Below are 101,572 nucleotides of genomic sequence, written 5' to 3'. Positions count from 1 at the left end.
ACACGCTCCTCACACACACGCTCCTCAGACACACTCCTCACATGCTCACTCACTCCTCAAACACTCCCCTCAGACACACTCCTCACACACTCACTCACTCCTCAAACACTCCCCCCCCGCACACACTCCTCACACATTCACTCCTCGCACACATGCACTCCTTACACACACACTCCTCACGCATTCACTCACTCCTCACACCCACCCGCACTCTTTACACACCCACTCCTCGCCCCCCCACTCCTCACACACTCGCTCGCTCCTCACGCACACGCACAGAGTTTGCCCTCCGCACCCCCACCGCCCACACTGAACCCTCACCCCATGGCGCTGCTGTCCCCTGCCCCGACAGACCTCTCACCCCTTACGCACACATGAGCCTGTCCCCGCCTCGCACACACAATCATATACACGCTCAGACATGCACACACACTCACGCACACTCACAGCTCGCCCCCTCGCCCAGCCCACCCCACCCATCCCTTCTCTGCCCGTCCTGCACCCGCAGCCGCCCCAGCCCTGAGGCGCCGCCATTTCACCTCCCCGCCATGGGGGTCCCGAGTGGGGCTGGGGGCAGAGGCCGGGTCCGGGCCCTCCTGGGCTCAGGGGATGCCACTGGCTCCCCCCTCAGCCTCTCCTGTCACCCAGGCGCTGTGTCCTGCAGAAATCTCCCCACACACAGCTTTCACCCATGGGAGACAGCTGCTGGGGCCCTGCTGGCCGAGCAGCCTGTGCCTCGAATTTGCTGTCCTGAAAATCCGACCGGTGGTTTTGGGAGCCGGTCACATAGGACTTCCACTCAGCTTTTAACAGCAATGCAAGGAAATAAAACGTTTTGTAAATAGGATTTAGTAATACTTTCACAGGGGCTTTGAATGGTCCTATCGGTTCATGGGACTGGCCAGAGAACAGCAAACCATTTCTAACCATATGCTAGATTAGCTGTATTGGGCAGCATATTGGATTAGCTGTAATAAGGACAGGCTGAAAGAGAAATATCGGGTAAGTCCAGTCACTACGGCCACTTATACAGGAGGACACCAGAGACAAAAGGTACTTGTGAATTTAAGGCTCTAGGCGATGCTAGGAATAGGTTCTGGCTGAACCTGCCTCTGATTGCATTGAGGGTTCCAGTTAAATTGCACTGAGCCTTTTGAAGTCAATCAATAAATATGATTAAAGATATCATCCTGCTGACATTTTCGCCAAATTTTTTTTCCTTGTAAAACATGACAGAAAAGCTAATGCAGTTTGTGTAGACATCAGAAAGCCACAATGGAATTACAGCTCCGCAGTGCAAATTCATCAAGGCATGTGTGTGTGAGGGTTGTGAGGGAGAAGGGGGATGTAATGCAACTCCCTGAATACCTCTCTTTGCCACTTTGGTCCAAAACATCTTAAAATATCAGCTGCTTCCCCACTGCTGTCTCCCTTCTCCTGCAGGAGACTTCTTGACAGATGAGTGGCAGAAGAGACGCTGTTATTTATAAATCGCTGTAAACATTTATGAAGTGCCAATCACACATCCTAATTCAGCGTGACTTGAGATTTTACATCCACAATGCTGTTTATTTTTAACTTATGCACTTAAAACATCAATCTGTAGAAAGATTATGAGGAAAGTAATATTATCACATCAAATACATCCACACTATGATAGAGGAGTTGCATATTTAGGTCTAAAACCTACCAGTCAGGCTCCCTGTTTAGACCTCCCTGTTAAATCCTGCGCTTTTGCCCGTGCAAGTGGCGGTGCTGCCACAGAGCGCCATGTAGGTGAGGATGCCCTCCTTCAGCCTGCACACCATGCAGACTTCTTTTCAAAAAAAAACCACAAACAAACCAAAAAACCTTCAGTTTCTGCTCCTCTGCCCTGCTAGCCTTAAATCTGGTTAAGGTGCATTGGCTCATGCTTGCTGTTGAGTAAAGCCAGACACAGACAGTTACGGTGGCTCAGCTGAGGTGTGGTGTGTAACTTTCTGAGGCATGACTACTTGGTCATGAATCCCAGGGCTTTCATACCTGAGTTCTGCCAAATCTCACTGCATCTATTCCAGGTGCTAAAACTTCTGGTTTCTCATTCATCTTCTCACAAGTGCTGCTGGCAGCGAAGAGGAGGCAGAACAAGGTGGTCTATACTCCCACCCACTGTGCTATCCCCAGCCCATCTTCCTTGGTGGTGTGAATTAAAATGCCAGTTCTGATAATGGAGGTGCCCCAGCCAGGAGGGGACAGCAGCAGGCGGACACTGCCTAGATTTCTCAGTCAGTCTGTAAATCTTTACTTTGATAGTAGCTTTGAGTCAGACTCAGATTTGTAAAACAGCTAGGTTACATTCATGTGTGGTGCCAATTTTAACTGCAACATGTTGAAAAAGTCTAGTTAAGACGTCAAGCGAGTATACAGATTTCTAGAATTTGATACACTACCAATCATACAAATTTTTCATATATGGCTGTATTTCAGGTTATACTGTTTTATTACAGTGGCTGAATATACGCTGGCATTACCTGTCATCTGCTAACCTATTGAACTATGTATCTTCTCAGCAGCAAGGCTCATATATAACACCTCATCTTCTCCCCTCTCTCCACACACACTTTAAATCCCTTCCCTAAAGACCAAATCTTTGCCCACATGGCTTTCAAATCCTGCGTTCTCATTTTCAGGATCTACTCTAACCCTTCTTCTGCTGGTGTCACTCATCACCTGTCAGTCACCTGCCCCGCCTAGGCTCTGCTAATTCCGTTCCTCATGTGCTGTTATCCCTCCTAAGTGCCTGATTTCCTATCCTGCCCCTTGTAAACGAAAAAGCCCAACTTTGGCCTGCACATAGTATAACTTTCCTTCTCTAACCCATCCTCTAAAACATGAACCAACCTCCTTTACTCATAAACCAAAACCTGGTCTGAGTGTCCTCCTCCGTTTGGTCTGCATTTTGTCTTTTTATGCTGGATAGCTCTGTAAAGAAAAACATGAGTAAAGGAATATGTAGAAAACTATGAAGACCGGATGAAACTGTGAAAAGGAAGGAAGGCTTCTATTTTTTTATTATTATTGTTTTTTATTTTTTTTTTCAGCACGGACACTGTGTAATATGCATAGAATAAAATGAATTTTCCACTTGGAAGGGACTGCAAGTTCCCAAGAGCTGTAAGTACATCTACTCCGTGTATGTACTGTTACAGGGCTCCAGTGAAGTGCTGGCACAGTCCACCACCACCAAACAAGAAATAACTGTTGCAGCAGCAGTGTTGTACCTGGTGCTGTGGAGATAACCTCAACCCACTCCAAGTGTGCTGGCATGGGCACGAGAAAAACTCCAGCCACAGCACCACGGATTTACTGTGAGTTACATTTTCCTCATGGGCTTTCTCTAGGCAAAGACAAAGCAGACACTTGCTTCTGGCAGCGGATTCCTGGGAACAGCGACATAGCTGTGGTTCTGCTGCCTGCTTCGCCTGTGCCAGAGCCCTGGAAAGCGAGAGTTGTTCCCGTAGCTGAGGGTGGAGCCAGACGTGCAGGGCAGCATTGCTGAGAAAAAGAAGAAGGATGACTCCTTCAAGTAGAGGCAATCACCATCCCTCAGTGGGTGCATGAACAAGATCAAACCATGTCAGGATGCCTACCTCCAGTCCTTTTGCTCCCCTTCTCTCTAATTGTAGGGCTAGAGCAGCCTCAGCCCCTCATCCTTGGATTTTGCTAAGTCTGATGTTGCTTGTGTTGTCGAGAGGCTTCGAGCTTGCTCAGTTTACCCAGTTTTTCACAGGTTGTTTGAGGATATCACTATCCAAACAGAGGTCTGAGCAGCTTGGGCACATCTGTATCAGGTTTTAAATAAACACTTGAACCATCAGGGAGTCTTCTGCCACACATCTTTTCCAGCACCGGCAGAATAGGACACTTGTTCCGTACAAACATGTTTCATGCTGCTCACATCAATTTTCTGCATGTTTGTGGCATAAGATGCTAGTTCTCAGAAGAAAAACAGGTGGAAAAAGCAGCTGTTATCTTATGCAACAAGTTGGTGAATGCAGCATTGCAGAGACTGTGCTGGACAGCTGGTTTCTTTGTTCCCTCACAGCAAAGATATCAGAAATACTATTGTCTCACTACGCTTTGCTTCAGCCCCTAGAAGTGAAGCTACAGATTCAGAGAAGCTGAAGATGGAGGCAGGCAGACAGGTTCGGAGATGCACGACTAAAGGGAGAGAAGGAGAAAAGGGAATCAGTAGAGTGGACGCTGAACAAGAAGCACCTGAGAAGACTGTATAATAATAGCAGACTGTATAATAATAGCACAGAAATATTGCTGTGTAATAATAGCACAGAAATAGCACTGAGATGAACAGGCTGAGTGGCTTCACGTAGTGCCACCAGAATGTGGATTCTGTCCTTTTTTGGGTCAGACAACCAGCAAGATCCAAAATTTGTCATTTAGCTTCATGGCACTTTTCATCCAGATTCAAAAGAGGTGTCAAGAGGTGAATGAGCAGGCTGATACGGACAAATGAAGATAAACTTTCAGTTACCAACCAAAAAAAGACTCAGAAAAACATTTAAACTGGCTGCAACTGAACTTAATGCAATTTGTAGAATTGGAAAGGATGATTTTTTCTAGCCAGCACTGTAATTGAGCTAAAGATATTTGTTCTTCTGTGTATGCAAGTACCTGCTGAAGCAGCTGCATAAAAATGAAGTCATATTATTTGTGATTAAAGATTTTAGGGGCAAATTCTACTCTGAGCTACAAGGACATAAATTTGAAGTAATTCCAGTGAAAGTTGTCATCATCTAATTATATCAAAACTCCATAGAGTCCTTTTTTTTCTTTCTTTTTCTTTTTTTTATCCACATACCAAGACCTGACTTTAGACCACCAAAGTTTTTAATGGATTGAGGTCCAGCAACCTGTTTTGTTATTCGTGCTGTGTTTCTTTTCTGCTGCAGAAAGTAAGACTGAGATGCTCAGAATGATGTGTTGTTGGGATATCTTTTTATTCCAAGAGATATGGCTAAATCCCAGACTACAAGATCTTCCTGTTGATGGTCTTCTTCATCCTCCTCAAAAATATGAGACCATGTGGAGGAAGAGGACAGAGACATGTCCCTGTGCTGCTGTACTGGACAGGGACTGCTGTACTGTACTGCACTGGGGCTCCAGACTGACCTTAGGTCAGGACTGTGACCTGTGGATGAGTCCTCACAGGAGCAGGTACACCCCTAAGCATCTCTGGCCATGAATAAGTCCACTCCGAAGCAAAGTGCACCTCAAAGCCTCTGTGGCCACAAATAAGTCCATGCCACAGCAGGTATACCTTGCGGTGTCTGAGTCTGTGGATAAGGCCGTGCCAGAATACCTCAAAGCATCTGTGGCTATGGATAAGTCCACGGCACAGCAGGCAGAGCTCTGAAGGGACTGCGGCTCATGGTTAAGGCCATCCCGGAGCAGGCACACCTCTAAGGGACTGTGGCCAATGGAGAAGCCCAGGCTGGAGCACGGGCGAGGGGAGGAGTTCACTGCAATGTTAAACCGTGTAGCCTGGTCTGAAGGGACCAGGGATGGAGATTGTGATGGATATACCTTTAAATTCTTGCAACCCATGACCTGAGTTGCATGTTACAGGAAGTCCTACAGCAGGAACCACTCAACCCAGTGGAGGATGGGCCTTGCAAGACAGTTCAAGTGCAGCAGTGACCCAACCTGAGCTGGCTTTAGAGCTCCATAAGTCCATGCAGCTCACTGCCTCTCCTGCCCTGAGCAACCACCACAACAGACAGAAGCTCAGTCATGGATTAAAACAACTCAGTGGACATTTTAAGAACCTTTCACAGGGGTGGTCCTTAGACTAAGGGAATGATATCGGTGTATTAATTGAAGGGTGGATACATTGGAAAGTGTGGGACCTGAGCATGACATAAACAGTATGGAATAAGCGATGATTATTGCCATGGTTTGTCTGGGATAGAGTTAATTTTCTTTGTAGAGGCTCACACAATGCTGTGTTTTGGAGTTTTGTAGAAATAATGGTGATAGCCCACTGATGTTTTGGTTGTTGCAGAGCAGCACTCACACAGAGCCAGGACTGTTCTGCTCCTTGTGCTGCCCTGCCCGCGGGGAGGCTGTGGATGCACCAGGAGCTGGGAGGGGACACAGCCAGGACAGGTGAACCAAACTGGCCAAAGGGATATCCCACACTGTTTGGTGTCATGCTCATAAATAAAACTGGGATAAGGAAGGGGGGACATTGGGAGTGATGGCGTTTGTCTTCCCAAGAAATCACTGTGCATGCTGAGCCCTGCTTTCCTGGAAGTGGCTGAACACCTGCCTGCTGATGGGAAGTAGAGAATGAATTCCTTATTCTGCTCTGCTTGTGTGTGTGGTTTTTGTTTTCCCTAGTGAACCGTCCTTAACCCATGAGCTCCTGAACTTCTACCTTCCCAATTCTCTCCCCCATCCCACCCGGGGAGAGTGAGCAAGCAGCTGGGTGGCACTTAGCTGCCTGCTGGGGTTAAACCACAACAGCTACCTTTGGATTTGTTGTACATTTGCATAACAATGTTGATGATTTAGTAAACCTTAGAAGGTAAATTCTGTAAGGATTCTGTTTCCATTCCGTCTAGCCAGCAAGGGCTGAAATTTGTAATCAGAAATCGCTTCCCTGCAGTTTGTCTGACCTGGCTGAAGTCTCAGTCTTAGCTGGCATTGGTTCAAGACCCGGTGTAATTTCTTGCTTTTACTTCACCTTCCGAACATTATGCCTGATGTTGGGAAGATTCAGAGGAACTGTCAGCCATTTCACCTGATTCCACTCTTTATCCTACTAGTCTGAACAGTTTTCTTGTCATTGAAAATTTGCTTGGAAGAAAAGAAACAGTATGTAAAGATGCAACATATAAAGATACCCAAACATCCAGAGGCAAAGTGAACCTCTGACTCCACACATACCCAGAGATCCTGAGACTTCCCTGAATTTTGGCTTCAAAGCCAATGGCTATGGATGAGCTAGAGCAAATCTTCTGGAAAAATGTAAAGATTTTGAAGTCTTTAGTGATGGAAAATCTATTACAAGCCTTGCTGAATTGTTCCATGGTTAGGTTTATCCCTCCTGTAAAGAACAATGGTTATCATTGAATACCTTGCTGAGAAGATGCCCAAAAGCTCTAGATTCCAGGTTAGACTCCCCATCTTCTCATGTGTCTGCCTACATTATTTCTTGCACTTCACCTTACTTTTAAGCATGCAGAAACATGCACCGTTTTCTTGCACCAGGCTTACAGGCAGATATTGGAATAAATTCCCTATCAGTGGGAGAATCTCTCCCATAGAAGAGCAGATTAGCTAACAGTCTGTTATCCTTGGAAACAGGGTGGGAGAGATGGAGTGGTCCGGAGGTCCTCACCTGCCCTATTTACAATCTGACTAAGTTGTCCCCTGAATTTTTTCTCTCCCCTTTTTACTGAAGCCATAATTTGTGTCATTAGCAAAATTTTCAATATCAACTTCATAGTTAGTTCTGGGTCATTGTTAAAAACATAGTTAAATACTGCAAGGTTAAGAAATGATCTCTTTGGGCCCTCATTAAAAACCCATCAGGTTGATAAAATTTTCCCCATTTATGGTGGCATTTTCAGACCTAGGAGCTAGTCAGTTTTTAATCAATTTAGAGTAATACAAATTCAATACAGCTTATATTAATTTCCTAATTAAAATGTCAGGTAGCATGAAGCTGAATACCTCTGGAAAGTCTGTAATATCAGACCCATTTCCTTTACCAGCCAAACTTGTAATTCAGTTTTAATTTCACCAGATATTTTTTGCTGACTGGTGTTACTCACATTGTCCTCCCTTAATTTTAATAACTAAGACCTGTATGAACAGTTAATCACATCACTCATTCCATCTATCTCCTTAAAAATGTTGATATGGTATTAGCTGTCTTCCAATCTAACATTTCCAGCCTTCCCAAACCTGTTGAAACAATGCGCATGGGTCAGAGAGCTCCTCGGCCTGTACATTTAAAATTCTTGAGAGCAAGGTATAAAGAACTGATGATTTCACAGTGACTTTTGTTAAACTTTGCTTTTTATCATCATCTTCAACCACTGCTAAAAGAGAAAATATATTAGCTTGCCTAATAATACCTAATGTTTCATGTAATGATACCTAATGTATCAATTTCAGGTTTTTTTTTCAGATACTTTTTGAATGGTCTTTGCTCTATTACTCACAGTTCTATCATTTCCAGATAGTAGTACCATTTCCAGCAACAACATTAATTGTTGTTCAAAGGACTTAATTTCTGAGATGCTTAACTCATTCCTTACTGTTAATTCTGCTAGCCGTGGATTTCTTTTCTTTTGATTCGCCTTCTTGTTTTTTGGTTTTTGTTTTTTTCCTAAAATCTCTGTTTCTTTTTTGTCTCCCATGTTTTGTAGAATCACAGAATCATAGAATCATTCAGGTTGGAAAAGACCTCTAAGATCATCTAATCCAACCTATATTTGCATTTATACCCCTTCTGAGTCTGTCTGTTCTCTGTTAACTAGAATTGCCTCCATTCTCAGTTGGATTGTGGTTTTTAAAGCATCTCCCTGAATGTTTTAGGCACTTCCTAATTATTATTCCCTTTGCTATTTATTTTCTTTCTTTTCAGCTGATTTAGCTTTTAACTGTTTTCAGCTTTGTGAGACTGGCTTTTTGCTTTTTGTTTTTTAAATTACCAAGTACATGTATGGCTGTCTGGTTACATGTCACAAATAAAATCAAGTCATGATACCTTGCACTTAAGCAATCTCTTTAACTTCGCGTTAGATTTCTCTACAAGCCAAGACTGAGTCTAACACATACTCGTTTCATGTTAGAGACAGAATTTTTGGGGCTAGGAAAGTAATCTTTAGTTAGCAGAACTTTTCACGTTACGTTGTTAACCTGAGAGGATATCCTTCCTGACCCTTCCTGAAAGTACGTTTAAAAGTGAGACTGTAGACATTTGGCCATGTTTTTAATGAAGTATAGGTATGAAGAAGACCAACATGTTTTGAAGTATATTTTAAGAGTGTGGTCAGCTTAACCTACTAAGTTCTGTTCGTGCTGGGCTTTTTCCATTTGAAACTCAGCTGAACTCGTTCCACCTACAGAACTTTGGTGCAAAATAGATAGAAAATGCTTTTGTCTTTATGATATTAAGGGATTGGCATTTGGAGGTATTACCTTAGTAGCCTGTGAACTTCTTAATATTTCTCAATGTGTTTCATCTTTATAAACCAGCCATACTGAAGCAGTGATCCCTAGAAAATCCTTGTGTGTTTATTTAGGAGGCATGGTTATTTGGATCCTCAGAAGCTCATGTGGTTTCTTCATATTTTTGCTGTAGAAAGGAAAAAAATACCAGTCATGACAACAGGTTGGTATGTTGGTAACATTCTGCTTTTTTTTTTTTTTTCCCCACCTTCTTCTGAACTTACTGCCTCATTAACAAACGTCTCAAAATAGAAAGGATAATCTCTGTAAAGATATGCAAAGACTCATTTTGGAATGTCATTTGAGACTCTCCTCACTAAATGCTGTCCACAGACTTTGCTCTCCAGACGAAAACATGAAAAGATGTTCACAATTAATGTTGATGGCAAGCATCTCCTTAATAATGTTTTATTTTAAAACACTCCCATGTTTTAAACAAAGACAGTATATATGCCTTCCAGGGGAAAAAAGACATCTCTATAAACTACCCTATTTAAAACTTAAAATATAATGAGAGGGAAAAAAACATAGTAATATTTGACAGACAAGAACATTTTACTGATAAGCACAGTTTATTTGTGCAGTGTTGGCATTAAAGCAGGATACAGTGAGTAGAAGGGAAAATGCCATTTGTATTAGAAAACTCACTGTATTTTAATTAAAAACTTGATTTATGTGGATCAGATTTATCTGTATTTTCACTATCTGGCAGAAGTAAAAAGAGTCTCGTAAACTTATAGTTGCTTCAAGCAACAGGGGTCAAGCAATGCACCATTTTACCATGTGGTTGCTTTAAAACAAGTTGGGGACCGACTGAATATTTTGCCTAGGGGCTCCAAGAAGAAAATTGTTGCGCTCCAATCCACTCCTTGGAAATAAGTTAACAGCAGTTCTCTTGGAGATCATGATGTTATTTCTACTCTGTAGGACCATTAGCAGTGGTCTGTTTGAAGGTCTATGCCTTTCAAAGGGAGATGCAGTTGGTAATTTATACTCTGATTTTAAAGTTGACTGCAGTTTATGGGCACTACCACCATTTTTCAATAAGTTATAGATCAAGCAGTTATTAAGTAAAGATTGCAAGATTAAGCATGTGATAAATTCACTCCCCTGGGAATCACCTGGCAGCAAATACCAGGCCCCGCATTTAATCAAGTTATCAGAGAAGCTGAATTACATGAAAATCTTTTTAACAGAATATCTATTCAATTAATATTTTAGACAGCAAAAATATACAAATCATAATGAATATTTTTATACCTACAAAGATTTTTTTAACCCACTCAATACCTAACACAAAATACTTTGAGATAGCACACTAGTCTTACAGTTTCTGGTCTTACCATAAAATAATAGTGGGAGAAGCAACTGTTTTCCTATGTAGGAAAACAGATGAACATTTAAAGATGTGTCACTAAAAATATACTTCCAGATATATCACTATACAAAGTTGGGACAAAAAAAAGTAAGTATCTATCCCTTAGTTCATGAAGCAGTTACTTACATTCTAGAATCTTACCATGTTTGCATGACAGGGAGGTACAGTGGTGCATATACTGTTGTCTTTTTATGTCTCTTCATCTTTTTCTGCCTTCCAGTGCATATTCCAAAAATTCTTCTCACTCCTTCCACAGGTACTTCTGGTCAAATGCCTATAAAATGAAGCATTCTTTGTTTGTTTTGTGGCTTCTGAAGTTTTATTTCCCTTTATCACAAGACTTAAAGGCACCATATTCTACAAACTATCACATTTAGATGCAGTGAAACCCCATGTTACTGCGCACTAATGTAATAATGAGAAATGTAATTAAAGTCACTACTATAATAACATCTTATCGGAATGCACAATGAAGATAAACTTGCTTATTCCAGAGACAGAGGGCTTATTGCATAGGAAGCAGTTTATTCTGATGGATTCTTTGATCTACAACCAGTATCTTTGTTAACTGGGAGGGTGGGGAAGGGCTTGGTATATATTGCTACATTTTCCTTCAGCTGCCAAGCAAAGAATAATTAAAAATAAGGGGGGCTTCAGGATCAAAGAAATGGAAAAAGTTACGTTGCCTAGTGGCTGAGGGAAAAAGTTTTTAAAAAGATCTTCATTAGTAAATATTTAGATGGCACAGATGCTGAATAAACACCTTGTTTAGCTAGACTTCAGCAGAACAATTACTTTGTGAAAAAAAAATATCAAAAGACTCAAAAGAAAAAAATAAAACTAGGTTGGTGGCAAGTATGTAAACTGTGTATAGAGATACCGCAACTATGCACAAGGTATCAAGTTTTCTTCATAAAGGGCAAGAAATTGCTCTGACTCATCTCTCCATATTTTGTACACAAATGAGACTGGATGGCAACTGAAAGCCTCAGAGACGTTTCAGAAGTCATTCCTGGGAATGGGGTGAGATAGTGTCAGCCCACTGGCCCTTGGCACCATGTATCTCAAACACGTAGGGTCAGCTAGCTCCAGTCTTTCCCAAAGGGGCCGCTAAGAAGCTCAGGGAAATAAAGAAGAAAAGGAGTGATTTCTTTTTCTCTGCTTAAGGCATGCCAAAGCTAGAGCACAGCATTAATAGTTTATTCCAAATGCTTAAACACTCGGTGCATGGTTCCATGTTTGCAGAGTCCAAGTGGAAATGACTCAGCACGAAAAAAAAAAAAAAAAAGAAAGAAAAAGAGCAGGCTGCCCTGTTGTAATTCACATAATTAAAATATTCTGCCTAAATGCATTACATCTCCCCACACACATCAAAGGCTTGTGTTTCCTCAAACTCTCCATTTACATTTAGGGAAGCCAGAGTTCTTAAGCTCTTAAGAGAGAGTAAATATGATGTGGCCTGGGCACCTCTGCCTTGGTGTGGATAACAAATCACAAGGCTGTGTAAAATACAAGGTCCCAGGCAATGATGCCTCATATTTAATACGTACTGCAGCAGTGCCACAGCTCAGTTACCCTTTGCTGTGCTAACAGCAGTGCACCTAATGCTGTTTGCATGTTAGCCTGTATTGACATGTGCCTGCAATAGGGCACCTAGGTCCCTTAATGATCTACACCACCACCAGTCCCACTGTGTAGGAAAACGAGGTTGTCAAGGAATCAGCACAGGAATTTATATCCTAGCTGGGGGTGAGTGATTTCTGTCTTACTTGGGTTTTGAAGGGTCGGTGGGGAAGAGCTGGGAACTGGGAGGCTTCCTAGAGGGGTGGCACTTCAGACAGGACAAGGGCCTGCTGTGCCACTGGTGGTGGTAGGTTGGGGCTGCCCTTCTTTCCTCCTGGATTAGATAAAAATCAGTGAAGACTTTCGGCACCAATTTGTGTGAGGAATTCACTTTCTTACCTAGCAGCCTCCATGTTGTGGAGAATGCAGGTGGAGAGGCTGCAATATAGGGAAATAAGGACTCGTAGATCCTGGTGTGAGGAGAGCAGCAGCCGTAGGTTTTGGTCCAGAAAAGAGAGTTACAGTCATAGCAGGCCATATCAGGTCAAGGAGGCCAATCGATGCAAGCATGGAGAATGGATAGAAAGGCAGCAGTCTTAGGAGAAAAGCTGGATGCTTTTCTCCTTCTAAAGCCTTCTATAGCCCTGTTAGCCAGGCCTAGGCCTAGGTCAAGGACACTGGGGATGTGAGAGGAGTGAGGTAGGGGCCAGGCTGTGGTGGTGGTACACCCTGTCTCTAGGTGTCAGGTCAGATCTTTGCCTTAGGGGACACTTTTCTGGCTCCCTGTGTGACTGACAGGGTCAAGAGCCTTTCCTGGTGGGGTCAGCGACTCCAGAAGCTGGAGTCTCTCACCTGGCCCATATTCCCCATGTCTGATGCCTACAGGGTAGCCTCATATAGGGTTAGTGACGTGGCTCTCTCTCTATACTGATGGTAGGGAAACTGTATGGCAATTTCTGGATTCATTTTTATGTTTAGGGGAGCAAAGCCATTTGGAGTCAGCTGCTAGAAAACACATGTTGTGGAGGTGTGTTTCAAGAGGCACTTGACTTGCAAGAGGGCTTCACAAGGGACTTGCAACCTTGTTGTAGGAAAGTGAGCACCAAACCATCTTCTGAGGCAGGTAGGAAGTAGAGGCTGTGTTACTACAGTAATGTAATGGTTACAGCAAAACGGAGCAGAGAGGCTCTGGGTTCTCCTTAGCTTAAAAAAAATTAACCCTTGGTACCACTGAGCTATTGTTTAAATTGGGCTGTTGTTCAGCAGAAGGTGCAGGACTCTTGAGGACACAGACTAAGTGGAGAAGTGCAGAAGTACTTTTTTTTTTTTTTTTTACGGAGGGACATGTTTGAAAATGGAGATTCTTGGTTCTCGTCCATGTGCTGGGAACTGCTTCTCAACACTTGCCTGTCAAGTCATTGAATAAAATGCATCTGCAGCACTGGAAACAAGACCCAGGACTCCTTTCCCAAGAGGATATTTAAACTTTTCATTGGAAAAGATTTAAACTTTTCATTGGACATATTTTGTCAGCAATGATTTTATTACTCAGTGGCTATTAATCATATGCCTTACTGTGGCATTCATATTTCAAGTCATTAGCCTTTTACTTTCTGGCAAAAATGTAGTAGATCTGTAAGACTGACTGTTCCCTGCTGTTGAAAAATCCATGGCATCATAAAACTTGAGAAGTCTTGCACTAATACAATCAATTTACTAAATGACATCTATATTTGAAATGCAGTGTGCATGTATATTGCTTCACAACAGAAAACAAAACACTGGTGGCAGTGCCTGTTCTGGCAATTGGTGAGTTTCTTGTATGTGAGGGTCTGTTCCCTCTGACTTAGTGGCACCTACAACTATGAAGCTGTGTTGCCACATAACATTTTGTTGTCAGGTTTGTATCTTAGCAAAATTATGATTACATCTTTTTTTTTGTTGTTGTTTTTTAATTATTATTACATTATTTGTTGGTTATGAAAGATAATGTTTGCCATTGACTTTACATCCAGTGAATGTTTCCTATAAGCCTTTTTGCTGTGTAAAGCAAAGGCGTAGGAAATGTAAGCCAATTTATTTTGAAGCTCTTAACTGTCTTACTGTCTACAGAGAAAACTGCCACCGTATGTGCATTGCTTACTTTGATCTCGTCTCTTCCTTGAGAATGAAGAATTAATCTATACAGGATACAGTCCTAACTGTATGGGATTCAATTGTGAGTGAATATAAATGCAGATCACATTAGGAGTAACATGTTGACAAGTCTCCAGAAGAACATGGAATCTTAAATGAAAGAATGAAGCTTTTGCGGAGCTAGGAATGTGAATTTCCTAAGAAACTTTCAGCGTCCTTGTAAATTACTGTCCAGGCACAGTTGAGAATATCAGTCTACATGCTTTCTAACTTTTCCTAATTCTGAAGTTATCTGACTGAGCTTTATGAATGACCACTCTGCAAATGTTTTCCCAAAACATTTTGCTTGATGGAAAAATAAAAGCTCTTGCACATTGCTCAATCTGGGGCAACTGTATTATGCATTAGATTTGCACTTAGTAGCAAAAGTATTCTCCCCAAAGTAATCACTGCACATAATAAAACATCCTTAAAGTGGGGAGTTGGTGTTGGGAATTGACTGGTGTTGACTGTACACCTACTGAGCTATATGCGTAATGTTTATATTAATAGAGAGGAAAGGAGCTAAAACCCCAGGATTTTTAGAGCAGCCTGCAGAAAGGGTAAATGGGGTCAATGAAATCACTTCATCCCCCCTGTGAGTGCTTGTTATTCACTGTGAGGAGCTTTTATTCCAACATATTCAAATCTTTTGCCCTAACACTGGAAAATTCAGAAGTCTTTTTTTTTTTTTTTTAGTGTAAGTAAGTTATCATGCCCTTCTTCCAGACTAGGGATAGATTGATGTACTGTGTAATCTTGAATAAATCAGAATTTTCTAGGAATAGAAAGAATGCTTCATTATTTTATAACCCAGAGAAATCAGTAGATGTAAAATTAGATTCCTTTAAACATGCAGGTCTGTTCAAGCCACTCCTGAAATTCCTTTGTAATGGGGGAGGGTGCATGCAGCAAGAGCAACCTTCCCTCACTGTTTTCTCTGAAACTGTTTCAATATTAAAGGTACAGCATCCATGGTTTGGGGGAACGGAGTGGGCCTTGCACTGGATTTTTCTTCCTTCCAGTCCTTTCAGTTTTCTAAGTGTAAGGTGCAGTCCCGTTCTCTCTCCTTTGCATGGTTCTTCAGGCGGAACTCGTTTCTAGGGTACCTGAGCAGTGACTCTGTATTTGGGACTTTATCATTATCCTCTTTTATTATCTGGAGAAGGCAACATACAGGGTAGGAAGTTAGCTGTACCATTAATTAACTCCTTTGATATGTGAACCAAAAAAGTCCATATTTTTTTTGCCACGGGATCACTCGCACTATATGCAAATAGAGGTGTGGGTGTAAGAATTTCAGACATATCATGTAAGTTGAGGCAATGCATGAATCTATGAATAGTGCACACAAAAGTTGCATAAATCTTACATATTCCTGTGCAGTCAGCTGTTTCTTCTGTAGCTTTCTAGCAAATACTTGAATGAGATTGCTTGCTGTCTCCTTGATGAGACTAATTGGTACTTTTTGTAGTCCCACTGCAACACTCCTACAGAAAACTGGTCATTTTTCTTCTGTTCCTGTTCTTACGAAGCATTTTATTGAGAAAATAAATTGTCAAGAATAGTAGAATTAGACATAACACCAGAAAACATTTTTCTTAGACCAGAATTTTATTGTTTGATTGAAAAACATTAAAGGCTGCTCTAACCTCATCTGTGCTTAAACTCTCATTATCACGAAAGCTTCTACCAAGCAGAATCTAGCCAGACTTGTAAAACTACTAAGGAAAAGCTGACACAGTGGATTAGCACTTCCAAAACGTATGACTTGGCTTAAAGACTGGAAGATGGCCATGGATATGGTTTTGGTTTTTTGTTTTTTTGGCAACAAGATACAAAAGTTATCAGCAGTTCTGATGTTGAGACCTTAAACGGCATCAGACCTAGTCAGCCAAAAAGAGTTAGAAATTCCTTGTGGTTTTGACCTGGTTCCTGGTTTGACAGCAGATGATTGAGTGCATGCAGCAGGGTAGCTCATGACAGTCTGTGCAACTGAGGTTGCAATGTGGCTACAGGATGAAGCCTGTCCTTGACATAATTGAATGACTCCCATAGCTAAACCTCTCTCTACTTAATGAAGATAGGAAGATAAAGATTTGTCCCACATGTGGAAAGCTGCTTTCCAGAGACCACGTAAAGTGAATTTGCCAAAACTGTTTGCAGAACTGAATGACTCTTCATCATCCTGTGGTTCAAACAGCTCTTCTGATCTCCAGTCCAAAAGCTGACACTCGGTATTTCTCTTTGTTTTGTAACGGGATCTTTATACAGACTCAGAATAACCCCAGATGAAACATTAGAACATGGCAAAAAACAGATGGGAATTCCAGAGTTAATGTCACCTCATTCTTAAAGAATATTGTACAGAACATGCCAGCAACAAAGGCTTGGATTCAGTCTAGATTTTGAAGCGCAATCTACTAAAACAACAAACTTCTGAAAGTTCAAAGGAGGACAGTGATCTTAATCTTGATAGCAGAATATGAAGACACAAGGAAGGTAGAGACTGACAGGTGGAAAGGCATAGACCTGAGAGGGACTTAAGGTCATGTAGGTAAGAGGGAACACCTGTGGCTATGCCATTTCTGGAGGACATGTCTGTTCTGCAACTGTTTCTTGAATACTAAGTGTGTGCATAGAAAGAGACTGTTTTAAATTATTTGTATAATTTGCTGTTTGTATGGCAGTGCTGGGAAGAGTGGTAGAGTTGTAGACAACTGATAACCACCCACAGTCTGTTAGAGAGGTTATGACCGAGTAGTGTTTATTGATGGTATAACAAGCCCTTAGAAAAGGTATGAGAACTGGGAGGCCCGATGCAATACCTGGGAGCTGCTGGAAGTCTATTCAAGTGGCTTTCCTCATGACTTGTCTGAAGCATTTCCTAGGGGCCTGCTGTAAGAACGCTTACAGAATCAGAATCACAGAATCACAGAATCATCTAGGTTGGAAGAGACCTCCAAGATCACCTAGTCTTGACCTAACACTAACAAGTCTTCCACTAAACCATATCACTAAGCTCGACATCTAAACGTCTTTTAAAGACCTCCAGGGATGGTGACTCAACCACTTCCCTGGGCAGCCCATTCCAATGCCTAACAACCCTTTCGGTAAAGAAGTTTTTCCTAATATCCAACTTAAACCTGCCCTGACGCAACTTTAGCCCATTCCCCCTCGTCCTGTCACCGGGCACGTGGGAGAACAGACCAACCCCCACCTCGCTACAGCCTCCTTTAAGGCACCTATAGAGAGCGATAAGGGCGTTACATTGCAGGTGGCCAATGTGCCTGGCTGACCCACAAGCTGTGTTGCTCTGTGCTGCTGCAGCTTGACTGCTCCCATTTGCCTAAAATACATCAGGTTATTTCTCATGACTGCAGTTACGCGTCTGCAGTGCATTGAAGAGCTACTGTGCTGACCAGTTTGCTGGTTTGAAATGTGCTAGGCAGTTTAACTTCTTTCTTCAAAAATGAATGTGCTGCTGTTGGCAGCTATGGAGTATTCCTACCCGTGGATTCCACATCCAGCAAGAGTTCATCTTCTGCAGAAAGGGAGACATGGAGCATATTGCTTTAGCAAAATAAAATCTACCCGTGGCACTAATTAATGTGTACATACCAAGGCTCTGTGTGTGTGTGTGTGTAGTATGAGAATCTGGCAAATAGTCATCTTACAGACTGATTCACTGTTACCTGCAAGTGTATTAGTACTTGGACAACTTCTCCAAGCAATCCAAACAAGGGGGAACTGGATTTCTTTTTTTGTTTGTTTGGTTTTGTTTGTTTGTTTGTTTTTTAAGCCAGGGAAACATCTGTTTAAGGGAGTCAGGACAGATAAACAGGTCTATGAAATGAATGGATGTATGAAAAGCAAAATGGATTTAAAAATATTGAGGAAAATGGAGAGTACTTAGCTCTTTCCCTTCTGATAGATCTTCAAAAAATGAAATCATATTCCAGCACACCCTTCTCAGCTATGATCTCACAACTATTATAGCAGCACGGTCATATAAAAATACCATCTGTTTTTCCAGCAAGAAACAAAGGTTTGTCTGTATCTTCTCCCCTGAGCCCAAATGACCCCCTGGGCTAGCGTGGTCGAGACTCCCTTATGTGCTGTTGGCTAACGCAATAGGCACGACAGCAGCATCCAATTCTTAACCTCTGAATCCCTGTTCCAAAGAGGTAGATAACTTATGGTTCAGCTGGCAGGGTGCAGACTTCAGCAGTGCTGGAACACTACTTTAATTCATGCCCCTTGAGCTATAACAGACGTGCCACTGCATCCCTAAGTAACATACACGGATCATAAATAAGGTTAGATGTTATTTTAAGTAATAAACACTGAGATACAGAAACTTCATTGCAGTCTTCTGTCTTTGCTTGTCTCTTCATTTGGACTATTTTTAGTTTGCAGTCAGCGTGATGACTGTGAAGCCAAGGAACACTTGGACAATAGGTACATAAATAATTATGGATAGGTCTCCAGAGCCTTAAACATTAGCAGAGGGATTCAAGTTAAATACTGGCTGGGACTAGTCAATGCCTTGGAGGTATTGCTGTGTATGCTTATACATATTAATATAATTTCATTCTCCCTGGTGAAACACTAACCTGGACTTCTCCGTAGTGGTGGTGCTTGGAAAGTCTGCACAGGAGCTTTGGGAGTTGTAAATCGGTACCTTATGGAGTGCAGTTCTGCAAAACTGGAGTTGTCTTCTGTATTTGGCTGTTTACAGTAGTGATCCCCAGTAGTGATGTCTGAGTACTATAAAGTGGCTGAAAACTGATTAAAATTGTGTTATTATTCATTTCAGAGTTACCCTGCTTTGGGATAATGCTAACCAAAATCAGTTAGGGATACTGAGCAAACCTCTAGAAAACACATTGCACATCAGCAGGACACGTCTGAGAGTAAAAAGAGAAAAATTTTGTTTTTCCAAATCGAATTTAAAACATGAGTTAACAAATGGTTTTTAAGGATAAAAAACTAAGTGTGTGTCAGGGGATTTTGTTACTATTGCTTTCGGTTGTGATAAAAAATGGTAACAGTAAAGAAATCTTGTGTAAACTACCGAACCTTTTTAGATAACTTTTTTTTTGTTGTATGTTGTTCAAAGACAAACTCTCTGATATGAAGTAGACTCAATGAAAAAGTCCCTTATGAAGTGTTAGTAAATAGTGCAGAAAAGTGAGTTTTTACGTAGGTATATTAAAAACTTTTCTTAAGAATTGATATCTGCATTTGTTTAAGGCACAAACTAGGAAAGCATTGATGTTGATAAGAATGTAGCAGAGTCTCTGAAATTACTTTGTTCTGACGTTTCTTTGGATGGCTGGATCATGCAGGAGCCCATGAGTAATCTGAAAGATTTGTGTCTGCATGGGTCAACCCTACAAAAGCAAGGATAGGAGGAAAAAGTAAAGGTTCAGATTCCACTGAAATACAAATTGTGAGACTGTATCCCTGCAAGTCTATAAAGAGAATAATGAAGAAAAGTTAGGCACGATTTGAATGGCAGGCTTTGTGATGAGGGAAGCATTCTACTTAGGCTCAACTTTGGTTCCCTACACAACCTCTGCAGTTGAGTAGGACTACATCAAACTGGAAGCAATCAGCCTTTCTCCCACCAGGAACAACTTGCAAATGTTCCACCAGAGCCTCCCATCCCGTGTTGTGGCACTACATAAAACCAAGCGCTGGCTTTGGGATACATCAAGAGGTGGTGCCAGGACTTTTTTTGCTGGAGGTCTGCACCTTCAGCTCTTGTCTACGCTTGAAAAGAGAAAAAAAAAAGAAATTTAAATTTTTATTTCTTACCTCAGAAAAGAGGTCTCATCAGCAAGTGACAAATCATTCTTTGAGCTTGTGGTGAGTTCATAGCTGTCAAAAGGGGAAGTCCTCCTTTTGCTGCTTTTTACCGCGTGCCTGCTGGAGCACACAGTGAGTCATTTTGAGTCACTGAAATGGCAGAAAAGGATCTCAGAAGGCAAACAAATGGAAGATGGCACCCTGCCATTCCAGTGAACTGAACTGGCCTGAGGGAGTCTCCAAGCAGCCGCAGAACAGGTGTAGAGGGAGCTGGAACGCTCCTCGGTACGGCCGTGTGCAATTAAACCAGCACAGCTGCTTCTGAAATAGTACCTAGGAGCATCTTCTGCTGCTTCTGGGGTTGCTGCACAACAAAGCTGAAGTATGTTGTGCCTGAAAGAATAGCACTCGCAAGAAACATATCCCTTGATTTTGATGTAAATAGTAAATACCCCAGAGAGAAAGACTGGCACCCAGATCTTCCTCAGCCTGAGGTAAGCACTGTGATAAATGAGGTCGAGTCATGTTTCCCTGCTGGGCTTTATGCACAACAGCACACGGTGGAACAGCTTCAACAGAAGGCAGTTAGAGAACACCCCCTGGGACAGATGGGTTTGGTCTCCCTCCAGTGTGGGAATTTGCCTTTGGTCTCCCGTTCCTTAGGTGCAGATTTGGATCAGTAGAGCAGTAGGCAGGCTCCTGCTCTGCTGAGGGAAAACTTCAGCGGGATTTTCTAAAAGGCTTCTACTCCTCCCTACCCTAAGAAAAAGGTTCTGGGCTGTGCAATGAGCCGACAGATCTCCCTGCGTGCTGAACAGGCTGTTATTAGACAACTCCGACTAAAGCCAGCAGGCTGCTGGCAGGCTGCACGCGGTATTTCACGCAGGTAAAAGGTGCCTCGTTCGGGATTCTGGATTCCAGTAACCTCGAGGGCAGACACCCACCCGGGATCTTGATGGTTAACTTCTGAAGTCATGTATTGGATCTGGTCCAAAAGTTGTCACCTGATGTGATCTTCATGGGAAAATCAAGATACATGGTTCCAAACGTCCCATTGGCTCAGGCAGCTGCATGCAGATACTGCAAATAAACTACACTGAGTCACTAGCAAGAATCTAAAAATTTACAAGATTTAACACAAAAAAAATCCTCCTTTTAAGGTAAATGCTTGGGGAAGATCAGGGTGTGAATGACTTTCTATATTTCATACAAAGAAAAAGCATCTCTGATCTCTGACAGCTACAGACTTGTATTAGATGTATTAACTTTTGAAGGATCTGGTTTCTGACAATTCTAAATGAGTTATGTTTTCCATCACTCTGCCCCTGACATTTCTATAAAACTTTTAGGTTCGTGTAAAACGTTCTGGTGTCACAGACTGTTGCCTGTGTGTTGGGATTATTAAATACTGTAATTTGTGTCTCTGCTACGTGGCCATCTCATGTAAAAAATCCATAAGCCAGTGTGTAGCTTCTTTTCAAAACATCTTATTATCCTTCACATTTGCTTAGAAGTGAATACTTGTCATTGTGCTTCCTTTTCTCTGCATTCATTAAATATATGGACTAAGTTAATGATTATCTGTATGTTGATATGGGTCTCAAGATGCATGGGGACTTAAGAGCGCTGACCCAAATCTGAAATTTGCCAGTATTAAACATCTTTGCTGTGCTGTAGCCTGATCTGAAGACATGGATAAGCCATGGTAAAATCTTCTGTAAGTTCCTCATACACACTAAATTTCACTGTGAACAAGCTCCTATGCACTTTAATTTGCACAGTGCAAAGGCAGTTTCTGCTCATCTTTTATTTGCTCTTTGTTGGGTTTTACAAAGCAGGCACACCTTTGCCTCAGAAGTGTGGTATTTATATATGGCTGACAATACATGATTAGAGGAATGCTGATAACCGAGCAAAATCCTAAAACCAAGCATGAGTCTAAGCTTCTGTTATAGCACTGCTGGAGTCCTGAGCTTCTGTGACAGCCTGGGCTTGGGTTCCCTTAAACAACAGAGGAACTGAATCTGTGTCGTACCACTCTCTTTGGATGCATTGACCATTCCACCAAGAGGGAAAAAAAACCAAAAACATACACCTGTTTTAACTTTAGCTGATAAAGGAGAGCATACTGTCCCTCTTTATCCTTTGTCTCATGTGTACACTATCCAAACTTCCAACTTATAAACAGAAAGTCTATCAATCAAATTGCCTTTGCCATACAACTTATTAATTCCTGAATCAATCCAATGAACTAAAAATACGTATTTAGGAAAAATAGTCCTTATATAAGCAAATATCTCCTCATAGCACATATGCACAATGTGGGAAAATATCAGAAAGGCTACTTCTTTTTTCCTATGTTCTTCCTACTTGGCTTTCTAATTCTGAAAAGTGAATTTATATCGAAGCTTGGTATGTATAGTCTCCCATATCTTTGTGAAAGATTCCTCCATTGCTCCTTAATGCTGTTCAGAACTGGGACCAGGAGGCCTACTGCAGATTTCGGTGACCAGGGGTGGAAGAATAATCTGCCTGCTAGCAGGCATTTATGGATTAGCCTGCTAGCAGGCAGTTATGGATTAGCACATAAAGATGAGATACGATTTGCCAAAGGGTTTCGTAGAGGTTAGATAACAACTGAGAATCTTAGAAAGGGAACCTGAGTTCCAGACTCTGAAAATTGCTCTGTCCCCAGTCCCTACTTGTTTTAAACCATGTCATTTCTGTCCTAACCTTATTCTTGTGGTGGACTTGGCTTACTGAACCCCTTAAGCTTCCCCTTCCCTCATTAGTAATGTTTCTTTTTTCCATCCTTAACTGATCTGTCTCCTTTCTCATTCCCTTGCTCTACTCTTTTTGCTGAGTCCACTTCCACTGCTGTTCCTTTCCCATTCCTCGTGCAGTCTCAGTTTCCCATCTTCCATTTCACTCACTGGCTTCCAGTCTCAGCCCCAGGCTGGCCTCCTTTTCAGTTTCTCCCCACACTCTTTCTGTCCCAGTTTACTCTTTTTTTCCCCCCTCCCAGTTCAACTTTTCTCCCCACTGCGTGTGTCACCACAGTGTGTGTATCAGGCTACACCTGTAGAAGTAAACTAAACCTGTGCCAGGTGTCCCCCAGCTGCCCATGCCTGTCAGCGTGCTCTCAAAGTATTTTTCAGGCACAGTTTGGCAGTCAATGTGGGTCCAGAACTAACTCCAACAGATGTTGGAGTTTGGACGTGGCAAGCCTGCTTTGAAAGGCAGCTGGGAAGGAAGATGTAGGCGTTTGGATGTGACCTGTGCCATGTCTGTTGACCTCAGAGACAGAGAACAGACTCTGGACTACTAAGATGTGTAGTGACCTTTATCCAGGGCTCAAATTTACTGAGATAATTCCCATTTCTCCCTTAAAAGAATTCCCTGCCCACAAGTTCCAGTGTCCAACCCCAAAAAGCTCAAATATGGTAAATCTAGCCTTACCTCTGCATCTCTCAGGTTGGAAGATAATTTTTTTTGGTGTTGTTGGAATGACCTATGCACAGTTGCTAAAGGAGACAGCTCAATAAAGAGAGAGTTACTGGAGCGTTAATCTGCATTTTTTTTTTTTAAAAAAAGCTTTGTAGAATATACTATTTTTTTTAAAATTCATAAACTTAGCACCCCCTTTCCAAGTTTTGACATCCAACACAAAAGCAGAATTTCTTAAAGAAGAAGTCACCAGATGTTTACTTACCATGCAGAAAACAATGCATGACCTAAGTCTCATCATTTGAAAAAGGTGAACTATGTAGGTTAAAATTTAAAATAAAGTCAATTTTAAGATAAGACGAGGGAAATTTTAGGAATCTGCTTTTGAGAACTGCTTTTGGCAACTTGAATTAATTATAGCCAGAGCTGTTACTGTCCAAGCTTGATCAGGGCAATTTATTTCACCAAAACTGAGAAGCTCGTATTCTATTCAAGCAATGTCAGCAATGAATCATGATTGATTCCACAGAAATGACAGAGACGTATGTGAACTAAGACACAGTAAAATCTGCAAAATAAAACCAAAGATATTTTTGAGAATTTATTCCAGCACTTAAATTGACAGAAAACTGAGGTAACCCTAACAAAAGCAAAAAATATTGCAGTACACCATTGCAGAAGACATAAGAAGAATCACCAGTTAAAAATGTGAAAATACAACCATATGCCCTTCATTCTTTAAATCTGTTCACATTTGTATTCGTCTTTCTTTGTTGGCAGTCCACAACTGTTCTGAAAGCACTGAAATTGAGTACTGTAATAAGGTATGGCACTGCTAATAAGACTTGAGATCTTTCTCTCCCTCTCTGATCTCATTTGAAGTACGAGAACTTCAGATTGGCATTGTCGATGCACAGGCCCCCAGTGTGCCTAGGGGCTCATTTTTGCATGCTCTGCATTAGTTTTCCATGCCCTTTTCACTACACTTTCGGAGATGCCAAGGACTCCTAGCCTTCAGCATTATTCAGCAGTATTAATTAGTGTGTATGAACAAAACATATTTATAAAAGACAACATTTTAGAATGAAATGTGCTTTCTTTCTCTTGGAACTCCTATAGTCTAGAGGCGATTTGCAGTTTGATCTCAGACAAACTATTTCAGCTTCAGACAACAACATTTGGAATGTCAAGAGACTACTGAAAGTCGTTAGAACAGCCTTATGAACATTACTGTTATAACTCAGTAAAACCATTTAATGTTTCCCATAACACTGAATCTAAATACACATTAGAGCGAGCCCTGATTGATCATTCCAAGTTGCAATATGGCCGTATATTTCCAGATACTACAGAAATAAGTGGCTGTGGTCATTCACAACGCAGTATCACACCTTGTAGAATAGAGTGCCTCTTTTTAATTTGTATAAATTTCACTAGGAGAAATTCCAAATGTATGATGAGACAAGAGCAGACATATCTCTGTGAGTGAGCTGATAAGACATGTTAAAAAAGTACTATTTAATAAAATAAAAACCTGGCTACCAGATAAGAAAATCTTTTTTGGAAATGCTTTCTCTTTTCAAAACATTGTAGAAATTCCCTGTTGACAATCTTACAAAACACGTACATGCTGCAAAAAGGAAACATACAGCAGGAGCAATGAAGAATTACCTCAGCTTTCATCACCGCTTAACTTGATTGAAATTGTTCTCATGTTCCATTAAGTATAATAATACATTTGGAAAATGTAAATAACCTAATTACATTTTCTTGTTTCAAGCTGCCAGGCACCAGTCATATATCGCAGTCGTATAAAAAGAAGATCCCTGCCCATCTGCAGCCAGCTCCAAAAGGGAACTAACTTAGAACCTGTGATTAATGAAGAAGAAAATCAGAAGGACATTGTTAGAAAAAATGAACAATGGCAAAACATACTTTTACTAGTCACAAACCTCTGCATTCTCAGCACATTCAGCACTACAAACTACACCTTAATTGTCATAAAAAATATTACAAAAATATATATTAAAAATATATTGCCTTATAGCAATTACGTTGTACAATGAGTGGCAGCAGCAGTAATTCAATGTATGCCACAGGATGCACAGTATTCTCTGCGACAGGGCTTTGTTCAAATAAATAGGAACCTGAATACCAATAGTTAAGCAAATGATTTCTGAACGACTTTGGAAAGTGTTTGGAAATTGTCTTTGAAAGACAATAACCTCCCTATCTCTTACAGCAATAAAATGAATTTGCCAGTCTTCAGGCAAGGTAAGGAACACACACCATGAAACCAATTCCTCTTCCATCTCTGCCAACATTTGTGCTAGGTGGCACAAATGGAACTGTATTGAAAGAAAATATTCTCTTTTATAGTAAAGTTGGTTTAGGATGTTCTCTACTTGCTTGCACCCTTTGTCACCGTCACAGTTCATTATACTTTTTGTTGTTCAGGGGTTTTGTTGAGGAGAAAAGATTCAGCTTAAAAATAAAATGTTATAGAAAAGAAAAGGAACTGCATTTGATCAGAGGAAGTAAGCAAGCAGAAACGAGCAGTACCTCTTAAGTTGTTTTTTTTCTACTGAGAAACGTATAAAGCTATTCTTTCTAGTACCCTAGTAACAGAGATCTCTGTGTAAGTTTCAAAGAATCAAACAAAATCTTAAGAAGAGAGGGTGCTCTAGAGGAGACCTTAACAGATGGGTTGAGAATTTTGGAAGGAGAGACAGAGAAACAGAGCTGAATCAATAAACAATGATGGTCAGGCTTCCTGCAGAGCATTTTACAATTGCACTATTTTTATTAACACATTATTGCAAGAGGACTTGCTGAAGCAGTACTCTATCCTAGCAGTATAATTACCTATCTTTGTCTCCAGTGTTACCCATTCACCTACTCTTCCTGTGCCTGTGCTACCATGCCATATCAGAAGGCGGGCAAAGACATGAAATTCAAAATTTTTATGGAAAGAAGGCTGTGTGCTATCAAAATTGGATAAAACAATCCACTCTGGGAAGACCCTCAGATATTTTATTTGGGAGTGACACTTAAGGAATCTTACCAAGAAAAGAAACCATTTCCTTACCTTCAATTTCAGTCCAGTTGACAGCAACTTCTGCTATAGGTATTCTCAAGTGCTGAGCTATGTAAAGAAGTTCTACATCAAATGCCCTGAAATAGAACAGGAAACAGCAATATAGAGTGATATATATTTCCAGAAGGAATGTGGTGGTACTGTTAATTAAATCCTTAGCGTAATTTAAAACAGGTTGGTGCTCAAGTTATGAAGTTCGTACCAATTCCCTACAGGTCTGATGCACATGAAAGGGAAAATAACTTCCTTGACTGAATGACTAAGAAAATAGCCAACGTACAGAAAACAATACTTCACTGCACTCTGTTTCTGAAGGTGTGTGTCATGCTGAGCTCAGACCACTGCTCACTTTTCATTCTGTCACAATCACGATTTAGAAAATTTTGAAGACCAAGCAGTCAACTGTGCAATGTCAATCTGCATCTCTACTACTTTCATCAGAGGACGACTACCCACTGTGTTTTTATGCTGATATGATACTTCCTCCTTGTACTTTCTAAGTGAAGAATAAAGGCAGTAGCATAGAAGTGATTTGAGAAGGTAGTGTACATAACAGAGCCTGAACAACAGCTGTACGTTACCCAGTGACCATTTAATGTACAACATAAAAACCCTAAAGACCTGTCTTTTTGTTTTTTTTTTCCTGCACAATTGTTCATAGGCTGTGCAGCAAAATGAATTGGGGAAGTGATCCTACGCTAATTAAGTCATCTGACCCCCTTGTCTAGTTTCTCCAAAATAAGCTTTAATCCTCACTGTTCTCTGCACAGAAAATTGTGAGCTTCATTCTTACAAGTATATGCTCAAATAGTCCCTCAGAACTGAAGCACTGAGGCTATCAGTATTAGAAAAGTGCTTTGGCAACGGTAGCTTATAATGCTTCTGTAGAAATCAGCATATGAAGTTACCGGTAGTTGCTGTTGACAAGGCTGAATGCAAATCACAATTATGAAGCTTTTGGTGATGCTGGTTACATTTCTTAAATTTATTGATTGCTAGGTCTTTATTTTCTCCCATTGCATTCTTCAGTTTCCAGTAGGGCTGTTCTTGTTCCTTGCTGGTCATTGAAATTCAAGCTAAAGACTTCCTCTCTCATAAAAATACGAAACAAAACAAAAACCACCACCTTTTTGATTTTTAAAGACATTAGTCTGTATTAGAAGAAAACTATCAATGGCCATCCATATCTGATTTCTGTTAGATTCAAGATATATTCAAACACAAGTTCATTTTCCAGGGAACTAAACCTTGAAGGTCAAGGAATTCGAAATATTCTAGCCAAGCTATTGGTAAGGTTTCCAGTTTGAAGCCAGTGGAACAGAAGTTGCAGAACAACTTACATAGGTCTTCAAAATACTGCTGTGAGGCAGTCAAATACGATTCAACACTAACCCATATTTTTTCTCTGTAACTTCATACTTTTAGAATCTCTTTAAATTCTCTTTGCTAACTCCAAATCAATTGTTTTTTGAAACGAGAAAAAAATAATAATCTGTTGCCATTGGAGAAAATGTATGCAATAAAATAATTAAATAATATAATTCCTTCGTGCTTCAAGTGTTGTTTGAATTCAAGCCACTAGTACTTCCATTTATACAACAGCTGTGGGACAGAAAGGTGGTCAAGAGCAAGCAAAAAGACATACTTTAGCGGGTGGCTAGCCAAATTCAGACATTACTTCCTTGTACTTCGATCCACCCTCTCCTTTCATGCAGTGCAGGCTATTTCTGCAAAATTATTAATGAATGCAACAAGAGAAGCGACTTTGAAGTAATTATTCAGGTATGACATGTACACATAAGTTCCCACTGAAGCACACAGGCCTGCTGGTGAAATTGTTACCAAACACACATCAACCTGAATTCACACGGTAAGTACGTGTAAACAGAACTACTGATACCACTCTGAACAGCATTAAAACATGCAAAGGCAGCATAAACAGAAATTATCTACAGAGACTAGATATTTTATATAGAGAATTTAGAACCATTATTCAATTTTGATTAGGACGCAGACCTTTTAATTGTCACAAAAACAGTTACAGGAATAAATTTATGTATTTTTTTTCCTCAGTCAACTGAATCTGTGCCGAGCAGCCTTGCCATTTTGCTGTTTTCTTTAAATTAGGGCTGAATATTATTTTATTAATTATGCCATGGTCTCTTTTACTGAAATTGTACTACTTGATTTTTTGCTGACATTTTATATTTGTAAGCCAAAAACCCATGAATTCACCTTTGAATGTTTATGAGTCATATGTATTAAGAGTCAATCTAATTTTGCAATACATACTACTTAACTGACTAAAAATCTTAAGAGACACAGAATAATTGTCTGATGAATTATACTATATGAACTGCTCTAAAAATATTACTCCATGAAGTATTAGCCTGGTGAACTAATGGTTGTTTGCAACAATTCCTATGGACAACCAATTACCGGAATGTCAGCAATATACATCAGAGTACAGCAACATTAAATAGTTTGGCGAACTACAGTGCTCAAAGTATAAAAGGACAGGAATTAATCAGGTTGAACGCTAATATTGTTACATGTGGCTGTCATTTGTGTGACAGTGAACATATCCTGAAATATAAAGAACTCTATTCGAGGCTGAAAGGAGAATGACTTTCGTAGGATGCTGCTGGGGTACTGTTTTCCTTCAGCTGTTCCCCGCCATCTTCCAGCACAAACCGTATGCGTGCTAAAAGAGTTAATGAGGGAATATGGGTTGTACTGTACTCAGTACACCGATGATGCTACGCTCAGACTGCAGACCACCAAATCCAGGCAGCACAGAAGTACTCAGTTTCCCTAGCCAGGATTTCGGCGTGGGTATATTAGCTGGAGCCAGCTCTAGAGATCAAAGCAACACCAGTGGATGAGCCGATGAGTGCAATACACGCGCTTTGACATGAAGCAGCACGTCAGCCACTTGCGAGTAGTTAACGTGTGACAGAACCACTGTTGGGAAGAGCAGGGAGTTGTTCCCACCGTGTACTTCAGGGGATCCTCCTGCAGAGAGCAGATGTAGGCGCCTCCTGGGCGTGGAACACAGTTCAGAGCACCTACGTTTGGCTCTAGCTTGAATGAATTCCTAGAAGTGCTTAACACTCTTCCTTGATCACGTAGAAAGTTCAGGCTCTAATTTAAGTACCTGAAGTTACCCCAAAATACACGGTGTGAACCATTTCCCCACCTACTCCTAATAGTGGCTCCATTATGTGTTAATTAACACAAACATGAAGTATAAAACACAGAAAAACTTTTCCGTGTGGTTGTGTTTATGCTAAATACTTTTGATTAAGTTACAATTTAAGGCTATGCTGGCAAAAACTCGGTTGAACACCAGGTTGGTAGGTGTTTAGCTGAATTCAGTCCCTTTTAAACTGAACCTGCAAAATGTTTCAACTTATATCTATCCTGCAAATTTAATCATTAATTTGAAATTGCTGTTTGGCTTTGTTGGTCCAATACTAAATGTTTCAAATATCAAAATTTGGCCTTCTGATATACCATTGCAACAGAAATTTAGAACTTTTCTATAATTAAGACGACGTGTTGTTCCAGCAAACTCTTAAAAGGCAGACAAAACTTTCAATGGCCAAAGAAAGAATGAAATATACTGTCATGCTCCAGCTGTACTGGGGCTTTTGAAAGCCCACGTGTGCCTGCTCGAAGCAGGATTTTTTTTTACTTCTACAAGACAAAACAGAGATAGTTGTAACAGCGAAATATTTTTGTGTTGATTAGATGTCCATAAACAATTCTACTTGTCATGCATAAAAACAGGAAAAAACAGTTCATTCCACTGCTTGTGTTCGTCTACAATGCTGAAGAGGTGGAAAAAAGTCCTTCCATACCAGTATTTGTGTGTTTATCTAAGCAATGAACGCTTCTTTTTCTGTAAATTTTTTTTTACACGCTCACATTTAGAGGTTAGTGACAGACTGAAGAAGCAAACATGACTTTTTATACTGAATTTGTGTGTTTTAAATGTGAAAAAATGGCTTGTTCAATGCACAAGACATTTTTTTAGACAAAAGTAATAACATTTTCATCTATTGTATCAATATTCTAATCAATTTATCTAATCAATGATCTTCTAAGTTGCTTAATATCATTATAAATTGCTACTTTACAAAATTATGTCAATCAAGCCAGAACAAAAACTGTGTTTTGAATTTCCTCTCATTTTATCAATATTCCAGGTAGGATAATAACTGCTGCCATGTCTAGCTCTTCTGTGTAAGGAAAGAAAAAATTCTGGCTGGAAGAAAGTTTTTTTTTCTTTTTTGTAGTCAGAAAAAATATCAACGATCAAATTTTGGATAGGAAAATTCTGCCAGTGAGGCAATTGAATTTCCCACTTCTCCTCTTGCACATTATAATTTAACATAGAAAGTTACACTTTTCCAGGTCAAAACTACAGATGCAGAAGTAAAGCTTCTTTTGGAATCTGAAAGTGAGTAATTCCAACCATCTCTATTACGTTTTTAAAATACCTCTTTTAATTTTCTTTTAAGTTTTAATTTAAAAAATGTGCTCCATCCATTTGTGAAAAATAGATTAGTGGTATAATCAGATTCAGAACCTAAAACACAAAGCATATGCTCTCTGTTCAAAAGCTTGCTCTCATTTCAAACTAATGTCAAAACTTTGCTATGTAGAAAGTAAATTTCAAGAATGTTTAGTTTGCATTCATATACATACAGCCATCTCTCCAAAGAACAGTTACACACAAGAAGAAAACACTCGCAAAAAAAAAATTTTGTGTACAAAATAAGCATGACTTCTCAGTATCAAAAATATAAACAGTTTCCAGCATCTATTAATTTTTCAAATGCTTTCTGAACTTTAGAGTTCGAGTAATAAAATATTCCAGGAAATATCTTGGTCTCTTTTGAAAAATTGTTATGATTCTCATCACTGTAACGATAAAACAGTATCTTTCTCTGTATATTTCAGTTTGCTTTTAAGATTTCCTAAATATAAGCATCTATAAATTAAATTCAGCATAGCAAGAAGGCAACTGTGGTCTTAATTTTCTGGTATTTTTAACATTAAAGAGGTGATACACAACTCAGTGTCAACTGGAAGAGAAAAGCACGATGAAAGCAGAAAAATGTGGAGGTCTGAGCTACTAGCTTTTCATTTCTACTGCAGCTGAAATTTGTTTATTTCCTCGTGATTAAATTAATACTGAAACTGTCAAAGGCAGACACAGGATCATATAAATGAAGATCATGACGTCCTGTCCTGTTGCTACCCCCCTTCCATTTTTTTCCTGTGACAGGTGGATATGGAAACACAAGGCTCCATTTAAAGGTGGTGCTAATCGAACACTAAAAACACCATCAGCATTTGTTTTTGGTGTCTCTGATAACAATCGAAGTATGGAAACTTAAAAATCTTTCGTTCTCTCCTGCCTAGCAGCAGGATAGCTATGTTGCTTACATTGAGCAGAGTGCGAGACGTTCAGTTTCCAAGAAAGAGACTGTGCTCCTAACACTCGCTCTCTGAGTGAGGTGTGTTATCAGCCTGCTGAGAGACATGCAGACAAAACACCTGTATTATTTCTTGGGTAAGTGTTGCTCTGCCTTATGGCAGTATTGACAAGATCCAGCACTTCAGTGCAGTCTACTGCTACCCAGTGCTAATTCAGCACTTAGGCTCCCTGGTATGCAAAGACACTTGAATTCCTTTTTCTGAAGGGAAGAATTCTCTGGGCTTTTTGTCTACAGAAACAAGCAACATTGCCCATATGGCCCAGAAATTGACCTGCCTCAGATACAAAATTGGGTTAGTAGTCTTCACCTTAATCCACAATGTTCAGGATTTACTGAATAGTTTTGTATTTTTAATGCAATTGATGCACAAGCAACTTGACATTTTTCCTACATATTGTGACACCGTGAGTGGAATTTACCCTGCTGAACTCCAGTTACCTACAGAGATAGCTCCTTCTGTACAAATCGTCCAGCATCCCTCTGTAGTCAGAGGCAGGAAATGGGCACTTGTTGGCCACACTTCATCTGGCATATTTTAGAGGCCTACACTAGAAAGAAACGAGTGATACCCTAATATTGTCCCTTGTTCTTTTGCTTCAGATGCTAGGTGACAAGCAGACGCACTCTAGATGAGATGGAAGGAAATCCGGTCCTTTGGGTGCATGTACTTATATTCTAGCTGAGCAATAAACTTAATTCAGGAAGGGACTATTAGAAAACCAATTTTATAGCCATTTTATATTAACATCTTATTAAATATGTCATATATCAGCGTTTAGTCTAAATACGACCTCCTGTACGAATTCACTCAACTCCGTAGCACCTCCAGAAATTGGAGCCTGACAAAACTTGAGCAGGAAGGCTCTTGCAGAACCTGCAGTCATTCTCTTAAACAGCTTACCACACGCTGGTTCAGCAGCAGGGAAGCCCGTGACAGACTCTATGACCATGCTGCTTGCTCTCGGATGGATACGATCCTATTAAATGCTGCTTGTTTGCTGCATTCTCCAGCACTCTCCTCCCTTATTATTACCAGAGCATCTGAGCACTGAACTGAAATCTTCTTTCAGTACTTAACTAACAGGATTTTAAGATTCAAACAGATTTTAAGATTCAAACAGAATCAACTGATTTCTTTAGATACCAAGTAACACCACCGCAGTGATGGAGGGGTGGTAATAAATGTAGATTTAAGAGCCTTTTGTCCAGTATCAACATGGAGGTTTCTCTCCAATTCCTTGCCAATGATCTCAGTACGAATGAGTTGTTCTGTGACCCAGTTAGGGATACTATATAATACTGAATACTGAGTTCATCAGGCAGCTGTAGGAAGAAGGCTCCAAAATCCTTCCTCTGACAGCTTCATACTCTCCAGGTGACAGAACTTCCATGCCACAGCGTCTAACCAGTTTTTATTTTCATTTTTACACACCAGCTATATGATGGAAACATATCAGAAGCCAGTTTTATTTAAAATAAGGAATTTCTACTACTGGATTACTTCAGATTATTACATTATTAAATACAAAGAAATCCAGTGCATGGTCCTGTGAGATGAATGGCTGATGTCTCTATACCATTTCCTACTGCAGCTGTCCCAACTGTCTGTACACCACAGACATTTCACTTAAAACAACCATTTCCTTCAATATACTCGCTTTTCCCACATGCTTATTTCTTTCTCCCCGAGTTTATTTCCAGATCTTGCAAATACTGACTGGGAAAGGGACAATAATCTGTTTTGTGCACTGAAATGTTAGCTTCCACTTGCGCAAGCTGGATGTTAGCTATGGAGCTGATGAGTAACTTTTGAGTCCATATTGTAGTATTTTCTTCAGCAGTGGCAAAGCCTTTCATCTTGAGATCTTTACTGTTCTGTCAGATTTGGTTGAAATTAGCCAATAGGTGTGAAAATAAAGGGAGGGAAGCACAAGAACTGCCTGAAAGACAGACGAGTAGAAAAGCAGACAGTATATTGCCTGTTTTGGCAGAAAATTAAAGGAAATAAATAAATAAATAAATAAAAGTATTACTTTTGGCAGATTTGTGACTTGGAAGTATCTGAAGAGCTGCTTTTTGGAAGAATTTGAGCTGTTCTTTTTTTTGACTAACAAAATATTCTTCTTCATGAACCAGCAAGTTTCAGATAAAAAGGAAAACATTTATGGGATTGGTTTATGGATTATTGTAAATAAAAAAGCAAGTACTGAAGTCTAATTTTATAACAGCACATAAAAGCACAATGTATTAGCACACCAAGTCCTGAAGTGCTGGTGTGTTCCACACTAGCAATAAAATTACTACAAAATAAATTAGCAATATCCCTTTATCACTGCCTGTATTCTTGGATAGTGGGGTACAGGTGACAGCATACAGCACAATTATTTTTACTCTTTTGTTCCTTTGCTGATAGAGAATACAAGTGGCAGAACAAATCTTAAAGCTCTTCTTTAAGAAGTTGAACACTTTTTGTATGTCTGACCAGTAAGTAAAATTACATTCAAAACACTCAGTTTAAAACATCATAAAATTGATGATTGCATTTTCAAAGATTAAAATAATTGTTTTAATACATTCCTTTCAGTGTTCCTTCTTGAACCGCTTAAAGAGTAAAGTTAAATAGGATAATTTTGAGATGTGCACTTCTGGGCCACGGATACATGTTTAGCCACGTATTAAGAAAATTCCTGAATATGAAATTTACACAATTTTATTGGTGTTGGAGTTAGCAGCACAAATAAAGATTCTAGCTCAGCTATGGTTTTCTTTATGGCAATCAGGAAACCTCTCAGCCAGGAAAGCAATTTTGCAGATGCTGGACACACAAAATTCCAGATTCAGTTTAAGAGAAGCTGCATCATACGCATCAAATTTGTGTGCTCAAACACTACCTTCGCAAGCCCATTCTCTACGAGTGATAAAGCGTGACTACCACTGCCAAAACTCAACCTAAAACTAGATGTAATGGATTTTACTGAGACTGTGGGATTAGGCATTTTTTTGGGAACACTGGTCAGCAATTCTGCTCCCTGTAGCAAGCAGTAGCCTGTGAAACATTTTTTTGGATGAACACAATAATTTGAAAAGATTGATTATAATTAAACTTGGGGACTGTCGTGATGCTTTTGAGCAATAACTGTGGACTAGGAAGTTTACAGAAACTCTGGTATTTATGGGGAAACAGCGTTTCAGTCTCATAACAATAGTCACGACTATAACTCTCATAAGGGAACTGTTCTAGCTAAATTATAAAGAAAGTTCTAAAGTAATTCAAAGATCATACATCATTTTCTAGTGCCTTAAATTAATGAGATCTATCAGTAGCCCTTTCGTTAGATATTCCAGCCAGAAAATAAAGGTATTTTCTTTTTCTTTGAGCCTTTAGCAATTACCAATATCTTGTCAGATATGGACATTAGGAAAAATGCTTTGGTTAAGGAACACTCAATTATGAGGTTGTATTGCATAAAAATAGTTTGTTAAAAGTTTTGAATAGGATTTATAACCGTCAACTTTCCACATCACAATATCAGCTTCTCTCCATTTCTTACTCAGCCTTTAGGGCTCATATCTGTAAAAGGAGAGAGGACTCTCGGAAATAAGTAATGGAATATAAGACCAAAAAAAAAAAGTCTGTTTGGGTTTTCTTTCTTTTAGATGTGAAGAGAGAGGAGAAGAGTCCACTCTCCTAATCAATCACCTATTGGTCTGACAAGGCAAAACCAATTTGTACTACTTCTGAGTACTACAAAACTCTTTCTACACCACATGTCAAAGTAAAATGGACTTGCAAGGCATCAAAGAGTCAACTGTTATCCAAAATCTCTGCAACGTGGTCTTACAATTCTTCCTGCAGTTTACATTGGATGCTATTTTAAAGTCAAAACTTAGTTCAAAACTCAGCAAGTCCATCTGTTTCCCTTATCCCTATCTTCACAAAAAGAAAGAGTGAAATGAACTAATTCCTGAAGTAGATCTTAAGAATAAAATAGAATTCCTAGCAAATACCAAGGTATTTTTACTATACAAGTAGTACTGTAATTCATCAAGAAACTGGGCAGCTAGGATTTATGCACAGACATTGTGTTTCATAGTAGCTGCAATGCTGGAATTACTTTTTCAAAACCATGTTCAATACGGAAAAGAAAAAAACACAACAAAAAGAGAGTTTACCAGCGTTCTACATGAAGAGTTGAGAAAGTCCGCAAGGCAGCTTCTCTGGTTAAGAGTTTAAATCCACACTGCGTATCCCTGATTTCTTTGACACACAGAAACCATACAAGGAAGTGGAACCCGTACATAAGGAGAGTTCGAAAATATGAGCGCTGTGAAAAAAAGACAAGAAGTTTAGATGGCTTCATTTATGTGATGAGTGAAGTGTTTCAACAGAGCTGGCTTACAGGACAATAAACATGTTTTGTGACAGCTTTCAAAGGCTGTAAACTATTTTTGTTTAGCACTGGAAGCAATCCAGAACTTTTTGATTCTTACAGTGAAACGAAGTTAGAGCTGAAAAGGAACAACTTGCTGGTCAAGTTCACGCTTAGAATATAGGCACAGGATATGAAAAGTCCAAATTCTTGTTGCTGCTTTCCCTAATTCAGAGCAGCTTTCCATTCTGTACAATAACATACCAAACACAGCAGAAACCCAAACCTGGATTTCAACTCAGATTGAGTGATACAGTCTGTGATTTCCAGGGAACTGGGGGTACCAGGAAGAGGAGAGTGAAGGAGGAAGGTGGAGTGGCATGCTACATTGCTACTCCACTGCGTGTATCTGTCTGGTAGGCTGAACAAGTCCAACAAATTCAAAAGTTAACACAACCGACACTGGAGAATAAGCCAGCAGGGCTGCATAAAGACTGTTATTCTTAAGGATATACAGTAAAAACTACCCAGGTTCCAGCTGCTACTCCAAAACATTTCTTTTGAAAGTTTATTGTTATTCCTAAAAACCAAAACCAAACAACAATAAAAAACAGGAGCATCCGTTGTTTGCAAAACACTTCTTTCATTAAAGATTCAATGATCTCCAGAGATTACACACAATGTGTTAAGGCACTTAAAGGAATGCAATTAAAGAATGGATGTTTTTTTTCAGCATGTGATGGATCAAGTAACAAACAGGACAGAAGTAACAGCTGCTGTGTAAGGTAATTTTTCATTTTATATTTCCAGCAATGTTCCAGTCACCTCTTTTGTTCTTTTGCAAATATATTTTATGTTCCTGCTACAAGTTCTCACAGTCTATTCTTTGGTTACACTTTTGCCCTTGACATAATAATCACACAAATGTGTTTGTCCATGGAATCCAGAAGTCGGCCTCTGGGTTTGCAGAGATCACTCCTAGTCTTGTGTTCAAGACAGCTCCTAAACAAACAGGACTCAGACCCACAAATCACTTCTGAACTCACTGCTGAATTAAGCTGAATTTAGATTATTGTATTTAAGACAGCAAGCCAAATACCACGCAAAATCTTTATGAGCCAACAATTCATCTGTTAAACATCTCTGGGTGATAAGAGATGCCTTTAAAGCTAATAATTGCAAACCTCAGTTGAAAAATGGGAAGATGTTCAGCTTATTATGTAACGGCTTTTGGCTTAAGGAAATTAAAGTTCATACCTTATGCCTCTTAGAAAAGAGCTCTCGCCCTGAGCTAATGGTAGATCTGGTGTGGATTTTTTGGCTCTGTTGGTGAAGGTGAGCCACCCTGTGACCAAGAACACAACACCACTTACTAGTCCCAGAAGGAAAGCTCTAAGAGGCTGCGTGACTGCCATCCTGTAATAGCGTGCGCTTACTTTGCAAAAAGGAGCTCCTGGGTTATGTTCATTGCTCTCAGGACTATTTATGCCTTTATTTATGGACTCATTAAAGTGCATTAACAATTCTAGAAGCAGAACAGAAATCTTGATGTCTTGAGACTTAATTTAAGGGTGAAATTCTGGTCTTAATAAATCCCACGTGGCTTCTTATCACAGCTTCATTCTACTGTCCTAGATGCCACTATGCCCAGAGAGAAATCCCAACTTCTCAAACATTATTTTGCATCTTTTTATTTATTTATTTATTTTTAATACCTATTGTCCTACTCAGCACTTTTTTCCCAGTATGGTTGTCCCTCATTTCCAGACTGGGGACAGCTGGGGTGATGAAACGTGCTACATATTTTAAACAGAACATTGCTACCTAATCAGTTGATGATTCCATCATCAAAAAGTCAGAAATAGGGGGAGAAACAAGAAGCAAAGGAGGGATACTTTCATCCTGCAAACTCTATTTTTGCATTAAAAGATGAAGTGCTGTTCCAATTCTTCTCCCTTACCTAGCAAGACCCTTCAAAGATGCTAAGAAATATGAATGCACTGAAGAAAGTTCATGTATATTCAGTGCCTCAACACAGCAGGAAGGAATTCTGTGGGCTCCAATTTATTAGCTACATGGTCTCCACCTAGCTACCTGGTCTTCATGTAGTAGCAACATTTCTAGGACTCACAGGCTAACTGTAAATGGTGTATTCTGTCCCACAGGCATGCAAGTTCCATGTCAAAGATTTATTCTTATTTGTGAAAATTATGTGTTGTTTTTTTTTTCCCTCCTTTTTTTTGGGTGAGGATGCTGACATACACACACCAGTATTTATAAGAACTCTTTTCAAGTGAACTGCTCCAATGCTACCTGATAAACCGGAAGAAAAAAGATCTACCAGGTGCTGCACAACTTCTTTTGGACTTTTTTAAGGATTTTAGTATTTGGGTATATATATATTAGTTTCAAGTATCAAACATCAGCATAAACAAAGCTTACTCTTGAGAATATTCAACACGATGAGCATATCTAACGATGCTCAAAAATATTAGTCCAGCAATGCGTCTGTTGCAATACGAGTTCCATGCCTGTGCTTTGTCAACTATTGTCAGCCAAGATATCAGAAAACCAGATGCAAGATAAGACTGTGCCTGTGCATCACTGTTTATTCCACAAGAGCCACGCACTGAACAGGACTGTTCAGAAGATTGAGTACAAACTCAAAAATTTTACTATAATACAGAAAAATTACAGTACAGTACTTTCCCACTGATTGAGATACTCTTCAAAGTTTATTGCTAATTATCCCTAACTCACTTTGAACAGGCCTCAAGATCTGTAGATAACAAGCTCCTGCTGTGGAAGAGAATCAATGAAAGTGAACTCATCAGTTGCCTTCCACTCCACCACTACTGGCAGAAAACGTACACTTGAACAGAGACCATTCCACTGTAGGAGCTTTAACTCATCAGTCACAAAATGTTAACTTCTGCAGACTGTGCCTAAAACTTTACTTCCTAATGACAGGAAACCAGAATGGTCTCTAGCAACCAGTTAAGTCAGGAACTTGAAGCTCTGCTTGTAAGATGTTCTCAACTAGAAAAACCGAATCCTTCAATCGTAACACTAACTGAAACCAGTTCAAAGTTGGTGGTGCCTGAAATCTAGAACACATCCATCTTATGTAACGGAGCAGCATATGCTCCACTCATGGCAAGCGTTTTCTACTTTTCAGCTTCCATTCTTTTACAGATCTTATTTAATTGTAAAACCTGTAGAGCAGATTCAAATAACGGAAATATTTTGAGTACTAGTACACAGAAAGAAAGGGAAACAAACCTTTGCTATTGAGTCCTTTTCCAGATGAGCTCTAGAACCACAGGAAATAGCCATCTGGTTCTGTGCAGGAATTCAAATTAAAGAATTATTAGTTAAACTAACATTTGCTGAATCATTGGAATTTTCTGTGAATCTCCACGTGAAACCTTTATGAGTAATGATAACAGTATAATAAAAACTTCAGAGGCGTATACTCTCCTGCTTCCTGTAGCTGCACTTTTTCTACTGCTGTATTCCAAGGCTAAAATAAATCTTTTTTACAACTAACAGATCATCTAAAGGTTATTACATTTTGTATATGGTACATACAGATTGCTACAATTTATTCATATCTGGCTTACTTTATATCATTCCTCTGAAGTATGCATACAGTAAATGCACTAAACACAGATATGCAGTGAGCATTGCAAGGCTCCTAAAGTTATAACGTATGTTTCCCTTAGATATTACATTGTGAAGGGATAACAGAATACTTGTTGCCCTGATCTATCTTCAAACAAGTAAAACACCCCGGTTTCAGTCACAAATATAACCCCAAATTAAATCAAAAGAGATGATCAAAACAGAATATTTAAAGTTATTCTCACACTACTACTTCTGACATAAAATCCCCCAAATCTGCTGTATTTGAGTGTGGGATTGACGATGGAGAACCAGCAACAACTGCTGCCAGCTCGGCAGTGAAAAGCATCAGGGAAACACTGCCACCCGGTGGCCCCAGTGCTTGCGTTCCTACACTCACGGACAGCTGCTGCCCTTTATACAGGTGCAGCCATCAGAGAGTTGCCACTGGAAGGCTGTGTATCATTCCTTGCATATTGGGAACCTAGCTAGATGTACCCCTCTGTTCTGCACTTAAGCGCTAGGCTCATGAAAAAAAAACTCAGTTCTTTCAGGTCAAGCACCTGAAAGACAATGACCATCCAAGGAGAAACTCGTTCCACAGTTTTTTGAATTGGTATTTACAACAAGAATTCTTCCAGATACTGTCATTAAACAAACAATACTGAGAAAATAAAACCTCTAAAAATAGAATGAAATTAAGATGCACCCTTAAAGTTATATAGGATGACATCAGATAAGAATACTATAGTTAACTAAGCAAAAACAGTACTTTTAAGTGAATAAAACATGGTATTTATACAGAGTGTAACAACTTCAAAGGAAAAATGGTAAACAGAACATTATGTGCTGCGTTAAAATAGGCACTGTGAGTGCCAAGGAGGTAAGAACTCCATGGAAGCTACCTCCTGCAGCCCATTCTCACAACTTCTAAGTGCGAGGTCTTCAGACTGATACCTATGTCTTCAACTGGATCTCAAAGAGCTTAAGCTAAAGAGAATTATAAAAATTTATCTACATGCATGTGTATTAAACTAAAATACACAGAGTTTATTTATACTCACAGGCCACGGTTGAAGATTTTTTAGACCTTCTTCTACTTTTTCAATATCTGCAAATTTTGTAGCTCCATCTGCATCTGCCATAAGAATTTTTTTCCCTCGAGAAATGAAGACACCCTGCAATCAAAACAGTCAATAAAAATCCACACCTTCCAAATGAGTATTTGTCATAAGCTAGCTGCAAACACTACAAACACCTGATGTAGCAACCCGAACAGTGGTATCTCAAAGATTCAACGCAACAGGCGAGGCTTAATATTCTGCTACTAACAACAATTTATTATTTTATATTGTAACAACATCTAAAGACTTCACACACTGCACTGTCCCAAAATGACGGGGAATGCATAAACACGAAAAGTTAGCAATCCCTCTCCAGAGAAGCTTGCAAACTAAAAGCTTTACAAACTGAAATTGTGAGACATGACAAGTTGCTACCGTCAGCTAAACAGGGGAGCACAAAGCAGTAATTAGCAGTTGCCACCACACTGAACAGCCTTCCTTTGTCATTTAACTATGGAAAGGAGGATGCAGTGCTATTTTTTTCAGGAGAATTCAAAAGAGAATCTTATGTTAGTTCTGAGAAATAATAAGTCTTAAGTCACAGTGTCACTGCAAAACATACGTGATGCTGCAGGTTTTGTCACGTTCTTGGTCAGAGATCTTTGACAATGTTTGATGGGGTCCAGACAGGGAAACAATTAACGGTGGGTTTGCCAAATATATTGTCGTAACTGAAAATGTGTGACTTTGGGAAAAAAAAAAACTGTCAGTGAGGCCCCACTACACACTATGAAGTGCAAAACTGTATCACACACAGAATCACCATATAAAAGAGTTTTTTTGTAATTGTTCTTCTCAGGAATAAAATAGTTTCCAAGATCTACAATAAGCTTCTCTTATAAAGAGTTTTTGTTTTAATTCATGGAACCTATACTCATTTTTCTGGCAATCATTTTGTCAATATATTGAAATCATAGTGTAGATCAGCACAGCTCTACCTTCTGCATATTTGGGCACAGGTAGTTCAGACAGAGAAGGAGATGAAAGTACAAATTACCATCCTGACTGCTCCTCCTTTCCCTCGATTTTTTACCAAAGAAAGAACTCGCACTTTGTCGCTTCCATATTTCTTGCAGTACTTCATTGCAACCTGATAGACATACAAAAAACGAGCATAAAACAAAAACAGGAATCAAGGTAGAAGTTTACATTTGCTCACCCTTTCTTTTTTTTTAATTTAATAGCACATAGCTATAACCACTTCAGTCTCCACAAATACATTGCCAGTGTTTGCTGGAGTCTGTTTGGGGAAATAAAAATCAGTTCACAGTCAACAAAAGAAGACTGGAGATGCTAGGCATGTTCAGTAGAATAGGATATTCCTCCAAGCAATTCTAAACCCCATTCACTCAAGTCCAAAAGACTCACAATACTAATGTAATTTACATCACACTATTTCAGACCCTTTATACTAACACAAATATTTAATCAAAAAATATGTATTTTTTACTGCTGCTACCTATTTCTCACTTGTCTTGCCGCTCTCTGTTGTCTTAAACAAACAAAAAAATCGGTGATATAAAATCCTATTCACATTGATGTGCAGGCTCCATGCTATGGGAGAACAAATAAATCAGCTTTTTCCTCTAATCTTTTCTAACAGCTGCCACAAGTCCTTGCAAGTCCAGAGGCCCATGGCCACAGTGCACTCAGTTAGAAATGATACTAGAAGGAATGCAAAGTCGATAAATATATATGAACAGTACTTAATGGACAAGCTTAAGCTTGAGAAACTTATGAAGAAAATGAAAAAGCAGCATTCATGTTAATACCTGACCCAAAAGTCTACCAAGCAGTAGTTAAAAATAATAATAAAAAAATCCCAAGTTGGCCACCTTTCCTTTCCAGTGACATTCATCAAAGTAGGAGGAGAAGAATGCAGAACTATTTTGAAAACACTGTTACTGTCACTGGGATTTTAAAATGAACAATGCCACAAAGGATACAGTAAAGAGCTACGCAATATGTCAGCCATTCTGTCAATTACAGTACGAATCTGCTATTTTAAAAGGCTTCTAATGTTTCCTTAAGTTTTTATTCACATCACTGTGCAAATATGGAACATTTTTGAAGTCTATTGAAGCTAAGATTTGAATTTTTACAATTTCAGCAGCAGAAAAAACTGTGTGGCCAGCACGTCAGCCAGTTAAGAATACTGGCATTCAAAAAATAATTATATGTGTATGCTCATGCATATGTGACATCCATAATGCAGGTAGGACAATGATAGAAAGTATTCAGAAACTTGAATTTGCATCGTCAAGTATTTCAAGTAACAAAATGTAAAGGCAAAACATTATTCCACAACTGCAATGTAAAAATCCATACCTTTGATTTCTTGGAAAGACACTTCTTTTTCTTACCTTTGTGGTTTGATCTTTACTTCCATCATCAACCACTATTACTTCATAAGTGAATGAAGGATCTCGTTTCTTAAAAACAAGAACAGAAAAAATGCATTTCATCCAATCTCTGAAGTCCATAGTAGGTGTTTTCAACATCAGCATACTTTACCTCTGGCAGTTTTCAACTCATTCATGTTGAGACAGGCACCAATATCATGCAGTACATTTGCTACGGTAGCAATTTTAGTCAAAGAATTTTGCCACATTTGACGCCTGTTCCATCATATTGGCTGTCATATTGTTCCTCAACTACCATTTAGAACTAAAAAAAAATTAATTTATAAGAGATGAAAGTTCAGAACAACATCACTGCTAACACAAACAAACCAAACAAAACCCACAAGGGGCTTCTTACCCAAATAACCAACCCTAATGAAAAACACGTGTTTAAAAAACTGTTTGGGACAAACAATTATATAGTTTAGGATGTTAAATGTATCATTAGTCCTTAGTCTCCATCTTGGAGAGATAGCATGCATCATATAGTAGTAATTAAATTTAATTAAAATGCCTTCCAGTATTCAATCTGAAAACAACTGATAAGAGACAGAAGTGTTACTTCCAAGTGGCTAAAATTACGCTATTTAACATACAGCAAAAAAAACAAAGTGAATAGATCACAGACTTATTACATATAGTAAATAAAGATAATATATTTTGAATGCAAAATAAAAATACCTGTCTTTTTTCCAGAAAATCCATAGCTTCATCCATCATAAGAGGTACTAGACAAGAAAAACACAACAATGAAGTTAGTAGATTTGAACACGCTAAACACCAAAAAGCATCTGTACATGCAAGCTGACAACAACCCCAAAGCTAAGATGAGCAAACTGCTTTCTTCATACCACACCAGCTTCAGTAGACAAGCTTAGCACCTGCAATTTTAAGCCCCATTCTTTGAGTGCAAGAACAATGAAAAAAATCACAAGACAGAAACAAAAATTTGTTTTAAAGATTAGAACCCACTTTCCATTTTAAAATGCAATTCTCTAAGTAGTATTAAAGAAAAAAATAGAATAATCTCCAAGACTGACCCTGCAAACCAGCACTGACTTTCGTCTATTTAAACCAACTGACAGAGAAATTCCTAATGCTACTTAGTCCCATGCCTTCTCCTACTAAGGCTGTTGGCTATGATGCTTCAGCCAACAAACTTACGCTATTTTTGCAGCTGATTTATCTGCACGTTAGAAAGACATTCGACGTTACGGTTGTCTTTGCAGGATATGCTCATTCCTGAGCACATCACCAGCGCTTATTCTGTCTCCAGCGAGACAACTAAATGAAAAGCACATGAAATATTTATGTTCTTGCTTACTGCAAGCACACATATGAGAACCAGAACTGAGGAATGCACTGGACTCAAGAAAGAGCCAGGCCTACTTTGTGTCCAGATGTACGTTGTTTGTCAACACCCCTCAAGAGAATCCCCAACAGCTTGGTAGTTTCACTCACCAAGAACAGAAACGTGCTTGTGCTATCATGTCAACCACAACTACAGCTCTACGGCTTGACAATTTCTGTCACATTGGAAAGACTTCACTTTTTAGTCTTATGTCCTCATATATATGGCGAAGCCAAAAGCAAAACAGCAGAATCAAAACCATCAGATCATCCCTTTCCTGCTTGTCTGAAACTGCTGCTGTTGCTTACAGCAAGTCTGAAATTAATTTTAAAAGTCTGTTTATGCACCTTGCTTTACAGCAACTACAGGGGCAATGAGTAGCTATCATGCTATACTTTATCAAAATAAAGCAGATTCCTACAAGTGCTCCATCCTACTTTTAGCAGCAGCAATCAAATTACACAATATCTTAGTTTTGAAATTCAATGTACTTGGACTGTTTTCTGGAAACTGTGTAGAAAATCAGATACATAATCTGGAGTGCTAGAGTCTACTGCCAACATAAACTGACCTCTGCATTATCAGAGGAACAACAGATAGATTTTCTTCTTTTTCTCAAAACAAGAAAAATCTTACACCGGTCTTCCTCATTGTATGAAGGCACAACAACAGAGAGTTCCTTTGTGGGGGGATCATGTATACTTGGTACAGATTCTTTCCTGCCTTCAGAGTTTATGAAGAATTTTTCTTCCTCATATCGGTGAAGGGCTGGCATTTTTACGGCAGTTATGTGAGCAATCACACAAACCTGTGATGAAAAAGATAAGCAAGAAAATATTTGAGCATTGTTTATATACCAGCAATGTATTAAAGGTTTATCTAGCTGCTAAATACGTTACAAGGGGCAACGAAACATATTTCAGTAATGAGATGAATCAATAGTACATTGCTTCATCCACCAAACTGCAATGGACCTAAACTTTCTTGTGCGAGTGTTGATCTGCTCGAGGGTAGGAGGGCTCTGCAGAGGGATCTGGATAGGCTGGGCCGAGGCCAACCGCATGAGGTTCAACAAGGCTGAGTGCTGAGTCCTGCACTGGGGCCACAACAACCCCAAGGCTGGCTATTAGGAGAAATTTCTTCACCGAAAGGGTTGTGCGGCATTGGAATGGGCTGCCCAGGGAGGTGGCTGAGCCGCCATCCGTGGAGGTGTTCAAGAAGCGCATAGATGTAGAACTTGGTAGCGCGGTTTAGCGGTGAACTTGTCAGTACTGGGTTAACAGTTAGACGAGATGGTCTTAAGTCAAGACTCCGGGCGACTCCGGATGCCCTTGAAGGGCTGGTCTAAGCCTCGCCGCACCTTGTCCAAATAATCTGTCAGCCAGCTGGCGCTGCCTCCGGTCCTGCACTGAGCCACTGGAAGCGGTGGCATTACACTGGAGCGCAGCACGCCTCTGTCAGAGCACTTCTATGCACAGCCGAAATACAGCTGGCACCTGTCTCCCCAGGTCCTGGGGAGCACCACAGAGGTAGCAGAGGTGGCGTGCGGCAGAATTTCGGCTTCCACGCGAAAATGCTCAACCTTGCTCCCCATTTTCGCAGCAGAGAAGCACACCCCTTGTCCCTGAGCGGCTGGGACAGGAGCCCCACTGCGGGTGCCTTCAGGAAGCGTACAACCCCCGGGACAAATCACACCCCTTGCGAGCCCCCCCCCCCGCTGCAAACACCACACACCCCGAGCCCTCCACGCCACCCCCGGGTGCTCTCACCAGGAGGAGGAGGAGGAGGAGGAAGGCGGCCAGCAACGCGGCGGCCTCGGGCAGGGGCAGCGGCAGCGCCATAGCCCACGGCGGCGGGGGGGAGGCAGCGGCTCGGCGCCCTGTGGCGAGGCTACAGCCACGCGGAAGCCGCCATCTCCTTTCCTTTCCCTTCCCTTCCCTTCCCCGCCCCGCCGTGCTGGCAGCCGGCCGGCAGCGGAGGCTTCTGGGCGCTCTAACCCCGGAACCACACCCGGGGAAGGGAAGGGAAGGGAGGGGAAAGGCAGCGGCATGGCGACGGCGTTCAAGTAAGCGCGGGGCGCCGGGGCGGCCCCTCGCGGCTCTGCCCCGCCTGGGCATGGCCCCCGGGGGTTGTAGGAGGATCGGGGAGCCCGCGTCTTCTCTCCTCGTCCTGGGACCGTGGGTTCTGCCTGCTGCGCGAAATGGGGTGTCGCGAGTGATCGTGGGTGGGTGGGTGCGGAGGGGTGCTGGCCCCTGTGGCGGGGCTGGGGGTGGGATCGGAGGAGCCCCCATGAGACGCGGGGGCTCCGTGTGCCGGCTTCCCTGGGGATAAGCGTGCTGCTCCGGAGCCCCCTTATTTCCTTCTGGGTACACGTTATAAAACGTGTGTGTGTGTGTAACAGCGCCGCTGTCAGTGCCTGCATCTTAACACGGCTGAGTGCGGGGTCACAACAACCCCATGCAGCGCGACAGGCTTGGGGCAGAGCGGCTCAAAAGCTGTGCAGAGGAAAAGGATCTGGGGGTGCTGACTGATGGTCGCCTGAACACGAGCCGCCACTGTGCCCAGGTGGCCAAGAAGGCCAACAGCATCCTGGCTTGTATCGAATAGTGCAGCCAGCAGGAGCAGGGGGGTGATCATCCCCCTCTGGTGAGGCCGCACCTCGAGTGCTGTGTTCAGCTTTGGGCCCCTCACTACAAGAAGGACATCGAGGCCCTGGAGTGTGTCCAGAGAAGGGCTACGAAGCTGGTGAAGGGCCTGGAGCACAAGTCCTGTGAGGAGCGGCTGAGGGCACTGGGGGTGTTTGGTCTGGGGAAGAGGAGGCTCAGGGGAGACCTCATTGCTCTCTGCAACTACCTGAAAGGAAGTTGTGGGGAGCTGGGGGTTGGCCTCTTCTCACAGGTAACTAGAGGGAATGGCCTCAAGTTGCTCTAGGGGAGGTTCAGGTTGGAAATGAGGAGACATTTCTTCTCAGAAAGAGCAGTCAGGCACTGGGACGGGTTGCCCAGGGAGGTGGTGGAGTCACCGTCCCTGGGGGTGTTCAAGGAAAGGTTGGACGTGGTGCTTGGGGACATGGGTTAGTGGGTGACATTGGTGGTAGGGGGATGGCTGGACCAGATGATCTTGGAGGCCTTTTCCAACCGTAATGATTCTATGATTCTAAACAGGAGAAGGCTTTGTTCAAATACTGAAACAACACTTACGAGTTCTTTTTACCTTAATGTTGTGTGCTTAAAAAAACAACGCACAGACTATGTTGGCAATATCTGAGTAATAATAAACATAAATTATTTCTCAACTGAAGCATGAAGCATTTATTGCAGTTTTTATTTTTTTGTAAAGATTCAGAGAAAAATGTAACATTTCATGTAGTTGTGTTAAACTGTTCTGTGCATCTGAATGCAGTCATTGAGCTACCAAATATTTCAGATACTGTAATAAAATTACACTTTCTGCAGGTCTTCAAAAAATTCTATATTCTTGCTTCAGAAAACATTCACTTTGACCTTAAAACTAATAGGTATTTAATTAATATTACTGAGGTGAAAGCTAGTAGCTTGTGTTAGGTGTATGTGCATGCAGATTCCTTATGGAGAAGAAGTATTTTGGAAAATGAATGAGAAAAAAGCTTTGTGTCTTCATCTTTACTGTTTCTTAGATCAGTCTAGAGTTTCCAAGTCTTTCATATTCGTATTTCATATTGCTAAGCAGCTTTGCAAGCCATCTTGATTCTTAGATTATTTGTTGTTGTAGGATAGCGCTTGCTTTTTCTTTTTGCTCTCTCTCCTTGGAAGCTTGTGTGTAAACATCCTTTCCTATTTATTGCAGAACAGTGGAACCGTTGGAATATTACAGAAGATTTTTGGTGAGTAAAACATGATGTGCATGTATAAATTGCTTGCAAGCAATTCTTTATGTGTACTCAAGTTTTTTTAATTTGCATGGAAACTTGAAACTGTAGGGGAGAAACAACTCATTGAGTTGGGGAAAAATGCTTGTAGCTCTTCAGAACTTGTTTTTCTTCCTGTCTCTGTCACTGTTTCCGTGGCAGGTTGTGTTCCTGTTTAACTCCAGATGTGAAAATGCTTTTGTTGGCCTCAAAAGGAATCTGAGTTAAATTTGACCAAGGTGGTGGTGCAGGCTTGTGTCTAGTGCAAAGCGACTTGGCTTTCAGTTGCTACTAAAAGTAATAAAAAATATTGCTACTAACTGTGCTCACTGTAACTATGAAGGAGAGCCTTTTTTTTTCCTGTATGCTTTACACTAAAATACTACTGACTTGGAAATGAGTACAGCATTACTGCCATTAGTTTCAGTTCTTGTAATTGAACCAAAAGTTTTGATTTGAGAAGCTTGAAATTGTGATGAGTAATAGTTCAGATCTAACGTGAATCATAACAAATTGGTGCTGCTTTTAACTGAAGGTTTAGGTTCTGTTGAACAACTTCTGACTGACAATATTTAGAAGTTTGTTTTGTTTTGTTTTGTTTTCACTCTAATGTTCATTTTGAGAGCTCCGCTAGGCGGAGTTAAGGGATGGGAATTGCCTAAAAACTCCAAACAACGCATACAGGTAGAAACTCTCAGTTTAAGTTTCTGAATCTAGCCTGTAGTACTTATCCTTGAAACAGACAATCAATCTATTGTTACATTTATTTTCTAAATCAGTTACAATAAATAAAAAAACCCTGAACCTGCAACCACAAACAGGGCATCTGTTGATGAAAAACTGTCTGGATTGTGATTGAGCTTTTCCTAGCAATTTTGTAGCTGTGCATTTCCACCAAAATGGAGAATGCTTTTTATATAAACTTACTGATGTGTTATTTGATAAAATAAGTCTGGTGTGTTACTTGATAAGAATATGTTTTCTAATTTGAAATTTGTAATTTCTGTGTAGAAAGAGAACTGTCGACCTGATGGAAGGGAGCTAGGTGAATTCCGGGCAACCACTGTCAACATAGGTAAGTAGAATAATAATGATAATGTGGGTATTATTAATCTCACATTGCAATAGCCAGTACCCTTAATGACTTGCTGATCAGATTTCTTGGTGCTTGAATTTTGAAACAAGAAAGAGGAAGGATTTTTATTTATAGTTCCAACAAACACTGAAAAGAACGCATGGTACAGTAATATTTTTGAACATTGTTCTCTGGTCCTGCCCCGGGATGGTACGCACGGCAAAATTTAGGTGGTCTTAGAAGTGTGGCTCCTCCTAAGACCAGCAGCTTCATGTTCTGGATGCTGAAGGCAGTGTCTGTCCACATCCTGACCAGTGCACAGCCGATGCCTGGCATCTTGAAAGGTGCTGACTCCTGGCCTGCGCTTTGTTCTAAGCTCGATGAGCAGCTGGCTCGAGTAGAGGCAAGATGCCTTATGTGCAGTGAGCAGCAGGCCTTAACTACCTTTCTTAGACCTTGCTGTGGTTTCTGAAAGAAATATGCAGGTTAGCATGCGCCACCACGGAATGATTGCTGGTTATTGCTGAAACAAATGCTGCAGATTTTTTCCATTGTACAGTGTTGCCTTTTCGTGAGGTCTAGCTCTAAGTCAGTGAAAAGGTAATCTGGTGATAACCGTCCTTGATTACTGGCTTAAAAGTTTTCCATTGATAGGATCTGATCTAGAGCTGTTTTACCTGTTTGTGTGGTAAAAGGTACGTTTTCATCTAGTAGAGCATTGAGTGCTATTAATGTCAAGGATATTATTAGTTCAAGTTTGCATCAATGTACAAAACACAATCTGTTGTACATGAAAAAAAATTGATCAAGCTAATAATGAGGCAAGCTTAATCTGTAATATTTTGGGAGAAAATGCTAGTAGTAAATTTTGGATAATGGATTCATCAATCCTTAGCTTGAATTTTAAGAATGCTAATAATCCAATATTCTGACTGTTTGATAGAGAGAGGGGATCTGTTCCCATCCTGGATTCATCAAGACTTTGCTTAGCCTGCGTTTAGTTTAAAATGACAGAGATGACAGGCGGATGTTAATTAATTTGAATGAAAGAAAGATTTTTATCGAACTGCACTTTTTCTCTTCAGGTTCAATTACAACTGCGGATGGGTCTGCCCTGGTGAAACTGGGAAATACTACAGTAATTTGTGGAGTTAAAGCGGTATGGTTGGTTTTGATTTTAACTTGTCTGTTAGCTGAATTTGTTTATTTTTCTGTAGAATGCATCTCCTGACGAATTACAATAATATGCCAGTCAGATACAATTACATTATTTCATGAGTTACTTTCGGGTCTCAGAGATAATATTATTTCACTGTCTAGTGCTGCTTGTACATTCTGAGAATGTGTATTTTTGTGGTGTGTACTGCATATGGGGAAAGATATGCACAGAAATACAGAGCTTTTATCTAGAAATAACAGACAGCAATTGAAGAGTTTCTGCAGACTGATCAATAAGTGGATTGGTAATTAGTTGGCTGGACTGTGAATTGCCTTGTAGCCTCAGCTTTACTGGTGGCCTGCCGTGAACCCTGGGATAAATCACTTCACACCCCTGCATGCAGTGAGAGGTTTTCCCATTGGCAACATACAGACGGTTTGCTACCTATGAACTTGCAACTGATGAAAAAGAGCTCTTGTAAATCTAACTGCAATGATAACTGGCAAGAAAATGACGCTTCGTACTTAGAATAGCTGGAGAATCTTTCTGAACAAAATTCAGCTCTTCATTTCTTCCTTTTTTATTCCAGGAACTTGCTGCACCTGCGGTAGATTCTGCTAATAAAGGATATATTGGTAAGCTTTTTGGTGTTGTTCTTACTCAGATTTTTTTATTGCTTTAGCTAAAAGTAATGATGGGACAGATGAAGCGTGCTGTGAAGGCCTCTTTAGGGAAAGAAATTGGGTAAAGCTGTATTACTTGCCATAAAATCAGTTTTCAAACTGACATTCAGGAAGTGGTACTTCAGAAATTTCAGAATTTCCCTGCTCTGCTTGTGAGTTTTCTATGCAAAGCTACTTTCTCATTCCTGTTTCCAGACCGGGATGAAAATAAACCCTCAGTGAGGGATGTTTGTTAAGGGGAGAAAGGTAGTTCATCTATGAAAGATTGGGCCATGCAAGGTTGTGCAAAGGCACGTTATCTTTTGTCTTGAAGTCCCAGCAGACAAAAAAGGCTACACAAACTGCTTATTTCTCAGGGAACTGTAGAAATCCAGCATCCTCACTCCTGTGCAGAGTTTCTTGTGAAATAAAATCATTCAGTGGAACAGAGAGCTTATGTGAAATCCCCTTTTTTATAAGGTACCTCCAAAGTATGTTGTTTTCAGTGAACCTCATTATGGTCTGTGGATTTTTTTTTCCACAAAAGTTTATGCATGTTTTTGCTTCCAGTCTAAAGCATCAAGTTTTAATGGTTGATGAAAAGCAGATAGCATACCAGTAAAGTGACGCAGTGGGACGAAAATGGTGCTGTTGCTTTATCTAGTTAAGAATGCTTAACACTAAGGGAAGGGTTTGTGTGAGGTCATGATACTCACAGAAGGAATCCAAACAGAAAATGGTAAGTACAAGTATTTGCTTTTCTGTGGAACATACCTTTTCCAAGTACAGACTTCTACAAGCTCTTTAGTACAAACTCAAATGTAAGTATTTTTGAGGGGAGAAGTAGGAAGGCTTGACTGAAGAATTCTTGGTCTTGCTTTTCATTTGAAGCACATAAAATGGTATTAAAAGTGCATATTGTCTTATTTCTGTTTTTGATTTCCCATGCCATGATTTCTTTAGTTTATAACTGATGATTTTTGTTACCCAGTTCCAAATGTAGAACTGCCATCCCTCTGTTCAACAAGGTTTCGCTCTGGACCTCCTGGCGAAGAGGCTCAAGCAGCAAGCCAGTTTATCGCGGATGTGATTGAAAAGTAAGGACCATCTTACTGCAATTACACCACAAACAACTCTGCAAGACAGTTTTCTATTTGCTGTTTTACTTTCTCGTTTTATTTTAGTTCACAGATAATAGCAAAAGAAGATCTGTGTATTGCAAATGGCAAGGTAAGTTGTATCTCCATATAAAGAAGGGCATACTAGCAAGATCATGGTGGTTAAGATGTTAAAGAAGGTATTGGGGGTTGTAGTTTTGTTGTTTTTGTTGTTTTTTCAATTTAGATAGCTTGGTTTAGGTCTAAAGTGTAAAATTTTGTTCTTATGAAAGAAATAAGTATCTTTGTTTGTGTGGCCAGTGTTTTCTTAGATATTGCACCATTTGCTTAGCTGCTGTAATAATTCACGTGTGCAAACCTTTTTTGATAGCTTGCTTGGGTGTTATACTGTGACATCATATGTCTGGACTATGATGGAAACATCTTGGATGCCAGTGCCTTTGCTTTGTTAGCAGCATTAAAAAATGGTAAGTCTTCTCTAGAGTAAGAAACACACTCTGATTGCTGTTGCTTGGAGAAATACGTTAGTTTTTAATCATGAGGGAAAATAATTGCTTCACAATTCCTTAACTCTGCTTTTTGCTGTCACCTAAATTCCTAAATTGGGAATACAGAGTGGAACTGATGGTAAGGATTCCATAGATACGTAACAGCTGGGCAGTAAGATCTTTTTGTACGTATGTTCTTGCTGTCTTGTAAGATTAATAGCCATTCTGTGTGTTCTGTCTCAGAAATCGGAACCTTTCAGCAGCAGTCACAAACGACTTTAATGTCTAGTAGAGCAGCTTACCTTGTTCATCTGTGTTGTGTAGGCAGAACAAGCTGCTGGGAGCTTAGCTTATTTTGTCAAAACACAATGTTTGTAGCTTCATGCGTTATAGTTTGAAAGTACTGTTTTCATGCATGCTAGATATGTATGATTATTCACAAGGTGTGGTTTATATACGCATGTAGGAGACAGCATAAAGAGTTAAGAGAAAGGCTTCCTTTTCTAAGCATGAATTGCTTGCCTTTGAGTTCCCATAGCTAATTTGCTCTTGATTTCCCTGTCTCCATTACTGGGTTGTTAGAGTGAGAGTGATCTTAAGATTGGATTGTGCTTTTTCTACAGATGTATAAAATACATGAGATGAGACTATATATATATGTTTTTTTTTTTACATGTCCTGTAGGCATTTTTTGGGGAAAAAATGCTTTTTGTTCCATTTGAGACTAAAGGTGTTGTAATCGTACAGTATTTTGGAAGCAGAAAATGCTTCCATGTAGGGAGGAACGTTACTTTCAAGAGAAAAGTGAAATAGTTACATGAACAGCTAGTTTTAAGCTAAACACTTTCCTTGGATTCAAAAAATGTAACACTAATAATGTAACCAAAACCCCCTTCTCATCTGCTTTCAGTGGCTTACCAATATGGTAAGAGGACAGCTTGAATATTTCAGTGGTCTAGGACATCTGTAGGCCTATTGAAAATAGCAGTGTTTAATATTTTACTATTGTCATTTTTTCATCTCTTCAGTCCAATTGCCATCTGTTACTATAAATGAAGAAACTGGTTTGTCGGAAGTTAATTTAAAACAGAAGAATCCTTTGGTTATCAGAAAGCATCCAGTTGCCACATCCTTTGCTATATTTGATGAGTAAGTTCCTAACTGTTTTGTACTTATGAAAACAACTGTGAATCTAAAAGAAATAGTGAAAACGTGAGGATGCTACTGGTGTTTCTGCACTTCTCATCCACTGCTGCTGGTGAAGGACGCGAGGGTTCAGGCAATGCTGTTTCGCTTGCTCTTATATCCAAGGTGTGTCTCGCTGAACTGATTTCTAGTTCTGCAGTATAAATGAGTATGCAGCAAAAAAAACCACCAAAGTTTGTCCAACTTCCTCCTGTGACTTCAAGCAGAACTGTTTCCCAGCCTAAAGGACAGGCATAAAAGTACTCTAGGGTTGAAGGTTTTGGAGAAGGTATTGATTTATGTTTATGCAGTATCCTTGAGACAAATGAACGCAACTAATAGAGTTAATCTTGTAAAATTTTATGTACATAGCTTATACAAAAGACAGTAGTTTTTTGAACAGATTATATGAAGGGTTTAGTCAACAGAGGAAGTAAAAAGTACCGGTCCACTCAAAACAATAAAACCTCTGGATAACTGAAAACATAATTACCCAAGATGAAGTATGACCAGCACTCTTAAGTCATTGTTCCTGTACGTAAAGAATCTGATTATAAGAAGTCAAAATAATCCCATCTGATAACTTGACTCCTCACCTGAAATTGTTTATTGGCTCTTCATTAGTGTAAGTATGTTATTTAAGTGTTCTGTTGCTGCATAGAAGAAAAGTAGAGAATCAAAAATACGGTATTTACTGTGCTATCAATCCATTTAAATATTTAGAGACGTCAGGCGTTTACGGCACATTTAGCTGTATTCACAGAAATTACTGATAGGCCCTTTGATTCAACTGTGGGACGGGGTGAGGGGAGTGCTAAGCTCCAATGCTGATCAAGTGATTACCAAATGAATCAAAGCAGAAAGTTACAGGCGCGCTGGTGCAGAGCACTGTGGAGCTCCACAGCATGATCCCTGCGGAGTCAGCCTGTACATAAATAAAGAGCCAGGTCTGATGCATCCAGCTCTCGGTGGGTTCAGGTTTCCTTTGTCATGCTGCACAGGACTGATGCTGCACAGCCTGTGTGGGTAGAATAAAAAAGTAGCATTTTTGAGTAGCATAGCTAAGGACTGTTATTTTTATTACACTGTTGCACTGAAAGAGCAATCTGAAACTGTTGGTTAAAGTGTAAATTACCCAGGAGAACTTTTTAAAAATTATGCATTGCTGCATGAGTTTAAATCAAAAAATTATTCCAATTATTTAATGGGCATATAGCCTTACTGCTATTCCCCCAGAACTTGCCATAATCATCCAGTCTAGGTGCACTGTAGCTGGTAGGTTGAAGTCGATTGCATCAATCTCTCACACAAAATTTAGTTAACCCACGTGAACTGAGGCTTCATGAAAACTTCAGGTATAGTCCGTTTGGCTATATCATAACTCAGAAGCGAAACGTTTGTAGTACCATTTTTTTTGTTTGTTTTGTTTTTGAAAGAGAAACTAAGCCTGACGTGTTGTTGTTTGGCTTTTTTAAGTTCAAGCTCTTGTTGTGCAAAGTTGTCTTTTAGTTGATATCCTTTTTTTCATTGGTTTGCTCAATTTTTAACTTGAAAACTAGTATTTTCTCCTTTAATGATCTGCATTGTCTGATGTATTTGACAGCTTATTTTGATTTCCTTAAGGTACCCAGTAACCATTTTTGAACCATTCACAGTCTGAGTGATGTTAGAGCTCTCTGACAAACAATTGAGAGCTACTTTGGTGAATTTACAGTAGGAAATATATTTTGCTTTAAGGTCTGATATAGATTAATGAAGGCTACACCTAAAAACATCGTCTTTGCTTAACTATGAAATAAGTGGTTGCGTACTGCAAATAACAATTTTAACGGTATTTTCCTGCAATACCACAGGTCTATAAAACTTGCACATAAAGATGTATTTTGACAGCTGGTATTTTAACAGACCTATACACTATTTCCCTTTTTTTTTAAAACTAGTACATTGTGGTAAAAAAAACACAGATGAGTTTGAACACTAAATCAATCTAAATTATTTTATAACACTACATTAAAATTAATTAGCAAATGTATTTTGCAGCCATGTTTAAGGAACATCATGTACTAACGTCCGCATATATTTTCCTTTCAAAAGCACCTTACTCGTAGTCGATCCAACTGCTGAAGAAGAAGACTTAGCAACTGGAACAGTAACCATTGTAACTGATGAAGAAGACAGACTCTGTTCCGTCCATAAGCCAGGTACTTCCAGGCTCATTGCACAGTAACCTATGAAGAAGATGGTCTTTTCTTGACCTATATGCTATATAGCCGCTTTTCTTTGTAAAATGTGTGCGTTTTATGACAACAGATTGCTTAAGTAATGATTAAACCACTTACTCTTGAAATTCATTTTGAAAGAGGTGGCATGAGTGACATTTAAAAGTCATAGCTTATCCTGCACATAGCAAAGGACAAATCTTGAGCGTGCCTACTGTTTAGCTTCAGCGTGTTTGTTTTCTGTGCCTGAGGCTATAGTTGAAGTTGTATACTCTCTTAGGTGAAAGTTAGTTGAGAGAATTACTATATTAATACCCTGACTTGGAAAACACATGTAAGGATACTTAACTGAAGCATAAGTGGAAAATCAAATTGTTCCTTTCGATTCTTAGGTGGAAGTCCTCTGACAGGAGCCAAGCTTCAGGACTGTATCACCAGAGCCATAACAAGACACAAAGAAGTAAAGAAGCTGATAGACAAAGTAATAAAAAGCATAAAGCCGAACTGAACAAAAGGCAAGATCTTTTCAAAAGTGGATTTGTAAAAATTGTATTTGTTACAGTGTTCACAAACCTTTTTATACTAAATAAACAAATACCAATACTACATTTACAAAGTTCATTTTTTCTAAAATGCTTTTCACCCTTATACTATGTACAATGCTGCTGAATGGTAAAAAATACAAGATAAAACATTCTGTTAAAAAATTAAGTGACTTAAAAGGAAACCGGACCCTAGCTGCTTTATCAATGAAGTCGCCACGTTATATAGGGGTAGCTTCCAAAACCAGTTTATTTCAGTGTAATGTCAAATGGCCGGTTTCCCACCAGTAATATAAAACACTGATTTGTTTTTAAGCTTTCTCCTTTTTGAACTGGAAAAAAAAATCACCTTTGAATCATTTTTATAGAGAAAAAAAAAAAGCAAGTCTCAGGATTTTGGAGGGGCTGGTGTGCCTCTTTTCCTTTTACTTTTTGAGTGGCTGCCTGAATGCTGTTGATGTCGCAGGTGAGCTGCTTGTGCTGCTGCTGCTGCCGCCATAGCCATTTGATGCTGCAAGAATCGCAACTGCTGCCACGAAGGAGAAGGGGGAGAAAAAGCTTGTTAGTGTTAGCTATGAAGCTATGTTTCACATCAGAAAGAATGACAGGAAGGTGGAAAAAAAATAAACTGAGGAGGCACTAGGTTAACAAAAGGAATACATCATGTACTTGGGCAATGAGTACAGTCAAGCAGCACCAGTGGCACAGAAGCCTGCTGAGGGCATATCTAACACTACACGTTCTCAGACAGCTGTTTCTTTGCCCTTTCTCTCCATTGCAGTAACTGCAGTAACTCAGCAACTTCAGTGAACATTTGGTGACAGTACATTTTTAGCATCGTACCTTTTCTGTGTATGTAGTGTTTTCTTTGTGTATCACAAGAAGACCGTGTGCTAAAAGTATTTTAATATTTTCGTAAAGCATCTGAATAACAGAATGCTAAAGGAATGCTTTGTCAGAGATGTTGTATATACTGACTGTAGCTGTGCTACACTGGAACTTACAGGTGCTTCAAGTGTCTTTATTTTGCAATCCTAATGGCACCTGGCAGAGCTTATTTAGTAATGTGCCACAAGCACTCCTTGAATGTTATCAAATCAGGAAGGTGGATGGCTTAAATGAATAAAAATAAAGGCAGTGCTCCAAGCTGAGAAAACTACAGATTTCAAGTCTTTCATGATAGTTTGTCTGAATTCTTTTTTTTTTTTTTTTTTTTTTTAGTTTTAGACTGTAAAGACAGTTTTTAAAAAAAGGAGATTTTTTGTTTTGGAGCTGAGAATTCTTTTTTTTTTTTTTTTAAACAGAGCGAAGTTGCTGGATTACTTGTATCTGTTGCTGCTGCTGCTGCAAGGCTTGTTGTTGTTGCTGTTGTAAGGCAGAAGAGAGCTGGAGTCTCTGCTGAGGAAGGCTTTGCCCAGGTCTGTTCACGGCAGAGCCAAGCTGAGACAACACTAAGAAAGGAGAAGGGGAAAGCAGGCAGGTCAAAGAGGTCAGGTTGAGTTTGTCAGGGTTGGGAAAGGAAGGCATAGGAATAGAGTGTAACAGAAAGGGAGGATCAACAGAATTAGTTTAAGTAAAATTGGAAACAGTGCAGAATAAAATATACATGATATACGTACTTGGTTAGTTAGAACATAATTAGATTATGAAGTGCTCGTGGAGACACAAAGAGGTTTCTCATACTGGATGTTAACCACACAGTTAAAGAAACATTCTTCAATGAAGTCTGGAATGGAATTTTCCTGTATTTTCTTATCGTATCAAGTGTGACTTACTCATGCGATATAACCAATTTATTACACTTAACTGCCAAACAAAGCAGAGAAGTGCACGCGTTGGTAGTGGAAGTCAAGTATTTCTTGTATAATTCATGTGCTGATAATAAATAGCAAGTTGTTCTTTAAGACTTCCGTAAGACCAAACTTCATTTCAGTGTGAATTTATCAACATACACACTTAAATACAAAAGGAGGCTCAGCAAGCACATACCTGTGGCTTGAGGTTGCATAAAATTCCCTACTCCAGTCAGGTTAATAACAGCAGCTTGTTGGGCAGATAATGCCTGATCTTGATTGGATGGACCTTGGTCAGACCCCTAGCAAAAATGAAAAGCTTGATCCTTATTACCAAACTCAGTACCAATAAATAAGTAAAGCCAGCGTGACGACAAGCTTCCGAAGTGCCATTTAAAAACATTTAATTCTACGTTTTACAGTGCATGTAGATACAGGCTACAATGTAGCCCCTACTGAAGTATAACAAACGGATGCCGAATGCTTCCAAACAGCTGTTTGGCAGAAACGGAATTATGGCAGTGACTCAGAAGTACCATGCAGATATCTGCTTCCCTGCTGTCAGTCAGTAGAGATTACAGTTTATGGTTGTAATCTTAGCGCATTTCCTCTCCTGCTCCCCACCCCCAAAGCCTTCAGGTGACACCTGAAACCATCCACATGCAAAGGTCCTAATCATAATCAAAACGTGAAAAGTCTGAAAACTTACATTCACATGTTCAGACTGTCATATATGCCTTAATGTCATTAAAAAAAAAAATGAACTCTGCTTTTAAAATTTTGCTTTCAGAACAAAGTAGCCCCGACACTAAATGGAATTACTGGATTCTGATCTAGTGTTTACTGACATTAAGAGTGCTGAATTACGACCTTTTCTTGCATTGATCCAAATAGCAGGGAAATAAAATATTACACATGATTTAAGCAAACTGCATGGCTTATCAGTCATAAGGAGGGAAAAAAAAAAAAAACGAGTTTTTGAGCTGGTGCATTTCCAGGAATTGCAATGCTTCTTTAGAATGACCACATGAAATAATACCGCTAAGATCTAGGTAAACTCGGCCAAAAGACTGAACATCAAGACATACATCATCATCTTGGTGAAGACAATGAAGACAGACTAACAAAGTCATAGAACCAGCATCTGGAAAGAAACAACCCTAAGTACGAACAAAGTAGGTATACTAGTGGTAGCACAGATTTTTTTTTGTCTTTTGGTACTAAAGTTTTTTCCACTAAGCACTTGGATTACAGCACTGTGAACATACATGTTCTTGTCCTTAGAGTGAGTTAAGGAATCTAGTGTTCATAATAGCTCATTTTAACCTAACAACCTTAACCCTGAACTATAATATGTAGTAAGAAAACCATTCCTTATGGCAAGTTAGCCAATACAGAGATTGATTTCTTCCAGAAAAACCTTTCTGCCACAGAAAGGACTTAGGCTCAAATCAGCCTTTGTGTAAATGTCCTTAAAGTTAGCATGTAGAAAATAAAACACTAGAATATGAGCTTGAATTATATATATGTATGTATATAGTTTGTTAATCCAACTAGTAACTGACATTTGGATTCTGAGAATAAGTCTGGAAGTCTCCTATTAAACCGTCACACATTTCAGAACGAGGCCTGTGACACAGGAGACTATACACCATGAAAATATTTTAAAGAGTCATCTTATTTATGAACAGTCTACAGCAGCACAAGCAAAATTATGACAAAGCGAGTTGTGTATCCACAGAGACAATTTGGTAAACAAAAGTCTTGCACGTTTGGGGAGATGAGAGCTTGTGATTGTAAAGAACACAGAAACTGAGCAGCTGGTTTTCCCAAATTGCTGCACCAGTGCTGGAAAGACCTTTAGGCACAGGTAGAACTAACCACTTAAAATTTTTCATTTTGAGAATAAAGCGGTTTCCATCAAGTCTTTAGACTTCAGAGATTAACACCTTTAACACTAATTACAGGCAGCAGATCAGTAAGTGTCTTAAGATAACTTTAAAGCCAACTGATGTATTTATTTCTCTGGTGCAGAGAGAGCAGTTTTGTTACACTACAGGAGTGAAGATCATACACCAGCTCATAGCAGTTGTGAGCTACGAAGTTTTTGTTACTCAGTGGTAATCCTGTCTGTGTTTCTTCTCTGTTTGTCTATGGTATCTGCTAGTTATGATAAACAGAGCAAGACTAGGCTAATTTTACACCACTCACAGTGGGCTGGCTCTTTTAATGTTGGAGTGAGGCAGTGCTTAGCTGCTTTGTTACAGCTCTTCTATACAGGATAAAAATAAAGGAGTATAACCCAGCTCCAGCCACGGCAACAAAGCCACTGCGGTCTTTTGCAGTTCAACAAGGTTTTGGAGGAAGACTTTCCTCCCTCTCTGTTACAGATCTGTTGCATAAAGGCTCCTTTATTGTTGAGATGGTGAGAATAGGAGAAACTGATTCCTCCATGCACCCCAGACTGAGGGCTGTTAGCAACACACCTCTTCTCCCTGAGAAGAGCTGAGGGCTACAGGTTGTAGGCTGCTGAGACTGCTGCTGCTGCTGGAGCAGGTTAAAAATAAATGAACCACCTGGAAGCTGTTGAAGATTAAAAACAAAAGGCGTAATTCAATCAAACTGCTGCATTTCCCTCTGTCCTAGGATGAACGTGACATTGATAATGATGTATTCCTTGGAGGTTTTTTGGAAATCCTTTAGAATGAATCGGTTTGCAACAGCTGTTTTGTGAGGAAGCCTCATGCTCAAAATAAACCTGCATCAATTGTAGCTGGATTATTTTTTTTTAAACAGGAAAATACTTTTTAATTATTCTATTTCAACTAAAATAGCAGAGATTGTACCGATACTGGAAATGTAAAGGATGGTCTTCAAAAGCACTGTATAGTAGTTTCACATTCTGAGTATGTCACTGAAGTTTAATAGATGCTTCCAAAAAATAAGCTGAAGGTCTGATGCAAGAACTGTTAAAGTGAAAAAGTCTCAATTCCTCTCCCTTACCCCATTTTAATTGCAGTGATTCCAGCCAGATTATTGTTGGCTTTTGAGTATCAGAGGTAGCCTGACAGGGCATACTTCAATTTGGAATTGCATAAATACAAGCAGTTCATTTTAAAGAGCTCTACACTGCCTCCTGTGCCTGTCCTTTCCCATGTTTCTGGAGTGTGTACAGGAGCGGCAGGACGAAGCAGCAAAGCTACAGATGATCTTTTACTGGTATCAATTTTCTGAAGCATGGTGCAACATCTGTGGCATTTTGAAGCTGCACCTCTGCAGCTCTAACTTGCAGGCAACTTCAAGATCCAGGAATTACACCCAGTTCCACTCCCTGTTCTGCTTTTTAATGGAACTCAAACGTAATAAGCACCCTCTGCTCAAGTTTCTATTTGTATGTATGCTTAGAGCAAATGAAACATTTAAAGCCTTTTTGAACATCCTATCTTATGCAAACCTCTACTTTCATTACCAGCAGCTCTTTAAAGTTATTATTGCACCTACCTGTGCATGTTCAGCTTAGCTTTTAGGCCTTGGATGTGTAACCCTGAGTGATTCTGCTGTACTGTTTTGTGCTTTTCATATCACAACTTTAGTTTCAAGAATGATTTGCAATAAAAGCTTAGGCAAATCCAGAAAACTGAAGATGGTATTTTATGATTAATCTCTTGAATTCAAATGTCAGCATTTTTACACTGTTACTGAAAACTAGCTGCTTTGTTGTGAGCTGAGAATATCATTTCCACCTGGTATCTTTATATAAGTAACTTCTTCCTCATTTTAAGTGTTTTAAAAAAGCAAATGAAATTTGCAGTAAATGGTTTCATCAACTGGCTTCAAAGATCTGTGGCAGCCAATACTGTAAGCAGTGCTAAGCATGTCTCTAACGAAATGTAAGAAATTATTATTATTGTGTCCAAGTATATCAATTACCTGTAGAAGATTTAAGGGCCGAAGATTTGATGCATTTTTCAAACCAAAAGGGCTGCCTGTTAAAGAAAACATCTTTTTATTAGTAGGAAGTCTTTACTTAATTATATATGTGTATTGCAATTAATACACCTTTCCACTGGGATTATTTCAAACATTTGGAAGCTGGAAAACTGGCAAGCTTAAATTTTGTACTTTAACACAAATGCTGCATTTTCCATGAAGATGACAAGTTCACAGTTATCCAGATTCAAAGTTAAAGAGCTGACTGAGCAGAAAGAAAACTATCACTGTCAAACATTGTATATTGTAACCTGTAACTTGTGTATGCATTTACTACAAAGATGAACATGGAGAATTTCGTGGCAGTTATTTTTTCAGCAATTCTCTTTCTGGCTTTGAAAAGTTTTACTGTTTGTTCAGTAAACCTAGAAATGTCCAAGGACAGAATGAAGTAGCAGGTTCCCAGTTTCTTGATCATTATAACAAACAAACAACCCTGTCCAAAATCTTAGCAACTGTACTCCCCTACAAGGGCGCCTGCAAAGAGACATCTGACTTGGAGGGCTTTTGGCATTATTCCACACAGCACTCCTCCAAGACACACTAAAAAGATGTATATGTAATTATCTGTGAGGTGGGTACAGAACTGATTTAAATGCTCCAGTAAAACTGTAGCTGTCAAACAGAATCCCCACTGAGGTCTGCCACAGACCTAGATCAGCTCTCTACTCCCATTTGTTATGTGGATGACAGTGTGGAGTAAAAATCTGTGACAAAATTGGTAAGGGTTGATAATGCTTGAAAGGACAGGATTAGAACTAGAAGTGCTCATAAAGAATTGAAGAAAAGGTCTAAAATCAAAGACAGTGAATTCCAAAAAGACAAACAAACAAGTACAAAACTGAGTTAACTATCTTTGCATCTACACAGCAAGAAAGGATGTGAGAAATTACAGAAGTCACAAACATATCTGAATCACCCGTACCACAAATTATAGAACACACAGAAGAAAAGAACTTCACACAGTTTACATATATAGAACTGTCACAAGATGCTGCAGATAATAAAAATACAAAAGGGCTCAAAAACCAATTAGACAAGTCCCCAGAACAGAAGTCTAGCAAGGGTTATTAAGCAAAAAGATCCACATGGGTATTCTTCAGCTGAGAAAGTCTCAAAGCTGGAGACTGCCAGAAGAGGTACAGCTGTATACCAAGGGATGTACTGCTTTACGTTTGCCTGGACTTAAATTTTCCCCTAAACGTCCTCTAATGGGCCACTGTGAGAGACAGAATATGAACTGGATGGACTTTTTGGCCTAAACCACTATAGCCCTTCTTAGGTTCATGTAATGCTGTTGCAAAAAAAATATGAATAAAAATAGGCAGACCTCACTTGGGGAAATGTTAACAGGAATGTTGTGAAAGAGATGAGATGCAGTTATTCTGCTGTTCTCCACAGTGGTAAATCAGCCAAGCTCAGGCTTGTGTCCAGTTTTGGGTATCACATTTTAAGAAGGATGTGAGCAAATTGGACAGTCTAGAAAAGAGTGACAGGGTTATGAAAGGTTTGAAAAATACAACCTATCAGAAAGAGAAGACAAATGTGGGACATGACAGCATGTTTCTGATACTTAGAAAGTAAAGAGAAATAGCGAGCAAATACTTTTCACATCTGCAAGGAATAGGAGAAAAAATAATTTAATTTGCAATTAAGGAGATGCACTGTGATTAGGGGGAAACATTTTACACAGATAATGAACTACTCCAAACAGCTACTGAAGGAGACTGGAATCTTCTCCAGTGAAGGTATTTATCGAGAGTTTAGTATGGGTTTAGACAGATTTGACTGTCTCAATGTAAGGGATGGATACCTTGATGTACCTTCTATCCTTTTGATTCAATAATCATGTATTAGGGTTCTCTGTCTTAGTTTATTTTTTTCTGAAAATGTAATAAAGAATATAAATGTTGCTTTAATGAATATTGAAACATACAGATTAATATACTCATATTTAAAAGCAATAACAAACTAATTACTTGTCCGTCTAGAATAAAGGAGTACCAGTGGTAGAATGAAATACCCTGCACATTTAAAAACAGAGGCCTCCTAAATTCAACCATGTCTTTTCTGGCAGTCATCATTATCAAAATTGCATCTGAATTTGGAGTTTATCTCAAACATCCTGCTGGGCATACCAAAGGTAATCTGGGTGCAGAGTACATTTCCCCACTCCAGTTTCTCAGAGAAACAATCTCAATCATAGCTTACAGTTAGACTGCAAAAATATTTATGTTGTTCCTAAGTTCAAGTCATCAAACAATAATCCATTCACACAATGGCCACTTTGGTCCATTGTCCTCACAGTAGGTTTTACACTGTCCCTCTCTGAAGGATGGCTTTTCAACTTATTCACACTAACCTGCTTGAGAGGCAGACTGCATTGCAGCGGGCAGTGCACTTGGTACCAGACCTCCTGATGGTAAAATGCCACTCAGATTTATACCTGCAGGGGCTATGGCACCAGTGTTGCACCCCAACATAGGGTTTGAACCACTCATCAATGTCTGTGCTCCACTGTAGAAGAGGAAAGACAACACATCAAATCCAAGTGGTACAAGCAAACCTGAGTAACTATGTTTTTGTCCTCTGTCTTTTGCTAATTAAATTAATTGTTTTCTGCAAGTAGGATTGTGGATAAAGCATCAAAGCAGCTTAAAAGATCATTATGCTTAGTGTAAAACGAATATGTACATTCATATTCTCAAATGATTGTTTAGTATAATCCACTGAAAATAAAACTTAAGTGGTTCTTTTATTCTAGAAACACTGAAAGATCAGTCTTCAAAACAGTTGTGCTACAGTAATAAAAAACTAAGGAACAGGTTGGTGCTTTCCTTTTGCGTCATAAAAGTCTCTTCAATTAACCAACAGAAATCAACTGCTGAACATCTTAAATAAATCAAGTGCCTGATACCTGCATTGAAGCACACCATGTGTCTTACACTGAGCATCTTATACTGACCACAGAATTTTATTTAGTCTAAAAGCAGCTCACTTTATACCATATAATCTACACCTGCCAGCAGCATTATTTTTTAAAACTGCTAAATGAGTTTTACAAAGAATATTTAATCTAAGTATTTGCCTAAATTGTTAGAAAACATATTTACTCTTTTCTTAAATTTCACACACCTTTATTCATAGCACATTTATAACGAATTTCTTTCCATTTTTCATTTAGTGGTCTGCATACAACATTCCACCTTCTCTCTGATTAATAAAAAGTTTTCAACATTAAAGAGCAAAACCTTAAAACACACTTATATTGAGGCACATCTTATGGAATTAAATTATATGCATCTGAAAAGCTCAAAGTACAATTTTCTTTATAGACTTCTTTCAGTATTCTCATACTAGATGCTTTCAACTTTGAGAAATGTAAGTAGCTTCTAGTGGCTTTTCAATTCAGAATTACAAGGTGAATGGTCTTTTTGTATCGCAGATTCTGAAAAATATCTACCCTACTGGCTGCTGAACAATTCTGTACAGCCAAAAAAAATCCAGCAACCAACCACCAACCCACCCAGGACAAATTAAGAAGCCGTCGTAACAAAGCACTTACCACACAGAGCCCACTACATTGATGAAGTTAAGTCCTGCAGGGTTTGCCATGACCTGGGTGGAGGTTGTTCCTGTAGTAATGGATGTTACCATGGTGGAAAGAGGAATGGTCATTACAGGCAATGCCTGGCTCAGAGACATTTGCTGCTGAGCAAACGGGGTTAACAAAGTGGGCTGAGGGGTGAAGCCTGAATCTTGGGGAGTAGGGGTGGCAGAAGGGGTAATAGGAGTTGAGCTCTGAGCATCAGGAGGGTGTGGGGTCGATGAAGGGGTGTTGGTTGGAGTAGGAGTAGATGGTTTAGGAGTTCCAGACCCTGCTCATTGAGAAAAATAAAAAGTGCTAGTTTGTTATAAAAGGCCAGTCCCTTTCTGTATAATAAGGTTAATGGAATCTTATTTAGCACTGACAATTTGTCCCATTTCTCAAACTGCAAGTGTTAATTTCTACACGACACGAGCGTTGCAGCACGCACTCATTGTTAAGGATGCAGTACAATCACACAAAAACCCGTTCTCCAACCTTACTTCTTTAAGCCAAACACTGTTCTGCATCCTCCATTAAGTTCTTCCATAATTTATCGTACAGTAAGTCTAACTCTATATTCAGTAATACTTAACCCAAAATAAAGCCATTTCTTAGTGACCATTTTACCCTAATTAATGTTTCTGTCCTAAAATGTTAAACACATAGTCTATATGCACTGCCTGCACAATAGCACCATGTTAAAAAACATATCATGGAAAACAACAGATTCAACAAAGAACAGATACTATTTCAGTAATCATGGGGGTCAGTCTAAATTTTATCAGATAACTAAACTCCCATTTGCCAAATTTTGATCAAATAAAAAGAATAACTTTTAAAAATAAGAACCAGAGGATAATACTGCATCTTTAAAAGCTACTGTGTAGTGCCGTCTACTTAAATGTAGTATGTATAGCTGTATTTGTTGTGGATGCAGTAAGCACAGCTCATCAATACAAAAATGAAACAAAAACAAAAAAGCAAAAAGCTCAAAGTGTTTTTCTCTCTCTCTTTTTTTTTTTTTAAGCTTTCATGTCCTGCAGAAAGAAAGGAAAGAAATGTGAATGTCCAGCTGTTGTGATAAGGGCCTTACTTAAAGGAACAACTGTGAGCAGTAGATTTACACAATCCATAGCACTAAAATAAGCACTGAGTAAATCTGTTAGAAGAAAACTTTTGTCAGCTTTCTATTTTTTCTTTGTGCAAAACAAGAAGGCAGAGAAGTTACACCTTTTGAGCTATCCAGATTTTGAATTATTTAATGAAAAAAGCATATTATAATACTGTGCAGGATATTGGAATGTGCAGTACACAATAATTCATTAAAAATTGAATAACTGCAGCTGTGATTTCTTTGTACAAATCTTTTCACAAAACGTCTCAAGACACATACATATTTTAAAGACTGCATATGATCTATAGCTACGATTACAACGATCCTGTCAGTGTTAATGAAAATAATTAAACTAGGATGTCATTTATTATTGAAATTTACATTTTAACACCTGAGAATATGGTGCTATCATCAGCAGCATCACCACCACACTTGCAATCAGCAATGATTTGTAAAACAGTGCAGGAGTGTTTTAAAAAATCATCTTATCGTTTATTGTATCACCACCTTGGGACTAATCAGATTATATACATACATAGAGATACAACTGCACCAGCTCCTATAACATTTAAAAAACCAGATGCTTAAATTATGTAAAGGCAAACTGATCTAACATACTGTTTGTACACTGGAGGAAAAATCTACACTTTGGAATTTTATCACATCATCTACCAGCCTTTCATAAAGAGGAGATCATACTAATTGCATAAAATGTATTAAAACGTATACACAAAGGGTGCATACATATATACAGAAAAACGAACACAATTACAATAAACATAAAAATACATACAGTGAACAAGAGACCTGCCTAAAGCTGCACAACTTATACAATTTAGGGTACACTGTACACTTAAATTTCATCATTCCACAGGTTAAGAAGTTTTATCTCAGGAAGCATTTAAGCAAAAGCCTAAGATTTAATGGAGAATTTAGGTCGTGACTCACTTTGTGAAGAGCTCGCAGGAGACATGGCAGCTGGAGAGAGCATGCTAACTTGATTAAGATCCATAGATTGCTTCCGAGAAAGACCAGGTGGCTTAGAAGGAGGAGGAGGAGGAGGAGGAGTTGGGGATTTTAGATGGCCACTTGACTGCTGTGGACTAAAAATATTACCTGAAAAAAACATAATTACAATACATTATTGTTCTGTGAATACAAGTTAACTCAAGTATTTTTTAGGATACGTATTCGTACAACAATACAGTCAGAAATTAACAAAGTGATACTTTGAAAAGCTCTTTTCACAGATAAAACACTGACTTTTTTAAAAATAAAACTTTACTGAAGGGTCAGCATATCACTTTACAATAAGCAGAACACAGAAAGGAGATGCTCAAGTCGATAAATAATTACCTGAAGAGCTACTTCCTGAACTTGAAGGTAATTTGATGGGAGGAGGTCGGTGTTTTACACCTTTCCCCAGTACTGAAGACTGAACAGAGCCTGATATACTTTCTGGCTGCTAGGAGGAAAGAGAAATTAACACTACCAGAGCAACAATGCGAGCTTCCATATATTTGACAGAAGACATCATTCAGTTAATTTGTGTTATAATTCTCAAAATCATAGCAAAATTACCTTGAAATATTTCAGATTTTTACATATCTGAAAAACAACCTAGGACTAACTCTTTTTAGATCACGACAGTTTATGAAGAAATTCTAAAGTTCCAGTAAAATTTAAACTGAGAAAAAAAAAATTAAGGAATTTGTTTTTCCTAATTCTGAAGTCCTTCTTAGTAACTTTTCACAAATGCAAGTGACAGATGCACTTTATATAACAATTTGGTCTTGAAAAAAATACATCATTCCATTCATTCACCAACTGAATCATCTACTATTTCCAACCCTGATTCTGGGAGCAGGAATTTGAATACATTCAGGAAAATCCTCAATGCATACAAATCACTTTGTTTTCTCATTGACTTCAATGGGATTAGAATTTCCTTAATCTCTTTAATTTAAAGGTATTCCCTTATTGTTTGTTCTTATAACATACTTATCAGGATGTTTAAACACAATTTAACTTCAGCTAATCAAATCTGTAAATCTTAGTCACTCACAACAGACCCTAAATTCAACATAATTTCATAATTTCAACAGCTGACATCATCAAAAGACTCAGTGAAACACATTTACCATTACAGACTATATTTTCACATATAAACCATATATCCCATAAGTGAAAATAGTGTCTAAAGCATGCAGTCTACAGACTATCTGAAACTAGAAAATCAGGCTCTCTGTATAGCAAATAGAATATTTCAGTGCTGAACCTAACTTAGATCAACATGAGCTGGCAAATCAGAGCATCCACTATTGTGCAGAATTGATCTTTCTGGAGAGCTTAGCCTCCACTGACTCTCAGTAATAAGAGAAACTCCTTCCACGTGTTTGTAGTTGTTTTCTCATAAAAAAAGACTCTGAGGACTAGCTCTTTCTTCTTCTATGAAAAACTCTTTTCTTCATTTTCAGAATAAAAACGAATGCCCCATTTGAAAAGAGACAAGATCATTAAACAAAGTAATCTAAGTAACTTTGGTCCAGCTTCCAGTGGGGACTTGCACAGCTGGACAAGATAACTTTTCGAAGTATCCTCCCAACCTAAGTTATTCTGTGATTTTACAGTGTGTGTGTGTGTGTGTGTACACAGTGTACGTATGTTGTGTATACTATATATAGACATGCATGCAGATGCGTGTACTTGTACACACACATTCATATTCCTCTCTAACTAGTCTTCAACGTACTGTTCTTCTGGCTGACACAAAGAACCATCTCTTTCAGAGCAAGGTTACAGCATTTCAGAGGATGTATTTACAGCAAAGACACAGCAAAGCAAATAGCCCCTGCTGTCACAAATTCATTTACTAGTTGGAGCTTAAATACAGTTGACCACTACAGTACTGAATCTGATCAAGAAAGCCAGCAGAAGTAAAACACAGGGCAATGAGAATTCAAGCACAAGCATGAGAATTCAGGAATTTCTACCACATGCATACGAAAGCATATACACTTCAAAAGTTTTTTTTGTTTTGAAAGTTTTCCTCTTGAAATTAAGGGGAAAATAAATTATAAGGGTAAAAGAAATGCTCAGCTATTACATCTACTTCTGTTTTACTGATGTGTATTATAAAATGCATGGCTGCATTTTACTATACTGCTCTGTGAAACGTTTATCTGAACAGAGAAAAATGCTCTAACAAAACCCTGGAGCTAACTGTACTATACAGGGCCCTAAAAAAGAAGTCATGGCTAAAAGATACAACATCCCAGTAAAACATACAGTAAAAAGAAAAGTGCTTTCCTCTATCTTTTCTGATATACTCACCCTGAATGATTATGACAACGTGTTTAAAAATTAATTCAGAATGAATTTTTAGGTTATTTTACTTTCAAATATGAACAACAAGGATTATTCTAATAACTCGACAAGTGCAAATAAAAGAAATACATAGCTCAATAAACTCACTTCCATTTCCTTCCCTGGAGAAAGATGACTGAGATTGACTGATCCACCTGAATTATGAAACATTTTCACAGGACATTTAGCTTCGTTTTGTACTAACTCCTGATACTGGTTCACCACTCTGAAACAAACAAATACACAAAAACAGTTAAAGATCAACAACTTTGAACCTATATATGTATGTACTAACTACAGATATTACATAAACATATATATATATATAATTATGCATAAAATATTTATCTATAAATATACATCTGTATAAAATCTAGATAAACACACAGAACATATTTTTATATATCCATCTTTCTACTTTATGTTCCCGGGTTCTGTGCTTGGATTTATTCTGTTTTAAAGTTTTGTGTTTCTTTGTTTTTTAAACCACTGATTTTGATAATGCCAACTGCAAATGCTTAGATGAAGCAGTTTCCTGCAGTAGGCTTGAATCAGTCAAACTACTTTATCTAAGTTTAAGAAACACTCTTTTAGAGGAATATGCAAAACAGTAGACCTAACAGTTCCCTTCCCAAAAGGCAGTACAGTTCTTTGGGATGTCAGCCAGCCATTTCCTCCACGAGTCCAGAATCTTTTATAGAGCTGCGTCCCCTCTGCTATGTTCGTTATAGAACAGTCAACCCTCCTTTAACTTGAAGTCTATGTCAGATGAAGACTCCTTAGAGCAGGGGAGGTTCATAGTGAAGGTATATCCAAAAATCACTTATCACAGCACAAGTGACCACACTTTCTTCTTTGAGCACTGGGACAGCAGAATTTTATTACAGGAGACTAGCAAGCAGTGACATACCCAGGAGTGTAAAGCATCAACAGCATCAGACAAACAAATGCAGAACTGCTCTAAGAAATCCAATGCTACATCTCTAGTAATTTGAGGGAAAACTGTATACTTGGCTCATGGCTGTGGTAAAGTAACCTAGCAGACCTGAAAATCAAACTGAACCTTTGAGCTGGTGCTTATGGCCTGAAGAATTGCTGGAGCATTTCCATTAGTCTGTACCTAAATATGAGTATAGCACTGATGTAATATGCTGCCGTAGGCAAGGGTCCCAAGATGTGCCTTTTCCAGTACATAGGATCTAGACAATTTAAAGTTACAGTGGAATCAGAGCAATAAAGTGCTGTGCGCTCAGAAAGGTGCTGCTGCCCTCCTTCCTCCTCTGATACGTCTTGAACTAGACCCTGAAACCCACCTACTTTTCCTGACAGGAGGACTTGTGTAGAGTGGCAAATATGATCAGGAAATGAATCTCAGTTAAAACTAAACCCCATATTACCGTTGCACTGGTTTTCAGCCAACCAATTCCCTAATTTAGCTTACAGCACAAGCAACAAAAGCCTGTATCACCACAAAGAAAGCAGGAGAAAAAAATAAGCATGTAACTTATTGATCAAAATTATCTATTAAAACGGAGAATATTGATATTTTGACCAAATCAAGGGTTCATCTCCCTGCCAGGCACACAAGAAGAGAGAACCACATAGTGGGGAATGGCTGTGGCATGTACATCACCTCAAAGTCTCCTAAGAAGGCATAAACATGCGAGCAGCTTTGTGAGAGTGCTTTTAACAGGTTCTGCCCTCATGTGCAGAGGCACACGGGTATCTGTAACATGATGCTTACAGACAAATATTTGAAGAAATTTGCCATCACACAGTTATGACAGGATTGCTAATCCTAATTATTCTATGACTTAAATATACTAGAAAACTGATTTGTTTTTTTTTTTTAAGAAAGCTGAGTCAAATAATGAAGAGCATACCAAAAAAAAAAGTCCTATATCACACTGAGCTCAAATTAACAATTCCACGATTGCCAATTTACCATACAAAATCTCAAGATGAAATCCCTCTTACGTGCTTTCAGAATTTTTAAGTACTTGTATAATCAAGAATAACTGTGCAGCTAAGTAACAACATGCTTAGGACTTAAGTAGTGGGACAAGCTGTATTTACATACTTGCTTTCCTATATACTTCCCTGCTTGTTAAATATAGGAATTGCACATTATCTCCCACTTCTTATTATAATAATTAACTCCTCTTATTTTTCTTATCTGTTCAGCATCTGTTTCCATAACCACAACATTAACAGTCATAATAGCTAAAAGGAACAAAATTCATTATTTGGCATTAAGACAGTTAGTTCTATATCCTGTATTAATTTACCTTTCAGCATCAGTCTTGGAACCAATGAGGAACCTGAAATTTAGAAAGTATAACACATTTTCAGTCATGGCTCATACTAAAATAATGTTTTTATAATTACAAACTGAAAGAACATCAATGCTGTTCTGTTTTCAGATCTGCCCACTGAAAAGAGACACCTGATTCATTTGATAGACTCAGTATTTAGTACTTGAAATAAAAACTTGGTTTCATAACAGTGCACAATATACATGTTGTCTAATATAGACTCCTTTAAGAGTAAATTACCTACAAAAGGCAGAATATGGAATTCTTGTATTTCTATTTTCAAAAAATGGAAGTGAATAACTGCTACAGCATTGCTACTGTGAAAAGTAGCAATGGTAAAGTTATCAAGACGCCAATCTGCTCACCCACAAATACAAACGTAAGCGTCCTGTGGGTATGTCAAAACCAGCCCTACCTGTATTACTTAAACATTTAGTTTCCATTGTTTGATTTCACTTGTCCAAATTCCAACTCCTCACGCTTTTCCAGAACTAAACATTTCTCTTTTGCTTAATGCTTATGGCTTGCAAATTATCATCATCGTTTTTTAAACACTACAGAACTTCTCAGTTTCTCCAGCTCAAAATGTGTATTAATTTTTAGTAAGACAATAACGTCTTCTGCACTTTTCACTTCCTATGATATGGTTTTATAGTGAGGAAGACAAATTTTGATGTACATCAATGGGTAATGTCTTAAAAAACAACAGACTAGAACAGTCACCCCCCCCCCCCCGAAAAAACAAAACAAAAACAATAAAAAACAACTCTTCAAACCAACAAGCAGCTAAGAGCTTTATATTCCTTTTAATCCCCAGCCTTATTACAATTGTAAGCTAGCACTGCTGTTCTAAGTAGATCAGTAATAAGTACAGAAAAAAAGTAAAATAGCTCAGACGCTAGGGATAAGATACTCTAAGATCCTTAGATTTTAATAAGAACAGTATATAAGAATTACATACCAGACAACAATAAGAATAATTTTTTGCTAACAGAACTACAGTTTGCTCAGGCTAACTGCTTCCCGCCTTACTGAAATTTATAGGGTACACCCTGCTGCACAGGTTCCTCCATACAAAGAAGTGGCAGACACAACAAAAAGAGTTAAGAATAGAGAATCTTCACAGAGTTGCAGCCAACAGTAGCTGATTCAAAACAGTAGTATGAACAGGAGGTAACTTTTTTGCACCTCTTGTTTTCCTTTATTTACTTAGCCTAAAGTTCTTTACATACGGGTAAATGCAATATAATCAAGTCTATTTTTTTTACAGCTTTAGGCAGATTTTGACGCAATGATCAAAATTATGAGTACCACTGGAAAACACATGCTAACAATGTCTTGCAGTATGAGACACTAAGATTTTCACAAGATGAGATTTTCTTAAAATATTGCTTTGATGTAAAAGAACATTTAGATTTACTGTAAAAGAACATTTAAGATATGATGTTGGTTGAATGTGTCTTTTTTCTTGTTAGAAAAAAAATTGAGGTTTATCACCTGATTTTTTTTTTTTTTAAACAAAAAACCTCTTAAAATCAGATTTATAGCTCCTGCATATTCTTATACCTGAAAATGGTAAGTAGTGGTTGTCTTCTTTTATCTACTGCATCATACCACATTTTAAAAGAACATATAACTTACTGTGATGGAGTTAATAGGCTGTCACTTTCCTCATCACCTTTGAGTGTCTGAATTTTACCATAGTACAACGGATTGCCAAGAGACTGAAAAATAGTCAGCTTTGTTTTTTGCAGCTGATTACCAACTTCACATTCAAACACATAATCGTCTTTTATTTCCTAGAAGAAGAAGAAAACCAAATAAGTCTTACAAAAGCAGTAAGAGAAAAAGCTAGTAAAATATGCCAGTTCTATACAATACAAAAGATAAATAAAATAAAAGATGGGGTGTATTTGCTAAAATGAAAATTATTTGAGAAGAAATTATCTGAAGAGATGGGAGGAAAAGAAGTTTACCATCTATTAAAAATCCAAAAATATTGCAAACCTTAAACCAATCATGTTAGAAGATACCAAAAGCCAGACTGGGTAAACATATATAGAATTCTATAAGTTACAGCAATACTAAAAATGTTCAAAAAAGATGTCAGAGATGAAAATTGAGTTCTATGGGGAAGTATTACTTTTTGGTAATACGAAACTACAGGGATATCATGATACATGTTGTTAATAAAAATGATAAATCAATTCAGAAATTACAAAGAATTAACGAACTAATGTATGTCTAATTATGTTAAAATGACCTCTCCTTTTCAAATCATTACATTTGTGTGAAATCTTAAGGTTTGACTACAACAATTTAGAAAGGGCTTTCTGTATTTAATATTTCATGATTTATTTCAAAATTTACCATTTTGATTTTGACAGAAGCCTTTTTCTGTTAATCTTTATATAAGTACCTGCATGGTGAAAGCAATTTATTGATCGGAGTACTTGCTCCCTGTAAATTATTGTTTTATTTATTATACAGTGACAGCACATTACTTGGGAGATTAAAGGTGTTTTTCATCACATTTCTGGAAAACTTGATGAAATTACAACACTGATCACTGCATGAAATTACAAGTTTCTGTAACAAACTTTCTATGTCTATGTAATACATGGAAGGTTAATTCAATTGATGGAAGGAAGACTATTCCCTATGTTATTTAGATTTTATTGAAATACAAGACATTCTAACTAGAGATGGAAAAGTTTGGGCAAAGGTCTAAATTACTCACATGTGCTGGCCAAACAGTTGGTTGTGAGTCGTCAGGCTTGATAGACTTTTCCACTTTGGCGTATTTTTCCACCTTAAAGAAAACAGTGATTGAAAAAGAAAACAAAAAGTAAGTAATAATGGTCATCTTGGGCCAGAGTTAATGTCAACCTAGTCCAGCTTCTTGTTTTAAACAGTGGCTAACAGGAGAGTCTTCAAAAATGAAGAAAACCTCATCTCTGTATGCATTTTTCAGAAAAAGTAAATTGGAGAACCTTCAGGACTTTACATTTACTCTGTTACATCGTACTTGATGTATGAAACTTAAGCTACGTTTCACACTTTTGTTAAGAGTACAGATTTAAACCACTGCCTGCAGTGTGGAACGGCTATAGAATTTCACAACAGTAGTTAACTCCAGACTCTGATTAGGTCAAACACAACACTGCTGAAGCACAAAGGTAGAGAAGGCATATGCAAACTTACAGCATCATTCGATGTGTAATGTACACTCCTGCCACCCACTATTAAGCCCAAACCTACAAACTCAGTTAATCCACTGACCCCTACTGTCTGGTAGCAGTATACATTCTGACAGTGCCAAAAAACGAGAAGGTGCACATCCCTGAGATGTGAATGCACACAGACTAATCAGAAGAATTCTCAATTAGAATTCTCCATATAAAAAATTAAACTATTGAAAATAGTTTATAGTATAGTATCCTATAGTATAGCAGTCCTATAGTATAGCATGTCAAGAAAAATTTCTACCAGGCTGAGAAGTAACTCCTTTTAAAACACATTCCTTAACTCTTAAAAAAAAAAAAAAAAAAAGGAATATTATCAACAGAATTTCATATGGACATTGATCCTACAGATCAACAGTCAGTTTGCCCTGTTTGTCTTATCCAAACTATCACACTGCAGTTGCAATGTATTCCAGTGTAGCTTAGCTTGTGTTTTATCTTACACTACAGAAAATTCATTTCAAATGTTAAAATCTTTAAAATTCTTGTTGTTTGATCCCAGCTAGTCTTCAGTCACTTCCTTCTTTATGCAATACAATGTTGAATACAATTGCTAATAAATTGCTAAAGATAACAACCAAACTTACATCCACTTCAGAAGGTGCAGTCAAGTAGCAAGGGTTCTGTTTCCACATATCTACACACTGGAAGACGAATAAAGTGGTATTAGTGTACTAAATTTGTAAATAAACAGTTAACAAGTTCACCTACCTATGTCTCAGAACACTTACATTTCCAGCTTTAGAAATTTTGAGGTCATACTGCTGGGTGCCTTTCCTCTCCTTCCTTTTCTGTAAGTAGTCAAGTATTCTGAGCTGTGGTGGCGTTGAATAGTGACCTACTTCCTGCTGCCTGTTCAAAGATGACCTTGAGTACCTTTTGAAACACCTAAGGTAGAATAACAGATAAGACTGTAAAAACATCAAAACTGAATTTCCCACTGCCTAAGTACAAGCACAAAAACATGCAGGGAAATGCTATTAACATTGAGACTAGAAAACAGCTTTTCCATATTCATTTAAAATCACAATTCTTGACTGTACAACATAAACTCGATTTTGTATTTTTGAGAATAATATACTAGTATTCTGTTCATATGTTTCAGTGCTAAGAATGGGGTTATTTTTGAAATGCATAATTACATTGTCAAAATAATTAACTATATAAAACGCTACTGACCTTATAAGATTTGTATATTACCAAAGATTTTAGTCCTGCCAAAAGATCCATGTACTGCTTACGTGACTAGGAAGTTATAAATACAGGAACTACTCTTCGTTCTTTGTCTCAAACCCAACCCTTTGGCACATTAATGCTATCCGGGACATCCATTTAACACCTCTGCGTACTTTTGTAATGGAATGCTCGTTGACCACTATGCTCTAATTTTTAAGAGCAGCTTGATCAATTTGTCTATTTACAATTAGCACCACTAGTTGTACATTAGGATAATACGTCAATGCGTTCTAGTTTTAAATATATTTTGGTAATTCTAGCAGACCATTAGTACTTTTCATTCCACAGAATGAACGCACCTCTTTTACTAAGAAAAATTAAACCATTTCAAGCTTTTGTGGAAAAAAAAGTGAACCACCAGGCACAGAAGTTAAACAACTTCGACATTTTGTACATAGCGTGTTCCACATTACTTATAAATCTATTAAGATTCTAATATGTCAACACTTCTGTTTAGCCTATAAACCTCAAAAAATAAATAATTCCTTTGATTTCCTTGTTTAGCGTTAAAATTTTACATAGTTTTTAAAGAATCAGACAACATGCAACACATCCATTTATATACTTCATATTGAGATGCCATTTGACTCATTTTACATATGAATTAAGCAAAAGGACAAGATCGAAACTGCCATATTATGTCTTATGTTAAAATAACATACACGCTTTTGATATACAAAAATAAGCATACTGCAGTTTCTATTACTAAGCGAAACTTAGTAATACATACTTACACTACAAAACTGAACATTTGAAAATAAGATAATCTCACTAGTTCCAATATTCCAAGTATTTAAGCAGATATTGAGCAGTGCTTATGTTTTTCTTTGAAACACCCCCATAAAAACTTTAAAGAGTCTCAACATGCTTCACACTACGAAATACCTTTTCATGGGGCGAGTATTCATTTTCTGCTTGTTGTACAGGAGTCTGTTTGTAGTACAGGTCACTGCTATTGAAGGATCAAGACACAAAGGCTCTGCTGTAGCCAAAATAAGTTGGCTCTCAAGTAGAAGTTTGTCCTCCTGTAATATATAGAATTATTAATAAATGTAAAAATAGGAAGACTTTTACATTAAGTTAATATACACCTATGCATAACACGCACGTTATCTTAAATAGAAGAAATTATTTGCTGATACTCAACAAGAGAAAATACTCAACACTTAAGTATCACTAACAGTTATTACAAGTTACAGAACTTTGTTTGGGGGTTTCTAACAGAAAAAAAAATATTTTTCAGTAGGTTCTATTTTCCTTTCTGTTTTTCAATAACAGTAATGGTAACAAAGTTAATTTTCTCTTAGTGATTTATCTTGATGGACTAGCAATAGTGTCATAAAGATTATCTGCCTGGAACTTTAGATTACAATTTGAAATGGATTTGAGCAAGATTGTGGGTCTGAAAGACCAATGAGTACGCTGCCAGCACCATGCTCTTTAGCATTTAACTAACTCTAATTTTCCAAGCCTAGTTACCAAGATTCTCTTTACTATAATAATATAATTAGGAAAGTGCCACTAGAGGAGCAACTGGAGGACTAGAGGAGCAATTAGACAATAACTGCTGCTCTGGAGCTTTATATTGATGACAAACGAAGTAAGGTAAACTATTTAGAGTACCTGCAACACTGTCATTCTGCATTACCAAAAAATAAGGTCTAATTCTATTAACAACTATTGTTTTCTGTGGCATCTCAGGGAAAGATACTACTGACAAACAACTCTCTGGTGCATGTAGCATGCACCACTGCGCACATCACTAGCAGTTTGAATAAATCCAGAATATCAGTTTTGCTTATCAGATTTTATGAAATTAAGTACATTCACCACATCACTGTAAATTATTAAAATAACTGTTGACTCACCTGTGTCCATTTGTGGTTGTCACTTGTTATAGAATGCACATCACAAATTAAAGTCTGATGAGAAAGACATAATTGTAGTTAGCTTTCAACAAAGTAGGAAGAGTTCTTAATATATATTCAGTAACAGCTCTTATCAAGTCTGGGAACTACCGTAACACTGAGAAATGACTTAAAACACTTCTCACCTGCATTGTAGGACGCAAAAGAATGTGCTTGCTTTGGTATGTTGGAGATTTCATGTTACCAGACTGCCTATAGTCACGGATTTCTGCTATGACACATCCACAATGAAAAATATTAACCTAGTTGAAACAAAGAGCAACTTGTAAATACTCAAATATTTACTCATCTGCCTCAGCCCTGGCCTCCATATAGTTTGTTACATATTATATAGTATTTATTGATACTATGGATAAAACTACTAATTTTGACAAAATCATAGGTCTTGGCAAGATCATAGGTCAACATACCTAAACAGACCTGACATACAAGCTTCAAATGTTTTGTTTTCATGTATCAGCAATGTAGTTTTAAGAAATTCCCATGCCAAATATTTCATGACAAAACAGAACAAAGGACATTTTGCTAGAACACAGAATCCAAGTTGTCTGGCAGCCTAAATAATAGCAACTCCTTCTATTCCTTTCTCCCCAATATTTAGGAATTACCTTTTTATAGTTATCAATCAAGTATTTATTTGGGGCATTAAATATTTTGGTTCCAAATGAGCAAGTGTTTCATGTTTTGTTGCTGGAATCACGTATGTGAAGGATTCATAGTTCAAAGTCTATCTAGGTACAAAACAACTTATTTTTTAAAAACAAAACTTTCAAACCTGAGATTTTTCTAAAAGATCAACCAGAATTGGTGGTAGCTCCTCTGCATCCAAATATTCAAGCAGTTCGCCTTCCTCATAAGGCAGCCGTATGGTCTCAGAATCTGGATTTGAACAAAACATATTGCTTTTCATTTGCCTTTCAAGTTCAGACTATAACAATGTGAAATCTCAAACAAGCTTGCCACAGAACAAAGCAGGGCTTATGGAAACTTATTAAAATTGCTGCTTTTTTTTCATAATATTAATTTTTACATCCATTTCTGTTCTCAGAACATGATTTTTTTTTCTTACTGAGCTAGATAGCAATGCTCCTTTATAGCTCAATGGAACAAATTTTTGCTCCCAAGTGAGACACTATAGATTCTTATTGCCTACTACAGTACCAGGTAGCGTGAAGACGCAATCAAAATGGAATGTCTATCCTTTCACTAGACTTAAATAATTTCTTTCACTCTTCCTTACAGAAGGTACATGAAGTGAGAGAAACTCAGATAAGGAACTCAGGATGAAATGGGAACAGATACAAAGCTAGGTGGAAATAAGAGAGGAAAGCTATCAAAAACATTCATACGTATGGATTTATAGTACACTGCTAGAAACTGTTTACAAGCGCCTCACAGCTGTATGCAGATTTGCACTTCAAGTATAGGTGTTTTATTTTTAAACAAGGAATTGCATTATCAACACTTAAATATATGCAACAGCAACACAGTCCAACTATTTACAAAGTATTCTGAATAGTTTTAAAAATTAAATAGCAAAAATATTACCTGAACCATTTTTTCCCCTGAGCATAAGTGAGTAACCCTCATTTCCCGGATAGAGGTTCACTACCAGACATGACAACGTCTCCTGCATAACCAGCTTCTCAAGTAAATTCACATTTCGCCTCAGCTTCTGCTTTAAAAGTAAACATTGCTCATGAACATAATACTATCAAGTAATTAGAAGCATTAAAAACAGTTGCCAGAATCTGAGTAATATTTATTTTAATGTTGAAGTATGTATCAAAACAAGCCCAGTTAAATTTAGTTTAGCAGAATTCAATACAATGTATTATGTATTATTGTACATACTTACACACCTTTTTTTTAGAATCACTCCTTTCAATTCAAAAAACTTTAAGTGCGCACAAAACAATTAGCAAGAATGGTCCTTGGCTAAGATTTACAGTGTTGCAAATCTATGGTGCAACTTTATTTGGTATCATTATTATACATTATACACTCCTTGATAACAACAACAAAGTATTTACTACTCTCAAATATTCCTAACAAGCAAATACTCCTTTTCCAGACTAAAATCTTACTGCCTTTTACAGTTTAGAAATAATGCAAACTACCACAAAGGAAAGCACGATATCCTTGTCTCTAAATTGGAAAGAGATAGATTTGATGGATGGACCACTCCATTCATCCCTGGTGGATAAGGAATTGGCTGGATGGTTGCCCTCAAAGTGTTGTGGTCAGTGGCTCAACATCCAGGTGGAGACCAGCTATGAGCAGTGTTCCTCAAAGGTCAGAATTAGGACTGGAGCTATTTAACATCTTAGTCATGGACAATGAAGAAAATTGAGTGTACCCTCAGCAAATTTGCCAACAAGCTGTGTGGGCAACATGCCAGAGGAACCTGGACAGACTTGCGAGGTGGGCCTGTGCAAACCTCATGAAGTTCAACAAGGCCAAGTGCAAGCCAACAGTATCCTGGGCTGCATCAAAAGAAGTGTGGCCAGCAGGTCGAGGGAGGTGATTCTCCCCCTCTGCTCTGCTCTTGTGAGACCCCACCTGGAGCCCTGTGCTCAGCTCTGGGGCCCCCAGCTCAAGAAGGACATGGACCTGCTGGAGCGAGTCCAGAGGAGGGCCACGAGGATGATCAGAGGGCTGGAGCACCTCTGTTATGTGCACGGCTTCAATTTTCAGAAAAATCACTGAGTACAGAGTAGAGCTATTGCCTCTTCACTTACACCTAGCATGAAATATCCTGGGATACAGTAACTGCCCTTTGAAAACAAAGTCAACTCTCAACTCCTCTGATATCTTCATTCTTAACAATTGAGATACTGTCATCTTTTGATGGAAAACTTTCGATTTCCATGTTGGAAAGATCACCCATTTCATATTTAGTTGTGCAATGGTATTAGGAGGGAAATAGGAAGGGACTTGTGAATTATGTAAGACTTGATTTAAAAAAGATCACCAGGTTATGTAAGGCACGTTAAGAAAATTATTTGTAAAATTACGTTTAAAAATTAAAAAGCAAAAATAAATCCATTTGGATCTCACTGGGACAGAATTAAAACAGCCTCTAGAAGTTACTAATAAGACTGTTAATATTTCTAATACAACTTTATTTTCATGAGCTTAATAAAAAAGATTATTCAGCTAATGACATTATTCCATGAAATCACAGGCCCAGAATTATTTAAACTGACTAGCAATCACTAAAAAATTCTATAGAACAATTTACCTTTTTTCCGCAGAAATTTGTTCACATGTACAAGAAATAGGAAAAAATTATTTTTACAGGAGGCCTCTGCTCATTAAACCTAAGATAAGTAAAATATATAATGGTAATTCAATTGTAAAAATTATTACGTTGACCTAATCACATTACTCAGTGAACAACATGTTAGGTTTGTTTTTATTTTATTTTTATTGTTCAGTAACAGTTACCCAGTTATGACTTGGCAGGTCTTTTCTTGCCTTTTTTTGGGGGGGGGGGGGGGGGGGGGGGCGGAGAATGGCAGAAGACCAGAGAAAGGAAAGGACAATCAAACAGACCTGAGAACATTTTTGGCATTGCATTCATATGAACTAAATTTCTTAGGATGGATGCTTAGCACGTTTTAAAATAATAATGCCTCTCCAAGACTTTGGAGTAAATTGGTGTTTTTGGTGTACAAAAAATGGCGTTCCAAAAATAATTAGCAGGTAAAATTACTTTTCAGTAAGCACGAAGACGGCAATAGCCACAAAAGGACCTTTCTCCTTTGAGCTGGCTTTTGGAGGTAGTAGCTCAGAGCGGGTATTAAGCTCAGATCTTGTCTGGAACCATTTTAAAGATCAAGAAGTGGATTGAGGTGTATTAAACTTCTCAAACGTTCACCGCAGTATGTTGCAAGGATTCAGACACAGAGGCACAAGGCAGTTACACTACCTTGGCTGCATCAGCTAATAAGCTAACACTCCTAACCCTCTCTGAATCAGCAGAAAAGCAGCACTCCTCCCTCTGTGAACACACTGCAGTGACTGTGTAATGGGTGGGAAGTAGCACAGAGAAAGCACAGGTGCTGTCTTCCTCTTCCAGTGACTTATGAAGACTACCACTGAATAAAGAATACTGAGTGACTCCTCTCTAAGAAGACTGAGACAGTGTTTTTATGCTATGCTTGCTATTACTCCATCCATGGCTATGTTTGTAACATTGCTTTAATATCTTATCCTCTGACAGTGCACCATTCTTGCACAAAATTCTGATTTTATCTTTATTATGGCTGCTGTTCTTGTCTCTCACTATAACATCTTAAGTCAATTTTTCATTGCCTGTTTTACAGCTTCTGACCAATTCTTCAAATTGATCATCTCCATAAAAAGCTCTTGCGGGTATTTACCATCTTTATGAAATGCAAGCCTAAAAAAAACCCTCAAACCCCATTACCCCGGGTTCTTCCCTTGACTTCTGACATATTTCATTAACCCCAGCATCACCTTACAAATGCATAGAACATGCAAGAACAGATTCCCTTTTAAGAGAGAACAAGATTCAGATCAGAACAGATTCTTTTATTCTCTGCAGGGCCTGACAAGTGAATAACTTGTCTATTAACAAGAAATTGTCTGTGCTCACGATCATAATCTTCTATAAACTCATGAGTTCATAGTTTCTCTGATTTTTCAGTAATTAGAGAAAATCAGAATTCAAAGTTTTTCATGTCTGTTATTTTTACCGCAGAGTCATCAGTTTATGGCAAGTTTGCTGAACAGCCATCATAACTTTGGTGCCATCACTTTTTCAAAATCTTAGAGGGTTACAGATGTCACTGTATGTACCTTGTCCCAGGGAAGTGGTGACATCACTGTCCCTGGGGGTGTTCAAAGAAAGGTTGGTGGTCATGGTGCTTAGGGGCATGGTTCAGTGGGTGACATTGGCAGTTGGGGGATGGTTGGACCAGACGATCTTGAAGGACTCTTGCACCCTTTATGATTCTATGACTTTTCTATTCTAAAATTTAAAAATTACTGTCTTGTTCTGTTCCTTTCAATCTGCAGCATTGAGGAAAAAAACAGCAGACAGACTCAGGTTTTTGATTTATTTTTTTTTAAGTGAGTATTCAGCATTTCCTATTTTCAGGGAGCAGATGCCTTCTAAGTGTTTTCTTCTGTTAGATAATTTAAGGAAGAATTTTGAGAGGTCAAGATTTGTTCAAAGTGAAATCACAAATCTTATACTCAAATTATTTCAGAATACTTCCTTTAGGGTAAACATTTAAGAATTAGTTTTCACATACGTTTCTTCTTATGTCATAGATGTTCTTTTCTCAGGTACTGAGAGGCAGTGGTGGCGGTGGGTATGGATTGAAAAACTCATTCCACAATTATGCAGTTCTGATGGCTTTATATGAAGTCTACCATTTTCAAAATGCTTAGAATAACCCATATACTGAAATCTACAATTATTCTTTGAGGGAAAAAAGAGTAATCATAAGATACCCAACCCTGGAGGCGTTACTTAAAGACTTCCTAAGGTATAGCAGCAGCGTAGCTAACTACAAGTCAGTCTCAGTGCAGGAATTACCAGGGGAAATTACATGGCCACTGTTATACACAAAGGAAGATTAAATATGACTGGTTGCATGAGACAAGGTTCTGATCTAAGAGCAACAAGGATTATTTAGTATTTTTGTTCTCTTACATAAATATGCAATTATATATTTTAATCAGAGAATTAAGCATTCAACATAAAGAAATTAAGTATAATATTATAACCTAAAGATTATCACAACGTTTTAAACAATTCTTTAAAATTTAAAATTTCACATTAGTAAAACATATGTGATTTCTTCACATCTAAGAACATACGACTATTTTTGCTTGAAATTCAGAACCAATTTCTTTCCTCTCTTCGCATGGTTTGTTCAACAGAGTCAAAGAGATCACAATTTTATTTTCTCTCAACCTCAACAGAAGTATCAACTACGTGAAAATTAACTGTGTGAACCGTGACAAGCATTGTTCTTTCAGAAAACTGAAAGAGCAAAGCAGAGTTTTGTATATATTGACAAAAAAACCCAACCCTACAATTCAGAAGATGCCTCCTTTTGCGGAGGCATTATTTGGTTACAAAACACAAGGAGTATACTGAAGCCTAAGGATGTTTGTGACCTCATTGAATCTAAATCAGATTCTTAGAGAAGACTGCAACTACTAGATAAGTGCAGAGACTAGTATTATTGTAGCTATTAAAGACAAGACCCACAGAGTCTCCACAAAAGATTTCAGTTTCATAAGTAACACCTAAGATAAGCTTTAACAGATCAAACTTGAGGAATGCTGTGATCTAAAAAGGCTGTTTCACACTAATGAGGTTTGGTTTTCTTCAGAGTAGATTATCATCGCCAAGTGTTACATCACCTCACACGTGCTAGTTACATATAAGAAGATAACATTTTACACAGCTCCCCAAATATATCCAACAGTGTGCATCATTATCATTAGAGACTAACCAAGGAAAAAAACAACACCAAAACAAAGAAAAAGCCCTCACCATTGTGTGGTGAGGTATCATGTTCAGGTATCATTGTTACTCATTCCCCACATCTGCCAGCGTGGGGAACAGTCCCTAGGAACCCTTGTATACCAAAGTAGCAGATGTACTATTTGTTATTTCTGTACTAGTCCAACATGGAAAATCAAATGACTTAATTCCAGTGATTTTCATTAACACTGTTCTGAAACTTTCATTACTTTGAGATATTTTCATGCTTGCTCACTGATGTTGCCCTCTAACAGGTCCACACAGTAGCAACTACCTACCTAGCCTAAATCCTTCCAGCCCAGAGCCCAAGTCTCTTTCCACATTTGTGCCTACAACAATTCCAAAATTATTTTATATTTATGTCAACGTTTAGGTACAGCAGTACTGCACAGGAATCTAAAGGACACAAATTGCTCTAGAGAATCACTTCAGCATAACTACTACTCTCACTAGCATGCATGTGAACAAATGGGAAGCCTGGACTAATAGAGGATGAGTAATTTATTAGTCCTTTGTGAATGAGTGTGGAAAATTTGGTGTTCCCTATGCACACCAAAAGCAAACAAGAATATAAATGACCAAACTGCAGGCTAGGAAACATGAACATGGGAGAAAGGTCGCATTACAAGAGTTAAGATACAACTGAAAAATAACACTCAGTATGAATGAAAAGATTGCTTCTGAATGGACAACATACTTCGAATTTGTATCATCAAAGTGATGCAGTAGTGGAACAGAAGCTTTGACAGTTCTGTATATCAAAACCTGTAAGGTCATTGGCCAGTCTCTAGTCAGAACACTATTTCCTTGTTGTAAACTGAGATGACCGAGCAGTCCATACTCATGGATGAGGTTTCACAACAGCACTGTCTTCCAAACTTTGCATCTCAATCTTTGAGCTTCTCATTTTCAGTAATTAGAATACACAACGTACGACCAAGATAACTATCTTGGTTGGTTAACTATCCACATCTTAGTTCTGTGAAAAAGGGGTCTAAATAGAAACTTTTGCTCTCATAAGCTTCCAATACCTCAATAAATAAGCCACTAAATAAAGATTAAGCAAGTTTTAATTCAGATCTTTATCAGCAATTATCCACTTCATCTACTGTGGTGCTAAAACTTTCCTCACTACTTTAATTTTATTAGAGTTGGGTAAGTTTGCTGAGCGCCTTCTGATTTAGCAACTATAGTATTAAAACCCTATGTTTTTCCAAGATTCCAGTCTAGCAAGCCCAATCTTCTCCCTGCTGCTCAAATATCTCGTTACTTATTTGCTGTTGATGGTTTAATCTTCTCACCTCTGTATTTTGCTTAACATCTTACTCACATTTGTGATATGAATCAGCATCATACCCTAAATAAAACTAACTACGTCAGAACCATTAAAAGAACTGCAGCTGCTCAATAATTGTAACATTTCATGCCCACTTCTCTTCCGATAGGTTTTTACTTCACCATGGGAAGCAGCAACACAACAGATTCCACAGCTGATTCTTCTCATTCCATTTGATATTCACAGTTCAGCAAAGTAGCTCACAGATCTTACACCTTTGATTTACTGTAGCTAAGCACGTCCAAGCTTCCTTGCTTAAGTTAAGATTTCACAAAACACTTTACCAGTTCACTGGTAATCCCAGGAAACAAACAAAAAACCCAACTGAATTTACAGCAGAGCACAGATTCTCAAGAAATGGTCTGCACATTTTTTCCACAGCAGTCATGCTAATCAAATGATTCAGAAACAGTGATACTGACAACAATGCTTGACATTTGCTTGCAACTGTGTCAGTGATGCACGACTGAAACAGAATAAACAGGTCACTCAAGCCAGACTAGGTCTTACTATTCACATATTACCCAACTACTTTAATAGCACTATCTGTTGCCTAATAAACTTCTTACACCTCTCCATTCTAGACTGTTCTTTTGAAATTTCTTTTTCACATAACAAAAAGCAACTCAAGAGCAAAACTGTCACAAGCCTATGCCAGCATTCTACTTTATTACCTTTAGGAACAGATTTAGGTTTATCAGGTAGTCACCAGCCCTCCCAGCACCATGTTCTTATTTCAAACTGAATTATGATGCGATAAAATACACAGTCAGTTTAGTCCACAAAAGTCATTAATTGTTGTTACTGAAGTCTTAGCCTTCACTAACTACTACAGCCACCAGCCTTCATTTTTTTTCAATAAAGGAATTAAGTGAAAAAGTCTATTCTGAACTTGCCCCATTAGACAGCAATGAAAAACCGTTCAGCAATTTCCACTTACCTTTATCTCAGGCTCTTTTTCACATTCTTCTATATATAAATCATAGAGTTTTTGAAATACAGATTTTCTGGAATAAAAAAAAAAAAAGCTTAAAATGTAACCAAAATCAAACCAAATAAAAACTATTTAAAAATTAAATACCAAAACTCTTACTACCTTCCACTGGATAAATATTTTCTTTTGGGAGGTCTCTGACGGGCACTTTCAATGATATACTAAAAGAAAAAGAAAGAGATAAACTAAAATATAGTACATATATTACAAAGAAATGTAATTCTAGCTACCATGCAACTTTAGATCATTAATGGACATTGTTCTATGCATACAGTAAATAATTAACAGGGTAAATGACTAAAAATGTACTAAATGTGATCTACTGTATGCTATACTCAGTAACAAGGAAGAATCTCATTTTAGCAGTGAAACACTGCATTTCATGGCTGTAGCACGGCTTGCATGCAAAATCTTGATTTTACATCCACATTTTATATTGGAGTAGCTAATATTTGCTTAAGTTAACGTGCTAACATACTGAAGCTAACTTGCTCAGATGTAATCAATTTCATGTGTACTGGCTTGACAGTATTTACATATCAAGTATTCCCCAACATAACTAGCTGAGGGAGTTTTTTATTTTATCCTTGTCTTTTGCACTTATGCCACGTTTCTCTATTTTATAGACCTGCATATTACAAATATAATTTTAATTAAAAAAATACTAATAGTGTTCAAGGCAGCCATTACATCAGATGCCAGCATGAAAAGTAAAGGCACTTGCCTTTTCATTCCAACTGGGCTACCCTTAAAAACACAAACAGGATTTTACAACTTACTTCTGCCAGCTGTCTCCGAATTTAGAGCAATCACCACTGTACTGCTCTGTTTATTTCACAGCACACAGATTTGCTTGTTTCAAAAGGGGAAAACTTAAGTGCTGCAAGGTTTATCATCACTGTACCTGACAACATTCTCAGTTCAATGGGTAACAGACAATGACGTGACCTACCAATTTTAGTGAGAATTTTGCAAAACCAGTGTTACATGTATGGGTTATTATTTATACACACACCACACACATTTACATGAACACACCCCCCTGCTTTTCCCAGCTGCATTTTTATATTTCTTAAGTGTGAGCCCAACACATTATATGCAAATAACTATTCCTTACCTCTGCACGATCCAATGCCAGTTCTAAAGCTTGTTGCTGCAAGAATTATAAACAGGCTTTTTTTAGAATGTTAGCTGAAAAATCTCGTACATAAAAGCCACCACAAAAACCTCTATTACTACTGATATGAATTAATAGAAGATGGGCTCAAACATTCTTTCGCAGATACTAAACCTAGCAACTGAAACCTCTTGTAACTACATAAGCAGTAATTAATCCCGCTACCAAGCATCCACACTTGCAATGTTTTGGCTACATTATGAAATGTTAGAACAATGAAAGGCAGCTAGAATTAAAAGTGGGAATGGGAATTATGCCTAACAAAGATAACGATGAATATTAATCAAAATAATTACATACAAAAAATATAAAATCTGTTCTCCTTTAAGCTGGCTGCTATCTCCACATAAAGGTTAGACCAAAGTTTTCCTGAGCGGCAGCTCAGCAAGAAAACATTTAATGCATAGGCACGGATGCCAAAGATCAGGCATTTTTCTACAAGACATAAATGAAGATCTTGCACTCAGAACATTGCAATTTAGGAAGAGTTTCTTATTACATACTGTTAGGTGGTTGAAAACAAAGTCTCCGCTCCGAAATATCCTCCAAGAAAGAAATATCCGCTAAGAAATATGCCTAAACCTAACACACCAACATCCCAGCAAAAGCTTCCCTATATCCCATGGCATAGTATACTCAACAGCATTTATTTTAACAGATTTAACTCCTTTGTGGTGTCTTTGAAAAATACTTACTCAGGCTTTTTTTACCATTCACCTACAGTATCTCTAACACAAAATTTCCTCCCCATCCATGGAGAAAAAAGCACTTAATGATGTGCTATTACTCATTGCAACCTATCACCACAGGGCATTTTTAAAGTGACATTTTCATTTGAACACCTAAACAAACATTTGCTATATAAGCCCATCGGATAACTGCATGATTTCAGGCATTCTATTCACTGACTGCTTAACACCAGGTAAAATCCATGGTAATACTGGTATTTGTCAATAGAAGAATACTAAAAAACAGTAGTGTGGAAGAAGGACGTGCACTTTGTACCCACTGTCTAACACTATACATGACTGAAAACACATCACTTTATGTGATGATTCCTGTGATGCAATGGACAACGAGTAAGTATTTAGGAAAAGTATTCACAAGCTATGAAAGAACATCACCGAAAAAAATGACAAAACTCTGAAGCGATAAGCAAAATCGGAATTTTAAGAAAATCAAACATTAATGGCTTTCTTTTCATCAGGCAGACAGGTAATAGGCTACAAGGAAAAGATCTGAAAATACATTCTCTGAATCATAACTTACCATTGTAGTTGAAGCCAGGTGACCAAGTGGCAAAAGAAGTACTTAAGAAGTTTGGTGCAGTTGGTGAAGAATCATATTTTATGGTCACACCTGGGGTACTGAAAGATCAAGGAGAAAAAAATATCACTACAAAACTCATCATTTTATTCAAACACATCTTAAATGGTTCATTGCACTTAAATCTCATCTGTATAGCATCTTCTCCTCCAAAAGCAAGAAAATTCTGTTCAGTCTAAGTGCAGAGGTTCCTATTCTAATGGCTGCTACTAATTTGCACAACCATTTTATGCTAGTTATACTAAAGTAATAGCAACTAATTGAAATTCCATAGCCAAGAACACTTTTCTGTTGTAGCAGTCTGCCTAGACACCCCTAACATCAAATCCAGAGATGCTTGACTCTTTAATGACAACTGGCCAGAATATTTAGCATACCCTATTAGTTTTTTGTTTTGCTTTTATGAAGGTATTATTCCACAGACAACACCTCCACCTGCAGTGCCTCCTAGCACTGTTTTGAGATGTTATTTTAATACTGACTCACAGTAGGCTGTCAATTAGAAAGCGAATCAAATTTGCACAGCACCAGTGTGTCCCTTAGATGCCTTTGCCCTCAGATACTGTCCCTATGCCGTTTCATTTTAAAGTATGAAGAAAAAAAACAGGTCACAAACTCTGATTTTTAAATCCTGTCTTTAGCAGCATTGTCAGTGAAGAGATGGGGAAAACTGAAGTCAATTTTACTTTGAAATTTGAACGTTACAGCGCTCCAGTATATGTGAAACGTTTACTTAAGTAATCCCACCGTGCATAATGTCAGTTTGGGGAAACTCTTTCTGTCGCATCTGCCCTCCACATCAGCCTTGGGTTGGGCGGATGCCTTCAGGTGCCACCGCCTGCTCCCTCCCGCCTCCCCGAGCCTTTACTCAGCTCCTTCGCCGCGGTACCGATTCCTCCAGACAACACCGGCGGAGTGACTCAGAGCTGGGCACGGCTGGGACCTGCTGGCAGCCGCCTCCCCCCATCCCCGCCGCTTTCCGAGCAGCCTCCCGCCCCCCCCACCCCGCCGCACGCTGAGCCCAGCCCCCAGGCCGGAGAGCGGCCGGGCAAGAGCCGGGCCCGGCCCCACAGACGAGCGGGGCCAGGCCGCGCCGCCCTCGCACCGCCCCCCGCGGCCCTCCGCGGCGCCGGGGGGGCCGCCCCCGCCCTCCCGGCCGGCCTCAGCCCCCCGCCGTCCCCCCGCGGTGGCGGTGCGTGCGGCGGGCCCGCTACCGGCCTGCCCGTTACCTGCCGGCCGGCCTGCCCCGGGGCCTGCCCGCCGCGCTGCGGCCCCCGCCGCCCGCTCATCCGCCCCCGCCTCAGCCCCCCGCGGCGCCCCCCGGCCGCTTCCGCCCCGCCGCTTCCGGGTCGGCGCCGGAAGGGGAGGGAGCGGTCGCCGTGGAGACGAGAGGGCGGGGGGAGGGAGAGGGAGGGAAGCGACTCGCGGCGTCGCCACGGAGACGGGGGCGGGGGCACGGAGACGCCCCGCCCCTCCACGGCGGGCCCTGCCCTGTCCCAGCCCCATGCCGTTCCCTCGGGTCCTGTCGCTGTCCCCAGAGAGCAGAGCTCAGCGCCTGCCCCTCCGCTCCCCTCGTGAGGGAGCTGCAGGCCGCCATGAGGCCTCCCCTCAGCCTGCTCTGCTCTGGGCTGAACAAACCAAGGGGCCTCAGCCGCTACTCAGGTCTCTCTGCAAGGCTTCTCTACCATCAAAGGAGTCAGCAGCTCTTCCTAATTTAGCGTCATCTGCAAACCTACTTAGTATGCATTCAAGTCCTGCATCCAAGTCATTTATGAAAACAGAGAGAACTGGCCCTGAAATGGAGCCCTGGCAGTAACATGCCTGAAAACCTTTGTAGGCCAAAGGTTTCCAGTCGCTATAAAGATCAGAACAGATTTCCTTATGTCCCAGCAGCCCCCCCTACTACCAAATCCTTGTCATGTAAACCCAATGCATTCCTCCCCTTGCCTCTGTGAAAAGAATACTTAAGAACTATCAATAAAATGTACTCTTACATCACAATCATCAAAATCTTCACAAAGTTCATTTGCATCAAAGAAAGAGAGAAAGAGAAAGAGAAAAAAGAGAAAAAGAGAAAGAGAAAAAAGAGAAAAAGAAAGAGAAAGAAAGAGAGAGAGAGAGAGAGAGAAAGAAAAAGGAAGGAAGGAAAGAAAAGAAAGAAAGAAAGAAAGAAAAGAAAGAAAGAAAGGAAAGAAAGAAAAAAAAAGAAAAGAAAGAAGAAAGAAAGAAAGGAAGGAAGGAAGGAAGGAAGAAAAAGAAAAAAAGAGAAAGAAAGAAAGAAAGAAAGAAAGAAAGAAAGAAAGAAAGAAAGAAAGAAAGAAAGAAAGAAAGAAAGAAAGAAAGAAAAAGAAAGAAAGAAAGGAAAGAAAGAAAGAAAGGAAGGAAGGAAGGAAGGAAGAAAAGAAAGAAAAAAAAAGAAAGAAAGAAAGAAAGAAAGAAAGAAAGAAAGAAAGAAAGAAAGAAAGAAAGAAAGAAAGAAAAAGAAAGAAAAGGAAGAAAAAATGAAAGAAAGAAAGAAAGAAAGAAAGAAAGAAAGAAAGAAAGAAAGAAAGAAAGAAAAAGAAAGGAAAGAAAGAAAATGAAAGAAAGAAAGAAAGAAAGAAAGAAAGAAAGAAAGAAAGAAAGAAAGAAAAGAAAAAGAAAGAAAAGAAAAAAAAGAAAAGAAAGAAAGAAAAAGAAAGAAAGAAAGAAAAAAAGAGAAGAAAGAGAAGGAAGGAAGGAAGGAAGGAAAGAGAAAGAAAGAAACTCACAACAAAATAAATATAACATCATCACAACACCAACAAAATGGACAATTTACACACATTCTATGTCTTGTCCCTTCACCACATTACTACAACACATAGTATTCACAATTATTACATTGGAAATTCTTCACAGTTATTTCATTCTTAGACAATGTCCGGTCCATGTTTTGCCCATCACTACTCTCAGTTATCACTATTATCTAAAAGTCATGTGAAGGCTCATGTTCTGCGTGTCTTTTGTTTTTTTTTCCCCCATTTCAGTTCAGGCTGGTATGAGGCAATCTAATTTCTCAAGAATGGTGTTATACACAGTCATGATCTGCAATAGCACTCCCCAAAATAGCTTATATCCAAGGCAGAAATTTCTTCTCAGCCCTAGGCAGTTAAATGTGCTATGCTGAGCCCTCTGGAGGGCCTACAACCTTCCCCCAGCACTGCCTCCAAGTTAGGTTATATCTGGACTCGAGGATCTGGCCACAATCTGGCCCCATCTGTGTGTGGGTTTCAGCTTGCCTAACATAACACTGCTGTGGGTGAGAACCAGCACATTAATGCTACTTCAGGGTGAAACTTTGTTTACAAAGGCATCTCAGTGTTTGGTTTGGAAACAAGCTTTTTTCCTAAGAGAGGGGTTAGATGTCTTAGAATCACAGAAAGTTTTGTATACTCTCTAAACATATTGCTCCTTTATGCTCTTTTTGTCCCATCACCAGAAACAAATCAGTATGTATTCCTTATTATACACAGATGGAATAAATGATGAACATATGGGGAACTCTTGTACAGTGATTATAATGATAAAGACTGTTGTAATTGTGTAGCAAGAATCCCTTGAGAGTTTTATCCATGCTCAGATCCTCCTGAAAAGGTTGCAGGATTTGTGATGATAGTTTTGCGAGAGAGAAGGTTGGTCATGGAGATAAAAATCCTGCCGTATGTTTCTGGCATTTGTTACACTTGTTTAGAATAAGAAATTTTGCATTTAGGGATATTTTCCAGAGTTCAGTGATTAACTGTGGATCACCAGACCTGTTTTCTTTATCATTTAGCCATTCATTGGGCTAGGTGACCACCCTCTTCCGTTCTGAAGCATTCTGAGTATCAGGCTGAGATAATTTGAAATATGAACTTCTGAATAGTCTTCTCCCACTTGAATGCCCTCAGTCAGATTCATTATGAAGCCTGTCCTCCCCAATTACTTGAGCCTTTGGAAATCATAAACTAAGATGCCATACATCAAGTCATGTTTTCTTGATTTCCTTTAGCTTAATCCAGTTGTCTTTGTTTTCTCTCTGTGCTCTCTAAATCCATGTTGAAAAGCCCCAAGATTTTGAACCTAGGTGTTCAAAGAAAGCTGGAGGTATGGAACTGATCTAAAAACCTACAAAATTTTCAGTGAGAAAACTGGAAAATTAGTCCCAAGGGTTGATAGTCCATCCACACTGCCTTCCAATTTGTTCCATCTATCTTTAAATTTGTTCATCTTATTTTCTCCTTTGTGCACCATGTGTCATTTAAAAAGCCATCTTTTAAAACTCCTTGATTACCATTCCTCCTACGCATCCAGAGCGTTTGAAGACAGATGCTGCCCAAGAAATTATGCTATGAGTCATATTACAGTTTACTGGAACTTTCATCAAAAGTTCTTGCTACCAAATGATGAGTTTTCTTTCTCCTTCAGAATAGGGAATGCTGATAATAAAAATTAAAGTTGTTTCCCCCCATCCCTTCATGATTTAATTCAGGTCTCCCTTTTTAAATGTGTGTTCTTGTATTCCTTTTCTCTGGAACCAATTAGCTGAGAACAGTCCCACAACATTATTTCAGGATGGGCCATTTCAAACACTGTGGGCCTAGGTTAGGCTCTAGCTTTGCTTTGCTGTGTTTATACTGTAAAGGGAAGGCCTTGGGGAAAACAGGCATTCTATATTTCATTTGCTGCAAGCCCTTTTAGCACTGATTTTTCTGTACTCTCACATCTGCAAGATCCCACCATTTTTCTATACTTTTTTTTTTTTTTTGGCTAACAAGGTCTAAGTTCAAATTTGTGAGGTAAATGTAAGGCAGTAGCTGAATTTAAAGACCAGGCTTTCCAGGCTTTTCATGTTTGGCATCTTCAGCTTCTGAAAAGCCAGGGTAAGGTTCTCCTTCAGATTCAGATCCTCCAAGTTTGGGTTGAAACTAACCTTTATTTATGTTGGATTCCACCTGCAATTTTACTTCTCAGTCCCTTTTGAGTAATAATTTGGTATTATATATTTTTGCCACCTTGCTATTTACTCACCTACCCAACTTGTTTATGAATGTGTTGAATACCACAGATTCCTGCGAATCCCTAGTGGTTCACTGTGGAAAATAGCTATTTTCTCCTTCCTTTTGATTCTTATTTACTCTGAAAAGTTCATGTTAAGGCAATCCAGTCATGAGTCCTCTGGAGTCCTCTGTAGATGGGCGCAAGCAAATGCAACTTCTGCAATCTTATCTGTTGCTCTTAGGCTCTAGTCAACACAGCAACTTGAATTAAATCCAACTGAACAAGAGTTGTTGTCCACTTAGTCTTCCAAATTCCTTCTCCTTGTAGCAACATAATCCTTTCAGACCTCAGCCTTTCATCTGTTTGAGTCAAGTACTCTGTCTGGTGTAACAGATAAGATGAACTGATTAGTCTCCACCTGCCCCATGCTTCTACAGGCCAATTTGTTTGATTACATAAAAGACTCTGCAGTGGAGATCCATCACTTAGACTGACTTGTGGAATCTGGAATGATAATACAGGTTTGTTGATCATTGTTTTTAAGTTCTCATATTTGAACAGACTTCCCCTTCAGGTCTATCCCTCCTGCATTCCTTTCAGCTGTAGTGTGGTATGGTTCTTCTGCCTCGGGTCTGCAAAACTGATTTTGTTCTGTCATACTGACAGAACTTCACATTTCACACTTGACACTTCTAAATTCTCTCAGCGTTATTTCTTCACTGAATTCAGCTTTGAAATCAGCTGATCCTATACTTATAGCCCACAGGAGGAACAGGAACAGCTACGCTGCTGCAAGGCTGTTTTGGAGGGTGATCTGTGATAGAAGTATTTGCAATGTCTCTTCTGTTTCCTTCTGAATCTGAGGAAAAGTTAATCCATTTACTCGGAAAGATAATTTCCTGCACTTGCAGCTTCAGGTACCTTCCTGGGACAAGATCCATAACTCTGTCAATTCGCTTTCTTACTTACCTGTTATTCCAGATGGACAAAGCCCTGAGCCCTGGTGTACCCCCACTGCTGACCATGCTTTGAATGGGAGGTTGGACTCTTCAGGTCCCTTCCAGCCTGATTTATCATACGAGCCAATGGCTTTCACAAAAGAGACCAACAGCAGCTCAGATATCTATAATAAAATCAGTGAAACACTCACTCTGAGTCTGTGATGTCTATCATTAGATTTTAAAAATCAGTGTTTTTCAAAATTTCTTAGACAGGAACCAACTTTTAATATGCACGTTTCACTTTGCTGACTGTGTATAACAGTAAAAATATAAGCCAGAAAGGGACAGTTCAAGAATTTTCAGATCAAAATATGGGAACTTTTTTTTAGCTTTAAGCAAATCTGTGTAGGTGAGAAGTCAGTCTCATTGTTCATCTAGCTAAACTGGATTATTCTTTAGCGATAACAAACCTTCATTCATAATGTTTAACTGTCTATAATCAGATTTGCTTGATTTGTGTGTTTGATGCATGCATGGGAATAGAGTATCTGACTTCTGTAGCTATAGTGATGCACTTGTCCCAACAGAAAATTGGAAAGCTGTTTTTCATTTTCCTGTGCTGTTTCAGAGAAATGGCATGAAGGCGTATCAGTCTGAAACAGATTTATGTGCTCAGGCTGAGGCACTTATTCAAGTATGGCCCCTCTCATTTGAGTACAGATGTAAAAAGAAATGACAGCATGCTCATGAGTAGAAACTCTTTATTCAAGTCAGACAGACTGTGGGCATGTAAGTTAAACTTAGGGCAAAGAGCCACGAACTCCTGAATTCTAAATCAGTTATGTCACTGACTTTCTGTGTGAGCTCTCATAAATCCCCATGGCTAACATTTCCGATCCTGGGTATGTACATCCTTATTTAGGACTCAAATGATTTGCAGACATGCTGAAGACCCACAGTTTCTATTTATTTTTAAAGATATATACACCTTTCAAGTACAATCATCCATTCTTTTTGTAGGCAGATATTTGTAATATGACTGTTAAAATAAAATTTTACAGTTGGAAAAAAGAGATGAACAATATTCTTATGCAGCTTATGTTCAATTTGTTGTCCAATCATCCATTTTTCCTTCATGAAAGCACACACAGAAAGTTACAGAGAATCCCTGTATTTGTTTTCAGACAGTAGAGGTGAAGAAAATAGGAAACACTGTGAAAAAAAAAAAAGTTTTCACAGTGACCAGGTATAGGATTATGTACATAATTAATACACAAAAAGTAACTATTAGTGACCAAGGAGGGTAGGCATCTATTATACTACGTAAAGCCTAGAAAATCAATCCAACTCACTCTAAAGTAGGTATCTAGTGCCTTTTATGATGCACCTGAAGTATCTTAGACTCTTTTTCAGGACTGGCAAATATGACACAGAACTCAAGTGATATCTGTATTCTTCAGCAGGAGACAATGAGGACGCATAACAGAGTCTAATATGGTATGAGACCCAGTCAATGAGCCTAAGGCTGGTCGGCTGAGTCACTCTGTTTGACTTCCTTGGCTACTGCACTGACAATGGGAGAACTGAGAGATGTAGATACCTAAAATTAGGTGTCTCCTTCTCTGACTGTCTTCCTCCATAACATTTGCTGATGACATTTGCTCCATGACAGGAGCTCTGGTGCATCAGTTTTGGGATGCTCAGCCAGAAACACCTTAAAAACAGACCTGATTTTCAGAATATTCTGATTTATACTCCAAATTAGACATCACTGTTGGTTCTCAGATTTGATGACTAAAGAAAATGAGTTATCATTACAAATTATTTGTGATTTCTATCAGAAAAACAAACACACACACAAAAAAAACAAAGAGCCGATGCTACTCAATTCCAAGTACATGAGTTATTTTGAATTTGCTCTTCTGATTGCAACTGCAGTAAGACTTCTTAAAGCTGGATCGCTCTGTCTATGCTGCAGGACATTATGGTGGCTTAGGAGAAGGAATAGGACATTCACACTGCAGATGTGTGGGATACTTGGAGACAACCTCTATTCCACAGACCACTTCAACTTCTCCAACATCTCCATCTTACTCTGTTCTTGTCCTGAATTATTTTCATTTCTAATACTTTACTTCCCAGTCCTACACAAAAGACTGGCTCACTTCTACCAGCATCTCACAAAACAAAGGAAGGTCAGGCAGGGCAACCCGGCCCAGATTACCTAATTACTATCCTTTCTTCATTGCTTCCACCTTGCTTGAACCTGGCAGCTCTCACGGGGCACAGCACAAAATGGTTGATAGGAGATGAAATCATGGAATCATAGAGTGGTTTGGGTTGGAAGGGACCTTAAAGATAACCTTATCCAAACCCCCCTGTCATGGGCAGGGATACCTTCCACTTGACCAGGTTGGTCAAAGCCTCATCCAACCTGGCCTTCAACACTTCTAGGGATGGGGCATCCACAGCTTCTCTGGGCAACTTGTTCCAGTGCCTCACCACCTTTATAGTAAAAAAAATATTTCTAATATCTAATCTAAATCTGCTCGCTTTTAGTTTAAAACTATTAACCCTTGCCCTACCACCACACTCTGACAAAAAAATGGTTAAGGATATGCTGAGATTTCTGTATACCGAAGGCTGGAGAGCAGAGACTGAATTTAGGAGGTAACATCATCCTCAAAATAGCAAATAAAGCAAGAATGTTTAACAGCAGACCAGTGGTAAATCTGAAATGTCATGGGCCGGGGACAGTAAGACAGAGGCTGATGTTACTACGAGTAACCTCAGTTTTGGATGCAGTTTTTATTTATTTATTTATTTTGAGAAAGGGGGGAAGAAAGCAGTGGAAACTGGAGAGATAGAGCATGGTCAGAGTAGATCAGCTCCCTGATCATCTGGAGGCAGGCAGGCAGGGTGAGCTAGGGGCAGAGAAAGATATGCAGTCCAGACTATATTTTATATAGAAAGGCCGCTGGCCTTCCTTTTTTTTTTTTTTTTTTCATTCCCTTTGCTTACATAGAAACAGTTAGGAGAATGACAAAACATGCTTTTGATAGTTGATGTTCCAGGATTCTGTCTGAATTCTATGTCAAAACGGGCTACCAGGCAGCACCTTGCTTTCAGTTGGAGTTGGGACAGCCATCTTTCTTTGTCCAAAAGCCAAGGAACCTGTGGATGGAGGTGTGTGGTGCCTGAGGAGTTGTGCTGGAAAGCATTTCAGGGCCCAGAGATTATCAGGCTGAGCTGACTTGTGCTGTAGAAACAAGCTTGTGGAGAGATGCAGAGTTTGGCATTGAGGGCACTTCAAGGAGGACCTAGGGCAATGTTGGTACAGACAAAAGTTTGAGTCTATGATGCCAGGCTTACGCAATGGACATGCTAGCATATGAAGGGAAGAATGCATCTAAACCATCTCTTTACTCTTTGAGTATTTCAAGGGAAAGAATTTGTCCAGTACCTGTTGGTACATCACGAAAAATCATGGTATGCACTTTGGCTTTACTAAACAGTGAGGTTGCCATGATAAACCATATTGGAATAATAAAATGGGGCCCTCTAATTGAGGTGATGATGTTTGAATGCAAGATTTTCACCGCAGCAAAATCTGGGAGAGCCTCAGGAGTCCCTAGAAATTATTGTCAAATTATTCTTCATTTGGCAAAATAGATATGCATACTTCTATTATGAACAAAATTAATGTGGATATTGAGGTAATTAATCTATAATAATGATAGAAAGAGGATGGTTTCTTCTTCAAAGATTAAAAAATGCATCTTTTATTGAGCTGCTTCTGTATTAAATAACCAAAGAAATGCACCATTCCTACATAATCAATTTTTGGATGAAGTGTTTTGGCTTAGTTTTCCAGAGTTCATAAGCAACACATTTGTTGGTCTTCTCTTGCAACACTCAGAGTCTGGAACACATATCTGCATATTTGGATTTTGATAACATACAGATGATGTGAAAGTGTGGCACATTTGTGACTCTTTGGAAGAGTTATCTTTGTTTTATTTTTTTATTTCATAAACGATGCTCTTGTTATTCTGTCTGTCTCATTTGACTTAATTCCCTTCTGCTTAGTTCGTGGCAAATCAGAACATTATTTACATTAATGTGGCTGCATATTGTGACCAAGAGAATCAGGTGTATGGATGCTTTCATTAGCACTGCTGTGCTGGGGACTGAAGAATACAGATATAGGCACACAGTTCAGTAACTATGGCTATCCTGTTAGTACCATCCATGTAT

At 38.8% G+C, this 101,572-nt stretch overlaps 3 protein-coding genes across 14 annotated transcripts; 1 reads left to right on the top strand and 2 right to left on the bottom strand.

The window, feature by feature from the left end:
- Nucleotides 1-24,208: 24,208 nt before the first annotated feature.
- Nucleotides 24,209-47,001, bottom strand: ALG5 (ALG5 dolichyl-phosphate beta-glucosyltransferase). Its single transcript, XM_080575778.1, has 10 exons — nucleotides 46,868-47,001; nucleotides 45,735-45,906; nucleotides 44,429-44,475; nucleotides 43,709-43,777; nucleotides 42,343-42,435; nucleotides 41,286-41,399; nucleotides 39,880-39,939; nucleotides 36,401-36,552; nucleotides 26,709-26,794; nucleotides 24,209-25,489 (listed from the first exon to the last, which is right to left on the bottom strand). Exons 1-10 carry the CDS (start codon nucleotides 46,937-46,939, stop codon nucleotides 25,377-25,379), a joined length of 978 nt encoding a protein of 325 aa, XP_080431904.1. The 5' UTR covers nucleotides 46,940-47,001; the 3' UTR covers nucleotides 24,209-25,376.
- A 120-nt stretch (nucleotides 47,002-47,121) lies between these two features.
- EXOSC8 (exosome component 8) lies at nucleotides 47,122-58,873 on the top strand. 2 transcript variants are annotated; one of them, XM_080575781.1, is made up of 12 exons: nucleotides 47,122-47,163; nucleotides 48,924-48,960; nucleotides 49,996-50,059; nucleotides 51,145-51,218; nucleotides 51,808-51,853; nucleotides 52,872-52,977; nucleotides 53,065-53,110; nucleotides 53,369-53,465; nucleotides 54,515-54,635; nucleotides 56,766-56,872; nucleotides 57,283-57,405; nucleotides 58,737-58,873. In XM_080575781.1, the coding sequence occupies exons 1-11, from the start codon at nucleotides 47,147-47,149 to the stop codon at nucleotides 57,396-57,398; spliced, it is 831 nt and encodes a 276-aa protein (XP_080431907.1). In that variant the 5' UTR covers nucleotides 47,122-47,146; the 3' UTR covers nucleotides 57,399-57,405; nucleotides 58,737-58,873. The 2 variants fall into 2 exon arrangements, with proteins under 2 accessions (XP_080431907.1, XP_080431906.1); XM_080575780.1 differs by lacking the exon at nucleotides 58,737-58,873 and having other exon boundaries at nucleotides 57,283-57,498.
- Nucleotides 57,424-92,747, bottom strand: SUPT20H (SPT20 homolog, SAGA complex component). 11 transcript variants are annotated; one of them, XM_080575767.1, is made up of 23 exons: nucleotides 92,603-92,747; nucleotides 91,317-91,414; nucleotides 89,988-90,023; nucleotides 88,973-89,031; nucleotides 88,817-88,883; nucleotides 81,557-81,686; nucleotides 80,784-80,887; nucleotides 80,134-80,250; nucleotides 79,949-80,002; nucleotides 78,966-79,105; nucleotides 77,576-77,732; nucleotides 77,432-77,488; nucleotides 76,340-76,411; nucleotides 75,241-75,398; nucleotides 73,573-73,605; nucleotides 71,393-71,510; nucleotides 69,275-69,383; nucleotides 68,867-69,034; nucleotides 66,781-67,093; nucleotides 65,578-65,732; nucleotides 63,156-63,211; nucleotides 59,422-59,527; nucleotides 57,424-57,961 (listed from the first exon to the last, which is right to left on the bottom strand). In XM_080575767.1, the coding sequence occupies exons 2-23, from the start codon at nucleotides 91,317-91,319 to the stop codon at nucleotides 57,858-57,860; spliced, it is 2,316 nt and encodes a 771-aa protein (XP_080431893.1). In that variant the 5' UTR covers nucleotides 91,320-91,414; nucleotides 92,603-92,747; the 3' UTR covers nucleotides 57,424-57,857. The 11 variants fall into 11 exon arrangements, with proteins under 11 accessions (XP_080431893.1, XP_080431897.1, XP_080431902.1 ...); XM_080575771.1 differs by having other exon boundaries at nucleotides 57,424-57,958; XM_080575776.1 differs by having other exon boundaries at nucleotides 66,781-66,850.
- Nucleotides 92,748-101,572: the final 8,825 nt, after the last annotated feature.

The sequence above is a fragment of the Anser brachyrhynchus genome (genome assembly GCF_964034855.1).
Source record: "Anser brachyrhynchus genome assembly, chromosome: 1".
NCBI classification, from domain to species: Eukaryota; Metazoa; Chordata; class Aves; order Anseriformes; family Anatidae; genus Anser; species Anser brachyrhynchus.
This window is presented reverse-complemented; position numbering and strand designations above follow the sequence as displayed.

Bases quoted from the DNA above. Each gene is read 5' to 3' on its own strand.
- ALG5 (XM_080575778.1), bottom strand. From the start codon at position 46,939: ATGGCGCTGCCGCTGCCCCTGCCCGAGGCCGCCGCGTTGCTGGCCGCC. The intron at 39,940-41,285 runs GTGAGTATAAAT...ATTCCTGCACAG, and splicing joins AAAATCTTCAACCGTGGCCT to AACCAGATGGCTATTTCCTG. The intron at 36,553-39,879 runs GTTTGTTTCCCT...TTTTTTTCACAG, and splicing joins AAAAGGACTCAATAGCAAAG to CGCTCATATTTTCGAACTCT.
- EXOSC8 (XM_080575781.1), top strand. The intron at 53,466-54,514 runs GTAAGTCTTCTC...TCATCTCTTCAG, and splicing joins GTTAGCAGCATTAAAAAATG to TCCAATTGCCATCTGTTACT. The intron at 56,873-57,282 runs GTACTTCCAGGC...TTCGATTCTTAG, and splicing joins CTGTTCCGTCCATAAGCCAG to GTGGAAGTCCTCTGACAGGA.
- SUPT20H (XM_080575767.1), bottom strand. The intron at 77,489-77,575 runs GTAAGTGTTCTG...TTCGTCTTCCAG, and splicing joins AAATTTCTAAAGCTGGAAAT to TGTGTAGATATGTGGAAACA. The intron at 69,384-71,392 runs GTGAGTTTATTG...CTTTCCTCCTAG, and splicing joins CTCCAGGGAAGGAAATGGAA to CAGCCAGAAAGTATATCAGG.